This window comes from Lepeophtheirus salmonis, chromosome 7 (genome assembly GCF_016086655.4).
Source record: "Lepeophtheirus salmonis chromosome 7, UVic_Lsal_1.4, whole genome shotgun sequence".
Lineage (NCBI taxonomy): Eukaryota > Metazoa > Arthropoda > Copepoda > Siphonostomatoida > Caligidae > Lepeophtheirus > Lepeophtheirus salmonis.
In genome coordinates, this window is record NC_052137.2 from 27,148,693 (window position 1) to 27,292,871 (window position 144,179).

At 29.2% G+C, this 144,179-nt stretch overlaps 1 protein-coding gene and 1 long non-coding RNA gene across 3 annotated transcripts; one reads left to right on the top strand and one right to left on the bottom strand.

Moving 5' to 3' along the window:
• Positions 1-45,195: 45,195 nt before the first annotated feature.
• LOC121122086 (uncharacterized) lies at positions 45,196-105,712 on the top strand. The gene is made up of 2 exons (XM_040717098.2): positions 45,196-45,557; positions 104,790-105,712. The coding sequence occupies exons 1-2, from the start codon at positions 45,354-45,356 to the stop codon at positions 105,024-105,026; spliced, it is 441 nt and encodes a 146-aa protein (XP_040573032.1). The 5' UTR covers positions 45,196-45,353; the 3' UTR covers positions 105,027-105,712.
• An 8-nt stretch (positions 105,713-105,720) lies between these two features.
• Positions 105,721-112,082, bottom strand: LOC121122261 (uncharacterized). Of its 2 annotated transcripts, XR_005865759.2 has the most exons (4): positions 112,027-112,082; positions 111,346-111,492; positions 110,973-111,082; positions 105,721-110,916 (listed from the first exon to the last, which is right to left on the bottom strand). It is a non-coding gene; the product is annotated as an uncharacterized lncRNA (long non-coding RNA). The 2 variants fall into 2 exon arrangements; XR_011781139.1 differs by having other exon boundaries at positions 105,721-111,082.
• Positions 112,083-144,179: the final 32,097 nt, after the last annotated feature.

Here is a 144,179-nt window from a genome sequence, read left to right on the forward strand (position 1 = left end):
CCCAGGGACTAAAGGAACATTAAAACATCAACAATTATACATAAATAAACCATGATGAATATTTATGACTTGACTGGGATCCTTCGGAAATGATAGGTATCTGCAAAGATAATATAAGCGACCCCCAGCCAGAAACAAAAAAGAAAGAACGTAAAAGTCTTCTTTGACATTATTTGCCACATAAATAGACCGACTCTAGCTACATAATCCTCAAATACTTCCTCCTTCGGATCAAAAATGTTCATGAGATCGATGAAGGACATTTTATGAATAATTAATAACAAAATAATGGGAAATTAATTTTTTATAGTAAAAAAAATTAAGAGGATATGATTTTCCCCGATGGTAGTACGAGGTTCGATTGGGAATTCCTCGTCGACAATAAGATATCTTGGTAATTAAGGAAGATGTGTGGATTTGCATTGATAGGTAGACAAGTATATTCTGCATTTAAAAAAAAGGAAATATGAAACACAGGTGACAATAAATTGATATATATATATATATAGTATGACAATAATAATAGCTAAGATATCACAGTGTATATATAAACACGTATACGTCTACACGCCTGATAGATGTGGAATCGTACCTTTAGTATAATTTAAAATATTGTTGAAGTCGCAGCTTGGATAACAATTTTATTTTTATTGTACTTTGCAGTCTTCGCACAAAAAAGAAAAAAACCTCAAAGCCGTTTGTATTTTTATATAGACTTGCCAATTTTTGGTATTTTCCTGATTCAATATAAGGACAATATTGACTGAGAAAAACAGTAATTTGAGTATAACAAATCAACGTTCTTTATATCAATAAAAAGAATAAAAACTCACATCATACAAAGAAATGCATATTAAACATATATCTTATTGGGATTACGTATCTTTATATGTTAAAAAGAAAGGGATCTTTAAAAAAAAGAATTCAATATCATCCCCTTTATGTTAGATGGCACTTAAGTATATGTTACCTAAATGTTTGAAGCTTTATGTAATCAAATTTGGAAAAAAGATTGTTAAGTAGTTTAAAATATTAGCATGTAACTGTTATTTAAAAACTAAATTTAATGGGCAAAAAGAGCTTGCATGTACCGGTAGGATGGTGTTTGTTGTACAAGCGGCTAATAAAAAGAATATGGGATTAGTTATAATAAAATTCCATCAATCAATGGAGGGGGGAGTGTATTTATTAGTCATGGAAAAGGTAGAGTGTCCTTGTGACTATCTGTATCGGAAAATACAAAATACAATGTTGAGATTACAAATATCTGAAATCTGGAAAGATCGTCTATCAGAAGAATCCAGAAAGACCTGGAAGTGTCTAAAGGTGATTATGAATCTACACCATGAAACTCTACAAAGAAAATGTTGTTGATTTGGCGGTCAGATTTTTTTAAATTGTTGGACCTAGCGTTTGGCCTCCAAGCACACTGGACCTCAATCTCATGAGCTTCATTGTGTGACATCTATTTGAGTAACACACCAACATTTTCACCAACTCAATTCCATACTTATTACTTATGATAACTATACACATTGTAAGTCTATATTAGAAAATGAAACATATCTTCTTAAAAAATCAATATAAATAAGGTCCACACAAAAAGAAACCAAATGATATTCTTTTATGAGGAATTCTTAAGAATTATATATGAGATTAGATAGTATTTTTATATAACTGTAAAAGAGTAATATAAAAAACCTATTTCTTTTCTCCGACCCAAGATAACTTTATCATTTGCACTTGAATGATGTTTGTACATTATGTACTTATATCACAAATATATTTATATCATTATCATATGAAAAGAAAATATTAATCATATTTTTAAGCAATCTGTATTTTTTTAATAAAAAAATGTTTGATTATTTTATTACAATAATGTTCATTTTATTAACATGACGTTGGTTTAACCCTCTGCTAGTGAACATTGGATGAAATTTCCAGTGACGCTGTTCCAATCCTGGATATTAATCATAGCTTTTCGATCTCCAAGAAAGAAATTGAACAAATCGTTCAAAAATATAGTTTAATTTGTTCAAATTTTTAATGTTTGTGACTTAAGTATTATTATAAACAACAATTATCATTTGATACAACTTCATACATAATTTTCAACAAATTTATTTCAAACATATAATTTTTCTTCAAAGTCTTGCAGAAATTACTTTGATTTTATCTCTGGAAGTGAAAATTTGAGTAGATTTTAACTTGATCTAGAATTCTTAATTTTGCATTTAATAAATAACTCTCAAGGACCAAACATTCCACATTGTTAGTTTTGAGTATATAAAAAATAAATTTGTCAAAAACAAAATTGGAATTTTTGAGATATGTACCGCAGAAAAGGGTGCGGTTACTGAAACAGAAATAGTAATTTTTGAAGGTAATGTATTCATTTATGGGTCTTTTTTTTCATTCTACATCAATAAATAATCACACATGGCATTTTTTGTACGAGTACTTCTCCAAATAATACCTAAATTAGTTTTTGGATCCTTATGTAAACCAGTCCATATATAAGATATGGGCTTTAACGAAAACAACAACACCACAGGAATGCATCATTGCAATGACTTCAAGTTTTGCCAGAGTAGTTTTAATAATAAGTGGTAAAATATATCTAAAAATAAAGAAAATCTGAGATACTAGGTGCAAGGCCTTGCCTGATTTGACATTGAATAACTCAAGAGTTATTTAAAAAGAAATACTATAAAGCTAAAATTAAATACGTAAAAAGTATGTAATTTTACCTCAAATAACTTTTGTTACATAGGAAAAATGGGCTCTACAATATAATGGATATAACAAACTCAAAAAATTTAAAGAATTTTATATTCTAGAAAGTAATATAATAGTGTTTAAGTGCCATAATATAAGTTTAGACGATTGAAACAGTCAAAAGCACAACTTTACTTGACATCAATGATACTTAGCGGGTGTGTTATAGCAAAGTTATACTATAACTACTCAAAGTTACCAACAATGTCGGTCAAATGAAAAAAAAAAGTTGTAGTTTCACAAATTTTGTTTGACAATTACATTAAATAGGTAGTTTGTGATATGTTTCACATATGCAAAAAAAAAGTGTTTTCTTTTAATTTTTTTATGATATACATCAAGTGTCACTTGTAGCTGTCACATATTGCTATTCTCATGGTCTTCCCTACATACATAGATATAATTAATACAATTTAAATATACATAATATTGATATACTCATTCATTTATTAAGTTTTTTTCATTTTATAATGGTCAATAAATTATAATATTGTATTTGTAATAAAAAATGATTAAAGAACTATACATGAGTAAAACTAATTTCATGTAATACTAGACATACCTTTTTTCAATGCACTCAAATTATTTCTATAAAACCACAAGGATATAATATTATAAAGAAAGCTTTTTATTGATATCAAGAACCAATAGCATCCATTGTTATTACATCTTATCTCAATTTCTCTATTGTTAGTAAAACTCCAAAAATGCATCATTAATATTTTATTGATATAAATGTTGATTTTTTATGTATTTCAACAAAAATAACAGTAGTATGTAAACATAAAAAGATCTTGAGCTAACATCAAGGAGAGGAAAAGATCCTACTACATTTTTCAGGGTGATACAATTATTATAGCAGCCATATAATTTTCAGATGCGATATTTATAGTACAAATTCTCTTTAGTCTCAAAATAGACTTCCGTTTCGACGATCCCCCATGAATTACTTCGGATTTTTTTTCCAGTGAACATTCTGTTGTGATCACCAAATAGGGGAAAAAACATATCTGGGCAGACTTGGAGAATATAGTGGATGGAGATACAGGTCGTTGCCTAATCCGTCGTAATTTCGAAAACTTCATTGATTTGCGACACCGTGCATTGTCTAGATGAAACAGATATTCTCCTCTTCAAATTGTCTTCTTTTGGTGATATAATCCATCAAACCTTCATTCATAGTGTATAGTTTGGTCTTTTTCGAGGTAATTAATGAAAATTATATAAAGCACATCCCAAAATACTGATGATATGATTTTGCCAGCCAACTATTACGTTTTTCCACACTTTGGAATCTTTCACTTCGGCTTACTCTCGATTGGACATTGGAGTTTAGTGATTAAGATTTTTTTTCTTTTTTACACATATCATGTAAAAAATGCGTGATTTATGTGCTTGAATTTTGCCAAAATTTGATTTGAATCATGGACATGTTGTCGCGTTTGATGGATTGCGAGGTGGTACGCCTCTTATTTTGCATGTCCAAATATCTATGCACAATATCTCCAACAGGTTCCTTTGATGTATGTAAAGTCTCAGTTAGGTCAATTAACTTCACTTTAGGATCTTTCAAAAATTATTTTGGGGAATTTTTTAATGATTTTTTCGTCTTTCGGACGTCCACTAAATAGATCGTTTTCGACATTCGTTTCGCTTCATTCATTTTTCCTACTTTAAGAAAAATTTGCGGCGCATCATAATGATTCATAATATTAATTTATTAATAAAAATTGACAACAATTCGTCAAAGAACACAATTAAACCTAGAAATTATTTTGAGAAAATCATTCTAGCTTGCTTTTGTGTAGGCCACATATTTTGTATTCCACGTTACAGTATTTTTTAATATTTGTAAAAAATTAATTTTCAACACGTTGCGAATATGTATGGTTCAACATTTAAAAAAATATATATATACAAAAAAGGACATACCTGCCGTAAATCATTGAAAGATTTATGTATATTTTTTTGCTCAAAAATATATAATAACTTCTTTTTCATTTTACTTATTTTTATGAAAAATAGTTTTTAATGGGATATTGCATGCTATACTATTGTGAACTTTTTTATAATGATTTTTAATTATATTTATAATTATTATTTATTTAAGAAGTAGTGTTGTAAAATATATGACATATTCAAAATTTATGTTGTAATACCTAGAGTTTAAAAAAGAAGAGATCAGTTTTTTGGTAAATACAATCTATTCATTTATGTCGAAGCAGCTAAAAGAGGAGGGAAAATGTAGAAAAAATCTCAGTCCGTATTTAGCAAAAACAAAGGCAAAAATTACATAACTCGGTTGTCAATCATTAATTCAACTCCTAATCCGACAAGAAATTATTGTTTTAAATACTTAACAAATTATCAGTGTTACCCTGCATCTTTTATGACCCTAAAGTTTTATGTTTAGGTGTTACCTCAACAAAAATTTAAAAAAATAATAATAACAACTTAAGAAAATTATTAAATTATCATTATGCTTTAATTTATCGGAATATAAATTAATTTAAATCCAACGACCTTCATGGACTATTGAATTAATGATAATTCCACTAATTGCTTTATTTCAACATATATCTTGTTACAATCTTGAATTATATTATCCTAAATCAAAAATATTATTGTAAATGCTACAGAATGAAATTTATACGACAAAAATGATCACGCTTTTTTCTTAAGTCCATTAAAAAAAAAAAAAAATTAAATGTCGTCCAAATTTCTATGAACTATAAACAACTTAAACATTTGATAATTATTTCTCTACTTATATTTTTAAAATTAGTTTTGTATCTTTTCCCCTAATTTGTGTTCTAAACGTAGATTAATCGAATTTGTATGAGTTCTAATTAAGCGGTGAACAATTTCAAAGAATCAATTAATTATTATTCCATTTTAGGCCTATCATAGCTACCAACTAATTTATCTTTTCCGTTGAAAGGCTGTAATATATAAGAAAGGTGAATTGATGTGCTTAATTACTGTAAAAAAAAATTATTAATTTAATTGTTTTTATTGCAACCAATTAGCTATTAAATTTTAAAATATGACAAAATGTTGTCTTTATTTTTAAATTATCCCAAAATTAAAAACTATATAAAAAACGAAACCTAGACTGATCAAATCCATATATTATCCGTATATTATTTATATGCAAAAGGTAAATTTTCTTTTCTGCACTGTCAAAAAACTGTATTTAAAAATTTACTCTAAAGACAAACATGACTAAAAACCTCTTTTGAAATGCAAACAATTAATTTATTTCATCATGGAAGTTAATTAATTTACTTCCAAATTAATCAATATGAATAATTAAATTATTCCCTACAAGCGCTTTCTTTCAAAAACCTTTGTATGAAAACATAATATTCTTAACAATCAATGTCTGCTAAAATCCATAAAAATTGAGGACACTCAGTATAAGTGTAAGTCTTATGGATATATTTATTAATTTAACGTTTTGGCATGAAATAGTTGGCAATTATTTATATACATTTATTTAAAAAATATTGAAAGATTGATGGAATTTTCTATTTAATATCCTTATACTATTTTTTAATATTAAATTAAAATATTATGATAAAAGTTAATTATTGATTCAAACATCACAAATTTAAGATAGGGATATATTGTTTTGCATTTGTATAGTAGATGCATAATCAAATAAGAAAAAATCACTTCAGTTTCGTCAAAATTTATTATAGTATATTTAAAACTCGATCTAAATAAATATACAAGTATAAAAAGATATGCAGTTAATTATTAAAGTTATAGACATACTAACAGGAGTTCCCAATGTGGCTTAGGGTTATTAGGTGTCTGGAAGTGGACAAATGACAGACAAACAGTCCTCAACATACTGTTGCTTGTGTCTTCCCTTCCTAGATGGAAGCTTGTGAACAGATAACAACTTTAAAATACATATCCAAAATTTTCAAAACATTGTCGCGGCCTCAAATGACTTTGGAGATCGTTTTTTTTTTTTTATCAAATTAGTTCTTACTAAATTTCATTGCACTATTTTTTCTTGTTTTATTATTTTAATAAAAAATATAAATATAAAACTTACTTAATGACTTAATAGGTACAAAAAAAAGAAGAATTCGACTATAATTCCTTTGACTGATCCAACAATAGAAAAAAAAAGATTAATATTTAAAACGTCATTTTTCTAGCTGTGTGGAAACTTAAGCTAACATGGGTTGCTGTCAGAGCACAAAAAAAAATGATGCTCAAAATACACAAAAAATTTCATAATACTCTTAACCCTCAGATAGTGAAGTTGCCGTAGCCTTAATATATGGAATGCCAATGCACAGATTAGTGCAGTATCGCATTACCTTAAATCGAGCTAGTACTCTTACTTTTTTTTATATAAGCTGGATATGAATATTTCTTAATTTACTTTGTCTTTTGCTTAGTAACTGAGCTAACCACCAAGTAAAATATAAAAAAACAATTTTTTAAAGGGTTGCTGCCTACGACTAGTGGGCCAGTTGGAGTATCCTCTTCGAGACTGAGTAAGAAAGAACTGCTTCTTAATTGTTGAAATTAACCAGAAGATAGCCTTCTAAAAAATATTACTGCCTATCTTCCAACTTTTATTGCAGATTTATTTACATTATTCGACATGTGAAACTGGAAAATAGGTCAAATTAGTTATAGCAAAATACCCAAGAAAATAAGTGAATTCTCATTTAGCGGACTAACGAAAAGTTTGTAAATAACCCGTAACTTAACCGTCCTCATAAACCATTATACAAATTACCACCAAGTACGATGTTTATCACAATTAATTTATGTTTTTATCGCATTTTGATTATTTAAAATTACTTAGAATATATTAGAAAGACTACACATTAAATTTTATAAGCTATATCGGAGGGGGGTAAGATCAAATTATTAAAGTATAACCCTTATTTATGAATTTAAAAAAAGAATAATAATTTGGCACAAATGTGTAATTTTCTAAAACAATAAAGAATGATTGAAACTTTAAACATAAAAACTATCCATTATTTTCCGAAAAAGCTCTTGCTAAATCTATCTTGCTGTTTTTTAACTTTATAGAGCTTTCTTACTGGAAATCAACGTTTCCAGTTAAATAATAAAATATATATTAGAGCCTTATTCGTTATAATATATAATTAATAAATAAAATGCACAAACTTATTAAGCAAGCATAAAGAATCTTTAACGAATGACTTTATAAATCAAAAAATAACTAAAAGAATCTTACAGATATATTAAGGGGGGGGGGCATTAATATATTTTGTTAACAACAAATACACTTATAACAAAATATCATTAAAATGAAAATGAAGTTCAATTTTTATTTAATGTGGCCTCTAGATAAGGGGCCAATTAAGTTATTTTTTGTGAAAAAAAAAAAAAAGAATAGGTTTCAAATGCATTCCTTGTTATTAAAAAAATGAGATTAACAATTTTTAAACAATTTCTATGAATATTTAGAGGTTGCCCAATGGTACTAAAGTTTTAAAATTTTATATATTTTTGGAAAAAAGTTTTTGTTTTTTTTTTTTAAACTTTACTATTTTTGTGATTTAAATATATAAATTTATTTATACAACTAACATTTCAGAGTGTAGAAACAAGTCTGTAAAAAAAATCAACTAGCTTAGTAAGACACATCATTAATGAAGATTATAAAATTTAAAAAATCTGTAAATATCTACACACTTTTCCATAATATGATTGTGCACTGCAAGATTAAACAATCTAGAGGGTATATTGAGATGGCAAGTCATAAACAGTGGTGAACTTTGCGTCTTGACAATGGAATTGAAAGTAGAAAAACATATTTTCGGGGTAACCCCCTCCCCCATTCGGGGTTCAAAGGTTTCAATATGAAGTAATTTTTTTTTGGTCATGTGTCATTTAAAAAATATATATTTAAAAATTATATGTTTATTATCATATAATGATTACCTTATTCTATTAAAAAAATTATCATAGGATTTCCCAAGCGTTGAAGAGGCAATTATGGCTTACCCACTCACTATTTGATATAAAAAGTAAGTGCCCCAAAAATATAGGAATCTATGTTCACTTTAATTGTCAAAACAGAACTTGACGCAACTTTCGTCATGGTTAAATCTTTCCTATCTCAATTTTTGTTTTGGGACGATACCCTCTATAATGAACATGTAGTCAGGCAATCAATATTTCTATATATAGTATGCCTTCATCTATCATACAAGTCTTTATGCATAAAAAATAAGTAATTGAGTCATCAGTTTTCCAATCGGACTTTATTCTGAATAAGCTGGAGTAGCATTAAATTAAGGAATTAGAAATGCCAGACTTAATCACTCAATAAAATCATCAAAAATTAACACCTTTACAAATGAGATTAACTGTCTTCCGATATTATATTATAATCATTACAATATTATCATTTTGGTATCATTATTTTACTTTAAAAAAAACTTCAACTTATTTATAAGCCATTAGTTTTATGGTTTTATATCTAGAAGACAATTTATGTAGATTAAATAATATAAATATCTTCATATACTAGTTATACGTTTACCCAACCATGTATGGACTGAGTTAAAACTATAAAATTTATAGACACATACAATTCTAAATTCTTACCATATATGAGGGTTTGAAAAAATATCAACTTTTCATGAACTTTTCTCATTTTTTAATTGAGATAATAATGCCTTCTTGAGTAGGATACAATATTCAAGATAACTGTTTTAATGGGTGCACGTCATAGTCCAACGGAGATTTCAATGCTAATTGGAGTTGATTTGCATGGATACTTACAGGTTATTCAAGACGTTGTAAGGTGCGGGATATATGAAAATTTTACACAATGGGAATTTTATTTGGCAGGAAGAAAGAACTGCCAAACCAGTAACAAATCCCCACAGTACAACTTCGGGAGATTCTTGTCTAAAGATAAATGACCACTATCATTACAAGATTTAAATGCATTGGATTATTATCTTTGAAGCAACATTGAGAGGAAGGTATATAGGAACCGCCAGGGTAATCTCATCGATTTAAAAGCTTCAATTGTCTCTGAATGGGCTTAGTTGATTCCACCAAAACTTTAAAAGCATGAAAAAGCTTCTGACCTCGTCTTGAAGTATGTGTGGCATCAGATAGTGGTGGACAATTTAAATTTTGAATCTTGAATATCGTCTGTTTTGGAAAAAATCAATAAAATTTGTGATTTTGTATGCAGTTTTTACGTAATTACGCTCTGAAATCATTTAGTGAAACCCGGACTTTTTTGATTAAAAATCGTTTAGAAAACATCATGAAAGTTGGAGTCAACGAAGACAACTGTCAACTAAGCTTGGATTTCAATTGGTTTTGACTACATCCATTAGTTCTTTATCTGTTTCGGTAATAAGATTAATGCCATGGTATTGGTCGATGGTAGCATAATTGAATAGATAAATAGGCGACAGTAATGGGGATATTTTTGTATAGAATAATAATTTTGTAATACTTTTTTTTGCAAATGAATAAATCATTCAAGAATACCATACAAACTTTGTCAGATTTTAGTTTTCACCTGGTATGTTTAAATTAAGCTATAAATTCGATTATATCTTTAAATAAACTCATTTCTGTGTACTTATTTAAATAAATGAAATTCACTCATGCCTGTCAATGTACTTTATTATATTGAAAAGAGTTTCTTATGGGAAAACTAGTGATAAACTTTGATAGCTGTTGAATACCCCTTGAGGTCAAGATTTTACTTTTTTGAGAATTCAAAGAGATTTTATGTGGTTGGTTTTGAGAAAATAAGAAATATCTGAGCTGCAAAATAAGTTTCAAAAATTTTTATAATGAGTTTGAATTTTTTTCTGTATTATTACAAAATTTTCTTATATTTTTAAAAATTTGGATATTGAAAACTATAAATTTTACTAAGGATGAATTTTTAGTATCCTTTTTGTGAATATTTAAAGGATTAGTTCTTGAAAAATAATGTTTATGACAGATTCAAGACATAATTCTTTAATTATTCAAAAAAGGATACTAAAAATAAAGTAAATAATTAAGCTCTATTATTGTTAAATTGTGAGCTCTATAGTTTTGATTATCTCATCTATGCCTCACTCGAATTTAATGTTTGAGAAACAAAAATGGACAAAATTTAATTAGAAAGGTTTTTATGTGGAAAATAGAATACAAATAAAGTAATACCCAGTAGACCAAACATCACTTTCATATTGATCATATTCAATGACGTCATAATTGAAGGACAGAGCTTTCTCAAGTTACATCAAAGTATCTATCTTTATTTTGGGATTGGTGGGCCTTGTTGTAAGAAATTAGTACGAAGAGTCATGGAAGTGACCCCTGCGTGAAGAATTCAGTTTGCAATATTTCTTGAAAATCTTTTCAGCTCGCTTGTCGAAGTTAGGATATGTTCTTTATTGATATGATCGATAGTTCTAAGGCCTGGGTTAAAGTTGAGTAGTTTATCCGAACCTAAGGCAATGAGAGTGCCAACGACTGAACTTTTCCCAGGCACTAACATTCTGTACCAATAATTATATAAGGTCTTCATTATTTTAAAAACTTTGTTTGGTCCTGAAAATATTCTGTCTCAGAATTCCTATCCAGTTGATCTTTTGAACGCATATTTGATTCTTTTCGCCCATACGTCTTCACTTTTTATAATACTTTTTAGCCAACTAAGACTTAGATTTTTTCAAAATACTTCTGTATCGACTGAACCCAGTCCCCAGCTATTGAGTGAGGTAATAAAGCGGTCATTGGAGAACAACTACCGTGTGTCTCCCCAGACAAGGTATTTCTCTGAACATTATATTATCTTGCATGCTTTTTTTGGAAAATTGTGTGTATCACAAGAGATGGACAATTTTTGGGAACGCCCAATTTGTCCTTGATCCAGAGTTTTTCTAACTTCGTAATATTCAACGAAATATATCTGTTGATTTCCTTCGTCACTGCCTCCACAATTTTTTTGTAATTCTTTTTAATGGTATGTTCTTGAAAAATCCCCAAGACCACACCACCATGGAGAGTACTTGAGGATACGTGCTGTAAGCTGGGATATGACGTTTCAAACTTACTTTTTAGAAAGGTGACTGATTCTGTTTAATTATTCTTAATTTCAATCCTGATGTTACTTCAAGTACAGCAACATCATCCATAAGACTTATTTACCAGATTTGTATATCACTTTGTGATCCTGTTGTAATAATTGTAAGATCATTTGCATATGAAAGAGTCTTAAATAATTTATCATTAATTTTTAGGTCTTTCACGAGATGGTTCGAAGATATTTTACATCAGAGATCATTAATGACAATCAGAAACAACGAAGAAGCGAGAGGACCGTCTTGTTGAAATTCAATGGTTCGTCTACAACTATCATAATAAGGTAGAGAGCAACAATTGATTTACACCAATTGGTAATTTGCTTCCAGTAAGCAATAACAATACCTAAAGACTTAAAAAGCTATGCTGGACCCATGAAATTATTTCGTTGAAAGGTATTCCTTATAAAATTTTCTTTGAAGCATTCTGCCCATAAATCCTAACCACTTCTGAGTCTAATCAGCCATGTGAAGCTTAAAGATTTCCACAGAGTTTCTATATTTCTATACCTATGCCCCACGATAAAATTGGAGCATACTGGCTTCTCTTTGATAGATAAGCTTGCTCTGAACCCCATACAAATTTTAACCTGACGATCAGTATCTTGTCTTTAATTTTCTCTAAATAAGGAGTATACCTGAGTATGTGGAATACTTGGTGATATTGCGAATGCATTCCATATTTTCCATCTAATCTATCTATAGGGTATGTATCATACCACAACATAAAACTAGAGATAGATTCTAGGACACTCTCCGCATTAGCGTTGATGCCGATAGCTCCATCATCTTTTGTTACAGGGACTCCAAGAAGAGTTAATCTACTAGGAAAAATTCAATAAGGTAAATATATCTTGAACGGTTCTTCTAGTGAATATAAGACTTTAGTATTGCTGGTGTTGACCACTAGACCTGAGGGCTCTGAAAATGATTCCAGGGTCTCAAAAACTGTTCTTATCCTGGAAGTTATCAATTTCAAAGAACCTGTGATGTAGATATCGCGTATAAATTATTGATTAAACTCTATAAAATAACTTTCAGAATAATAAAAAAGCTTAACTATCATTTGATACTGGATATAAATGATAACCCTGATATATGAATTAATGAATTGTATCATTCTTTTTGGTTGATTAAGGACGAGAAAAGAAGGATAAATAAAAAAATTATCCTATTCTTTACATGGTAATAATTAATTTTTAATTAGAATATGTAAATTAAATCAAAAAATAATGTAATAACATATTTTAAAATTACACAATAGAGGCATACAATTAAGAAAGACAGTAATATTGATGTCCTTTTATTTATTGGTCTCATTTTGGCATTTAAAAATTTACTATTTTTCTTAATACTAATTTTTAAAAAAATCTTTATTGATTGTTGTTCAGCTGATGTTTTTAAACTGTCTTTTTAAATATCCAAACATCAATTCCAAGTAATAATGGCTCCGAGGAGCTCTAATTGGCATGTTACGAATTACAATTTGCTTATGCACACTGTACTGTATACAAAATTAAACAAATTTTGAGAATTGAAACTATAAACGTGTAATATTCATTTTCATACTTGGTTTTTGTTGGAATTTATTTATAAAACAAAAACTTATTCTTGAACTAAAATAAATTAAAATCAATTTCAAAATTAATTAAATAACTATTTATAAAAGTTTTATTTTTTTTTAGCTTTTAATGGAATTTTTTTTTAAATAATTTATTCATTTGAATAATGTATTTTGTTTAAAATCAGTATAATTTGGTAAATAAATCTAGAGCAGTGACATTTCATTGTAACCTTTCTGTAATTGAAACCCATTAATCTCTTCTGGAATTTAAACATATTCTTTGATACTTTCTCATATTGTTTTTTTGGTTATTATATTACTAAACATACAATGAATTGTGTTATAGCAGATGTTTCTTAATGTTTTAGAAAGGAAACTTTTTGTTAAGATAAATTCATATTAAGGAACTGAAAGGAAATTTGTTACTTTTTTCCTATGTATATGTTTTTACATTTTTCCTGCATCAAAATTTTAAAAATGTACATATTAAGAAAAATATATATAAAAAAAACTATTCATAGTATAAAATCAAAGGAATAACACTCATACGTTTTGATAACTTTATAACAAATGAGAGGACAAAATATTTTTGGTAAATTATTAGCACTTTACAACCTCAATTTTGGCAATTTTGCTGTACATATAAAAACACTATAAAATACAGCCTAAATCATTCAAGCTTGTGACTTTAACAATTTATAATTTTACCATTTGAGAAATAAATTAATAGGGTGGTTTCTTGTGATGTCAACATTCTTCACAACCAGATTTATAAAGAATAAAACTCTTTTTCTCATTAAAATTATGGACAATAACGTAAAATTTGTGAAAAATTTCCATTTTATATAATAAATAGATCAACTCTCCCCCCCCCCCAGGACATCCCTCTTGGCTTATGATGCAGTCCGTACGGGAGAAAACTCTCTATAGTTAAATAAACAAATGATATACAAAAACTTAAAATGTTAAATAAAATGAAAACCTGTCAATTTTTATCATGCAGTTGATAACTCAATCATGTTATTTTTGTTCCAGAAATAAAAAATAAAATAAAAAATTCAATAGCAATAGTAATTAACAATTCGGACCAGACCTGTTTCATATTTCCTTTTCCTCTTGAATTTCAATTTGTATAACTTTAATACGTGTTTAAATGATATAGCTTTCTGTGGCATATTATTGGTTAAAATAAGGCAAAAAATATTTATAAAGTCAAATTTTCAGAATATATTACATGGGTTTATAAGAAATAAATTGGTTACCGAAGATATTTGACTTCTTTTTTGGAAGTAACAAGGCTGTTTACTTTGACACATTATAAAGTTTGAGAGATCTTGGATTCAGGTTAACTTATTTATAGTAACATAACACAATATCTGCAACTAAAAATCAAATAATTTCCTTATTTTGCATAATTATTGACCTATTGATGATATTATGATTACCTATGAATCTATATTGAAGGTACAAAAATACTCACAACATATTATAGAAATGTCAAGGGCAACATTAAATCACTAAACCTATGCATCTGCAATAACTTGTACTTATATTTGCCCCCAATACTTGATTTATTAAAAAAATCATATAAATTCATTTTTTTCAATGCAATATAATTTTCTTAATGGTCTCATATTTTATTTTATAACAAAAATACGATCCCAAATTATTTTAAAATTTTGAAAAGAAAAGATAGAAAAGAAACTATTTTTCTTCTCTTCACACTCCGCTCAACCCCAAACCGACCACTGTCTCTGTTATTATATTTAATCCTATCAAAATTGGGATTTTTACTCCGTGGAATCTAATTTACATTTGGTGATGAAATAGTTAGGCCGTCCCTAGAAATGCAAGGTCGAGTAATCATAAATGGAGCCTTAATGGACTCTGGGGTCTAGTAAATGTGATCCTGTTTGAAAGATTTCCTTTTTTTTCAAGACATCAATAAGTAATCCCGGAAAATATTTTTTTAAATTAGAGAATTCAGTTAGGAAATAATAAGTATAAGGCAATTGAATCGTTTAACCAATTTTAATACGATACATCTTGTTTACAATTTCCATTTATTTACCCGCAAACGCGATATCTTGTCTTAAAAGTAAAGATACGGTAAAATAAAAGAACTTTTCAGTGAGCTGAGAGTGCACAGAAAGATAAACAGTTGGAATTGATTGAATTAAAAATAAAAGTATTTTGAAGTAAAATTGATAAATTAGATAAGGCCAGAAGTACGAAGCGAAAGGAGTTCATAACGTTTAGGGACTCTTTGATCGATGTCAATCTATGATTGTGATTGTTTCACCGGGAAAGAACGAAAAAAAATCATAGATATAGAGAGAATCGACACATTCACTGATCCAAGATCCATGTGTCTTCAATTTTATCACTAATATTTAATAAGTACTTCAGTTTATCATTTGAATTCATTGAATTAAGTCTTAAGAGTCTTTCATATACAATAATAACTTATCAAAACTTAAGTTAAATCTACATATGTTAGGATTGTAAACACAGAGAGCCGATAAATATTGATAAAAACGTCACAAGCTGATATTTAGGAAGGTTATATTTAACAAATATTGTTCTTTGAGATAGTTTTTGTGTCAAATTTGAACGTGTTCAAAAGATAAAAAACGAATAGTGCAAATTTAAACAGAAGAACAATTAGAGTTAAAATAACGTTAGTGGCATAGTCTTCCTTTACCTGAAGAACTAGTCGATATCTTTAATTACTTTCATATGTAACTTAATAATGGGGATGACGTCTGTAAGGTGTAAGTCCTTCTTAGTCATTTTTGCATTTATAATTGTTGTGTTTCTGTAATACCGGCGTCAATCTTGCCTTCCTCGTTCCCAAAATAGTGTCCTAAAAAATCATATTTTCCAGTTGTTGCTCCAAAATTATCTATCAGTCCATATTACACTTAAAAGCCTGCAGCTCCAGAAGAGATGGCCAATAGTATACTTTGCTTTATTACAAAAAGGGGAATACTCCTCTAGTCATTAAAGAATTTTGCCCCAACCTCCAGGGTCCTGAGAGTAATCGATATTTGAACCATTTCTCAGAAGACATCAAATATTTATTTTTTATTACTTTGATGCTGTTATATGCTCCTTTGTTGATGTTTCTCCTTTCCAAATAGTCACAAAAAGGAGCCATAGTTGATTTTTTAAACATCTTCTTATCTCTGATGTAGAAACTATCGAGGCTTCATCTTGAACGGAACCAGAGGTCTTTCGATGCCATTAAAATGACCTAACTTTGATATAAATATTCCCCAATTTTATCAATTAGGAAGGTCGACCATATAACGTTCGCAGCAATATTGGCAGATAAGGTTTGCACTTCCATGAAATGAAATCGTCCTCCAACGAGCAACTCCCAACCGAGAGATAACTCAAACTTTATAGTAACATCGATGCACACTTTACACCGATACTGCATTCGTTTGGAGATAATGCAAGATTCTCCAGAACATTTTTAAAACTAGCAAAGGGGTTACCCATATGAAAGACTTGTCTCTTTTTCAGGAAGTCGCTGAGAAAAATAGACTAAGGTTCCTCGCTATTCCACATTTTTCTAACCCGAATAATGTCCGAATAAAAAACATTTTTTGCATAACTGACGAACTCCACTATATTTCAGATTAACGAGATGGTGCTCAACCAATAAACTCTGTGGTAAACTCAATGCATCGCCGGTAACATCGAAGATATAGTTCGATGTGCGCCATACAGAATTATAGTTAGGGAATTTCTTTTCGGCATCGCAATCTACAGGATTGGGGTTTGGGTAACAACGAGACACATCGCAAAACTTTTCAATCCAATTAGTCAGTACATTTTCATCAACCCTCTTAAGAGTACAAATAGCAATGATTTTAAACTTCCTTATATTATCCAGTTCAATATTTTCGATGTCTTTTATTTTAATACGAACAGTTTTATTTTGGCCATGTGATCCTTCAGCTTGAGTAGTATAGCATCCTTTCAGTTTTTCTATGCAAAGACGAATGTCAATTTTAAATTTGGTATAGAACGAGGCATAACCAAAACCATAACGCAATTGTGCGTCCGCAATTTCATCTTCCGTGAATCCAAAATGAAGTACAGCATTGCATATTTCTTACAGTTTCAAATCATTACACAATCATTCCCAGCATCTGTTAAGGTTATAACAAATGTATCCCATCTAACAGTCGATTCTAGATTAATATTTTTTACTGCTTTGCTAATATTCTTGTCTCTTCTAGTCAGAGCTCTAGCGTATGACATTTTCGGTTATGTTGACATAGATGCATTATCAGGAGGGCGTTCATTTGGTTCAAGGTCCATAGTTAGTTGTAACAGTTGTGTATTATCAAAACGTTAAATGAATAAGAGAGAGAGAAAAGGAAAAAAAACAAGGGCGAGTCTCGAACGTAGGCTTGCTTTCACTAGATTTTTCACTTAATAATTGAGCAACGGCGTTTTCTAGATAAGTTATAAAATTTTTACAAATGATATTTAAAAAAGGAAGAATGAGCGAGGGAGAATTACTTCTTTATAACGTCTATGCCTTCAGTTTTTTTAACCAAATGCAAATATTTCATATTTTTAGTAAAGCGATACATGCTAAAAAGTTATTTGATAAGAGGTCAGTTTTTGAAAATCTATTCTTTCAGATTGTTGGATATCACTGTTAGACAAAAGTATACATATGCCGAACCAAATTTATTTTAAACTACTTATTTTCAAATAAAAAAATAAGCATATTAGCTGACTGTTTAGCCTTAATAATATTCGATAAAAGGCTCAGCCAGACAACTTTACTGTGATCAATTCTTCTTGGACTCATCACACTTCCCCAGTCCTTTTAAAAGTAAATTATATAATAGTTGCTTTAAAAAGAAACGATTTTACAGGATTTTATATTATTTTTAATTTTTCTCCACAAATCTTTATCTCCTTGGCAACAAAACACAGCTTACATAAAGGTAGAACTCGACGATTACAATTATTTTATTTACATTTTCGAAAATTGGCGTTCCAGAACGTGTTATGATATTAACACTACCGGAACAAATGCACAAAATCAAAATTGTAAGTTATTGGCAGTTAAAATATCTGGACCATATACACTATTAATATTTTCAGCCGTCTGGCTTTTAACAACCCCAGAAGACTATTTCAAGGTAGTGGAGGACACAAGAGGACTCCAGGAATTATTGACCAGTCTCCGACGAGTCCTTCTTCTCAATGAGAAAAGAACTTAGAGTCAGTGACAAGAAAGTTAAGACATTTGTTAGCGAGGATTTCAAATGCTAGTCTTTTAAGATGCAACCTGGACAGATCTTAAACAGTGGCCCCCAGTAAATCTAAATCTTAATCCAATGATTTTTTTTCTCTGTGGCTACCTTGAGACACACATTAGTAGACATTCCCACACAAAAATAATGAAAGTCTAGTAGTCAACATACACATTGTATCCATGCTCAAGGACCTCGTCATCAATAACTTTTCCAGCTTCATAGGCCGTATTGAGGCAGTGATAGAGGCTAAAATTGAGTAAGCTTCAAGGGGCATAACCTACAATGACTTTGCTTTTTGTTTGAAATAAAAATATTAAAAATTACTCATTTTATGTTGGTTTTTATAAATACAAGAGAGGGTGCTCAATTCATATTTGAGCCGTTGGTAGTGTACATATAAAACTTTAAGGAACGATTAATATTCATCTTTCGACGTTGTCATTACATAGTCAAGGTTTCTTTGGTAATATACATATATTTGCATATTTTTATTTAGAATATATAGTGATAGTAGACTTAAAGCATCCAAAAAAATGAGTTAAGTGCTCGTTTAGAATATACACAAAAGTTAACTAATAATACATACATTCAAACTTGTATTAAATGGTCAGCCTAGAGAAATTGAAAAATGTAACTGCTTTGTGCAGGTCACCTCTTAAATCAAGTTTATTATTTTGAAATATTTATTTTTTAAATAAGTCGATAAAACAATACAACAAAGCATTAAATGTACGTCAGGACAATAGTTTGAATTTATTCAATTTTATATAGATATGGAGGGAAGACGGAAATACAAGGAAAACATTCATTTGGTAACAATTGTTAAACTGTTTTGTAATGATATAGTGTTAGTACGAGGCGGTAGTCATGAATGCGATATTTTCAACGCCTATGGTTAAAATTGCTTTCAAGGAACACAACTCAGAATTTAAATATCAAGAGACTCTGAACATGGGGGAGTACTCCTGTATATAATAATATTTACAATTTTGAACAAAATAATTTGTTGGTAAAGAGTAAAAGGACCTATGGCTCAATTGGGGAAAAATGAAGTAAAATATTGCTGATGGACTTACATTTGAGAACCTATGTAGTAGCTATTTTACCATTTGTGTACCTGGTGGCCAGGTATTGCAGAAACATGCATATTACAGTTTTTTACTTTATGAAATTCCTGTGTGGGAACTGGATATCCCCTCTTAAAGCACTAAAATTCACGTAGTTGACTGTTTGACCAGGTTTTCCTGAACTTACATATGTTTATAAATATAAATGAATTGCAAAAAAAGCTTTTTATATCATTTGTAATTTATTACGATAAAGAAATGATAAGTATTGAAACATATCTTTAAATTAAATAGTTCTCCAAAATGAAAAAAACAACAACTATAATCATCATTTGTAACAATGCATTTTAAATATACGCACTTTATTGAAATGAGAAAATAGATATTTAAGACATATTTAATAACAATTGGAAGATAATGAATTTTTCATTTTTTTTTTACATTGTAAACTAAGTTAAAGTAAATATTATTACATTACAAAATAAACATATAAATCATACAATACGTTGTAATGAAGGTCTTTATTTTTATGATAAATTCTCCAAGTCTGAATGATTTTATTATGTGTTTAAATAGTACATTTAAATGATTAGCTATACTCTGATACTCTTTAAGTTTGAGGGTTATTTTGATAAAGCTCATAGAGCTGAGCAATTTGCTCTACAGATAAATTTTTGACTGGGTTAGAAGACATTTGAGACCCTACTTGATTAAAAATCTTTGATAACTTAATTCTTAAAGGCTTAATCCGAATAATTGCAGGCTCAAAAAATCATCTATGGAGTAAAAACACAGTTTTGTATAGCATCCACACTTTCCAAATATGTTGGACCCATATCCCATTAATTTTTCTTATGAAAATCGATAGTTATACTTTTACACCAAAACAATTTATATAAAAAATTAGTGTTGTTTATAAATAGTGTTTTTACTCACATCACTGATTGTATGATATAATTAAATGTTGCCATACCTGAGATATTCAGCAAAAAGGACAGATTTCAACAAATATTATACAGAAAATTTCATACAATGGCTTAAGGTATAAAAAACTAAAATGATATACATGTAAGCGGGCAGTGCTAGCATTCCTTCATTTGGGAAGGCTTATCAATGAAAAATTATTATTATAATATTCCTTCACCAGGTTGTGCTCTTATTGTTCTAGCGGTTCCGGTTCTTGAACTAGTAGTACCGTAACCGACCAAGTTAAGCGAAGACTGCAATTTATTACGAGTCGGTCTTGATTCTTGTGCCTTTGTTCCTATATAGAATATATAAGGCCCTTTTACTATCTAATATAATTTTCTGGACCTGATTTCTTGGGACTGAGACTTTATAAAACAGAACCGAGACGCAAGACCGTAACCAAGACTAAACCCGTTTAAATTAAAGAAGAGAGACCGGGACCGATAGAACTGCTGAACCTGAACCGGGATCAACCTTGTTAATTCACCTATAAAAAAGAAAGAAGAGTTACACTTGCATGTTTAATTAACATGACAACTGCAGCAAAAAGGATAAACCGGTCATCCAGAAATTTGCAAATTATGAATGAACTTGTTTTGAACTCGTTAAATACCCTACATTTTACAATAGTTTATCCCATCTATAGAGAGGAAGTTGAAAATGATAGTTGCCTGAAAGACGTACTCATAGAGCCACAAAGGGAGCTCTTGCTTCATGTACTTCACTGCTTATATTATGTATTGTATTTTAGTTTGCTAATTGCGATAGATGAAGGGTCCTTCTCTTCGGAACCAATACTAAGATTCAATGGAATGACTTCTAAGATGCAGGGATCGAAGGAACCAAATATTTACTTTTGAAATCAATTCTACAGATCATCCACCGTGGGATAGAAAGAAGTTAATTAACAGAGAGCTCCCGTTGGATATATGTTGACCCCAGATAATTTTACTAACGAACTCACTCAGTTCAGTCGAAATAATTCATTTAGTTTGTATCTAGTAAAGATGGAGCTCCAAAACTGAGTACATCTTCCTCCTATAATGCCCCGATATTTTCACCTCTCCAAACATTCAGATGGATCCATTAGCTGTTCGTGTAAGAATTCGTTTTTGATTTGAATTGTCCAAAAATCATCAGAGCTTCTGAGTTGTTTTAACCTTGAGATATTCAGCACATTTCACATACCTCCTATGTGCGTACAACCAAGACCCAAGCGAGTTGTTGGAGTATTAAACCTCGACCAATAACATAGTTATTTTTAAAGTTCAAATAAGTTTATATTTTAATTATACATATACAAGGTGTGATAACATAACTTCTTTTTTTCCAAAGCGAAATTAATAAAGTTTTTAAGAATCAAAACAGTTTTATTTGTATTACATAATAGTTGTACATATTAAAACTTTGCACTATCAAATAAATCTATAATTAAATTTCAAACGATGGTGATTCAGGCAGTAGCAAACAAAACGTTCATAAACATTGTTCTTGAAAAACTAACACTGGTAGAAATAAAATTAGAAACATAACCTGAAATCTTTCTGGTATTTTTGAGTGATAAAACCCAATAATATACGAATCCAAAGACAAGGGTAGTTTTTCATTTGTTTATATACTAATATTTAGGTACAAATCGCGTTTTTTTGTTTTATATGGTTATTTGGTACTTAGTGTGTCGTTTTTATACACTTGACCAATGACTACTATATATACATACATACATGGACTTAAACCAAAATATAACCTGAACATTAGAGGGAACCACTCCTAAAGCTATGTATTAGTATAATTAAATCTGAATATCACTCATTTTATCTACATTTTAGTAAAATAAAATATAAATTAGTTACAAGTATAAAAAATAATTGATATATGGACCTCAAGCTATGTACTTAAATTCACCACTTATAAGAAATAATAAAACATAGAATCAGTTATCATAATATAAATATATATTTAAAGCCAAATTAATATCATAGAGCTTATTTCTTCTCAGATCTCAACTTCTTTACCTTATTCGAAAAAAAAAATTCCCGGTTTTTACATGTCTCTTTTGGTTTTTATGAATTAAGTTGTTAATTTCTTGAGCAAAATTTTGCTTTTTTGATTTTGAAAATCAAAAGCATTACTTTAAATTAATACATTAAATTAACAACAATATGTATCAAGCGTGCATTAGGAGTACCTCGTAGGTCCTTTTTTGAATTTACAAAATTCCAGCTGTCAATAACAGTAATCATTGTTTTAAGCTTATATCGATATTTTTCACAGTACCGTAGAGTCAATGGAAATCTCAATGAGAAAGTCTGTTTTTGACACAAATGTTTCCGAACATAGTGATTTGGTCTTGGAAATCAAATTACATAACTGACTAATTGATGTAATGATAGCCCGTGGAGCCAACACAGAAAAATGTCTAATGGTCAAAGGACTTCCATTAATATGCACTTCAAAGGTGGTCATAAGAGATTTAACTAAGATACTGACTTTCAAAGGATTAGGGGCAAACGCACGGGCATAGAACAAAACGGATTCTCCTTTCCATTGAATCAGTACATCAAAAGGTAAATAAATTTCATTATGATGACTTTTTAGTTCTGAAATTGATTGGATTCGCTCTGCTTAAAAAAATCAGATATGCGATTTCTGAGCTATTTGCTTCAGCTCCATATTTGACCATAAAACTCGTCTGATTTATCTCTCATTGGGAACATGCCTCGAATAGTGCTTTGGTAAACCTAAGGAGGTAAAGTAAAAAATGTAATGGTAAAAACGAAGAGCTGAGTTGAGTATTGAAAAATAGGATTATGGAGCTGAATAAGCAAGGATGACTTATATCCTTTTTTATGTTTTTGTCCCCTCAATTGAATCAGTTAAGAAATACATAAATGTACAATGGAGTAATTTCCTAAATAAAGTATAATATATAGCAAATCAATTTTTTCCGATGCCTCCATTTAGTCTTCCTTAGGATTCCCAAGTGCTAGTTCAACTTATATAAACTACCTTGCAGCTCCAAAATTTCCTGTATTTTTTTTACTCTTCGTGATAATGTACGAAATATTTATATATATTAAATAATTCCTTAATTTTTTTATCCTCTTTTGCTTAACTTTGACAGATCTAATCATTTTTCTTTCTGTTGTTAAACTTACTCTATTATCGAAAAAGCGAGTTGATTATTTGAAAAATATACAATTAACAACTTCACTAGATCGTTCAAAGGAGAATTGGAGGGCTGAGATGCATTGACTCAATTTTTGAAAGAGACTCTTACTTTGAAAACACAAACACAACGTAATCCTTGTTTTTCCCTTGGAGTCAATTTCAATTAAAATTTCGAACTTAATTGTACACACAGGCGCATCGCCAAGAAATATATTAAATAGTTTTAATAATTATCTATTTTCGTCCCTTTAATATATTTTTTAAGATTACTTCATGCAAATTCAATAGTACAATCCTGTATGCCTTCCAAAAGACTGGCCACCTCTTCATCTACAGTTCCAGGTTTATAGATAGTTTTGTTCATCGATGACCAATTTTTTGTATCTTTTGAATAAAGGAACATCTGGTGACAATGTGGCACCAATAAACACTTGGAAAACAGTTTCAATAGCTTATTCCATTATATGGTGTCTTCAAGCAAATGATAAAAGTTTTTTTGTAGTCATTTTTCAAGTAGAACACATGTTCCATTATTGTTGACAGTATTTGAACTCATAGTGTCGATACAAATTGCTTTGTTTTAATAAATATTAATATACTCTTTGTTAGTTTTACAACTCACTTATAATTTAATTGATACATAATAAAGGAAAAACAACAAAAATGTATTCAAATTATATAACCTTGGTATTGAATGGAAGCCCTTTCGAAACAATGAAGTCAATTAGAAGAATTATGATCTTACTCAGGAAGTTATCTTCAACTTCAGGATTAAATATTAATCCAGGAAAAGCAAAGATATTGAGTGATTATATAAGACTGATAGAAAAAGGATAGCCAAGCTTCCGTACCACAAGAAACATCAAACTTCTTGGAGTCTGGGTGGGGAATGAGAGTTGTCAAAAGAGTAATGAGGAAATTGTTAGGAAACTGAATCAAGCTACCTCTTTCTTCACAAACTTCAACCTGAATATGTGAGACAAAATATCTTCAAAAAATTCTTATGTTGCCCCAAAAGTGGTTCATCTTCTAAGAGTAAGGCCATACAATGAGGACACTTCTAAAAGAGAGATCATTTCTCCAAACAAAAAGCAGAAGGAACATCTTCTACTGTCTTGATGAGTGTCTCGGAAATATGGAGGGTTCAGAACTTTTATTGGGTAAGAAAAATGTGGAATAGCAAGGAACCCTGGTCTATTATTCACAGTGACTTCCTGAAAAAGAGACAAGTCTTTCTTATGGGTAACCCCTATACTAATTTTAATAATGTTCTGTAGAATATTGCATTATAATCCAAATAAGTGCAGTATCTATGTAAAGTGTGCATAGATGTTACTACGAAGTTTGAGTTGTCTCTCGGTTGGTAATTGCTCATCGCCGATATTGCTACGGACGTTCGATAGTCAACCTCTTTAATTGATCAAATGGTTGAACAGTCCTTTATATCAAAGTTAGGTCATTTTAATGGAATCAATAGGCATCTGGTGCCGTTCAGGATGAAAGCCTTGATAGTTTCTACATCAGAGATCAGAAGATGTTTTAAAAAAAACTATGGTTCATTTTTGTGACTATTTGGAAAGGAGAAACATCAACAAAGGAGCATATAACAGCATCAAAGTAATAAAAAATAAATTTTTGATGTCTTCTGAGAAATAGTTCAAATATCGATTACTCTCAGGGCCCTGGAGGTTGGGGGACAAAAAATTTTATGGACAAGACGAGTATTTCCCGTTTGTAATAAAGCAAAAGAGACTACTGACCATCTCTTTTGAAGCTGCAGGCTTTTAAGTGTAACATATGAGCGGGTCTCATATGGACTGCAAGATAATTTTGTAGCAACACCTAAATTTTAGGACACTTTTGTGGGAAGGAAGAAAGCAAGGTTAACGCCATTATTACAAAAGCACAATAATTAACATAGACAAAAAAGACTAAGAAGGACTTAAACCTTGAAGACATAATCCCATTATTACTTTACATATCAAAGTAATTAAACATCTCTTTAATGCCCAAATTTTTAAAAACCAAGTGTTTTACTTGAATTATGTCATATGTATGTAAAGTATTCAAAAATAGTTTTATTTTTGTATAGGTCATGCTCATACTAGAGATACTGAATTTACTATATTGGGTAGATATAACGTATAAAGATATTGAATAAATTGGATTTTATTTTTATAACTCTTAAGTTTTTTATCCTGTAAACATATTACATAATGAAATGATTTGTTGGTGTTGTATTTTTGAAGCATTTGTTCGATAATGGGACATTGCATTTGCAATACTTTTAGGAAGACCTTGATTAGCAGTCAGGTATTTTGAATGCTTACATCCATCATCTATGTAAAAATCGGCCACCACCACTTCTTTGATCGAATGAGAATTCTATAATTATTCCTACTCTGGTCCATCCTATCTATAATTTGAAAATATCAGAGATTCTGAGACTATTGTGTAACTATTTGGTGCAGCCATGAAAAAGTTTAATTTTTCATCAGGTCTTAATTCTGGTATATTGATTTCAAGATGATCAGTGTTTCATTTTTTTTACATAACGGCTTATTGAAATTGGAATGATTTTCTCATTAATAATTTGGAGATTTAGGGATTTAACCTTTTTTGTATTAACTATCGATGTTTCAGTGCCCTTCAGATTTTGTTCACCTCTATCACTAACTTTATCATTTGTAATTATATATTCAGCTGCACATTGAAGTTGATGTGGACTTAAATTATGAGCTAAATTCCCACTATCTTCATCCTCTGAATTACAATACAATTCAGGATTATTATCAGGAGGAGTTATACAAATTCGATCTCGTTCTTCTGTTCCTTCCTCTAGAATGTCTAATATTTCTTGTACTGTCAACCAAGAAAAAATGAGTTTTCTGTAATAACCTTCAGCATGTGTAAAATACTCAATTTATGACCAACTAATGTTTTTTAAATATACTCTTTTTCTACTCAATATACTATATTTAGTAGTTAAAAATAGTCTAGCTATAAAATTGAAAATAATGTTTTGTGTTTCAGTACTCATAACTTATTATAATAAAATTAACATGATTAAAAGTTCAATTTTTTTTTTTAAATATAACAAATCATGGTATTTATCCTTACTTTTTTTTAGAAGCTATTATGAAAATTCCACACACGACGAAAGAATGTCCAAAAATGATATCATTAACACCTAACAGCAAAAACAATTTTAGTCTGATTTGGTTAATATAGTGTTGATATGTATCTTAGACAAAATAAAAAAGGAGATATTTTGTTTATATATTTGTTCACACCTCAAAAATATATACCACAATCTAGATAGTAGGTTAAGTAGATATGGGATATGGACTAGATCTTCAAGTAAATGAAGACTATGCCAATAACGTTATTTAACGCTTAATTGTTCTTCTGTTTGTTTCTTATCTTTATTTTTAGTTTGATAATTTTCCTTTTTTAGCTAATGTTTTATATTTTTAGTTTGATAATTTTTGTGTTTTTAATATTGTGTTTTTTTCTTTTTAAGGTTAAAATTTTAATGTTTTATGCGATTTGCTAACCCTTTAGTTTATTTTGGTTCTGAATAAAGTTACCCCATGTGAACAAAAAAGAACAGAAATATATACAAATTATATATTCTTTGTAGGTATCATCTTCAAATAGGATGACTTGCTTTTTTCTTCATGTTTTCTGGGTTTAAATTGAATAAATTTTTTCAATCTCCATAAAAAGGTCACTAAGGCTATGGTAATTTAAAATTAATTTTTTTTTCGTTGAAAATAATATGATTTAAAGATAATAACAAAATTTCATATCCATCAGTCTTATAGTTGAGTTACAATATGCTAAATAAATAAATAAAGGTATGAGCTAAATTTCAACTGACGTTATTTTGAACATATAAATATTATTTTTGTAAAAATAGCTATCAATATTTATTTTATTGTAAATTTAGTATGCTTAATTTATGATTTTTACAAAAAAGCTTCAATTTAAAGTATATAGACATAATTTAAAGAAATACTCATGTAAATTTTCAAAACTTTAGGGGCGTCTAGCTACCTATAAATATCTTTCAAAACTGTTGAAACTTTTCTTAAACATTATCTGTACAATAAAAAACCATTTTTTAACTTAAGTTTTTTTTCCAAAAAATTTGATTTTATTGCCAGCCTAATGTATAGTTTCTGTAATAAAATGAACCACAAATAAAAACTTCGATGTTGTCAGATACGTTTACATTAATATATTTTCTCTGTCCCAATCTGTACATTAAAGAAGGAAATATTTTACTTAATACAATGCTTGGAGCTATTTTAGCATTATTCCATGACCTTTTGGGCATCAATAGAATAATAACCGCTTTAAAGTTAGGAAAATTGAAAAAATCATTGCAACGAATTAAAAAATCCCTGCAGTTAAATTTAATAATATTTTGATTTGGTTTTTTGTTATTTTGATAATTTTTAAATTATCAACTCAAAAGTTATTAATATTCAACAAATTAAGTCCGTAATTTTCTGATTTTGGTATAAAATCAGTATTCAAATATTTTTTGTTGCCTTGAGGAACTTTTCTCGTGGTAAACTTTCTGTACAGGGAGGTTTCCAAACAAAAAACAAATGAAAGAAATGGGCGTGGATAAATTATGATTTTTGAAGTAACGATTTTGTTTTTGTATTTACGATTTCTGTGTATTGTAATAGCCCATCGGTATCAAATAATGCATTCGACACAACATTTCTTATAAATTAAAAAAAAGTCATATGTACCCAAGTGAATAGTTAACTTTAAAGTTCAATACAAAACCCCAGGTCCCTTTAATACTTTTATGCAAAAGACATATTGCTATGAAAAGTAAACTAAATATTACCAGGCTCCAGAAAATAGGTATACAAATTTTTTCATTAAGTGTAAAAGAAAGTTTGTACAAGAACTGGACAAAAAAAGATATTTTATCTGCTATAGTAGTGAAAATAAGTATATATTAAAGTCACAAAGTTTTTACTTAGATGTAATTATATTATTATATACGAGTATATTTCTATAATGTGAATATTATGTGATTAGCAATAAAATATTAAATTCTAATTTGTCTTATGTCATAAAGAATATTAGATTCACATGAGTCTTAGTAGCATAAAAGCAAATTTGGACGAGTTTTTTAAAAAATGAATCACATTATATTATATTTATATTGCATACTAAATGTCATAGACTTTTGTACCTATAAACATGTCAAATAATTTGATTAATCTTTAAGAAGTCAATTGCGTTTCAAGGTTCTATAAATTCCCTATTTTGATATTTGAAAAAAAATCAAATTTGTCAACAAAATTGCATTTTTTCCCCCTCTTGGATTACTTTTTCCTCAAGAAACATGAATATGATAGACCATAATCCAAAATATATGGGTTTGTGGACTAAATTGGGATTTTTTCAAATAGGTTTTTCCTACTACATCTACCGAGTAGTCCATTAAAATCTATACTCTTTGAATTTTAAAATTTAACAAGATATAATTTATTAATAGCCAATAGAATTTCAACAAAACTAATACTATAAATTGATGTGTGTCTGAGCTCTCTAATCATTAATGTAGCCACTTGAGTGTCAATGATGATGTCCAGGCGGCGGATGTAGTCCTAGTGATAGCGTCCCAGTCCTGACAGGCAGTGACTTTGAGTGCCTCGGTGTTTGGATGAAGGATACTGAGGCCTTACCCTCGACATGCACTCAAAAGTGGTTTTTGAAGGGGTTGCCATCATGGCTGTAGGGGGTCGAAAGTGTCAGAAAGAGTTGAAAAGACTAATTCAAAAAAGTCTTGAAACGATGGAGATGTGTTTCTTTCATAACTGGTGTCAAACGTGAAATTTCGCACCTCACAAAGCTCTTTCCACCCACTTTTTGATAGCTCTATGGACTGTCTGTTGTAAAACCCAGTGATCTCTTGCATGGGCTCTCATTGACTCGAGTTGATTGGCCTGGGATGTTTTGTTTTAACTTTTCCAAGTCCAGTTTAGCCTTTTTGACTGTGTCTTTCTTCTTCCGTTTAGGACTTGTTGACGACATAGGCACGTAGAGACGCCCAACTGCTTGAAGTGTGCGAGTGGTTTTTTTTATCGATTACCTTCAAGTGTCTATTTCTCAACTTCTACTTAAGCTTGAGAGTTCAAGTTTATTTCGTTTTATAAATAATTAATAATGCTTTAATATATCAAAATATAAAGTAATTTATAATTATTCAGCCTTAATTTATTATTGAATTAGTAAGTGCACAGATTTCTATGAACAACTAGGAAATGATTAAGTGCTATTTTTCTCCTAAAAAGATCTGAATGAAAAAAAAAATAATGAATAATTTGTAGATGCATATTTCTAGATTCAAAATATGTTTTATTTTTTAATTAATTAATTTAAATTTTATTAAAAAATATGATTTATGCAAACAATAGTATGAAAACATGATTGCTGAATATTAAAATTGTCAATTGACAAGTCGGACGTTTTATTTTCTCAATTTTTGATAAAAGTTTGAACTTACAAGGTTTTAAATTAAAATCGACAAGGACAGGAAAAAATTTCTGTCAGATAATTTAATACAGTGTATATGCTGTCCTGACAGAGAAGTGGTCGCAATTAATGTAAACTAAGTTCGTTTTCACATGTGACACAATTTTACTATTGTATAATTATTGGACTCTGTTTCAATAAAATTGTTATAGTTGCAGCAAATAAAGGCTGTTAATGTAAATTTATTAAAATAAAACAAATTATAAAAAACAGAAAATTACACATTGGTAATAGCCATCACATCATATAACTCCATCTAACGCACTATGTATATCAAACTGTAGAAAAGGTGTTTTTTGAATTGAACAGGTAAAATATTTTCCATACCTTGGCTACAAAACAGCCTAGGAAAAAAAATGATGTAAAACCCTCACTAACTTTTACCATACTGGGAATTAAAAAAACTTTGAAACATGACTTTATTTGCACATTGAGAGGTTTGTGTTAATTTTATGCAAAAATTGTCATAAAAAACGAAAAACTGATTGTTTATCTTTTGAACGCTGTATATACTAAGTCTCTTGGATAAATATTAACGAATACGGAGCAAAAAAGCCAAAAATGTGATCGTTTAGTCCGCGCCAGATTTGGCAATTCCGATACTTTAAAGACCCAGAATGTCTGTAGAACCAACATTTGGGGGGTTCTGAAGGTGAAAAAATTAAGCCAATTTGATTCCCTGTTGGATACAGATTGACTAGCAGAGAAACTTAATGATTTTGCAAGCAACCCGGCTTTCCTTAGGTTCGCAAGATCACAAAGCAATCGAAGAAAGCCGATTATTGTTTTCAACAGTACAGGGCTCCTGCACTTAAGGTAAAAATTTTGGTGGATTGGATTCCCAAAAAATTAAGTTCGGGTCGAAGGACTTCTGGCCATCACAGAGCCTCTACCTGAATCTCTTGATTACAGCATCTGGTAGCGAATTGAAATCAAGGCATGTAGAAAAACGTCATAGCAGTTTGAGTCCCTAAGGCAATAGATTGAGAAAGAGTGGCGATCAATGTCGAATCACAACGTTGTCAACGTGTGCAAAGCGTTCTGGGATGGTGTAAAGGGTATGATTGAGGACAAAGGTGCTCAAATTCTGAAATAAGGATGTTTAATGAGTAATAAACAAGTTCCAACTTTTAAAAAAAATATTTAGAATTTTATTTCGAAGCACTAGGTCTAATTTATTTTTCAACGTTCACTTTGTTCCAAGACATTCTTACGGTCCGGTAAAGAGTGTGGACCTGATAGTTGCTGAAGCGTTTAATAAGAATTGTATCCCAGTTATCTTTAATTACGATGTTTCCAACCAAACAACAGCCAAAACAAAAATAAACAATAATATAATTATAAAATAAATTTGTTTATTTGTTACAACTCTATACTGCCAAAGAAAAAAAAATACCACCAGTAATACGGCTGACTTTTGTCCTGTCTCAACGTTGGCTGACATAAAACCACTGTACTTTGCTGTTCGGGGCGTTTTGTAGAAGAATTCCTACTGCTTTTGTCATCCAAATTTGGGTTTGCTCCAAGCTACCATCATGAAATCGTAGTATACTATGAACATGGTCTTCATCTGTACTCCGGCGTGTAGAGGCCGTAATTTATTGTGAAGAAGGAAATTTTGAAGAAAAAACATAGTATTGAAACCAGAACTGCGGAGTTGGTCGATGAAATATCCGACTCTAACTCCACGACTCCAACTCCAACACATAATTTTTAATTATATATTTTAAAGCCTATACAATTATTATTGATTCATTTCAAACTAGAGACTATAAAATTGGACTTAACTAATAGGTATAGGTAGTTATTAGTAATATGTGTAAATAATTGTGCTAAATATGAAGAAACTATTTGGAATATAAGATATTTAATAAGATGAAGAACAAGTGAAATGGAGCCAAAGCTATATAGTGTTAATACATTCATAAGTTTCTGAAGACAATTTATGCACTCATAACCAAGGAACAACAATACAAACAACTTCTCAGTGCAACGTTACATTTTACTATTCATACTACCAAGTAATGAAATAGCGTGGCTAATGGTTTTGCTCTATGGAACATAAAAATCTAAAACTATTATTTGTGGATGTTTGGTAATTATATAGAATAAAAAGTACGTTAGAAATTTGTGACTAAAAACTTATAAATTAGTTAACTTTCAAGTTTAATTAATTAATAATACTTCATTCTTATAATTTATAACCATTTAGATTTAAAAAAACACTTTATAAACACTCATTGTAAGCCTTGTCTTATAAATAAGTTTTATTTACATAAATTATCGTCCTTTATTTAGCCGGAGTCGGTCTCAGAGCAAATTTTCCCACTCCAACTGTACGTTTCTCACTCTACAACCCTGATTTAAATATATACCAAATTTATTTTGAGTTGTTGCTTCTTGATTCCATACAAATCGCGTTATTCGTAATTTATTCATGGTACTGCAGGTTTTGGTTTGCCACTCTTTATAAGCATGTATAAATTTTGATTGGGATCTCGCTGGGATCACCTTAATTAAGGCCTAAAATTTGAAAATATCATTTTCGCCCTAATATTAAAATCTTCAAAATATCCATCTACCAGCAACACGATTGTATTTTTTTGTAGATACTTACAGGAATAGCTTTTTGTCAAGTTCATATTCTATAGTAGTGAGGGATTTGTTTTATTGAATAAAATATGTATAATATAGGCTTCATATAATGTATTTCTCTAATAAAAAAGTGTATTTTATTTCCAAACATATAAATTCACGCTTTTATTTTGTTTGCCATATAGAAGAACAATTCAATCTATTTATCTACTCCCATATATATTTTTAATATCATTTTGTCCTCATAAAAAGAATAAACAGCACGGCATACAAATATTGTACATACATTATTATGGAGAAAAAAAAGAACAAGTCTACCATTATTATTTTATCAATAAATGAAAAGAGTAGTCTAAAGTTATTATTTATTTGTGAAACGATTATTTGTTATTTTTAAATAAGTAAAGAAAAAACTTCTAATGCAAAACTTTAGGTAATTTTAATGACAAAAGTTGAATTTGCTTTTTTTGGCCAAATTGTACATAAAAAAACAAATTGCAAAGTTATTGAAATGGTCAATTACTTCTTAAATCAATAACTGAGCAAAAAAAAAAAAAAATACTTCCCCCCTACTACAAATGATAAAAAATTGATGCAATTGTTATCAAACGCACTATATATTTATAAATTGCATGCAATAAAAGAAAACAACCTTCATGGAATTTTAAATATTGTAAAATTTTATGCAAATATTTTTATTAAAATTTAGGGGTTTGTTTTTAAATCAACACAAATTTATGCAGTTTCTTGATATTTATAAACTTTTCTCTTAATATTTATCATATATTATAAAAAAATTGTTTTGACTATCGTTTGTCTATTTGCATATAATTATAGACATATGGAATAATCACAAATACAGCTTAGCTTGTTTTTTTTTGTTTTTCCTCTTGAAGGAATGAAGTAAAAAATGGGATCAACATTTCGTTCTCCTGTTTTTTTTAACCAATTGCTTCTATGATACTTCTCTCATATAGAAAAGACACTTTGCTGGATTATTGAAGGTCCTTTAAATGGCATACTGCAAGGTATAAACTGGTTTTTTTTTTTTATATTTTATTCTGCATCATTGATCAATATTTGGATCGTAAACATTTGAATATATGCAAATACAAAAAAAAAGTTGTGACACATTTTTTTTTTTTTGACTTAGTAACGAAAAAACGTATATAAAAAACTCTACCTAATTACTAAACTGACAAATGACAGCATAGTAAATTAATGTATATGGAGAGCATAATCTTAGATGTTCCAATGTTACATTTTGGCGAAAATGAGTTTATTGTATTTTTGAAGATGTTGGTATACACTCTTTAATTTCTTAGTATTTCAAATTTTAAGTAACATTGTGTCAAGTTGACACACCTCCATATTCACACCTAGCACCGTTGTAGTAAAACTGTTCTTATGTGTACAATTAGTCAAGATAAAATACTAAAAACACGATCTAGAAGCTCTCATTAAAACATTTCCTAATTCTAATGCAACTTGTGGCATAACTTCGCCATTTCCTTTATTTCAATGTTACTTTGATTGTTTGCCATTTTTTTTTTGTTTTTTATGTAAATGAGAAAAATTATCTTGTTATTTCCATTGATATTTACTGATATTTTTACTTATTTTTAACTTAAAATATCATAACTTTAATATATCTATGAATATAACTAGGATTATCTATAGTTTGCTTTCCAAAATGCAGTAAATGTTTGTGTTTTCATGAGCTTTATGCACTTTTAGAGCTGAGAGTTCCTATATGCTAATTACTGATTAGTCAAAATCAATGAGTAATTTATTGAAAAATGAGTCCTTTTATACTTCTATTATGGATATTGTTTGAAAATTGAAAAACTAAACTACTAACGACATCATATCCGGTTTGTGGGCATTTCTCAAAACTTTAAAGGTATTTATCACAAAAACAGTATTATGTAACATATGAGCTTCTTTTACAATGATCTTCATATACAAATTCATCATATCCAGCTATATAAATTTATAAAATTGCACCTGATAGTAGTTACACTAAATTAGTTTGTACAATTTTATTTTGATATATCAGTACTTAGGGATGGGAATTTTGAATAGTATAAGAAGGAAGGATTTAACTTTATGGTATTACTGTTTGCAAAATCCTTGTAAACATAATCTTATTGTTAAATAATTATGGATAATAAAACATGTATTACTGCATTAGAATGAAGAACCTTCAAAATTTAAAATTGTAGTTTAGCAGGGAAAATATTGTTAAATTATATTCAAATATACATATGATTTTTTTTATAGCTACCACATTTGATTGTCATCTTGTATGGTCCTGAGAAGGTAGTCGAACAGTTTTTTGTTTTTTTTAATTAGAAAACAATCTGACAACATCTTCTATTGCCACATTTATAATAAATATTGATAATATAGGGAATTATTTAAGCATGATTGAATAGATATAAATTCTTGAATTTTTGAAATAAGTAGAATTTTCTTAAAATAACTTAATATTTTAAATATATGCATTCTCAAATGTACTAATCATCATTATCTTATATTATGAACCATCTTTTATTGTTCGACTTATTTTGTTGGCTAGTTTCACTTTTTTGCAACATCATTTAGCACAAATCAGCTTTTTACGATATATTTTCATTTGCAGGGGCACTTTGATTCCTATAAAATGGGTATTGATATTATCAGAAGTGGTACAAATGTATTGGAATTATTACAACACAAGCACATAAAAAACAACAGGTATTTTTTACTGTTTGCAACTTGTACAATTAACTCAATATAGTTAGAAACAGGGGACATTTGAAACACATTTACTTTTTGAATTAAAAACTTGCAGTTGGTTAGACGTAGACAAACAAATATGTAATACAATATATAGAACATTAAAAAGGTAATATTACAGAAACGTTAGGGACATGGAGCTACCTCTAAATATTCATAAAAATGATTCAAATTTTGTCAATTGTATTTTTCTATAAAAAACTTTACTTTTCCCTACATGTCTTTACTTTTTCACAAAAAACGAAGCAATGGACAGCCTATTCTCAAGTTTAAAATATGTATTCTTTTGTTTGAATTTTTAATTAGGCACTGTATTAATAGAAGTTGAGGGGCCGTAGCGGCACATTCAGTCTAATTTCGTAAATGGAAGAACTATACTGGAAGCGCCCATAGATTCATTTCATACGTAGGCTGCTATATATATATTTCTGGCCTAATAATGAAAATGCGAATATTTATCATCAAAAATGGTTTTATTGTTTTTCAAAGTATTCTGCAACATGATTTATACACTTTTGTATGTGCTCAAACCAATTGTCGAAGATCATTTTCCACTATGATTGAGACACCTCCAAAACGTGGTTTTTTTTAAACACTTCAACAGCAACTTCTAGCGACGAAAATCGTTAACCACACATTTTTTTCTGGATGTACAGGAATAAAAAGAAGTTATTGGGTGGCAAATCAGGGCTGTACGGCGAATGGCCCATCAATTTGACGTTTTGGTCGGTCAAAAAGACGCTGGTTTGATCCGATGTGGAAGAGCTCGCATTGTCATGGTGAACAATTATTCGTCTTATCTTGTTCGTTTTTAGAATTTCTCTGGCAAACTTCAGGCAAACAAATTGTGATATACCTACAAAAATGTTAAGCTTACCAAAGGAAATGTCAAATTGCACCTGGTAACACTTAGTGTATCCTAGGCCAGAAATATACATAGTAGCCTACTTAAGAGGAGGAAAGGAGATAGGCCGTGGTTATGTGTCTGATTATTAATCAAGGACAATCCAGCAACCGTCACATCTTTAACACATTTTGGAATACAAATACGTTACATTTAGGAAACCAGCAAAAAAATGGAGTATTCTAAGAAATTATGGAGTACTATCTCGAAGTCACAATATGACTCCAGGTAGATCAGTAACATTGAGTTCAATGATAAGGTGTGCCATTATTGAGCAGTCCCTGATGAAGGCATTTGTCTCAATTAGAAAGAAACTTAAAGGACAGTTATGTCATGTGTTAACAGTAGGTGGCTTGAGGAAAACTTATCAAGGACCTGTGGCCACTAAAGAGGTATAATATTACTCTAATGGATTATTTTTTCTGGGGTTACCTTGAAACAAAGATTGATAGAAGTCCTCAAACAAGTAACGAAATTCTGATAGTTGCAATCAATAAGCACTCTCCATTCATGCCCAAAGATCTTGTTATCAAAGCCCTGCTTCCGCTTCAGAAGCCATGTTGATGCCTAAATCGAGGGTGAGGGAAATCATATCGTGTAAGATACATGACTTACATTGAATTTTTTTCTTAATTGAAATAAAGATATTAAAAATAAAGGATTTTATGTTTTATTTTTAAATACTATATAGGGTGTAGATTTCATCTACCAGCCTTGTACTTTTCCTGATATGAGTTATGCTATTCAATTCAAAATACTTTATATGAATTTGAATGAACAATTGTGTCAAAAATTGGAAATTTCTTTAGCATCCATTCTTTCTTTGAAACAAGATATGAAATTCCAAAATCTTGAATAAAAAATTGTATATGCACAATAAATTTTTAAAGGGTGATAATATTTTGACAATATTAAAAAAGTTATTATTTGATATTTATAAAATAAAACTATAATTTATTTTGGTTTTGTTTTTATAACAAAAATATTTATTCTTAAATTTTGTATAAGAAAAAAAAAATACGACAATTTCTTCAGATAAAAACAAGGAAAAAAAATATTTTGCTGCAGCAGAAGTTTTTTTTAAAAGAAAAATTCAAATTAAGCCTGTTGATAGAATTTTTTTACCAATATCTAAATAGACTCATAAATTGTATATACAATAGATGTACCTATGCATATTATAAAAACGTGTATAGCTAGATCCATTCTTATCGCTAACGTCAGATATACAGTACTTTATAGGTTTTAAAAAAAAAGAAAATGTATAAAAATAGAGTCAGAACCTAACTTATAACTTATTTCCAATATATGAAGTTTATAAATGATTCCTTATTTCCCACTGTACAGATACAAATGAGACTTTGTGTAACAAAAGTAAACTTTGATTAACAACTTGAATATAACAGACATTGAAGATAAATTGGAAATGTATACTTGGCAAATTATAATAATTATAGAATGGTTATTTAATGATCAAATCAAATGAAAATTTGTGAATGCTCCTTTAATTGGTTAGATTGAGTTGCACTGATTAAGTATAAGTAAATATTATAGTATCACAATAACTCCATCTTTCCTAGGAATCTTTTTGTGATATCCATGTACATACAAAAAGTGTTATAGAAGTTGTTATTAATGATCTTGTGTTTTGCTTCATTCAATATGACTTCTCATAAACTATGTGATCCTTGACCATATTTCTGCTGCAGCTTTGATTACATGATCAGCAGTGATCATCCTGCAGTTCTTGATTATACTAGCCTTTAAGGATATGCGGGTCGTCGAAAAAAATTCCCTATTTGGTGCATCTATGTTTATTTACTGATATACATACATACATGATTTATATAAACATATTATATGGAATAGATTTCTATTCTTATGATTACTATTTTTAATCGTAAGAGCCGCCCTCAGCGACAATACAGCGGTCAAGGCGAGGTTGGAAGGCGGTGCAGGTTTTCCAAAGCTACTTGGCAGACATTGAGCCCCAATCCTTATACAGTGTGGCCATGATGGAGTTCACGTTCAGGGTTGATAACTTTATTGACCTTGGCCTCAATATTAGCCTCGATGCTGTAGTCCAGTGAGTTGAGATCAGGACTCTGGGAGGGGCCATGTGTCCTTAGCCCAGTAAGTAACGGTCTTGGGAAGATTCTTGAAGAGGAAGTTTTGGAAGGCTTTGTCTGTGTTCAAGGAGGTCCTGTTTTGCTGGAATACGACGGACCCCTCTGTGTACAATTTCTGGAGCCACAGGACTACCTTCTTCTTGTTGATGATGTTGAGACTTATCGTCAGCTTTAAGGCGATATCCGATGGGGAACCAGATTGGTTTTATCTTTTTTCCCTTGGATCTGACGATGCCCATCATCATCAAATAATCGGTATGCTTTGTTGTGGTCTCGTACCTGGCGGAGTCGTAACAGGAGTACGTGAGGGAATGTCAATTCCCAGTTATTTTGCCGTTTTAACATCAGATTCACCGTGAAAGTCTTCTTATCTCCAAATACAATGATGTCGGCTGGATTTTGCTTCCTCGAGGTTAAGAGTTTTTTGGCCATCTCAAGCCACTTGTAACGGGTTTTTTTGCGACAGTAAGGACCTTTCAACTCTCCTGAGGGATTTGCTGCCTTTTGTTTTTTTTTTTTTGATCTGGAAAGATGTGGTCGACCTTGCCACAACAAGATCCTCTACAATGGATGAGATGGTGTAGTTTGGATCGACGATGGTGTATCTCACCGGATCCTATTTTTGTTTTCTCTCACTTCAACTACCTTGCTTAAGGTCCGGGCCAGTTACATGTGATTTTGAACGGTGTAGACGGTCTTGCAGTCGCACTTGAATTGCTGGGCGATCTCCTTGGTGGAAACGTGTGCGTCGAGTATAATATTCATAATCCAAGGAACTTTCTGTTGAAATTCACAAAACCTCTTTAATTAATCCAGAACCCGAGATATAACGGTACAAACTTGTGGGGATTTGTAAATGTAGGATACCCAAAGATATTAGTCGATAATGTTCAAATCTGAATTATAACTAGGCCAGATTTTAGCCTTAAAGAAAAACGAAACCCTGTCAGAAAGCAATGACTGAGTTGGAAGCATAGTACGGAAAAAAGTAACATTTTTTAGTCTATCCAGGTTAGTAATCAGGATCTTCACGTACTCAGCTGTGTTGATCTATAACCCAGCCTTAATTAAATGTGTTTGCATACTGGTACCATAGCTAGACACAGCTCCAAAAAAATGAGTTTGCCCGTCTTCTTGTAGTTAAAAAAGACGTATAACTTTAGTCAGATCACAAGCGATTACTTTTGCATTTTCTAAATTCACAGCCTTCACAGACGTTTTCTCATCGATGGGCAGAATAAAATTTAGAGCCCCTTGTCCTTCAAGAAGTTTGAAAGCTTTGAACATTCATTAGCTATTATGGGCTTGGCCTTCTCTAAAAACAAATTATCATTTGAAAGAAAGAATTTAGCCAGTCACAGCAAAGCAATTTTTACTGCGAAATTCAAAGTGGGAGCCGAGATAAATCAATTTGAAAAATTCATATTTTATCTGCAAAGTACATTCAATAATGAAGAAATACTAAGGTTTCTTCCTTAAGATTTCCCGGATTTTGACACCTACGGGAATCTGGGAAACCCGGGAAAGCTGTAATTATATAATGAGCACATATTATGATTATTGATGGCATTAAGATATGAGGGGATCAAAAGTTTTTTAGTAATATCTCTGAATATTTTGAACGTCCTCCAAAACAAGGATTTTTTCATTGCAGTCTCCCACTTTAAACACGATTTTCCAGAAAATACAGACTATTTCATTAAAGTATATTGTAAATATTTGGTTGCCTGTTAATGTATTTAAAATCATGAGAGGGGAATATCTTTTTTTATATGATATGAATTGCAAAAAATAAAGAAATTTTGAGACATAAAGAACCCAAATTGTAATGTTATATGTCATATAAATCAAGTCTAAATTTTAAAGATGGTTTTATTTGTCTTGTAACAACAAAAATAAATATAATGCTATTGAGAATGGGCACAAGTATTTTATAGACAAATTTGCACAATACAAGAAACACTCAGTGATGTAAATCAAGTCTATAACTCTTTAGTTATGTGCAGATATAAACTATTAGAATGATCTTGCAAAAAAATTAAAAAAGATGAAGCATAGTGGTTCAGCTCTTTCTGCAAAGATCCATCTCTTCTAACAATGTGATGGTTCTATATTGTTTCACCCAAAAAAAAAATCACCCTAGGAAATTTACCCTTCATTTTATATTAAATGTGAATATCTGTTTGTTCGAGAATCACGCCCGAACCAAGGAATAGATTTTGCTGAATTTTATTGTGTAGGTTTTTAAGGCTCAAGAAATTGTTCTGATAAACAATTTTTTGCCTTCAAGGCTATGGCTATGGCGACCTTTAAATAGCATTTTTCAAAAAAAAAAATTTGATATTAAAGAACTACGTATATTTAGTAATAAAATAAATAAAAAACGTAAAATTTTAAGAATTACTTTTGCTAGATTTTGCATCTTTGCACACTTTTTTAAAAAGGCGATTATAAGTAAAGAGAATAAGACAAAGGATTTTCGTAATACCGAGCCAATAGTTATTATAAAACTTATATGAAATACCATATTTTAAAAAGGGAATAGATAGTCTATATATTAAAAAATAAAAACACTATTTTAATGGCAAGTTAATAGCACATATTTTATACTAATGTGTGTATAAGTAAAAACTGATATTTTTTTATTGAAGAAACCCTTTAATATAAATTTTTTATGGTTTCTATATGTTAGTTTAATAAAAAGACTATTATTTGTATGTTGTTGTCCCTTACTAAAATATATAGGGTTGTAAATTTTACACATTTTTTGGGCTTGGAAAATTTGATGTTGTTGGAGGCCTAAAAAGTGTTTTTTAGTTATCTGAAGCTGTTGCCATTATTATTTTATTCTTGAGAAGAGAACATATAAGTATAATATGTATCCATGATTCTGTGTGCTCATCAATGACAGAGAATAACACTCTTATAAGTGGGGTCAATTTAAAGCATTTTAGAACGTCTGAATGAAAAAAAAAATATTTGTAACGTATGAATTGTCTTTTTATTTTCGTAAACTGTTGAAGATCAGATAGAAAGGGAATTTTTTTTACCACATGACTGTGTACTTTTAAATAATGGACAGAAACACGTAGAATTGGTTGGATGATTTATTAGTGTTGTTACTTCCAATTATTTTTTGGTGTGCAAGTATTTTTGTTGTTGACAACATGAAGAATGTTTTTTTTTTTCTAAAGTTGTAGTCAGTATTCTCTTATTCTTGAGGAGATAATATCCCTGTATCAAGGAACCAGAAAGTTTTAAACTCATGTTTTTTTTTTTTGGGAGTTATCAGTGCATGTATATAAGGATGATCGCTTTACCCATTTTTTTTCAAAAAGTTACAAGATGTGATCACTATTTGTTCTGGTCCATAGACTTAACCTTTGGAACAACTCTTCAAAATTTGGTGAGGATTGGACAATATCTTACTTTGGTACATTTGGATTAAACATATTGGATTAGTTTCATTTTATTATAGTATTATATAGTAAATAAGTGGATCACATGTTTATTGACAACTTTCGTTTCTTATTCTCTGTAAGTGACCTCTTTGAACAATGAAAAAACATTATTTTATCGAAGACCTACATAATGCATGTATACTTTAAAGCTTAAAGCAACTTCGAATCAATGACTCATAAACAATTTAACAATCATATAACCTACTAATCTAAGTTCAATAAAGGGTATTTTGACCATTTGAATGTACATATTCTCATACATATATGTATGTGAAGGGGTCAAAAGTATGAATAGGGTTATGAATTCTAAGCTTTTTTAAGGTTTTGAGTTTTTTGTTCTAGGCAATCTGGACAGTGTTTTTTTTTTTTTTTTTTTTGGGGGTATTTGGGGGTTATTATATTATATTTCATTCCTGATAATCACAAGTATGTGTGCTTATGAATGCTGGAGAGTAACACTGAATGGATATTGGATAGTTTTATGCACAGGGTTGGGCAGTGAAACATGGACTGGTTAAGTTGCTTTGGAAATATTCAATATTTGATTTTATTTAAAAGAATAACATTAAAAAAAAAAAATAAACAAAACTTGTTGTATGTCGACATAGTCACTCAGTATGGCTACCTTCAGCATCAATAACAGACTTAACACGTTGTCATAAGGCCTTGAATTAGTTGATGACAAACTCTTCAGATATGTTTTCCGACGCAGATAGTTAACGAGCTTTAGTGGGTTCACATTTGAGTTTGGAGATTTTTGGGATCATCTCTCCAAAGCACCCCATACAGCAAAGGCCAGCTGGTTTAAATCTGGCAAAGAAGGGCCCTACATCTCTTAGCCACTTTACTTCTCGAGCCTCCTGGCCGATATCACCTCTTTCAGAAGGTAGTAGTTAGTTTGTCATTGTGTATAAAGACAATCCCAAGTTGGGCTTCAAATCTTTCCTGATGGTTCTAGGAGTCATGGACAAGTCGTTGGGGAGAGGATTCATTGATTTGGTGGGGTCCTCTGATAATTTTATCCAAGCTGCAAAGAAACCAAGGATCCCTCCTTACATTGTATTGTTGACCCCCCCATCCTCATCATACATTTTTATTCTGCTATGTTGTCATTTTACCATATTTTCTCTCCCTGAGATAAAACCCTTTCTAAGCTCATGTTCGCCTACAATAGTGTTTTATATGTTCAAAATTACAACTTTTCTGGCACTGAGTTTTAGATCCTTCAAACTTTAAGCAAACAAGAGTTCCTTAATATGGTATAATTAGGGGAAGTAAATAGGTTTCAGCAACCATTTTTGCTATATAATTACTATCCTTCAAATATGCTTACATTGAGGAAATCATTCCCCAGTTATCCTATCCTAGGGATTATCCTTCACACAGTGGTAAAATATTTCTCTAAATTGTTATAACCAATCCACAATATTAAGTTCTTGAACATGGTTAAATCTAATTAATTAATGTAATACGTAAGTTACTTTTCCTATTAAGGGATAATTGAATTTAAATTTTAAAGAGAGCTCTTTATTCACTCCATTTTGTATCGGGTTTTTTCTCCACCTTTTTCAAATATTAATATATCTTAACGAAAAGCATTTACATCCTTTTTATAAATAAGAACAACAAAAGAGGATTATTTAAAGTTCCCTTTCAAATGTAGTCTCTTATTAAATTGATAATTATAATTACCTCATCTTGTAGTGACAACATGAGAATACGTATTTTTACCAAAATCATTGGACGGATGATCTGTACCATTTTCTTACAATAAAGATATATATAACGAAGGGAGAGAGAACTTAAAGTAGTGATGAAAATAATAGGATTTTTCGTTACAGTAAAAATAAAGATACCGAAAATTAATTAGTCATTCCCGTCAATTTGTAGAATGCTTGAAAGAAACTTTGCTGCAAACAGCTATGGCATGTGGGATATATACACAACCCCTCACTCCTTACAATTCATTGATATTATGTAATGTAGCTTAAAGTGTAAGTACAATTTGGACTAAGTGGTGAGTGGAAAATCGGAACAGAGTCATTTTTACCCATGTCCTTTTTCGATATGGTGTGGAGCTTATGTTTATTTACTTTATCGCATAGCTGACTTAATGAATCCGTCATGACAGCTATACTACTTCCCTTTCAAAATTTATTTAAATTGTCATGGTTGACATGTTCATTTTCAGGATTTTTTTAACATACCAAAAAACCTTACAATTTACAACCCTAGGTCAAACCAATAAACCAAGTGTCGAAACAAAGACCACAAGATTAATATTTGTACAAGGTAGTTGTCGAAGTGATCCCATTTTTTTTTTTTTTTTTTCGAGCAGGAGTGTTGAATATTACTCCCTAATTCACAACATAGCTTTAATGAATTCACTCTTATAATGGAATTATCAAGGGGAATTCTGTGAAGGGAATGAAAAGTGATATACTAACACTCTCTGACCTCTAATAAGAAGCGACATCTCCTTTGGGGATAAAAAATCAGGTTAACCATGTATCTACCCAGCTAATGGGCGGGGATTACTACTTTATTTTAAAAGCTTTACTCCAGAACTTCCAATTATTTTTGATCTGTTATTATATTAATAGTAAGAAACATTTTTACATAAATGCAATATCAAACAAAGCGTACGTCTCTTGTATGTATAAGAAAAATAGTAACGCTGGAAAAAGGAGCCAGATTGAGGCGCCTCTTTCATAGAGTGGTAATAGAGAGTAGTGAGTTTAATAAAAAGCACCATAAAGAGTATTGGGGGAGGGGGGTATATAGAACTAAAGAGAGCAGTTTGAAGTTATCCTCCTCTTCTTGAACAATCTCTTTTTTCTTATCCTAGTGAAAAAAATCAAGAAAATATAAAAACTATGGAAAAGAGTTTTCTTTGTTAATGACACACGATTTGTAGCTCAAGTTTTATAGAAAAAAAAAATTGTCCGATTATGAAGAGTAGAACCCTGAATCACCTTGTTATTGCAAGTGTCTTACTTGTAATGATTAAAACCTGTGAATCCATTAAATGCTACTTAGACACAAAGGGGATCTACGTTGCAACTTCCTCCAATAGTCAATATAGATCCAACGACAACATTGAGAAGGGATTTAAGAAGTTTGATTGTAACATGTCCGGCTCTGGGAGTATTACAGTAAGTTTTATTTTTCTATTTGTGCGCTTTTTAAGTAAATTTAAATATTAATTGTACTCACTGCTATCATTCACACATTATACTACACTCTTTTTTTCATTTCTTATCAATTGTTGTCCCAATAACTTCATTTCAAAAAAAATATTTTTTATTCATAAAAAACATTATGTTCACTCAAACATTTACACAATTGGTACTTATGTAATAGTGTATCAAATTATCGCTTTCGTATTTTCTGATTATTTGCATTTTTATACATTTGCATCCACGTTCGCTATAAATTATATAGTCAAAAATGCTTCCATTTTGGAACTGAAATAATTATATAAATTAGCTATTTTAGTTTAAAAAAATTTGGTATTTTATTTTCCTTATCTGAGTCTGTGATTTGACAAAAAAATAATCTTTTCTGGATATCCTTTTTTTTTCTAACATTAGTTAACATACCAAAGAAGCCTAAGAAATAATGCATATTTAGTTACATAATAAACAGTTGAACAATTATCAAGAAAAAAAAGTATCATTTATATTTTTTATTACTTTTTAACTATTCCATCCACTTTGCACTCGCAAATATCATTTAAAATTCCAAGAATACTTTTATAAATATAAGGCATTGATAAAAATATATTATTAATATAACTAAGCTTAAAAACAGAAGTTCGGGGTTTCGACGAAATGGAATTTGTTATTCTTATGGTTAAAACATAATTTTTTTTTCATGATACAATTTTCTATGAATATTCATTACTTTATTCTAATTGGGGGATTCAAATCAGCGCCCATCAGTGTTGATGAAGATGTAAGTACTACATATATAAAATAGTAGCTACAATACCTGGAAGAAGTCAAAAGAGTGAATTAAACTTTTATTGGACTCACTTTCTGTGACACCCCAGACATAGTAGTCCAATGGTTCAGATCCAGCGAACTATGAGACCACATTCCGTTCCCCTAAAACATATAGATCTTTAAAATTGCCAGTTTTTCCGAAATAAGTCCGGTTCCAACCACCCAATTTGGTCAAACTACACCAATTAAAATTATAAAATAACACCTAATCTTTTAACATGAATTTAAGCTCTCCAGCATTATTATCGATAAAGTTATTGGCGTCTTTATGAGTGATCAAAGCCCTGAGGCAATAATGGGCGCACAGTGTTCGTATGAGCTGGACAAAAAGAATCATTTTGTATATATATATACTAGCACAGTTTTGTCTGTTAAATTTGACAAGCAAACTTTCATAGGAATATGTCCCAGGGTTACCAGGATATTGAGGTTTCAGGTTGTTCAGTATTGAATTGAGTCTAAAACAAAACATATTTTTATATGAATACATTTTTAATCTTCTTTTTAATTTACATTTACTCAACCTCCTATATATATCCGATACCCACATTATTCCGTCAAAATAATAGTACATATATGCATCAGAGCAAATTTTTATATTTCATAACTTAACTAAAATGCAACTATGTACATTTATGTATGCGTGATTATATTTTAGAAAACATGGGGTAAAGTTTGAGGGAAATTAGTTTGTGGTCCATTAAAAAATCAAAGATAAGATCTTTTCATATTTACTCGTATATGATTTTTTTTCTCCTTTTCAACGTATTAATTCCATAAGAGTGAAAAGAAATTGGAGCATTAACTATTAAGTACATTCAAAGCTATAAAAAATAAATTCGTCTATCAAAGTAATGAATCATAATTTTGTTCAAAAAATGGTTCAGTTTGGCAAATACCATTGAAAATATATATGTTTAAAGAAAGAAAGATCAACATATTTTGTGTGTTCTTTGTCTTTCTTTTTTTGTTCAACGACCCAATTTTTTATACCTAATCTTTTTATCCTACATAGAGAATGGTTTAGATTATAATCCTGTGCAAATCTAGGCATTCGAACATCCTTCTACTACTTTAAATATATTCTCTGCATTGGTTTTATTCTGATTGTAATAAAATTTTAGATCATAATATATTTTTTTCTCCTTTTAAAAATGTTATAGGATTTTTGGAAACTTTGATATAAATCTCTGATTCTAAACATATTTGTACCTAACCATAGGGGAGACAAATTGGTTTTCTTCAGTTCCTCGCAAGTTTCTACGATTTATACTTTCGAATTTTTTTGTAGAATGACCACGTATAAGTGTAAAACTAGAAATAGCTATTTGAGAGTGGTAATTTTTTATACCTAATCTTTTTATCCTACATAGAGAATGGTTTAGATTATAATCCTGTGCAAATCTAGGCATTCGAACATCCTTCTACTACTTTAAATATATTCTCTGCATTGGTTTTATTTTAGATCATAATATATTTTTTTCTCCTTTTAAAAATGTTATAGGATTTTTGGAAACTTTGATATAAATCTCTGATTCTAAACATATTTGTACCTAACCATAGGGGAGACAAATTGGTTTTCTTCAGTTCCTCGCAAGTTTCTACGATTTATACTTTAGAATTTTTTTGTAGAATGACCACGTATAAGTGTAAAACTAGAAATAGCTTTGGATTAATTTTTTACAATTTGAATAATTTTCCTATGTAACTCACTTGTTAGTTTAAATTTGTGAAAACTTTATTATTTTATAAAAAAAAACTACGTGTTATTAATATACCGCGTAGTCCATTGAACCCATCATTGCCATTAAGAACAGCTACGTTAATGATTAAGAGAGCTCAGACACACTTGTATTTATATTATTAATTTGGTTCAAATTCTACCGTCAATTAATAAATTTTACCTTGTTGTTGAAGATTAAGATTCAAAGTGTTCATATTTTAATGGACCACTTAGTAATACCTATATGGTGTTAATTTGTGATTAGAAAGATATGAGGGTTTCAAGTTCGATGGTTGCTGATAAGCAAGTTGGATAACGCTAGTCGGTCTATAAAAATGTACAAGAAATGAAAAAATACAAAGGAATGCAAAAAAAAGGCTCCTAAATTTTAATGAAATAATTCCACAAACTTAAATACCAATTCGTTGAAACACTTTAACCTTGATAAATTAAATATGATTATGTTTAGTTTATCATTTATTTTTTTAGTATATATTCTCGGTTAAGTGAAATTTTATTTGGATAAAACAACTTTTCCCTTTTCCCATTTATGTGCCTGTTAGTTTACAGATTATAAATTGATATTCTAGGTAACCTAACATTAACTATGTCATCAAAAAATTTCAAGAGTCTAGAAATTAAAAATCAAATCATAGCCAAATCTATATTTATCTGTTCATTAAGGTTGGGAGGACATAATCTTTGTAAAGTTTCATCATAAACGATTAAAAATTATCTTTCACCAAAAAAGCATTCCTTTTAAAATAGTAAATGATTACATTAACTTAGGAATTTACTTCTCTTGTAATCTGAAATTTATGGGGGTTATAAATTATAATGAGGGCCATTCAGAACTAATTAGAAATTTAAGAAATTTCAAAACTTGTTACCCTTCGTTTATGATGAAACTTTACAAAGATTATGTCCTCCCAAACTTAGTGAACAGATCTATAGTACTTCCAGAAGCTACTTGATTAATTCCATGAAAAAGGTACAAGTCAGGTTTGTCTCCATATTCCGTTTATTGGTAGATAACTACGACTTTACATACGAACTCAAAAGATATCGGATCATCACTCTATAAGATAGACGTGTCATTAATTGAGGGATATTGTTCCAACCACTCTAGATACTCAACAATAGCTACTTCTTCTAAAAATCAAGACTCTTTGATCACAATATCCTATTTCTGAAATTATAACTATTTTTTTATCTGACATATTTATATGAGGGAAAATCCAAATAAAAACTGCTATTTTTCAGATAAAAAAAAACCATAATCGTCATAAACTTATGAAAATAAGTTATTTTGAACTCCCCGTTACAAGGCAACCAATATTTGATTATATCCTGCTTTTTACAGATAATCAAGGATTTTTAGCTTTTAGGCATGATATGTATTCAAATTGCTTGAAAAACAATGTGAAATGAATAGAAAAATAAACACACCTAACATGTTGATGCTAGGTTACAATTTACATTAATAAAATAATATTTAAATTCTTGTTTCTCATGAATTATTATGAAGTTGATAACAAAAATGGGGAAAAAAGTTGAGTACATGTGGATTTTTAATTTCATGTATTTTTTATGAAAAGTATTTTATGTAGAAAAAAATTGTATATTTGAGCGAAGGTTGACTAAAAACGAATTTTTATTATTTCAAAATTTCATATTTCCAGATTTGACTATATATTATTTACATTTGAGAATGGTTGCTTACACTTTTACGCTCGTTTTAATTTTTTTGAATAGACTTACCAGAGTGGTATTACATCTATTTGACAACAATGTATTTTCGTTTTTAGCTTTTCATAACTAAAATATTTCAAAATTCGACAGTTGCAATGTTTGAACTATCGTAAATTTTCGAATAAATTACATAAAGGGGATTTTATAATATATCCTTTGGCCTTAGTATATGTTTACGCAATTTAGTCTGATTAACACTCGTTATCATTGTAACAAGTACTTTAACGTAGTTTTTACATAATTTTGTAATCATTTATCACTCTTTTAATTACTTTGATAACCTTTCACTGTTTTTATGAAATTAATTGATTTTTTTTTAAAATAATGCGGACCTTAAGTCTCGTTCACCTATTAATTACCCCTAATCTGATTAAATATATACAAATATACACTTTTCAAAAAAAAAACACATTGTTTTTGTACCTATATAATGGCAATGTAAAAAAATGTATTATGTAACTAAATACCTTTTATTATTTCTTGCTTGTTTACTTGATTTTATATCATTTGAAAATAACAAAAAAATTGTTTATTATGAATTCATATTCCCATTTAATGTCATTATACACAATTGGTTGGTAAAAATGAATCCGTATGAACCAATGGGTATGAAAATGCATAGGAATACACATTTATATAATAACTTTGTTTTAACCCGTTACAGGGGATATGTTAATTAATTTAACAATATATATACAGTGTGTGAGCTAAAATGGTGTACGTTTTTATAACGAACAAATAGGATAATCTTTTGCAAGAATTAAAAGGAGAACAAAATTGAGGCTTTATCAAATACTTCTTTATTGATATATGTATATTTTTTATTTTTCAAAATGATATTCTTTATATGCTACCAGGGCATCCGACAAGGGTGTCAAGGTGCTGCAGCACTTATTGATGAAATCTTTTGACATGCTGCCCCTTGCTAATCGACAGAGGCCTTGAAGTCACCAAAATTTCGTTTATGGTTATGAGTAGCACTGGCTTTCTTCTCAACTATGCTACAATTGGCATAGTCGATGGGGAATATTCTAGGTAGAAGATGTGAACTGTTGACCTATTATGATTTAACCGAGTCAATAATTTAGGACCTTTCTTGACCCAGTGAGCCTTGGTTGCTGATGAAAGAAGTTTTCAATGTCTTTGTAAAGAAAATGCCTTCTCTTAATCCTTCACAAATCTCATCACAGTCCAATCAATGAGATTGAGAGTCTTGATATGCTGCCTCTTAATTTTGTCGGACTTCTGGTGATTGCGGTGTACATGTGTTCCCCATTTTCAGTCGCCTACCACTACCAAGGGACCTCTCAAGTCTCTGACCTGAATCCAGCATGCTTTGTATCTGTTAAACAAGACTCCAGGAGCATCCTATGGCCTTCATGATTTCCTTGACAATCAATTTGGCGTGGAGTAAATCATACACCCTTTGCTTTTTTGCCTCCAAGTTAAAAACATTTGATTTTTGAGAGTTTCTTTTTTGAATGGAATGGTCCCTACTTTCAATGTTACAGCCTAGATTTTCAAAATACTCACTCTAAAGTAATCTAGATTTATTTAAAGTCCACAACTTTAATTCGCACACTGTAAGTAAAAAAATAAATCGTTATAAAACATTTGTTATTTGTTAATTTATGTTTATTTGTCGTTCTTAATGCTTAACTTAATATAATATCAAAATAAAAGTAAAAATGATATACTGGGGGCAGTATTACACAAAAGTGTTGTCCAATTCAAAATAATGGCTTCCAGAAAGAGGCGAATATTTTGTAATTAATAAGGTCTCGATATTAAATTTTATTATAAGTATTTTTTGTGATATATTAGCTCATTATCATTTCAATACATTTTTATTTTAGTAATTCATATAGAAGTTAGGTGAATAAACCTTTAGACAGTAGGGTGAGAAGAGTGAAACATAATTTTAAATTTTTTTTCACTGGAAATATCTTACTGTTAATAAAATTTATAAGCAATTTGAAAGATATTCGATTTTTAAGGAAAGAGAGTAGAATAGATTTGAAAAAATGTATATGAACCTAACATTTCCTGATAATGTTTCTAAATATAATCAGGATAATCATGGATACGATAGCAGCTGCCTGTAGAGGGAGAATTAGATGAAAGAAAGGGTGATGGCCTATATTTAATTTCCCAGTAGTGCTTCTGCTGTTCAAGTCTGGAGACTCAGAAAGGCTAGAACAATTTTTTTACAATTTATCTGTCATATTGACCTTGTTTCCATCTATTTTTGAGAGAAACAGCTAGAAAAGCTTGAAGGATACAAACGTTATCCTTTATGTTGGTCTACCCTTCAGTAAATACATTTCAAAGCTCCAATTTCTAAGGTAAAGACGATTTTTTAGTATTTCAGATTGGGTAAATCCACATTGGTTCTACAATAATAACAAATAATAACTATTATACAAATAATTATGATCGATTTTCTTGATTTATTATCCATGTAAACCTAACATTAACCAATATGAATATGTCAATATAATTTTGCATGATATTATCCCATAATTTAACAACAAATATGTCTGCAAATGATATATCAAAACGATAAATAGGACCTTAGGACTGAAGCATATACTTATCGGTACTTAGGACTCATATATAGTAAAATATACTTCACCGATTCAACAATACTCACCATTAATGGACTGATAAATACTCATACTTTCTACCCCACCCCCTCCCTGGTGATTACAACCCTTTTCTATGTGATTTTTTTTGTATCTTTCAAATATTTTTAAAATACAATGCACATATGAACAATGGAATAGGACAATGAAAATATCCCTAAGGGATTTTTGAATAACTTCTTAAATACAGTTAAATAGAGTCATGCGTATCAAGAAGAAATAAATTGTACATATTAATTAAGAATTTCTCACTTTTTTTTCTTAAAACGTTAAACGAAATATTAAAAAATAAAAATTTCACTATTCCAAACATTTTAACCTACCATTTAGGTAATGATGTTAAAGCTAGTACCACTCAAGATATTAATAGAACACATTAGTAGCTGCTATTACTTTTTGAAAAGTCTTTAAAAGTTTAGTTCATTTATTACAGTATAAACATATACGTATAAATATACGATATTTATTTATAAAGTTTCAAGGAGTATGTGTATGTTATTCAAATAGTATGAAATCGTTTATGAAAGAATTTAGAGATAACTTCAATAAATTATTTACTTCATATTTAGCTTAAAAGGTACTATATTCAGTTTTGAATTATAGTATATTATTTTTGATATTTATCCAACTACTTACAAAAAGATTTAGCGTAGAATCAACAAAGTTATTTATTTTAAACATGTTTTTGACTACAAATTTAAATATGTTATAAAGGGGGTATCATACATATGTATTTCTTTATTGACTATTTCCTTATTATATAATTTAGAAATAGAATAATAATTCTTTGTCGATGCGTGTATATCACTAGTAAGACACATTTTTGAATCAGAATAAATTGAAAGAAAATTAATACATATACATATGTACATATATATATACATTAGATGAAATATGTATTCCATCCCTTTCCGATTTTGTAAGTGTTCCCTTCTCATAATTGAATAGATGTCGGGAGACTGGCTAACTAATTCTATGACCTAAATGTATTTCTTCTTGAGCCAATTATGTGATGTCATACTATATATTTTTGGTTATTGTCCTGCTGGAAGACCCATTACACAACTTATTTTCAGTGCCCTGCCCTCCAGAAAATTATATTGTCACCAAATATTTAAAGAGTATATGGGTCAGTCTATCCTCCCTTCCATGCAGTGAAGTTGTCCTTTTCCCTTTGCAAAGAAACACACACAAAACATAGTGCTTCCACCTCTATGCTTGACATTGATGATGGCGTTTTTGGTGTTATACTCAGCACTTGTCTTCTTCTGAACATTTTTTTTTTGCTCATATAACGTCTCTAACTATTGAAATAAACTTATTATTACAACGGAATATTAGCGTTGTTTGTAAAAATAGCAACAGAGAGGGGCACCCTCTTGCAGGAAAATAATACAACACCCCTAATGATAATGTAACCAATGTGTTAAAAAGTCCTGGACTTAACAAAGAAAACACATTTTTTGTTCAAAATTGGCTTTATTAAAACTATTTATTTTTATGCACTTTATAACAATTTTTGAGCTAGTGCTTAGCTCAAACGGTATTTTTTCCCATACAAAAAACAATGTAAAATTAAAACACGTAATGGTTTATGATCCATTGTTTAGTAAATAACAAAAGTAGCGTCACACTTATGACAAAACCTCACAAACTATTGTCATGAAATTTTGAAAACTGTCTTTTAAAGGTTAGTACTAACTGAAAATTTAGCCAATAAAAAAATAGGGGCATGCATGTCTGAAGCCCAGGGACGTTTCACCCAATATGTTAGGTGTATACTACTCACATAGAGAGCAGTATGCAAATTATTCTGAGCAATTGCCAATTTCTTAATCTCTTAACCAACAGCTAGTTTAAACATACTATAGACTCTCACACCACCTAGCAGATAATATATGTTTTTTAGTTTACTCATGTACTATTAATAAGTGTTTTTTCTATGTCTGTTTGCAAACATACAAAATCCTCAAAGAATAAAATTCTTATTTTCTCTATGTACCTTTATGTAACTATATATAAAAATAATCATAGTTAATACATAAAAAATGCACATACCCTAAACATTAGTACAATTTTATTATGTTCGATTACTGCAAAAATCATCTAGATCATAAATTTTAAGTCAGAGAGTAATAAATCATTTATTCATACTCAAAGCCTGTTCTTGGTGTTTGTGATAAAAATATAAATTATGCTAATATTTGTAGACTGGTTATTCATTTGAGCAAATATGGTGTATCAAATTATATTATTGTTGTAAATAAATGCTTATATACACAAAAATATAGCGTTGAAAATTTGATAAGATGTTTTCTTGAATGTCTTTATATATATATGGGGCATTCCATGAGGCAAAGTATGTAACTAAAATTTGCTTGTGGCATTATTGAAAGTAAATCAGCTAAAAAAAGACCACTTGGATGAGTAAATCAATCCAACTCTGAGTTCTAAGGCCTTTAAGTTGAAAAAATTAGCATTTTGTTATGAGCTATGGAAGGAGCCTAATACATAGCGATGAATATTTAGTGAAAGAAACCAAATTCAAAATGGGAATCTGGACCATTTGAAGAAGGTTTTGGAGATGAGCAGCTTCCATGCCAAGAAGTTTAATTATATTAGCTACAATCATCTGTGACAAGGGAGGAGGGAGAAGGAAGTGACCTAGGACAATGGCCAAAATTACTCTGATGTCGATTATCAATTATTCTCTGACTTTAAAAAGGATTTACAATTATAAATCAAATATATGTTCTATCTATGAATAAAATGTATGGATATCTTAACTCATTCCACAGCTTTGAAAACAAGGCATATAATTGACTCAAATATATGTATGCAACATTAGGCTAAAGTAATAAAAATTATTCTTTCAATAGATGGATATAGTAATGTATATTTTGTGTTGCATAAGAGAGATTTGGTTATGCTACGTGGCCTTAGAAAAATAAGATTTAATACTTGAAAAAAATTTATGACCGTTTTGTGATTGTTTGAGCGTCAAATATGGACATGAGCTAGAAGAAAATACGTTATATTATTCAATTCTTCTTTGAACAAGCCAAACAGCTGAAAATGTTAATAGTATCTATGGTCCTAATACGGTAAGGGTTAATCTTGCAATTTTGGTTTCGTTGATTCTGTTGATTCTGATAGTTGAACTTCGATGAAATGATGCACCACACTCTGGAAGGTCAATTGTCGAAAATGTGTATAAATAATGAACATCGTCGTATTCAACCGTCATATACGTACTGTCTTGATTGTCAAGTAGATTAACACTTATGAAAAAAAAACTATTAAAAACAATGGATTTATTTTAACTACACTTATATATATTTAAATTTTTGATTTTGGAAAAAAAAATTAAATAAATAATTTTATAACTGTAAACAAGAAATTTTTTTAATACTAAAAAATTGGCACTTTTTATGAGCAAATAAAAAATATTTATATAATTGACATATTGCTGTAAAATTTTGAACTATGCCAAAGTTATATCCACTAACAAAATAGTGATTTGCATTAATTTATAAAATTTAATGGATTTTTCTATATACACATATACATTATACACAGGTATATATTTTTGACTCTATAATGCTTACATATTTTTTGTATACCAATGAGTACTTAAGAAGTATACACTTCGGAGGTATTTATATCCAGAAAATGTTTACACCAAAATATCTTGACAATCCTAAAATATATGTTTATGAAAGAGTGCTCATCAGATTAAGCAGACAAAACTGTATAAGAAAACATAAAAAAACTTCCTCCAAATACAAACGCCATGCGGCCATTATTGTGCATCTTGTACCGAGCATACGCACAAGAACACAGATAAATCCATTTATAATTATGCTAGAAGGATTACATTGATTTTTAAAGATCCGGTTCCATGTTAGAATTTTATACCGGCACGATTTGTCCAAACTATTTGATTGGAATCGAAAAAACCAACTTTTTTAAGACTTTTATCTTATTGAAAAATTAAATTAAATTTAAAATATTAAATTTTTTTGTAAAAACAAAGATTCCTTAATTAGGGGGGGGGGGTCTACAACACCTCCAGCCCTCTCCCTGACAACACTAGCAAAGTCTATCTAGCAATAAACGCTGCACCCTCAAATAGGTCTAAGATCCTTCTGGGCCTTGACAGAGTCCTTGATCGAATGTTGAACCTTTTGTCGGTTGAAAACAAAGGAGAACTAAGATTGTGATATATTGATTTTGTTTATAATCACTATGTTAGATGTTATGTATATGCTATGTTAAAATGTTTTTAAGGGAAGGATGAACAAGTGCTCACCTGTCCACTCTCTTTTCTTTTCTTTTTCAAAACAAAACCATTTGTAATTCGATAGCTGTTTAATCTTTGAACATGTATTTTAAAATTCGAAATAATATATATCCACAATGCATAACCATTTATATATATTATATCATCATATTGGTATTTATAGTACTTAAATCAATCATGTACTTTTCCTAATCTTTTATATCCATAATAGATAATAAATCTTATAACAATAAACAATAAAAAAGATAGTTGATTATTTGAAGAATACAAATAACTTTAAAATATCTAAATAACTTCGATCCAATAATTTTGTATGGAACGAAAGCTCTAATGAGCTCGGTTCTATTGAAGTTCAGGTGCGTAGGTTATTGCCTTGGTTGTTTTTAAAGAAAGAAATATACTTGCATATGGACTTTGAAGACAATTCTTATGCCAGATGGTAAGTAATTGTATTACTACTGTATTTACTTATATTTAATAAGTAAACTCCATCTTACCAATTAAAAACATATTTTAAAAAAAGTACAAATAATATCACAAAATCATATTGAATGAACAAAAATTCATTTTTTATTATTATCTATGTGTCTTACTTTTAAATAATCAATAACAAGTTTAATTATTTAAATCATAAAATATACGTTTTAGTTAAAGGAATTGTGTTTTTAAATGTATAAACAGAGTTTAAATTTGGCTTTATTACATATTTGTATTATTTCTGAGAAAATGTATCACACTTACAAACACATCACTTTTTTTAGAAGCTTCATAATATTTTAATATGTAAAAATTATTTAATTTGTCAAACTATAAAAAAATATGTTTGGTGCATCAACATAAAAAAAATCTTAAACAAAAATGAAGAAAGGGAAAAATTCAAATTTATTTTTTGTTAATATATACTTATCGACCAATATTGCATAGGCATATTTTAGTTAATCATCAGCTTTTTATTCAAATTAGTAGAATAAATTAAAAAAATAACCTTTATTTGATTTAATTGCCTTAAATTGGTAAATCTATCAATTTCTCATTATTTTAATGTGACGATGAATTTTGGCTACTTGAATTGGCATTAGAAATACATCCAAGTGGTTTAACCGGAACAAATAATTGCTATAAATTTAAAATAGTTCTTTGAACAATACAATTTAATCCACACTCAAATTTGTAAAAAAAAATCATCTAGCTTGTTTTTCTGATGACAAGCCACATTTTTTTTAAATTAAAGAATACAATCTTATGAAATGTATAGATATAGAAGTTTGTAAAACATGATTCTTTTATCATAATTGTTCCCAAACTTTTGGGGCCTATTTATTATACCTAGATATCTATATTTATTGACTTTGAAGATTTAAAAAAAATTACAGAGTCTTTTTTGAGAAAAATGATATTGAATGCCGAATTTTTTATTGACTCTAGAAAAAGAAGTTAGAACTTTCATAAGTCCTCAACAGTTCATAGTTTGATAAATTTTCATACAAAAGTGTAGTTTAAGGGAGATCATAAAATATATATTTATAAAAGATTATGAAGACTTATTTTATTCAAAAAGTTTATTCTATGTCTTTGTATTATATAAAAAAAAATACTTTTATACAAAAGTAACTCATTTTACCTTGAAAATACATACCAAAAACCTGTATGCAATTTACATTTCTAAATAATCTTTATAATAACTTTACAATCTGTTGGTAGTGTATCTTTTGTAATATAATATAATAAGTTTTGTTTAATAACATTTCTCTAACTTTGAGCTGTTGAAGACTTCTTCGAGTTCAAACTTATTTTTGTTGAGCCAATGAAAAATGGAAAATTCAACATTAAATATCAATTCTCTCAAAAACAGCCCTAATTTTTTATTAACTTTCAAAATCGATAAATAAAAACAGAAAAAAATATTAAAAAATGAAAATTTTTGGCATAAATATCATGTTTGTACGAGCATTCATTTCATTAAGGAAGATCATTGAAACACAGTAGAATAGAAAGGAGGACAAGGACTATAAACGGAGAGTAGTTTTTTCTTTCCAATTCTCTGCATTTGATTCTTTTGTGTGTGTGTGTTTATTTTTTGCCAACTTGCAGTTTGGAAAAATGACGTTAGTTGATTTTTATCATAAGTTCCTTTATTGCATTGAACGAGTATGAAGTGTAAGACCATATTACGTCTATTGTCTCTTGCTAGTGTCCTATCATTAATGATTAACCCTTGTGATGCCATATATTGTTATTTCGACAATAAAGGTTACATTGCAACATCCTTCAACAATCAATCCAATGAAAATATTGAAAAAGGATTCAGGAGGCTTGACTGTGGCTTCCCGAAGAAAGTTTTAGTAAGTGGGTGATTCCATTTTAATACTACAACGGCTCGAGATGTTTAAACGAGATCCCTAGTTCCTGTAACCCTTATGGTACAGCAAAATTTATTTTTATTTATGTTTGAATGTATGAAAAACTGTTGCAGGGCACACTATACATAAGGTGCTTTCTGATGTATCCTATAAAAGTGCATATTTTTGAACTAGGAAATAAGAATGAATTCGTATTAATAAACTATTACTGGCATGTGCATATAGCATTCAAAGAGTATACAAAGTGCACTGTGTATATATAATGATCCCTGATGTATATCATAAATATATATTTGATCTAGGAAATCTTTAATGTAGTTGCATTAATAAGCCGTTACAGGCGTGTGAATATAGCATCGAGCGTGTATATAGGGTCCATTAGATATGGTGCACCCTGATTTATGGCATATAACTATTTTCAAGAAAAATCAATTTAGTAGTATTAAGAAAATATTTAAGGTATGTACTTGTATACAAAGATAAGTATTTCTGTTTGATTTGGTTATTGCACTCTGATTTATATCATAATTAATATATATTTGACAGTACTTAAAGACTTAAATAAAATATAAACGCTGACATGTAAAAATAAATAAACTCTCGCATGCGTTTTGTATGATCATACCGTGAACACTAGTTGGTTTGTTTTTGTTTGTGAGGGCCATAGAGACTAAAGTACTTATTAGTCATCAAATCATAAAAATTAAAAAATCCCGTAATCTTATAATTATTATTTCAATCTACGTCATATGAATTGAGATAGCTATTGAGTAGTTATGTGTGGTTGTTCTCATGAAAAACAGAGTGTCACATTATTCTAAATTCCTTGGGGGTTTATTTTCTATATTATGAAATCAAAATTTGTCTTTTAGCCGATGATTTGTTATTCCGGACAATGCCGCTAGTTGCAAATAAACAAAAAGTTATTTTTTTGATTGAGCTGTAATTTAATGACTTTTCTTATTAAACCAATCACTTAAATTTTACTAACTATAAAGTATGTAGAGTAATTATTAATAGCACAATATATGTTTCCACCCAGAACGACTGAGGACGTCATTTTGACATCCCTCCTATGTTACGTATTTCTTTGGAGGGATATGAAAATGCAAATCACAGGACCCGTTGAAGTGGTGCACAACCCACGGAAGTTCTAAGTCTAGTTATATAGTTTAACCCAGGAATAACCAGCTGTTTGATTATCAACTTACGACGTTACTATTGATGGACAATTCTATTGATAATAATAAAATATATTATATACAAAGGTACATTCTAACATTAGATATATACAGGTTTAATTCCCATTAATCTTTTTACTTATGATGACCTACCACCAGCCCTTTTGTGTACATCATACAAACAATTGACGCACTGACATTCATACGATCCATATATGGCTACATATTTTATTTATAATTATTTTTACTACATAAGTTAATTGTATGATTAATTACAAATCCAGCAGAGATAAGTGCATCAAGAAAAAGATGAATAACCTTACTTATGATTCTACAATTATTTTATTTTATGAAATAGTCAAAGATGTACTGCGTGAGGATTTAAGTTCTGGAACAAATTTAGATCTCAATACCTTGGCTGTCCAAGATATATATTTATGAAAGTATTTTCATCAGATTCAACTGACAAAAGGCCCAAACTCTACATGTAGAGATCCATAGTGAAGTAAAACACTCAAATCAACTGCCTCGAAAATGGAAGGCAGGAAGGGATCCAAAATGTTATATACACGTTTATTTGACTCTCTCTCTCCCTTTTTTTTTGGGGGGCTTAGTTTTTGGATTTTTTTTTGAAAAAGAATGAAAAATTAATTACTTTTGAAAAAAACGAAAAATTGAATTTTTTGGGAAAAAATTTCAAATATTCATATTTATTCACAGAAAATATATATTTTGTAAATATAAGTCCTAATATTGTTGTTTTTTCTGGAATCAATCCCATATTACATACCCGATTTGAACAAACCACACCAATTTAAAATTATAACATCACAACAGATCTATTAATATCAATTTAAGCTGTCTAACATCATTTTCTATAGAGTTTTTTTTTGTGTCTTAAGAGGGAGACACCTCAAGGATTTGGTTTTTTTTGCTGAAATAGTTTTCAAAAGATTTGTGAATTACTAATTTAACTTTGGGAAATAAATTGTCATATGTATTTATTAACCTTAAATTTTTTTAATTTAAAATTAATATCCTGAATTCATCAGTATTTTAATTGTTCTGTACAGAATTCACTTTTTAAAGTAAACTATCCTTTGACTGATTGTTTAAAATAAAATAAATGAAAACCAAAACCCTCTCTAAGCTAACAGAAATGAATAAAGATTGATATAAATACAAGGCTATACAATAAACTCTGTACGAGTGATATTTGACTTACACCACGCTTTTCAATATTAACGTTATTGTGCATGAGCTGTTACATGTTTTTTTGTTTTTTAAAATCGGTCTTTCTTGCCCAGCAGTCGGTAAAATACATCAAATTGAAAATTATGGGTTAACCTTGTATTTCTATTAAACTTGGAATGAAGTTTTTGTAATAAGTTAAATTAAGTAGCGTACGTTTAATGGAAGGAAGTAGATAATGATATCAATTGTAAATTATTCTAAGCATTATCATTAATCATTCCTTCATCGGAAAAACAATATAATAACTTATAAATTGCAACCATTAAATATAATTGCCAAGATAATTAAATAATTAATCTATTATTGATATAGTAAATACCCATTACGGTATTTGATCAACAATATAAGCTAATTATACATTGTCTGTTTGATTTCATTAATATTTTTATGAAAAGTTTTCATCTTACATTTATCTGACTCAGTCGATTAACAAAAGCATTTTTTTAATAAGATGTCAATTGATATTTTGTATTCTACATTTTGCTTCATCAATATACTGGGAACATGAACCCCCACTCCAAAACATGTACAATAAGGAATTTCCCCCCCCCTTCCTAATTATACTGCGTGTAAAGTGCATAAGGAATATTCCCCCTCTACTCAAAAATTCGTTTTAGAGTTGTATGAAATATGAACGGCCGTTGTGTCAAACTATAAGAAACGACAGCTTAGTTACAATCAGTGGTGAGAGGAAGGAAATATAGTTTTTGTTAGTCCTTATTTAGGACTGAAGACTGCAGCCCTGTCCAGTTCAGTCCTAAAACTGATAAATTTCGGTCCTTGATGACGTCAATAAAATGTACTTTATATTTTTTTGAGCATTTCTAGTACTGGTACGGTTCAAAGGATCGAAAGTTCTTAAGGGCCAGTTCCAAGGACCGGTAGGAACGGTCCTAAGAATGGACTGGACCTAAAAAATAAGGATTTATATGAAATATCAGTAAGGAAATATGCACCAATTACACTCCATATAAAGCAAGAATATATAGGCTCATTTTACTCCAATGTCGATCTTCGCTTCTACTTAAAGTCCAACAAGGACTTAAGCTTACAACTCCTGAGCCTCAGTTTTTTCATGAGCAAATGTACTAGCGATTATATTATACATAATTATCAATAATTAAATAATCATGATGATAATTTTTGGAAAAAAAAAACTCTTCAAATTATCAACTAGAAAAAAATACCGCACGCTTTAAAACCATACAAGTATATAACAAATCATACATGAAGTGACGTAGCTCAGTCTACGATGCGCTCTGGGCAAATTATTCTACGAACTCCATCTGGGTAGATTTGATTTAAGGGCGCTCCTAAAGAATGAAGTATTCATTGTTTATGAGGACTTTAGAGATAATTCATAGGGCATATGAAGTAATTGCAATACTATAATATTTATAGATACTAAATCAGTGCAACTCTCTCTAACAAATTAAAGGAACATTATTAATATTATTTTTGATTTTTCATCTAATTAAGATGCTTCTATAATATTCTTGTGATTACTTGTGATCACATATAGTGTTGTGTAGGTCAAGTTCAGTCTAGTGGGATGCCCAGTGCTATCAGTCATTGAGATCGTTCCTTTGGACTATCCGTACAAAAACAGTTTAAAAGAGTAAAATAAAGTTAAGTGAGTTCATCAAAGACGAAACTTTATATGTTTTAGGACTGATATGCAGGACTAAACTGGACATAACCGAGACTAAACAGAACGAGACTCCAGTTTTCTGTCTTAAATGAGGACTGACTTATGACTACAAAACTAATCATATGTCAAATACTTTCTAAAACTATTGAGAACCTTTTTCCATTTTAGAAAAATGTATTTCTATACTTCATATACATTCTCATTAACACATAATTTTGTTAAAGCTTTTCTAATTTTGTAAACATAACTCATTAAGGAGCAATTTGGATAATTATTTTGGAAAGTATGCTTGGATATCATTGTTTTAGGCATTTCCTTCAAAAACATTGAAAAAGTTTTAGACAAAGAATAAATCTCTTCTTCAAATCTTATTTTGTGTCCATTTTCTATTTATTAAATTACAATATGTTGAAAGTCCATTTCTAAGTTTTTGAAGGTTATTGAAATAGTCAGAGATAATGCATGAACGTGAGTCAATGTGGGGTTCATTTAGTTCACCTAAAAATATATATTTATGTTTGAATGGGACTTTTTTACAGCCTTAATACAAATTTCAAAGACTGTACTTTCCATTATGAGCTATTGTACGTATTCTTATATAACTCTATTGCTGATAGCTATACACTTACTTCCATATGAAGAATATATCTTTTTTTACAATATAAAAAAATTCTTCTTTGGTTCAATAAAAGTTAATTATAGCCTACATCTCCAAATTTAGAGTTAAATTAGAAGCTTTGTAACCTGATGGGGCTGTAAGTGCCATTAAACAAAAGGATAAATCTTTAATGCCCCAAATTCCCGGCTTAAACTATGTGTAATTATTGATAAAAAGAGTATCAGCTTGTTACTTATAAAATATATAATATATATTCTCTAAAAGGATTTATTTACGAAAAAGTAGTAATAATTAAGCCTCAAAGCTTAAAGAAAGCTTTGGAAATTTCACATAGAATTAAATGAATCCTCACAAAATCTAAATTTGTATATGATTAGACAGACACGTAGTCAATGTGATGCAGTTAAAGGTTTGGGCAATTTCTTAGAACTAGAGGTTTTATTGAATGAAGTAAAATTTTTGAGGAAGGAGATGTAGATAATTTCAAAAAATCTTATGAAAGATCTTGTTTTCTAGAAAAAGATAATACAAAATAAAATTTCGCTGAAGTACAATAAATTATTAATTTATTCGTTTAGTGGCTAGAAGCAAGGAATCGATTTATTGACAAACTTTTTGAATACATATTTTATAGAACTTTATTGCATAGGTATTTGCAACGAATGATGTAATATATAAGGTCATAAACTATACATAGACGCACATCTCAATGGGTTTTTTTTATGTAGATCTTATGAATATGGAATGAACAACCTTATAATGGCATTGATATTGTACTTTTTTTGGTCTTATAATAATTATATAAAAGCAGTTGTACAAATACTTTCTATTATACAGACAAATCAAGAAAAAGGAAGCTACTGCCTACTTTACTGATGAAATGTTGCCTATATCTAAATATTCTTAGATAAGAAGTTTATAAAAAAATGACCATTTTTGGATACTTATGTAAATAAGTACATGAGAAACTTTCTATTTTTGTAGAGAAACAGTGTTTAATTGGATCCTGTTTTTGACAGATTATTGAGAATTTGTTGCTAACCTTTAAGTAATAGTGTTTTTCGGGTAGTACTCATAATATGTATCCGTATTGATTAAAAAGCAATGTGAAATGAATTTAAAAAAGAAATATATTTACAGTGAAAAAATGTTGGCCCAAGCAAATAATTTGTCCCCTATTGAAAGATAAAATCTTCGTGGGAATTTTGCCTTCTCATGTGTTCCCATGAAGCTGATATCCAAAAAGAGAAGACAAAATTTACTTTATAAAAACAGAATTGAAAATGACTTTATTTGTTTTTTTTAAATGCTTTTAAAGCTACATTATAAAAAAAAATTAATAATTTTAATTAAATAAATGTCCTCTATAGGGATTAATCGTATATTAAAATTTTTGATAAATAGCTTTTATAATACCTTTTTTTTAAAGCAAACCCATTTTTACGAATTACCAACTATTATCATATTGTTGATAACAAAGGCTGATCAAGAAGTAATAGATATGGTAAGTTAACACTTCATTGACAGTTTCATTGCTTCTGTCCAAGGAGCTCTAGTTTTAGGAACGTTTATTTTAATTGTTAATAGAAATAAAACTAAAACATTTTTTCAATTTTTAAGGGTTTTCCTTTGATATATGAAAATTTTGAAGTTTGTTTCATATAGATTAAGTTTTTTTAAATCCCTATGAAATTTGTATCAAATACGATAAAGTAAGCAGTGAAAAGTTAAGGTAATTTTTATATTTCAGTATTTAGTGTCGACAAAGAGAGGAAATATTGTAAATTGATTGTGTTTCAGAATTGAAAAGGAGCAAAAATTAGTATATAGCTTGCCTTAATATTACGAGTTGTGCAATCTGCTAAATGGTTTTTACGATAGATAGACTACAAAAAAGCACTATATAAATATGAAATGCAAGATTAATTATGATTAAGTATTACAGATGAAGAAAAAAAGATTGCATTGAGAAAAATTTGATTTATCTTTAAATACGACAACTTAAACATGAGTAATAAATCATATTTATAAATATAATCATTGTCAAAGTAGCATGTCTGCTCTTGCTTTTTGAATTTACTGAAACAATATATTTGGTATTTATTAAAATAAACCAGGAAGGTATTTCAATACAATTTTAAAATTCAAACTCATTCAGAGATGTGGTCGACAAGGATCTTTTAAACCCCTGTTGTCCAAACCTAGCACTTGCAATAATTGCTTGTAGTTTAAAAATTGAATTTGATGCTATTTTTTCGTTAATATTTGTGTTGTTCAAACCATACAACTTCTTGTTTGTTGTTGAGCTCCTACTTAAAAGGCATCTAAATAACTCATCCATCGATTCCGAGCAGTTTCTAATGTCATGGCCAGGATTTTACTTCGAAGGTATGTGCGGGATACTTTTTCCTTTTCTGTTAGGTTTCAGCCGAAGCCGACTCTGAATTCCATATCTGCTTGCATTGAATTTAGAAGAGAGTCAAAAATTGACCTCAATTATGACTGTTTATGTTTATAGCCTTTTGTTGATGTTTTTAGTGTTTAGGAAATTGTCCAAAAGCGGATTTCTCTTTCTCAGTTCTTCCTTCATGATATTATTTGAAATATTGTACCTATATCATCATTAATGAGTGTGGCGTCTTAGTTGGTGTATATGCTTTTTTTCGAGTCCAATATAAGAGAAATATTCTTTCAATTTTTATATCATCTTTTATTTTCTTTCGGAAGGATATTTTGACGTCTGGTTTTCCTTTACTTGTTATGTTTGATCCCATTGTCCTGAAACAAATCTTAACCTCTTTGTCAGAAGAAACGTACTTTTTTCAGGGATACCTTTTATTGATATGATCTTCTTCACTGCAATCCTTTACATATATTATGATAGTAACTATTCGATTATGGAAGTTCATATTATAGAAAAAAAAAACTATTTAAATTTACATTCTAAAGTTCAAGAAGTTGCAAAATTTTAGGCTATAAATAAATAATCAAAAGATCCGCATCATTAAAAAATGACTATATTAAGCAAATATGTATAATTTAGGCAAATTCGATTCATTTAAAAAAATAAAAATTAAACAAAACATAGTCAATTCTACTAAATTTGAAATATATAATATCAAATAAACCCTTACAGTTAAATATTGTTGTGTTTTGCATTAAAAAACAAATTTAAATAAATTTAATTCTGTAATTATTTTTCATTTATTTGAGTATCAAAAATAGATTTTTATCTGACATATCTAAATCAAAGGTAAATCGGGATATAAACATCTGGCTCTCGGCTAAGTCAGGCTATGAGGTGTCAGGTTTTGGCCAGCCCACGGGCTGTTGGGGTAAGTATGAGAATCTATATAATAAAGGTATGAGAGCTGAATACATTTATAACACTAGCATGTAATAAATAACATCTTTTTTTGAGGATGATAAGTGTTCACTCATTTTTTTATCTCCAGCCAATTCCATAGAATACCACTTTACTGTTATATGTCTTCATAATTTTTCTCATTTTTGAAAGACAGTAATAAATATTATCATTTGTATTGGGAAGTGTAACACTTACAAATAAACATCAATGTCATCGTTATTTTATTTTTCATTAGGTGTAAAATCGAGGATGACGTCATTGATTAGTTGTTACGTAAAAATACAAAGTCCCTTTTTTTTATATTATGTTAGTAAAATATGTCCACTATTTTTATACTCAGATACAATCTACTAATGGTAAAAAACAACAACATTGATTCATACCCTGCTTTCATATTAAAGCGAGTAATGTGTACAATACATGCACATAAAATATATTTTATAATATATCCAAAGCCTTATTGAAGAAACAAATATAAAATTTCCTTAATCCAATCGTTTTCATTATATCAATTCAATCAATATTCTTCTTTTAGTAAAAGAAAGTACAAAAATAATGATTATTTTCCTTTCTAAAATTATATTTATATCAAGGGGCATCCACAGGATTACATTGTTGGGGAAACTTGCTCCAAAAATTAAGATTTTTCAATTTTATTTATCTATTTTTTTTTTTAGAAAAAAGTTTTTAAAATTAAATTTTTTGTAAAAAATTTGAGAATATTTTTTTTTTAGAAAACATTTCATTTATTAAAAAATACCAAAAATACAAAGCTGTTTACAAAAAAATATCAAAGCACTACAGCTATTCACAAAAATTTAATTTTTGGAAATAAATTTCAAATATTAAATTTTTTGGAAAAAAATTTCAAAAATCCCTAGCTATTCCTACATAAATGAATTATTAAATTTTACGAAATCATTTTGAATATCCATAGCTATTCCTACAGAAATAAAATTTTGAAAAAAATATCAAATATTAAATTTTCTTGTAAAAAGGAAATATTTCTTGATTTGGGGAGGGCTGCAGGCCCTCCATCCCACCCCCTGCGGACGCCCCTGTTATATCTTTTTTGAGAGTGATCCATATTGCATTAAATAAAAAAAATGCATTTCTATAAATATTGTTGTTCTATCAAATTATAAGCTCAATTTAAAAAAAATATTTTTTATTATTTTGCAAAATGAGAATAATTAGAAATAGATGCACAACTCAATACAACATATTCTTATTTTTTATTTAACCCACCGTTATGATCCTTCAACTATTTATTATGCCAGTAATTCTCCAACATACAAATGGATATTTTAGTAACGTTCAATAAAATAAGCGTAGTAAAAAGAAATCCATTGTTTTTCTAATGATAACTTTAGTAATATGTATCTTGTGTCATATATCTACTATTGGTTTACACTAGATCCGTTATAAAGATAAGAGTTCCCTCGTAAAAAACTTATGGGGCAGTTTTGTGATTGTTTGACTCAGCATTGTTGGAGCGTGCATCAAAGAGAAAATACACCTTGTTTCACAGATTTTCTAAGATATAGTCGAAAACGCATGTGAGGTGTCGGAAAAGGAGAATGATGTTTATTATTCTGATTCTGTAAAAGCTAATTATACGAAATTTTGGTTTTGTTAATTTTGTGCCTCAAATTTTGGAAATAAAGTTGTCCAGATCAATTGTCAAAAATGTGGACTCAATAATGACAATCGTGAAATAAGAATGTCATATAAGCACAATTTTGATTGTCAAAGAGATAAACATTATTACAAAAAACACAACAATACATCCATTAAAATAATTTAAGTTATAAGGGTCAAAGGAATAGTATCTTTTTCATCATTTTTCAGCCTGCAAATGGATATATATCGAGTTCAGAACAAGATAGAGAATCAAGAAAAGCACTATATAATCACAAAAACCCCTGTTACATAAGATTTATTAGTCCTACTTTTAATTTGAGGGATGTAAGAGGGTAAAAAATTAAACAGGCCGATAATGGTGCAAAAATTACTATAACAGATATTTCAGAATTCAGACTGAGAGAAACATTGAAATCAGAGTTGGATTCTGTTTTCATAGATCAATTTCATTATCGTCTTCATTTATTTGTACCAAATTTTCCCTGTAAATGTTCTTTTTGTTATCAATTAAAATGATAAAAATATTTGCATGAATATAAGACATCTAAATAAAATAAATCCTTTTATAAAAATCTGAAAAACATGAGTGTGGGGTTTCCAAAATATATAATTTTGTCATTCTTGTTGTAAAAATAATATTTTTTTTTTAAATTTTTAATAATCATTTAACCCTTTCAGACCCACAAGGAATTTAAAAGAAAATCAAAGATAATTATAGTCAATTCTTGATCTCTTTGATCATATTAGAACTAATTATAATTATTATTTTTAATAACTTCAATAGGCTCGCCAGAATTTGATGGGACTCTGGTATTCCTCTGGGTGTCAAGAATAATTTATACTACATATAAACAAAACACTAAAGTTAGATTTTGGAGTGAAATTCTTAAAATTTATTAATTATTTTTATATAATTTTTATTTCTAAATGAAGCAAGTAATAATTCTACCACGAAAAATTGATTAATATTAATATAATAACTGCTTCACTTGTGAAATATATCAAAGCAATTTCTATCTCTTACCAGGCATAAAGCAAGATTATAAGCCATATAACAAGACTTGTTCGATTTTCTATATTTTTACTTGCACAGTGAGCACATCTTTTTCTCTTTGTTCAAACTCCGGAATATGTATACTATGATTGTGCATGATAACAAATACATTTTTTCTTTTCGTTGGTCTAGACGATTGGGTTGCACTCTTACACCCTTGATAATATTTAATCAGACTCTTGTCAATTACAACTTTGAAGTCAAGAAGTGATTTGGATTTATTTGGATATTTAATGTTGTAACCCATATAGCTATTTATGCATACTTACCTAAAAGATCGAAGAAGATTCCTGGATAAAATGGTGGGGATGACTGAATCTTAGTGGTATGAACCAGTTCTTTGATTCATGAGATCGACTCCATGCCTTTGTGTTAGAGCTTTACAATTGCAGGACCAAAATTTTGTAAACATTTGGTTCAGATAGACATTTAGTGTTTTTAATTTATATGCTTTATCTCTCATGTCATCTTTGAGATTATCATCAAAGTGAAAATTTCGAAGTATAATAATAACAACGTTTCAGGAGTAAATGAAGCATATTATGCATTTGTTTCCGTATTAACCTCTTCATTAGCTATGATGTAAGTATCAGAATCATAAAATGAGTCAATTTCCTCTTCATCAGCATTATCTGCATCGTTTAAAATCCTATAAATTTGGTCATTAATAGTTCCGCAAAAAGGTTAAAATATCTCCTGAGATCTCTAGGGTAAAGCAAGTCATTGTTTTTTATTGGTCTTCTTCTCTTTGGTAGGTTGGTTATATTTTATTTTCATATATACATATTATATAACTTTCTTTATTTACTTATAAAAAAATAGTCGGAACTTTTAAAAAATTATGCCTACTAAGCCTTCCGATAAACCTCCCGATTATAATATCAGGAAATCGTCGAGGATTGATGGAAGAGGTTACTCAAATGTCTTGAAGGAAAATAAAAGCATTCATAGAGATGCAGCGGTTCGAGTGAACCTGGACAATAACTTTAAAGGGGAGACTTTTGTTCTCAAAATGAAAAAATACAGAAGGGTTATACTTTAGAGGAGATAATGTTAAACACATTGATATATATGATATAGCAATAAAATATGGTTTTAATGAGCATGAAATAGCGGGAGCTAATCTTATATTTAGTCTGGGGCATATTCCTTATAGACGTTAGGGGTCGAATTGATGACTTAAAAAAATACAATGTGATGAAAATAAAAAATATAGACGGTTCATTCGAGGATGTCACTTTTAAAATAAAAGGAATTGACCATGTTAATATTAATAAAAAGAAGAAATTGGTTGTGACGCTTATCAATACTTTCAAAAGAGTAAACTGGGCAAATGTGTTGAATGGATGAAGCAATTTGGGGAAATTATAAATCACTATCCCAAAAAAAAAAACAATTGATGACAAAACGGAGGGAAAATATAAATGTTTAAGGAGATTTGGAGTGACAGTGACTACATCGTGGAAATTGTAGCTGATCCTTCGTCTATACCTCAGATTTTACCAGTACAAGGAAACTGAATTAAGCTGAAGTTTTCTGGTTTGAAACTTTGTGAAATTCGGACCTCAGTCAACAAAATAATTGCTTTTTGGATAAGATTCATGTATCATCCTGAAAATTTTTAAATCTAATCAAAAGTGAAAAAGCATAACTTGCAATCTCGGAGGGTCGTCATTGTCCCAACAATTTTAAACTGCCACAACATTTGGATTTTTCATCAAAACATAGCAAAATTTTCAAATATTACTCCTTATACTAGAAAAATATTAAACAAGTGATAAAAAATTTTAATTATGGATAAATGAAAATCATATGATAAGTAGAATGTTATTTAATGGAATTCCAAAAAATGATGTAGTTTGAAAACTTACATAGGACGAATATGAAGTTTTATGATAAAATATTTTTTATAAATTTTAGAGATCTACTATTACTTTTTCTAATAATTTAAAAATATCTTTAGTATCATGAAAAATAAAGAAATGACGAATGAATGAAAATATAGGACACTAGTGTCGTGCCGCTGCAATAGGGTTAAATGAAATACTCATTAATTAAATTGAATTTTGGTAATCAAATTAGCACCCATCAGTTTCTGATGAGATTATGTGTAATATATGTAAAAAATAGCAATAACATTATAATTTTGTAACGACAGTTGAATGTATGAGTCCTCACATTGAAGAAAAAAAAACCACTTAAGTAAATTCACAAAAACCTCAATTAAGAACTATCAAATATCCTAATTCATCCTGAAGAAGGTCTTACGAGATAAATATAGCGTTCAATATACTCAAATTTCATGTTTGAGGAGTACAATGAAAAGTTCTGGTAATAAAATATAGAAATTTCTTTATAAACTTTGGCTTGTATAATATTTTATTCACTATGGGAATTTTAAAGAAAGGAAAATTATATTTACGTAATTTAAAAAAAAAATCGAAATAAGTTCATTATAATTTAGAGATAATTTTTATTAATTTATTTTTATGCAAGCTATTGATCTTCAAAAAGGGACTTATTTATATTAATTATAAAATGGCGAATCCATATCACGGTACTCGTACAATTGCCTAAAGCTTGAAAAAAAAACTAGTAAAACGCACCTGTTAGCTTGAGGAGATACATGGTCCAATATATATTTTTATGCCAAACAAGATATTATAATACCACAGACGACGTCATATAATTATTTTTGTTATTTCCCCTTATGCCGTATACAACTTTTCCTTCCCTTCACTGAGTTTATTTTGTTAATTAAGTTAAAATGATATTTCATGGATGCTTGCGTAATTATTTGTAGAATGCTTTATAATTTATAACAGTTTGTAATATTGCAATTGTAAAAATAAAATAATGATATTGCAGATAATAATATTTGTAATTTTTTATGATATAATGATATAAATATTTACGGTGCTTACAATTTCATAAAGAGACTTGATTAATTTATGATTTTGCGCGACAATTGAAGGCTTGTACATTTTTATCCTCTAAATTGTACTTCAACATTAAATTTATCTGTGGAAAGATACATATGTGTTTTTACTTCCTTAAAATGCTCATAGAATATTTTCCACCTATGCTTAAAATTTCATCAACTGCAGCTAAAATTTAACCTAATAATGAAACTCATCTTCCGTTCTAATTAATTATCTCACATATAAATTGTTTTATCTTTTCAAACCCATAGAACTCTGTTGCTGTTTCTAAATAATATTATTGTTTGCAGTGTTATACGTATAAGTTTTTTAGTTATAAAAACAAATGTTAAAACTTCTTTTTTTTTTCTTTCCAATAAATCGATACTAAATAATAATAAAATAGTAATGTTCATTCGTTTTTTGAAGGATCTCAATCTCCCAAAATATCCTCCCCAGATCAATTTTATGTTTTAGTTTTACATATGTAGAACTAAAGATTCGTTTATTTTATACACATATGCCTATATTCGACTTGTACAAGAAAGCAAGAGCGGATTTTTCTAACATGATATTTTTTTTCCCCAAAGCTGCTGTCAATATTAATTAGTTTTTTAAAACAGAACATCTAAGTATAAAGTAATAAATAGTGGGTGTGCTCATAAAAGACAAAGAGTAGTAACTAAGGTTCCTTGGGAGTTATAAGTCTAAATATTCGTTAGACAAGGAGTAGAATTGAAAATTGACATTGGAGTATTTCTTGCTTACCTATGTTCTTGTTATACCTATATGGAGTAGGAATTGGGTTTATTTCCTTTTTCTCATTCATGATTGTAACTGATCTAAAAAAATAAGATAATCACAGCTAAGCTCATCTTCTTCCAAACATTCTTCAAATTGTCAGCGTTACTGCCTTAATTGAATGTTTTTTTTTATTTTTACATACCGGTGAGACATATATTTTGTATCACAAGATATGTTTAAAATAGGATCGAGTGTTCTATTAAAATCTAAACACGGGCTGTGGAAATAGTCCTCTGTCATGGCATCACGGTATTGGCTGATAGTGGTTTTGAGGGGCTCGGTGTTTGTATGACAGACACTGCAGGCATTCACCAAGACATGCACCCAAAAGTCGTTGTCGAGGAATGAGCATCAGGGCTGTAGTGGTGGGGGAGGGGCGTTGAAGTGTCAAAAAAGGTTTTAAATAACTCAAAAGATTAATTAAAAAGGGTCTTGCAACGGAGGAGATAGGCTTCTTTCATTCCTGGCGTCAAAAAGTGCCTTTGAACCCTTACAAGGATCTTTCCACCGACTTTTTGAATAGCTATGGACAGTCGGCTGTGAAATGCCGATATTTCTTGACTTGAGGAGATTGGCCTAGGCTGTTTGTTTCAAATCTTTTCAGCCAAGTTTGGCCTTTTTGGCACAACCCTTATTCGTTTTCCACGTTTTTCATTTTCTGACACCTTAGACAGTGGTTATTGAGACGCCCAACTGATAGGAGTGCGCGAATGGAAATTTGTCGATTACGTTGAAATGTCCGTTTCTCGACTTGTACGTAAGCTAGAGAGCTCGAAAAATGAATTAATTTCAATCACTTAATTTTTATTAATTATTGAAGTAGTAAATATTCAGATTTCAATGTATCTTCCAGTTCATTTTAAGCACAGTTTGAAAAAAGAAACCAAAAAATTGGCATGATATTTCCGGAAAATTTGAAGAATACTTGAATGAAAAGCAGCTTAGCCACTATAACGTTTTATTAGATGTGGTGCAATCCACAATAAGAGGAAGGAAGTACACATAAACCCTACTCCCTATCAATCAAAGCATGAGAAAGAATTTCTATTTATCATGTCAAACAATGTGGTAACTTTCCAATAATCGAGTTTTGAACATTTTAGATTACTAGATGGAGGTATCCTTCAAGAACAGCTAAACAAACCTTCCTAATGCAGCCGATTGACGCACCAAAAATATAATGTAGACTTAATTTTGAGAAAATCATTTTACCTTGACTGTGTGTTGACGGGTCACATATTGACTATTCATTATACCAAATAGAATATAGAGAAAAAAGAATTTGGCATTGCTTACTAAAAAAGAGCTGTTCGTTCATATTAATAAATATATTTGTATTTGATTGTATGCAATGCAAGTATAAATTACAAACCCATCCATGCATAATAAGTAATCCAGGCTGTCTATGTAATAAAGGAATATATTATTATGTGCATTGTTATGCTGTATATTGTGCACTTGGATATAGAATATTTCCTTAGATTCAATATTGAGGACAGGAAATGACTAGGACCAAAATATAGTACTGGGCTTGAAGATGTTATCCGCACTCTCTATTGTATTTGAAAAAAAAGAACACATCAAATCCCTAATTTCTAATACTTTTATTTGAAAAATAAATAAAACCATGTGTATCAAGGCTTACTCAATAAAATTGTCCTTAACCTTGGTCACAGCCTCACTACGAACATTGAAGCTGAAGCAGGCCTTGATGACGAGGCCAGTGTGTGAGGATGTAAAGTTTTCCTTGACGATGGCCACCAGACTTACCAAATTTGGTTAGGCACTTCTATTAGTGTATGCCACAAAGTAGTGCAAGACAAAATAATCCATAAGATCAGGACTTCTGGGGGGTCACACGTCCTTGGTAACGAAGTATTAGCAGTTCTCCTCTAGCCAGATAAGATACTTGGACACCTGGTCAGGTGCAGGGTCCTGCTGTCATATCCAGGGGCAGCTTCTGGCTATCTCGGTTATCCAGGGGATCACAGTCGGCTTGATTATTAATTGGATACATATTTACGGAGTATCTGCGTTCCTCTTCTGTGAACTGAATCTCCGGTTGCTCTGAGTATTGTTACTCCACTTGCTTTGTCTGTATATTATGCGGGATTTTTAAAAAATGGTATGGCAACGACTTTGGTTACAACGTACCCCAAAGAAAGCACAAATTTCATAGTCGAATTATATATATATGAATGGATCTAAAATGTTTTTGTTTTTTTTTTTTCAAAATGTTAGAGGTACATAGTCTAAACAAGTTTATTTTGGTAATAAATGAAGAAACATAACGTAGGAGCCAATTTGACCATTGTTTAGAACTTATGCACAGCCTTTAAAGTTTAAAAAGTTCAGTATTAATAGAAAAAAATAGTATTTCACTAGAAAATTGTCAAAATGAAGCTGTTTATAATAAATAACTATTTTTAGATGAAAAAATAATCATTAAACCCATTAAGACTGAAAGTTTTAAACTTTTTCCAAACTTGAAAACTTCTGTATATTAAAATGACATTTATTAGTAAAAATGGAACCATAAGTCTCCAAATTTCTTAAATATTATCAACTCATTCTGAGCAATAAAGTACTTAAAAAAAAAGATATCTCCAAAAAAGTTACAAAAGAGACTCTTTAATTGTTGTAATAACAAGAAAAAAATTAAAAAAGCCTCTTTTATATCGAAATTTATTTTTTTAGATAAAAAATGGATTTAGGAATCTCAAAATTTATAAACCTTGTTATTCTTTTAATATATTGCATACAAAAAGTATCCCTTGAAAAAAAGTGAAGTAAAATGTATCTACGCTACGTTCAAAATGTCGGACACGCCATTTCTGAACTTACTCTTATAAATATAGCTCCAAATATTTATATTGAAAGTATTTCATCTATAAAGATATCATGATGACCATCGTTAACAAAAAAAAGTTAAAATAAGTTAATATTCATGCATACATTTAATATTTGAATTGATTTTAATAGTGATAAAGAAAAATATATTCTTAGATCTTAAAAATTTCAAAAAACTTTTTTCATCATTTTTGTATAGGTTTTATATTATACATTAAAAAATAAGAAAAGTGTACGTTTTAAATCGTAAAGTGGACTTCTTTTTTTTTCATTTTAGGAGAAAATCTAAAAAAAATTTAAAAGTTTGTTTGTTTATCTGAAATATTTTTTCTTATAAATTTCTCTTTTCTAACTTATATTGAATACTTTTAGGAAAAAGTAATATTTTTTTTACAAATTTTCAAACTTCAAGGGCTCTGTACATACCTATTATTTCTTTATTTTTATCAATAGAAACATGTTTGGACTATACCCATCCAACAATCAGAAAAAATCCAATTTAATGGATATATCGGTATATTGATTTCTCCGTATATCCTGGTATATTCCAATGACAAATGTATTGGTTAAATAACAGTCTTTGGACGCTTTATTTATCAACGTCTCCTCTTACTTATTTTACTAAATAGCCTTTGGTATTACTTATAATCAGAGAAGTTAAAGATATACAAGAACACTTGCATTACACGGTAAGGCAAAATGAAAGGTGACCACTTAAACCAGGTTTACATCATTTATTTTTTTTAATTCTAAATTTGAAATCTGGATATGACAGATGATTGATATCTCATAAATTTTTAAACTGTTCTTTATTCAATATAATTTTAAATTAATTGCAAAACCGTCCAATTTGAATAGTTCTTAGGTAAGCTTTTTACCCAACTTGAATTAAAGATTTCAATTGGCATATCGACTATATCTGGGTAGTAAGTATATATTCTTTCAATTATGAAAAGTTATTGGAAAAACTGAATTATCAATTTACAACTCAATGCTCAAATTTGCATTTCCGTGATAATTCCCTCTTAAACAAACAACATAAATGCTCTTATATACAATCTTTCTCATGATGAAGTAATAATGGAATATTTTGCAAAGCAAGGTTGTAAGCCAGTAAGATTAGATAACAACTTATGTTACCAATCTTCATTTGATGGATATTTCTATTCTTGAGATACAAATCCAATGACAAATAGTTCAAGAAAACATTTTTACATGTAACGAAGGAACTAGAAACAATGGAAAGTATTCCTTTATAGAAAAAACTTAAAAAACTCTAGCAGAAAATTTCAGAATATAAATTGCAACTCCACGTAAAATATGAAATGCAGATCTTTCCATTCCTGGGTTTCCCATATCGTAGAATTTATTGTCAAAAATTATAATATATTATGTTTGGTTAGCACTTAAGTATATCTATCTTACTAGGCTTGCGAATGATAATCTGCTATATTTTATAATCCGTCTAAGTTACAGATTTCATATTATATACTGACTATATTCCTTAATATGTTTGCCATGAGAAATGTACCCATTTTCAAAAAAGTTAGAAGAAAAAATATTATATGAAAGAATAAGGTTTTCGGCCCTTGATTAAATTAGCTGCCTTCTCTATGCTTTCAGAAGGAGAAAATGTATTAGTGCTGTGGACAGAAGAATTTTCAACATTTAAAATAACTTCTGTGCTGGGAAAATATTATAAAATTATATTCAATCAAATAAATAATTAATTTATTATACATTTAAAAAATATATAGAAAAAATAGGAAGGAATTCATCTTTAAGAGAGAAATGCTCTTTACTGCATTATGCCCCATATATAGGACATACCAAATTTAGGATAAATTTGGCATTAGTTCTGGGTTTTTATTACAAAATAATAAATACGAATCAGTATAATATAACGAAAAATGATGTATATTTTTGGTGGAATCGAATAAATTTTCCAAATTAACATATTGGATTTTGGATTTAAAAATTAATTTTTTTTTTTCACCTACAAATTAAAATCCTTGCATTGAGGGTTAAAACTATGACGACATATTAACAATGAAGAAAAAATAATTTTAAGTGTTTTTACTGACGTAATAACTTACATTATAATTAAAGGTTCATAGTTAATATTATAACTATACAAAATTGACAAATTTCAAACAAATCTTGATTAAACTCTATCAAATGGCTTTAAGAAAAAAAAAACTTTTATCTTTTTATAAATACTACATTATGCCAGTTATAAAGAGTGATATTGAATTAAATCAAAGTAAAAGATACTGAAAATCCATAAAAATGACTTGATTTGTACTTTTTTTACCGATTTAGAACGAAAAAGTAGGTTCATTAGACCAAAATATATCATTATTTACTTTGTAGTAGTAAATATATTCTCTACAATATGGAAATGAGATTCTATAAAATAAAATAACATATTTATAATGTATATTAAAAACATGTTGTTAAGGCCTCCAAAATGATAAATATTAACATAGAATTTTTTGAAAAAAATTTCGAATATCTTCTTTTTTTTTTTTTTTTGGCCATTAAATTTTGAAAATAATTGTGACGTTTTATGAAGATGCTCAATCAACCCGACTGTTTTCCCCTGTTTAATCTCCAAATTTTATGGTTATCTACGTTTTGCACAATCTAAGACACTCCTTTGCTCAGTGTGACAATCTATTTAATTATATTTTATATACATCAAATATTTATTAAAACATTTTTTTTCCATGAAATAACTTCATATGCTAAAAATTATATACTTTACAAAAAAAAACATGATTAGATTTTTGATAAACTTTCTCATTACCAAAATGTACTAGTATGAGAGGGTAAAATTTGTCTACTTATAATAAAATTAAACATGTATTATGTATATAACTTTTATAAAATATGGATTAAAAACTGAAAGCTTGTATGCATAATTTTTGCCTATAAATTATCTTTTAATGGAATAGGTATTAAAACAGCACAGTTTTGTCAATACAGAGTTTATGACAACCAATATTAGCTCCACTTAATTATTCATAAGAGTGCTTAGTCACATGAAATGTTTTCAAATGAGTGTTTTTGTAGATAAATATAATGTAAAAATAAGTGACATCAGCTAAGGAAACCTAAAATTAATATATTGTTCATCGAAATAAAAAAAAACATTAAAATATCCAAGTCACTTGTAAAACAAATGTCTTACAATGTAAAATATTTTGAATACTTTGAAAAACAGATCCATGCCAAATTTCAGAACAATTAAACTGATTATAGAGGTTCCCGATTGAGTTAAAACTTTATTTATATAGTTTTCTGATTTTTTTATGTTTTTGAACATATTATTAACAATTATTGTCAAAAAAAAAGATTCTTAATCATAAACTTTAGTTATATTTTTCTCACGTCATATTCCTATGGGTCAACTTGTAAAACTATTGAAGGAAATAAATTTGGTCTCATAAGTCAAATATTGTATTTTCTGTTAAATATTTTGGTGTTTATTCTTTAAGCATGATGAGTAAGAACATAAAACTTCAATAGTTTTAACATTGTAATCATTTTCTTCCATAAAAATTATAGAATGCTGGCCCCGTTATTTAGAAAGAAGACAAATCTGTCTTGTACAAGGACTTTTTTATTACTAAAATCCCTAAAAAGAGGGCAATAAGTGAACACGCTTTATTTTTTGTTTAAAATTGTTGTTTTTTTAAATTATTATAATTTTTTTTCTTTTTGATTTTTGTATTGCCTCTAAGGAGCAGAGTTTGCTATAACACTTTTCAAGCAATTGCTTAGCTTAAACGGAATTTTTCTATTAAAAAGCAATGTAAAACTAAAATACGAATTTTTTTTTGACCCATTGCTTATGTAAAAAAAAAAAAGTAGCGTCACAATTATCAGAATAATTCACAAACCAAAGATTGTTATGAAATTATGAGCATTGTATTTTGAAGGTTGATAAAACAACCTTGAATAATTTTTTGTGAAAATTTTATTCCTTTATAAATTGTAAATAGAACAACCAATTTAACAAAGGCTTTACTTTTTGGTAGATTTTATCCATAATAAAATACTTTGCCTAACAACTGATGTATAATTATATGTACTTTTATATATATATATATATACATATAAAAAGAAGCCCTTTTTTCCTCATTTATGTATTATACCTATTAAAAAAATTGAAGTTAGTAACAGTAGAATGGATGAATGTGTTTTTTTAAAAGAAAATATATGTTAGTAATTACGTTACACTAAGAAAAAAAAAGTCGTTTAATTTGCAAAAAATTAAGCACATTTTGCAAAAATGGAAATACTTTTAAAACATTGTTTGATACTTTTTTTCCATTAATATTATGAGTAGACATCTGATTTATCAACATATTAGCAAGCTGTAATTATTTTTCTCAAAATTATGTATGGATTACATTTGAAAAGTTTGACAAATTATGATTAATTCCTATCACCAAATTATTCTTATAAAACCTTAAGGTGTAATGTAATTTCCCCTTTTAGAAGCAAAATTGATCTTCACAAAAAAATTATTAGAAAGTGATAGGTTACATCACAAACGTCCCATATTGGTGTAAATATTTGTATTTTAAACAAACTAAAGCATTCAAACTATACTTAAACTTCTTAAATATCTGAACCCATCTCACAAATTGGAATACAATGCTAATAATTAACTCAAATATGTTAATGGAATAATTGATTGTTTTTATATAAATAAATATAAGTTAAAAAAATAATGATTAGCACCTTTGCTTTATTTTTTATCCAAATTGTTTTTATGTTGACCCATGTAAATTATTTTTATAAGTATCATTAAAGTAAAAATATCTTAAATGAATGATATATATTAAAATTAATTTCCTATAAATTGGAATAATAATTTTTTTTTGTCTTTTATTATATAACTTAATGATGTCAACTCAATTTGGGTGCAAGCGTTTTTTACTTATACTAGTTTGTAAAAACAGCCATTGGGACTGTTTTGCGGCAAAATAATACATATACACAACACCTTGCAGCTTTAGTTTGTTCATGCTCTATTTACTTATAATTTATTAGTGTGACATTTGCTAATTTATTTTTTTGACTAAATTTTTATATTATTTGGCATTGTATACAACTAAATTAACCTTTTTAAAAGATATTTTCCCCATATTATTTGATATTTACTACAAAAAAGTGACCTCTCTTATTATTAAATATATGTATTTTTGATCCTTGTGGTACAAACCACAAGTATTATGACTAATACAACATTTAAAAGAATGAAGATAATATATTAGGAGAAAGAATATGACAAATGTACTAGTATGAAATATCATATTATTGTAAAAAGGAAATTTTACCATTTTTTTCATAACAAATGTACATTTCAAACAAACATAAATGGACCGTCAACACAAAAGAAGTTCAAATGACTTTTATCAAAATTGAGTGAAAACTTCATGTGTATTCCTCGACAAATTTTCGTTTATTGCTTTCAGTATTTTATTCTGATTAATTAATGGGGAGCGTCGTAAATTGTACTTCAAATAACAAAAATTCATCGTTACAATAAATAACTTTTTAATATTGCTTATAATATAAATTATAATCGTAATTTTGACAAAGTATTATGGTGATGTAATAATAAAATATTGAGAACTTTGGATTTTTTAATTTTTTTTCAAAAAAAAATTAATAGTGGCATTTTTTGCTGGCCTTTGAGGCCATGGTGGCCTTTAATAGTATGATTTCGAAATAATTTGAGGAAATGAGGAGAATCATTTGTTCAAATTAAAAATTAATTTGTTTTACACAAAATGTCTTACTAGGATTTTTTGATGATCTCCTCACAATGCTCACAATTTCATCAACAGAATGATTTTGAGGCGCTCGGATCAACTAAAAAAGTATCTTCATTTTATCTTGTGTCAAAATTTTATTTTTAGCTAAGATTTTGGTCTGGGAAGATCCGATTTATTCCACAAAACCATCTTCCAATCTTCTCTGAGGGGTTGTTCTTCTATACAAAAATTATTTATATAAAGGATTGCTCCGGTTGTTCTTCATTTATCTTCATAATTTTGGCCTATTATCTGCTTCTTTTACCTTCCAGATATTGACATTGACTAAGCTTAGTTGTAGATTAATCAGTTTTTACATGTTTGACAACTGTTACTTCTTCTTTCGTTGAATCTCCATCAAGATTATGACTACTGGATCTTATGGTTCCTTCCTTTTCTTTTTCGTTCATTTCACCCTCCTCTTCACTCCTTACCGTTTCTTTTGTATACTTCATTTTTGCAATACCTATGATTCTATTAGGAAGTCCTAATTCTCATCCTGAAATTTATTTCATGCTACAAATATGGTGTGTTTTTGTAGCAGAGCACAGAGCTTTAATGTGTCCATATTTGAAGCACTTTACTTCTTGCATTTTTTTGATAACTCAACTTTTTTACTACTCCAAGTTTCTTCTTTTACTTACTCCGATGGCACAGTATTTTTCATTTTTTTACTTTTGAATCTCCGTGATTAGTGGGGCCTTCTGGCAAATTTTGGAATGGCATTCTCTTAGGAACCAAATTCCTCAGTTTTTATTAACACTTTTGTCTCAAGTGAACTTATAAAAAACGCTAAAAAAATAATTTTAAACACAATTTTAACCACACATCCTTTGCTTTTAAAAAGAAAAAACCTATTAAATTGTCAAAAAAAGTCAATTCTTTAGATTTTTTAAAATGTAAAATTATTTTTCCCAACTGCTATTTTCAATTATGAATTCAATGGTTTAAAATAATTTTATAAAAAACTATTCAATTAGGTAACTGAGGCTTATTTTATCCTATTTCTAGGCTCCTCTTTGGGGTGTCTCAATATCCTAGGGAGGTGCTTGTATTTGAAATATGAATTAAAACCAAATTATTAGCCATCTTTTACTTCCTTGATGTGTCTTTCTACCCTATAATCAATTAATTATAATTTTATTCGAAATATTAATGTTAAATCCTCAAGCAATGGTGTTTTTGTATGTTTGAATTTAGATATAAGAAATAACACTTTAGCAGCAATACAATTAATTTCTTCTTGAGCTGAGCCTCTATCAAAATTCTTCATGCCCAGGCTCTACTTACACTTTAAAAAAACATTTCAATTAATTGGTTCATTATATAGAATATATGAGTACACTTGAACAAAAAATGTTTCAAGGTCTTCAGTGATTGTTTACAAAAAAAATAGGCTCTCTCTTCCGATGTTGTACGATGTATACTAATTAAGAAAAACATAGTAAGTTGGTAATTCCTGTGTAACTCAACCCAATAAGGAATAGCCTAATATTATATTACAATGCCTTCTGACTAAATTGGCTTTAGAGCCAATCTTATCTTTTTTTTTCTCTATCTGGTCTAAAAATTTAATTATTTTTGTTTTTTATCACAAAAAATAATTCTCACTTCTAAGGCAAACTTGGTTGATGCTAAAATATTTGCTTTTTTAGGATTAGAAGATTAAGTAATTGAGAATAAATTCACCGATACAATAAAAAAACTGATTGATGTACAGACTGGGAACATCTTGCATTTTTACAAAAATGTCCGGGGTAGATCCTGAAGAGTGAAATTGTTGTTTGTTTGTTTTTTGACCATGAAAAACTGTGTAAAAATTACTCCAGCCCTCAGGATAGTGGAGGAAGAGACCTGTAACAACTTTAATGTACACTAAGTCCCTTGGATTGCATCATTTTTACGTATAAGGATAGTTGGAAAATTGAATGGCTTATCTCCAAATAATATTATTCGCAGTGAAGCAAGCACTTTGAAGCTCCATGATTACGTCTCTCAGGCTATTATTATCCTCAGCTCCCTCTCTATCGATGGGAAATATGATCATAAAGTATATAATATTTACCAATGATAATAATTTGTCTGAACTGCCTTGAGATCCTCCCTTCTTGATCATATTTATATATCAGATATACCCCAGTTTTTTAATTTTTGTTTTCCCTCGTGTTGTTAGTCTCATTTTAATTAATTTTTAAAGTGTCGTGTCGGGTTTTTCTAGCCAATACATGATAATAATTGTATGGCATTAGGTTAAATGTTTACGTTGATTTAAAAAATGTATTATTTAGAATGAATATATGCCTTAAGGCTTTAAAGAAAGTTATTTTGATCATTATGATCATTTATGGTAAAGTTATACCCCCTGATCATATTACATAGATAAATTTCTAATTTCTATTATCTCTCATAAAGAATGCTGAACATTTTTTTTTATTCATTTTAGAATAAATAAATTTGAAGTATTTGTAACTTAAGCACGTAATGTAACGACATTCCCCTTGAGAAGAAAGGTGCATTGTTGTTTTGAAAGAACTGTGTGCAGTAGATAGGTATAAGTGCATAAAACAAAGAAAATATATTTTAAGCATGAGTCTTTCTGATGACCTTGTTGTTATTAGATTATTTGTTATTTAAATTGCAGCACTGCAAATAAAGCCTTTGAATTAATAAAATCCATCATCATCTATTATTATGATCAATTTAATCCCCCCTAATATGGTAAATTTGGTTATAAAAGTATGCAAAAGGATTATTGGCTTACCCGTTAAATATATTTTGATAGTCACCAATTTGCTATACATACATACATCCCCGAATAACGCAGTTTCAATCACATCAGCTTTCCCATAATACCTTATTTGTTGTTATTCCTACTCCCGTATAGTGTATAGGTATATTCTTTTCCTATTGAGGTTTTTTATATATTGCATATAGCATGCTAAAAACACATCAACAAAACATAACCTGTAACTCTCACAATTTCTTTTTTTTCTTTTGAATAGAGCAGATAAACTGTCATGACATTTTATTACACCAGCTCTCAAAGGACATAGACAAAGTTACTCCAATGTCGATCCTCATTTCTACTCTGACTCCAACAAGGTACTCCTTTTTATGAGCACACACGAATGTTCAAAAAAGTTTTGAATATAATTGAATGCAGTAGAAAAATAAGTTCACTACTCAGGAGTGGAATAATAATGAAAATAGCTAAGGAAAAGAAAATTCATTCATCATAGCACCAATTCCAAAAAAAAAAACGGACCAGCCAAAAATTACACACAATTCACATCAATAAACAATATTTATAATTGTTATGATAGAAACAATTAAAATAGTATTGTTTCACCCAATTTGGTTCAGTTAACCTATTTAACAAAAAGAGCATTCATTCCACATGTTACATTTGACGTAAGAATGCTATACTTTTCCATATTTTATTAAAATGGCTGAATTATCAGAAGTAATGATTTAATCTGGCTTCAATGTCAAATATATCATAAAATGTCATATTTTGAATAATTTAAAGGACAGTGTTTGTAGTTTAAAATGATAAATGTTTTGAATATTGTTTCTTGATTGGCATACAAAAGCTCCAAAGGGCTTTTGTTATAGTTTGATAAAAGCATTAGTTTGGTAACCCTTTCCCCCTTGTTTTATAGGTTTAGTAGATGTTCCTTGCAACGTACATAGCAGTGGTACCGTAGGGTCTTTATTGATGACACGATGGACTGTTGAACGAAACGCACCATTGATGCTGCCAGGCATTACATTCATCGATAGGCCGGGATTCATCGTCATTTTTTTGTTTATTTGTCTTAATAATAGGACTTTGGACGATTTTGTCCGCTTCCAGGAAATCATTGTCAGTGTGTCCTTGCAATCCTTTTTAAAGAGTCGAGTATCGTGTCTAACCGCGTTGCCAAAAATTTAGTTGTTTACTTTATCATTTAAATTGCAGAAAATACACATAGGGGCACAACATTTTTGTTCCTCATTGAAAGAAGACGGGATATGTTGTCCTAAGGATACATAATTGGTTTGGTAAAGTGACATTCGTACCAGACGTACTGTCCATATTTATGTGTTTGTACTAAAACCGGGTTTTTAAGGGGATAGGATGAGGCCAGAGAAAATTGTGCATTGTTAAAAGAAGATTTTACTGTGATACCTTTAGGCCTAAAACACTAATATCATGTGTCAAATTAGAGTATAGTTGAAAATACTTCTACTTTACAATGCTTAATTCTTTAAAAATCCTGTATTTCGATTTAACTCAATAATTTTATAGGAACAGCATAAGCAATTATATTATTCGATATTTTACAAATTTTCAAAACAAAACATGTCAATGACCTTTTTTTGGATGGCCTTGGTTTTTTTCTTGATTAAATAAATAAAATGCAAAATAAAAATACATTGTAATACCAAAATCCGAGCTTTTTTCATTACGGTACAGTCTAATATCCATGTTTGTAGTTTACTTTGAAATATATTATTTATGCAATTATGTGAATGGAGTGTGAAAAAATATTTTTATATTCAAAATGATTAATAACATTTGAGATCCTTTGAATTTTTTTGTAATACCCTTTCAGTCATAAAAAATTAATAAGAAAAATAATTTATAGATGAAAATTTTATATGTAAGGTAAAGCTCTCAAGAAATGTTTGCATGTAGATGCATGATTTGGTTTTTTTAATGTTATATAAAGGAGATTTTTCCAAAAATACAGTAAGGCTTGTTGATGGAGTACTCAATTGCTTTCTTTTCTATATTGTATGTATGTATGTTATTTCTAAAACGCTTTCGTACAGAAAAAAATCCCTCATTCTAAGTAATTTGTAGGGGGCTCAAATATCTATAATTTATTCAAATTATTTACATTTTGTATGAAACATCGATTTTAATATAGAAAAGGAGGAAAAGGGGCAGCGGCGAATAATTTTTTTTGACTCTTTGTAGGCGTGGCACTTGTTTGTATACATTATGTATAGGAAAATCATAATTGTCATGGCGTGTTATTTAAGTTCATCAAGGATTATAAGCAGGAAAATTGCCGTTCGGAAAACAGTCATCATCAGAAAAATCCCTCCTTCCTCTCTATGATTTCGTTGTGGTCTACCCACTTCTTACCATCGTAGATGGTCTTATGAGCCATTTTTGTGAGCCTGAACACCTTTGCAGTAGGTACTTGAGATACATGGCTACAAATACAATGACAAAGAATTCTACTTTCCTGACACAGAACCTTCCAAATCAAAATAATACAACTCTGTAAATTTCAAGTTTCCAACTGGTACAAATGGCTCTGACCCTTGTAAGGATCTGTTAATTATTTTCCCATCTGCTAATTTGGAAAATAAAATTACTCAAAAACTTTCAAAATTGTACCTTAGAGACACATAATCTGTGTATAATAATTTTGGACCTCTAAACACCATAAAAATAACCACCGCCACAACAATTAAGCCTGTATATAACTGCTTATACTCCAGTTTATCTGTGTACGTAGGGTTATCAAAAATTACCCCTCCTAAATTCCCTATAATTCTTATACAATAGCAGCTTCGACACTCCCTATTATGTTCTACAGTTTTTCCAATTTTTTGAGAAAACCCAGAGTATGAAAAAGTATTTTTATGATTCGGATAATTATACAGATGGAATTTTAATTTTTTTTATCTGTGCCGCCTGAAGTTGTGATAGATATATCAATAGATGTTCCAGTATATTAACCAATAAATATATAGTATAATTAAGGGCAATTTGTTTGTAGATATTTATTATCCTGTATGCAATTTTCTATTGATACCAAAGTTCCTACGGGCAATTTTCGAAGAATTGTTATTATATTTTTTCCTAATCTGTATTTAATACGAACATACCATTTCTAGCAATTGATAAACTCTAAATGGGTTAGCCAAAATTAGTCCAAATTAGAATGTTTAATTACAATTAAAAATAATACGGTATTTAAATATTATAAAGGTAAAATTCAAATTATTGATAATCTATTTATGATTTGAAAGGTGTAAAAGTATAAAATATTTGTCCTTAAATTTAACATATTAATTATTATACATATACATAGATTTGTAAATCGTATAGATTTGCAGAAAATATGATCTGTCGGGATGCTTAAAAAAGGAAACTGAGAAATTGCCAAGGAAATTTGACGATTTGAAGAATGTTTGGAATTGGAGCTGATTAGCTATTATGATGTTTTAATATAATCAATGTGACTCCTTATCTACTTAGAGTAGAATTAGGGATCGACATTGGAGTAATTCCTCTCTATCCTTTGCGGTTTTTTTCCTTCATCACATAGCTACTTGCAGCTTATTATATATATTTTTCTTAAATAAACTTGTTATATTTTAGTTCCCACACTTAGATTACTTAATACTAACAATAAATAATAACTTTAAAAAAAAAAAAAAAATTTGATCACAAAATTTAGTAAAATAAAATCTATAATAAAAGAAGTCATTAAGAAATGCAACAAGGTGAGAAAATTTCTTATATATTACAAATTACTTCTCCTCGGAATAATTATCTAAATTGAGTTCGCCCAACCTCTGTGTATATCTATATTGTATGTTTATTGTAAATGCCAATATAAACATTATACCTCCTACAGCCCCCGAAGAAGGTCAATGTTTCTCTTAATGACATCAACCATACTTGTGGAGACTTTGCACCTTGCTATGTACATCATGGAGATGACTTTGGAGAAAATTGATTCCGCTTTTAAGGAATGGATACAATACATACAAACATACAGTCTGCTTTTGTCTGAGTTATACCAAACTCCTTTAGGATAATTTTCTCGACTTTGCTTCTGAAGATATCTTATTACACTCATAAAATATATGTTGGGAGGTCTCTGCTCCTTGCCACTAAAGGAGCGGTCCTCTCTTCTTCGTTCTTTTGGGACTTGTTTGTATAAAAGCTGGAGGTAACGAGTCTTCATCTGAGCCATTTTTGACTCTAGTTGGTGTACGAATTTTCATTATGGTGTACTAACAGTCTAACGAACGTTTATCTCCCTCTTCTCCAAGGCTACTAGCAGCTTATTTAATGAAATGGTGTGACAGCTTAGCTGTTTTTCATTCATACATTCTTCCAATTGTCGAAGTTATCGTGTAAATTTTAGGGTTTTCTACATACCAAAGAAAATTCCAATTTACAACTAGATACTTATAATTACGCAACCAATCATCAATGTTACTCTCCGTCTTTACATATACCATTGACTACTTTATATTTAGACGTTTAAAGGATTAAGAATAATGATAACAGCTTTGGAATAATAAAAAAATACTGCTAATATAGGAAAATACAAAAATATTGTATGCGTTTTTGATCAGATTTTCTAGAACTCTACATAAGACGATATTGGTGAAAATAAATCACTTTATTATACTTTCCTATTTAGGAGATTATTTTGCTCCGCCTAATACAGAAATTCCTAATTTATGTTTTTTATTCAATATCTATTTTTCCCTGTTTTTTTATAAAATATGATTCTAGTTATTTTCCTTTTCATTGTTTTGGCTCTTTCTGATTAATAATTTGTAAAAAAAAAAAAAGATAATGAGTATTCCATTATCACTGACCTATAAGAATGACTTTAATAAAAAGGATCAAAAGAGGTGAAAAAAAGAATTTAAACGAAGGAGGTTATAATCACAAAACCTCTTCACAATTTTGAAATATATTATTTTCATTCACAAATCAAATCATAGTATAAATATAATATTAACAATATCAGAACCTCTGTTGTTTATTTGTTTTGTTTTTTGCCATTGTTTTTATTTAAAAGATGGGCAAATTTTGTTATTTGAAACAAAAATCCTCAATACCTTGATTGAAATAGCATTTTTAGTTAAAAAATAATTTAATTTTGTCAGGTACTTCATCAAGCTTCTTGACAGCTATATCCCTGTTCATCCGACTGTTGGAGACATTGTACACGTAATTCATATTATGATCACAATACAACAGCACATTTATTACATTCTTAATTGTTAAAACTGAACCATACGCCAATTGGGTTTTTTTTACATCTAAATTTATACGAAATACTTTGCAATTTGCTAAAGATACCTTTCCTGGTCGGTATTTATGTAACTGATATTCGATTTAATATAAAATGTATCTTTCCTATCATTTACTTAGGTCAAACGATCCTGTATTTTGTCTGTTTTGCTGCATTAATATAAAAAAATGTTTTTGGGTCTTTAGTTTCCTTCCTCAGAAAATGTAATGTATTAGTGTTTTCTTCCGCCTTATTCTCTTCTCTTATTTTCTTGTAAATATATATATGTGTAAAATACGATCTTTTACCTCGTTTTAAGTATAAATAGTCGTGTATTTTATGTATTTATCAGAGTAGGTTTTTGCATAAATAAGAATACAGATGTTCTTATAAATAAGCCTTGTTTTATTCCTCCACGTCTTTCCTCTCCTCATTTCTCTCGGTCATCCTGGATTCCTTTGTTTAAATAATTGGAACCTCCTCACCTTCGTCAAGACGCAACAATGGCTAGATAGTAGCTTATATAGTAGCTTAGATACGCAATGTTGGATCTGTATCATAATCCAACCTTGTGAATTATGAGGCCTTAAAGATGTAGAAATGGTTAATATATTATAGGAAAAAAATATATTTTATCAAAAGCTATCAGTTAGTTTAACAAAACTCCTGTTTTAATTTTTTTTTTTTTCTGAAGAAAAACAAAAAAACTATTAACTTAATTCTTGACCTTAATTTTTTTATGGTATATGGTAAAAATAATAGCTTCACTTACCTAGTAAAAGAAAGCAAAGGAATCATTAAACAAAATATTATATAGGAAAATATAATATATGTTACATGAAACTATATCGGTCAATGAAGTTAGGATTTTTATAAATAAAATTACTCCTAATTGCATGAATTTTCCACTCTACATTTGTTGTTTGTTTTTTTTTTAATTTTGAGGTTTCTACCTTTAAATGGTTAAAATTTAAAAACAATTATAGGTTGTTACCTTGATAAATTTAAAGTCAAAACCTTTAAGTAATGGTTTACTTTTTTTTTAAATTATCATTTTTTTTTTTTTAAATTTAACTGATAGATTTATAATTGTTTTTAAATGTTCCATAATTTCGTCTGATTAAGTTGCACTCATTAGGTATAAATAAACATTATATTTATTACTTTTACTTCGTCTGACTTAAGAATTTTGTCTTTTAATTCCATATACATAAAATTTATTTTAAAACTGGTCTACTGTCCATAATACTACAATAAATTTTAGTCTTATCTCTCTTCTTGTGAAAATTTCCTATTGAATTAACCTTTTTTTATAATAAAAAACTATTTTCTATCCATCATCAATCACTTTGTTTATGAAAAAAGTTATTTAAGACCTTTATGACTAGGGAAAAATGTATGAAATAATAAATACATAATGCTTGAAAGCAAAATAAAAAAATTAAAACTTATCTTAAATTACGTTACTTTTCTTTCAAAATAGATTTGCTTTCTTTTGTTTTTATAGAGTTTTTTGAGATTGTGAAAAATTAATTAATGGGAAATGACAAAAAATCAATTAATTGGAAATTTTTTGTCATGCGTTAGAGCATAATCAACCTCTTTTGTGTTTTTGTTTTGTTTGTGTTTTTCTATTACCAGCCTACATACATCAAAGAATATTTTATATGTATACGAACTGTTTGGTCAATATCAACGATTTTATGACACATACAGCTGTCATCAATATACCGACTTTATATCATGTTGGCTGTTTCAATCATTTCACTAAAAAGGCGCACCGTTTCAAAGAATATTTCAATCACCAACGGTGAGCTTCTTTAGAGTTACGATAGGATCAGATATATCTTCAATCTTTTAACTATTATTGTGTAGGTAGTTTAGAAATCAGAATATGTATTTAACATATTAATTTATATATTTCAATAGTAATCATAGTGAGGATTTTTTAGTGTTTTCAAAAAGAGAGAAAGGCCATAATTTTGGGAAGGAGGAGAAAGCAGGATATTTTCTTTTATCATGTCGTTTACATCTTTCCAAAGAGGATGTATTTTATTTCTTAGAGCCACTCTATAGGTATACACATTTATACTTAATATTCTTATAGATTTTTTTCAGTATCATTTGTGTTTCTGGGTCATAAATAGATCATTTTACATTCAACCAGAGACAATCAACTAGCTTTGTAAATTAACATTTCCATAAAATTTCTAGCCATGTTTAAAACTGAGACATCAATTTGACTTCTTTAACCCTCTATTAGTAAATTGGGATATTTTATAGCCTGAGATTTTATAAAAATACTTCTTATTACTTTGAATCAACTTGTTATTGCCAATACTTGTCAGTATTCTTCTGGAACAATATATCTAATAATATGCAATTTTTTATGATCTTGATGTTTTAAATCGAGTTTTAGTGAAATTTAATTAGCTGCCTTGCTTAAAAGTCACTCATTTCTTTTTTCTTATGATTTATGGGAGTCTTCCTCTTTTTTTTGATGTGAGGACCCATGCGTGCAATTGTAGCTACAAAATTATGTATAGTATTGTAACTACTATTTTAAATAAACCACGCAACTTCATCAAAATATGATGGGTACTAATTTGATTCTAAAAATAGGTACGAAATTATAAATATTTCATTGATTTACTTTCTCGATTTTATATATTCATACAAGTACTGTTAGCATTTAATTATTATTTTCACGTGAAAGTTATAAAGAATAGTTAAATAGGGTTACCAAATTTAAATGACGTAATTACTATCAACTGTTTATTATGTAATTAAATATATATATTTTTACATATTTGGGATTATGTATCTTGACAATGCACAGTAGAATAAAGTTGGTATCACATACCCTTTATTCTTATTTATATGGCAGTGATAGTCTTCTTTCTTACTTCAGGATAAAAAATTTAAGAAGACATGTTATTTTAGTACGTATATTTTTTTACTATTCAGCAATTTCACTAACGAAAGAGTAAAATGTAAATTGAAAAATTGTTAGCTCTTCAACCTCTGCCAAGTCGGATTATTAGAGTTTCTTCCAGAGACCAAGTGAGGAGGAACAGGTACAAAAGTTTAGAGCAATAAGACAGAAAAACAACCTGCCTGTAAGAAACAGCCTGTCAATAATCTTTCAGTATCTGTTGTAGATTAGTTAGTCTTGGCGTACTTGTAAAACTAGAAAATAAGTGGAATGGCAGTGAATTTATATAAGCGGACTAACAAAAATTATCAGGTGTTCAACTCTGACGCTAAGACTTTATAAATACTTTATTTATTTTGTACATATATTTTAGTCTGATTAAACTACATGTATTAACAAGTTAATTGCTATTTTTTGCAGTAGCCAGGGAAAAACATCAGACCCATATTATGAAAAGAAACTTCATAACAGATCGGGTTTTTTTTTTTGGGAGGGGTGTTCTGTCTAAGAAGGATTTTTTTTTATAACTTCTGATAGAGTAGACTGACGTAAGGAATTGATATTCCATTGGCCCAACAATACTATGCACTAAGTGAACATACATTTGTGGAACAATAACATTAGTCAAGAAATGTTTACCTTTGGTATTGAAATGTTGTGTTTTTTTTTTTACCTCGAGAAACCTGAAAATACTCTTAATACAGAAAGCAAAAGTTAATATATATACTATTAATAATCCTTGATACTGAATAAATATAAAAAAGGATTTTTAATATAACAAATCTTCAATAACTTGTAAATACTATATCTTTTAATGAAGTCTTTACTCTATCACAAATTATACTCTTTGTCAATGTGATCAAATTGGAAAGAATTTTAATAAACTTTGAAAGTTCCATTTTATGATTTTTTATGATTCAAAAACGCAAAAAATTTCAAAATTTGGTTAAGTTGAAAATATGTATCAACAAACTATAATTGATGGTTTTTATTTTATTTATATCTTTGAGATAAAAAAAATTAAATTAACTTGCATTATCCGTTTTCTTTATCAAGTATGTACTTAAGTAATCAACTGTTAATTGGAAGTGGGGGGACAGAAAATGTTACACTTGAAAAGGACATACATACAGACAAACTATCATATGTCTCACATGTTTAAAAACATACCTTTGTTACTAAAACTATTACCAGAGTAATATGGTATTGACATCGCTCAACTTTTCTTGGCGGAAATGATAAATAATAAGACGTGATTTCAGGACTGAAATAATCAAATAACTATTTTTTTAAATCAACGGTTTTCCCTTCAGTGAGAGCGTTTGTATGGGACCATTGGAGTTACTAAAAGTGATGAACAAGGCATGCAAATAGTTGAGGCTGATGAATTTGTCCTGGGAGTCTATTATGAATGAAGTTATCTTTCTTTTAAATTTAACGAACCTTTGAATGTTATCAGAACATGAAATAACATTGATGAATTTTATACAAGTACAGGTCTGACCTCCCCTGAAAGTACAAACTGCGATTATTATTCGGTCTAATGTTAAAGATCCCTCACTTATAATAAGAAGATTAAACCTGAACAACACCATTGAATCCTTTTTTTCCTAGCACACTGTTTATTGAGCTACATCGTTTCATTGTATGATGTATTATTTGTGCTCTGGCTACACCACATAAAGTTTTGTATACGTACAAATATTAATAGATGACATTTTTATGAATAAATGAATTGAATAATTTAGCTTATTCGTGTGTTGGTTAATAATAAATAAAATTATTTACCTTATTTAATGGAATGGAGTAAATATCCCCCAATGAGCATCACCTGATAGGGAAAATAAATATATTAAGTACCACTTCTGTTTTTTATCTATTAATGTACAATATTAAATATAAGAAAGGTTTTCATTATAAAAATTATTATTATTATGTATTTTATCAGAATCCAGTTTTTGGAGAGCAGAGTAATTTTTATCAAATGTTTATGGGTATATACTCGTACATGGGGTTTACAAACTTATTTATTATTTGATCATCATATTCTGGCTTATAGAGTTCGTCTCTATATTTTAAAAGTAGCCTTATATTAATTTAGACAACACCTACATTTTTTAAATTTTCTATTTAATATTGATGGGACCCATAATAAAAAAGAAGGAGGACTTTGAATATATTTTACCTAGGACTTTGGTACATTCTACGTGTTCAACAAAATGTACAACAAATTATATAGTAATATACTCTGATCCAAGGTCTTTTCCATTCACTTTGATGGTTTTTATTTACATTCTCCATAATTGGTTTTTGTTAGTGATTCAAGAAATTGAAAACATTCAATTCGTATTAATGACTCGGTAAATATTAAACAACTTCTTTTTAATTCCCAAATAAGCTACAATCGTATAAAAAGAAAGGAAAAGTATAGGAGTATCCATATATTATCTTCTTGATCATTTAAGGCATTCATACACCTGCAGGCAATATCCATCATATGTTAACATTTTATATAATATATGCATATTTATTCGTAGATTCATCTTGATTATAAATTTACATATACCTACTAATGTTGAGACCTGTTTCAAGACGGAATGTTTTTTTGTTTTTTTTCTGGTTGGTCTTAAGTGTCTTTTTTCTCGACCGATTTGAACCAATAGAACTGTCTAGATCGCAATACCAGACCATTGACCTAAATTTAATAATTTTAAATCAATTGTAAATCGATTTATTGGTCTCAAAATATAAATTGATTTTCTTCCTTGTTCTGATTTATGGGTTGTATAAGTATGATTTATGCATAGAGAATATGAAGCGACGAAGTATTAATTCAGAGGTTGTTATCGACTCATAATGGTGTCATCCTTTGTTGAGCTTTTATAATATAATAATCTATATTTTTTGATATCTTGATTTCCAAAGAGCATATAAGGTGTAGTTAAAAAGATATCCATAAAAAATACATTATTTCGAATGGATTTTTTATATATGTTTATAATAAGGTTTTGAATGAGTCTAGATTAAAATTTTAATGAGAGCACTCCATACCAATTTCTTTGCAAAATTGATCGAAACAGATTTTTTTCTAAGATTTATACAAACATATTTTTTCTTTGATACCTTTCCAGACCAAACTTCTATAAGGGCCAAATTAGTTAACTAAAAATAAGAACGGTATAGGATTTTCAGACCAAAACTCAGTACTAATATTTACCTAAAGACAAATATATTAGGGATGAGTATTGTTGAAACCGGCACTCGTCGACTCAAACCCAAAATATCAATATAAAAATTTTCGACGGGTAAAATTGAAAAAAAAAAATGAGCATAATTGTTTAATAGAGAGTAAGTACCCGTTTTGACTCCCGATAAAAAAATTTATTTATGAAGGGGTAATGGGGAGGAATATATGAAATATAACTATTGTCTGGGGGATTTCAAATCTTTATCTTTTTGTTTGAGTACTTAATTACACAAGTGATGAGTCGTCAAAGGATATCTTACAGAGAACGCACAATCCTTTTTATCTTGCATTTTGACTCGTCACTAGGGGCACTAGTAACCAATTCAAAAGAGAGGAGCTGGAGTTAGTTTTTAAAAAATGGTAACTAATGTTAAAGATATTTTATGACGTTTCCATTATTATATTCTCATAAATAAATTGGGTACATTATTTAATTGCATTAGTACATTACTATGTACTTCTAACAGCAAATTAGTAGTTAAGACTACATTTATGGTGTTGCAAATTACTTTCGCCCATTAAAATAATTTGAAGTTCAAACACCCGGATATACCTAGTTCTATAAAAAAAAAACATGAAAAATATCTCTAGTATATTTATGCATTTTATGGTAGATGAATTATATACCTTTTTAGGATTAATAGGAAGGGGTAATCTCGATATTTTTCTAGCAATTTTCATAAAAGTTATTGACATATCTTAACTTTATTACTAGAGTTCTTTGCAACAAAAGTTTTGTCTTTCTATTCGATTATGAAACATAGTAGAAAGTATTCAAAGAATGGAAAAATTGCAATCTTTTAAAAGACTCTTGCTTTATTTCAATTTTGGATTGATCATTTCAAGCCTTGGATTTAAACAATTTTATCAGCATGCAGTATATATTCAAATACTTTCGAAACAGTTTTCCTTTTCTAAGATAAGTTCAATAGTACTTCAAAATAGTTCTGAGGTATTTTATTTAAATCTTGTTTTTGATCTAATTTCAATCTTCAATCCTCCTAGACTCTTTTTTAATTCTGGATAGAGTGTTTTGAAGAGCTCAATTTCAAGATTGACAACTTTTGTCTATTATTAAGAATGCAAAAATGATCTTCTTATTTAATCAAATATTCATAACCTTTCAAATACTAAATGAGGTGCATAATTTGAGGGCTGACATCTATTAAAGATTTATTTCATAAAAATTGAATGATCCACTATTCCTTGTCATTCAAATCTTCATAATTTATTGATGGTTTCATTCTCACCCCTGAACAAATCATCTTTGTTGTCATCATCACTTTGTCAGGTATTTTCAAAAAGGACATTTGTAACTCAAAAATCAGTTCTATAATTCAAGCATTTAATAATCACTTAATTAGATATTTAAATTGACTAATAACGCTGGTTTCATCCTTGGTTCCAGTAATAACAAGTTATGCAGATGATCAATCATACTCTTATTGTTTCAATAGCTGGCATTAAGTTATGAATTCGTATCATACCTAGATTGAAAGGTTTGCCTTTAACCATTAGAGTATTTATGCTTAAGTAACTCCTGTAGTAAGAAATAATTTGTTTAACCCAAAAATTAATATGTGGGAATAAATAATAAATTTAGTTACAATAAAGCTTTAAAAACTGTTTGGTCAAGTAGAAAAATAGGTTTAGTTCTTTATTATAAAGAACTTTAAATGCTAGGATGAGTGTGCAAAGTATTCTTCAACCATACATTCGCCCAAATTTACAATATTTTTTTCAATTTCATTTATTTGCTATAAAAATGCTTGAAATAACCTACATGATTGAAATCTGACTTACAATTTTGCATCCCAGTCTGATTCAATGTAGTAACTTAGTATTAATTTTGGGAGATTGTATATTCATTCAATGATGTTGCATACTTCTTGCCAAACTTTTAATCTTTAAGATGTATTTTACGTAACGTAAACCCAATATTACCTACTTTCTTGGAAATAAAATGCAAAGTTTCACTCGATAGAATACACAATAAAATGACTTATTATTAGCATGAACAAACAATTTGGTCATTTTGTCAATTACGTCTATTCTGGGGCTTACTGATTAATCAAATATTTATAAGGTGCTTAATTTTTATAAAAATTGACTAAATATTTTTATATCACATACTTGCGAAATTTTTACCAAATATTTGTACTTAGATTTTTTTATTTTTCTATTTTGATTAAAATATGATTTAAACAAAAATGAACAGTTGTTATATTTTCTTTCTGCCAATTATGTTTTCTTGTACAACTACACCATTCGAGGCCCAAAATGATTTGATAAATCTACGGAAATTCAGAGAATTTATGAATATATGAACTTTTTTTTGTCTCAAATTAAGTTTTCAAGTATATAATTCTTGAGAATGAATCTTAGTGTGTACATAGTACCATTCCAATGGCTTTTTTCTCAAACATAGAAATTTGTTATATAAAATTGTTTAAATTATTGTGAAAAAGAATCAATAATTTTTGTCTCTTCTTTGAGTTATTGCATAAAACTAATTTCGAAAGATAAAAATATTTTTTTTAGAGGACAATATTTTGACAAAATGCTTCTTTTTTTTTAGTCTCTTACATGTTTATCATCGAAATTATTGTTTACTTTGTTGTCATTTGATATAACTAAATTCAAATTCACTCATTGAGAATTAATTTGAGATATTGAACAAAGTGCAGTTATCGCAAGTCTTGTAATTTACATTTTACTAGGTTTTGTTATTTATTCGTTTATATATTTACTTGTTCCAGAATGCATGCGTGTTAGGAAGAGCATGATCTTGGAGAGGGATGTGAGAGTAAATTTATCCGTTTGATCTATAATACTGATAACAAGTAGTCTATAATATAAGTATTATTTTATTTTAATTTGCCGTAATAAATTAAAAGTTAATAATTAAACACCTTCAAAAGTCCAGTTATGTATTACTCAATAGAGATTATGTACTCTAATTTTCATAATTTTAACTAATGCTTGCAGTGGAACGATGTAGCTTAATGGACAACGCTCTCGTGAGAAATAATTCTCTTGAAAACTCAATGTGCGTTTTTTTGTATGTTTAAGTCATACAGCTCATACTTGATCCAAATAATCAAGTCTTTAACAAAAAAGTAAGAATAATTATGATGTGTAGTCAAGAATAATATATATTAGTAAGTTTTTCCATTGAGTATTTGCACCCTTGACCTTCAGCCTTGTTACATTCGTAACCTTCGGCAATGGCTTCGCCTAGATGTCATATCTGGCAGATAACATAAAATTGTGGCTATTAATAACACTCAATCTTATATTTTTTTATTAAGTAAAGATACATTTTTGATATTATTATTATAAATATGAATATAAATTTACAATTGTGTAATCAAAAATAACCGTTCAAGCGTCTCTTTAAAAATTACAGAAAATAAAGAATGCAAAATGTAGATGCAATTTAAGACAATTTTACATGATGTAACTTGAAGTTGTTAAAGGGTTAAGTCAAAAACAAAAATCATTCATTTCAAGACCATTTTAGTAATATGTCCACTAGGCACACACATACTTATTTATTAAGGCAGCGGCAGTCTTAAACAGTTCTGTATAGTCACAGATTATATAATACCCGGAATGCTTGTTGTATTGCTATATATTTATGCTTGAAAGTAGGATATTACGAACAAGACGTATAATATATAAATATAGTATTTGTAAAGTCCTATAAATCTTGTTGTCAACGAAGTCCGTTGTTTATTTATGTACGTATATCCCATGTTTGTATGTGGTTGAGTAGGTTTTTTGTGCTTTGAAACTAGATTTATGATGGGCAGTGTTAGTAGGATTATGTATGGGTATTGAATCATATAAATACAAGAGTCTGTTGAAAAGATTTAAAAATAATTATTTAAAAGAAGTATGATAGAAATTGTTTAAATTATTTTGTGATGTAAATGCACTTTGCATTTTTTACAAATATATATGTATAGTTTGACTATCACAAAACTTGCAGCGACTTCGAGATGAAGGATCTTACTTTTAAATATGATGACCCATATTATCGAATCGTTCATTTTCACTCGGTGTCATTAATATTGATCTAGGTCTACCGAAATTATTGTTTTCTTTTTTTCATTTTTTGTCAGTATTTCATTTGCAACATGATGTGAAAATGACAATAAGTAGCTATTGTAACTTCGTTCTCTTGCAAATGTCCTAGAATTATTCATGCATACAGAAATTAAAAAGCTAATTATTGTAAAATACTATTTTTTTCCACGAATGCATTGTCTATACATTAAAATGTGTTCATCCATTCTATGCACTCTTCCCATTTTCAAGTAGTATTGATGAATTGCATCAGGAATAGGAATTTTCATTCTGTTCGTTTCGGATGCTACATATCGCTCGGTCTTCCTCAGTGGTAGTAAACCATAATCAGTTGATGCAATGGTAACAATATTATTGTCATTCCACCTGATAAGAACTATATTGGAATTTGCATCCTTAAAATATTCTTCATTCCCCCTAGGTGACTTTTTAAACGCCTTGAAACTGAGCAATGGGCACTTATCTACCGTACTTTTTCTTATGGTTCCCAGTACCATGATATTTTTGATTTTTTCCAAAAGTTTTATTGAAGTAAAAAAATTGTCAAAATATAAAGAAAATTTTGTATTTGGGTGAGTTTTTTGAATTTTTTCCAATGCTTGACGAATAACTCTTCTTCCCAAACCATATTCATTGTAGCTTTTGTCGTTGGCTCCATGTTTCCCTTGGTATAATGATATACCAAAGGCGTAACCCTTAGGATCAGTAGCAACCCAAGTCTTGTATCCCCATTGAATGGGCTTGCCTCTGATGAATTGCTTTGATGGGTGACGTCCAATGTAAGGGTCATGGCTTGGTCAATTGATACATTAGTTGGGTCTAACACATCTCCAAATTTTGATAAATTTAGGTTAAATATGTCAAATAATAGCTGAACCTTTGTAAATTTGTCGTTTAATGTATGGAATGGGATGTCCGTTGCATGAAAATACTTTATAATTTCATCAAAACGATTTCTGCTCATAGATTTTGCAATAGCTTCATTATTTACATCTGGCTGTAATTACCAAAAAAGTAAGTAACGTGACACGGAGCAATAACCTGAAACTAACAGTACTCCAAAAAAAAACACCCAATTTCATATGAATTTATTGTAAAGGCATGGTTACTTCATTGAGTTGCATAGTTGATTTTACTAATTTTCTATGGACTCTTCCGACAGAAACAGTTCAAAAATTTCAAAAGGAGTTCTTAGAAAGTAAGTACATGATGGTTTGTGATTAAATTCAGTCAATTTTGAGTTATCAGATATGTCTTCAGTTACCCAATTTCTTAAAACTTTTTTAGCCAGATATATATTGGTTTTATTTTTGGCCTCTTCAATAACGAATTCGACTGAAGAAAATGCAGTGAGCTGTGAAGCAGGAAGGTTTTCTAAGGTCGTGTTACCTTCTTTGCCAGAATCCATATCAGTAATATTACTATCATTAGGAGGTGTAATGAATACCTTTTGAGTTCCAGTAGATTTATTATGTTGATCTGACGAATCGGAAGACAAATCCGACCATTTATCTAGTTCATCTAGTACTTTGTTTAAAGCTAATGGTCTGAAATATTTGTTATAAAAGACATTCAATAGAAATTTTGATAGTAGGAAATCAAGAAGTTAGATGCAGAACGTTGTGTTCATGCAACAATTAAAATTTCAAAAAATTGAAATTACTTTAGATAAGACATGGTACTAGCAATATTTTTGATTAAGAAATTTTTCAAAAGATAAGATATTACTACAGTGTTTAATATATACTAAAAAGTATTTTTTTAAATATAATAATACAAAATTACATATTTCATCGAAGACATTTTTTTAATTAAGTAAACTTCGTCTTCCACGCTCTCGAGACAATAAATGATAATATTTGAAGAAAAAAAAATAATAAAAAAGTAAAAAAATTAAGACAAAGTATTTACATATTGCGCAGTAATAATTATGTACACTCAATAGATTTACAAGAACACAGGTTTGAGGTTCTTCATTTTTTATATTGCGCTACTGAAAGGAGCAGCATAGGTGATATTTTCTCTTTAAAAAAATTGTACTTTTTTTATTAAATATCAAAGGTTCAGAGAATATTAAATGACTAATTCTTCCGTTCTAATTCTATATTGTTTTGTATTAAAAATAATTTAGTATTTTTAATGCTATTTCATTTTTCTTTTTTTTTATACTCATAAACAACGTCAAGTAACATTATTGTATATAGGTGTAAATACTTGTTGTATGTACTCTGAGTAAAACTCAGAATTTTCCTCGGAGTAATTCCGCCTACGTCTTTGCATAATATCTTTGAGCAATGCCGGGTTGCTAGTTCTCTATATAAGCAAAACAGAAAGTTATTTGGTTCATTTGACACAGTTATTTTAGTTCTAACTAAACTCCAAGGTGTGTTTATTTCCTTCAATTCAGATATGCTAGCAGTTATTTTATTGAAACATCATGACAGTTAAGCAGCACTTCCCTCATACAAGATGTATAAAAATCCTCTAGAACACGTTATATATTTCAAGATGATTATTGCTAATATAAACATCAATTATTTTTATACAATTAATTAAATATATATTTCCAACTTACACTTAAACGTAAGTGTAATAAATACATAACTACTAATTACTAATATTTTCTTTTTATATGGTGACAACAGGGATACCACAAATTAAGAGTATCATATTCCCTCAACGATCATACCCCAAAATAAGTGTAACATCATGTTAATTTATGTTCTTATTTTTTTATATACCGAAAATACTTACGATGTACAACACTAATTAAACGACTATATATGGCTCTATAAGTATATTAGTGAATATTAATGTTGGATTTGAGTTAAAAAAAATCTTATTTCCATCGGCTAAAAATTCACATGCACTAAGTAGAGTCGAGTTTGAGTGAACTAAATTTTTGAATTTGACATTGTCCATGAGGAAGAGTGATATTAACATAGTATGTAGTTAGAAAAATAAAATGATACAATTTGCATCTACAATGTTTACAACTAGTACAAGTAGACTATAAAATTGTAGCCTCACACACTTAAAATGCGAGCATTTTCCCTTCTTTATCAATTAGATTTATTATATTTTGCACAATATAACAAGAAATTGAGTCAGTTTGTGCTTTGCAACAGTCAATTTTATTTCAATATATTGACAACATGAGTTTTAACATTAAAATAACTATACTTTAAATAATTATATCTAAAGTAATAGTTTGGTAGAGATTCACGCAAAGGGTAACCAATACGTCAGTTTGCAACATTCAAACAATTCTACTTAATTTTGAGAGTAATATTTACCCAACGACTGGGATTTTTTTTTTTGTGTAGTACTATAAAATTAGGGTTGTCCTTTATTAGTAGTTAATTTGTTTTAAAAAAAAATTATTTGAATGATCTTAATTTTATCACGTTTTTCAAGATTTACATATATCTAAAACTTAATCGTTTTTATAAGAAAATTCCTAAATTGATCAAGTCAATGTTCAAATACTAACTTAACACAAAATTATAACAAAACGCTGTTATACATAAAAAGTATTTCATACTTTTCTCCCAAAAAGTAATATAACATATTTTATAAGTCAGAAAAGTTTTATATATGTTACTTAATGATAGTATTTACACATTTCAAGTTTTGTTTTAGACAGTTTCAAAAATCATATCAGACAGGTGATGTCTCCCCTTGTCAAGGCACAGAACTTATTTTAGTTCATGTGGGTTTTTTAATTATATTTATTATAACTTTTCTTTATACAAACATAATGAAAATTACTTAAAAACTGATTTATTGTGGTAGATGATTAGTTTATAAGATTATAATTATCAGATTGGTTGAAATGTTCCAAGGTTAACAAAGAAAACAATTTTTTAGTTCAAAATTGGCTCTTTAAAAAAAAATATATTTAAATAAATGTGTCATCTATGCATGAAGCCCAGGACTTTTCAGCAATGCAGCAAAATCTCCAAGAGGCCAAAAATAATATGGGAAAATTAGCAAGAGAAACAATGTTAACAGAAAAATTACGCATAACTCTTTTTGACCTTCAAATATATAAAGAATTAATTGAGAAATACTTTAATTTTATATTTATATTTGGTTTCAGGCATGTATGACAAAAACATCCCCGGATGGTTTGATAACACGGAATTGTGCTCCAGCAGGAATTTTTGAATCTGGAGACTGTGCAATCAGTGCAGGAAGAAAAATATGTTTCTGTACCACAGATTATTGCAATGGCATGTCACGTAGTTCATGGACTCAATTGACACTCGCTGTTCTTCTCATCTCCACTTCTATTCCGTCTATACTCTACTACACTTCAGATAGCTTTTATCTCTAACCATTCAAATGAACCCAAGAAAAAGTTATTACTATTTTTACAATTACAAAACACACTAAGAAAAAAAATGTATAACTATTTATAATTTTTTTAAATTATATATAAATGTGCTGAAAACTTTAAATTCAGTTCTTAATTGTTTGTTATTTTGAATTTGCTTTGTCTTCTTGTAAATTAACGATACAAAATGTATAGAAATGAAATTTGTAATTCAGCCATTTTATTATGGATTTAATTTTTTTTTTAATCAATGCCAATCATCTTTTTTTTAAATTATTTCCTTTAAAAAAAGTTAAAAACGTTTAAAATCTTATAAATGACTCTTAAATCGTCCATTTTGTTATATTTATAACATTAAAAGTTTTTTGTTTCATTTTTGAGAACGACCAAAAGGAATCAACAGTGTTGTATATATAAAAAGAATAATCCAATTGTCCATTGTATTGCTCAAAGTTTTACATTCGACAAGCATATGGGACAACTATTTTTATTATATAAACATTCAGTCGATTGGAATATCAACAAATATGGATCCACATCCATGTATGTAATTATTTGATGACACTTTTTTCTTCAATGTTTGTTTTATTTTTATGTGATCATTCTATTTTTAATGTCTTGAATAGATCTATTTTGAATGTATTCCGTTAAGCAGTAAAATAAATAAATTTTGTATAATCTTTCAATGTATAGATATTCATGCACATTTCTTATTGACGTAATAAATTGCATAAAAATTGGAGATGATGTCATCTTGAGGGGTCATAGTCGGTATTTTTACTATATAAAAGGCACTAACTTCCAAAAAATCTTTATAAAGCTTCATCAAATAGCTTTCAGAATAAATAAAAACTTAACAACTTCATCGAATACTACTTATTGTCAATCATAAATAGTGATATTTGAATTAAATCAAATTAATATATACTAACAGTCCCTAAAAATGGCTAGATTTTTATGATTAACTTTTTTTAATGGATTAGAATGCTAAAAGTAGGGTAATAAGATAAAAATTTCCCATTATTGCCATTTTAATTGTTAGTTTATCGTCTAGAATATAAAAGTAACATTGTGTAACGATCTAATAACATTATTTTATACTTTATCCAATATAATGAAACTAGACATGAGAAGTATACATTTTTGGAAGGTTGTAAGTTTGTTGTTTAGCCCCTCAAAATGGTTGACATTAACAATCCTAGCATCACATGATAAGGCTATATTAAAAAGCATAGACTTGGACTTGTTCATATCTGGAAAAAAATCCAATTTAAAAGCACTCATTCGTTAGTTTAGGTCCGTTTATTTTATTTATTTATTTTTGAATAACGAAATGACTACCACATAATCTGTATTTTTTTCTAAATTTAGTGCGCTAAATCACATCTTAGCGAGATGACAATTATGAGATATGAAAAATGTAGTCGTTGTTTCACTATATGGTTTTACTGTTAGGATGCCTTTGAAGAACAAGCAAAGAAATTAATATTGTTTTTGTGTTAACCTTTCAATTTTTTTCTGTTCCGGGTTTCAAAATTGAATGGAAAGCTTGAATTAAGCTAACTTTCCGTTAAATATCCAAGTTTGTTGTAGTATATAGACATTAGTGATTTGTATACTCAAATAAGTTCTAACGGATACATGTTTTAATCGTATTTAATCACATTTTAGAAACATGTATTTTTGAGATATTAATGGTAAAAAATATGGTCAGAATCAAACATATTTTTTATAATACAAATAAAAAAAAATGTATTTCTACAACTTAATAGATATCAAGTGCTAAAGATGATCTGCATTCATATGTAAATTGGTTTTTCGACTACATCAAAAACGCAAAAGGTCTTCAAGATGTTTTTATAACTTTTTCATTCTAGAGATATTACTTACATAATATATGTATATAAACAAACATTTTAGTATATAATTAGGTGTCCAGAAAAAAAGTTATGCCATTAAAAACAATTATGACATTTGAGACATATAGTGATTAATATAATTACTCAATCAAAATATATTTATATATTTTTTTGAAATCATTGAAAAAAATGACTTCAAAACACGGATTTTCAATTGAATTAAAACTAAATTGTGAAATTAATTAAATAACTTAAAACTATAGGAAAAATAAAATTATAAAACTACCAGTAATAAAATAAATATGAGTAATTGATTCATTTTGAAACTTTCTAACCAATCAATGCAGGAATTTTAAACTTCTATCTGAACAAGAGGGATAATATCTTATTAAATCTCTAGCATAGCTCTATAAAGTGAAACCAATATTGGTTACTGAAATAATAAATATCTCTCTAAAGCTGCAATCATTATAAGATTTTCTACTTGATGGGCTCTGCAATAGTTTATTTTTAGGCAATCAAGCTTTTGCAGCTTGAAATATAATGTTCAAATATTCAATTTTTTGTATTCCGGCATTCAATGGAGTCTAAATAACGTTAAAGGGGTTACAAATTTTTCTGTAATCTGTGGAAAATTTAGTAAAAAAAGTCTGGCAAAAGCGTGAATTGTCGAATTAAACATTTTACCACAATCCTTACAGAGAGCATTAAAACAAATGTCGCCTGATGAAATTTGAAATTGGGCAAAAAAATTCCCATCCTATATGTTCGAGATTGAGACTATATTTCTTTTTTTCCATTCAGAAGGTAAATCTAGTTTCTCCAAAAAATAATCACATGTTCTTGTAGTTTCTGCTTTTGTTTGCAACGAATAATTTATATCCATGTGCCACGGTACAGATGACAAATGATTTAATACTGCTCTTTTATGTGGGAACATTAATTTTCCGTTACTAAATACTGAGCCCTCGCAAATATCTTGAAATGTATTAATATTTCTTGATAAAGCCTCTAATTCTAGCTTTTGTGGGCATAAATTATTTTTAAGAATAACTTTTTTCTCACAATTTCGACGCACAATGTCAATTTTTGAGGAAAATGTAAAATTCGGAGTACATTTCCAAATAATTCTCTAGCTACCTGCTATGGATGTGGAATTCATCGAAATCCTATTATAACTCAAGTCAGTGCCTAGGATCAACTAATTATAGATCAAGGTAGAGGAAATGGACGAACACTATGCAGTCTCCGCATTCCTGGATAGATCAATAAATATTTGTGGAATCATTCTTGACAGCAAGACCAACCCACCTCATAGTTTCTTTTTAGGTCTTTTCAATGCAGGGACGTAGCTCCAGTAAAATAAATTCTTCAACCAACAATTTTCTTTTTCAATTACCTTCTCAGTGACTTCAAGACGTTTTTTGATTAAATTCATCATGGAAAGTAGTTCACAACTTAGATTGAGTTACAGATATTATTTTTTAGTCAAGTAACTATGGGGGATTTTACATACCAAATTTTATTCAAAACTGTTGAAGAAAAAACAGAGTATAAATTTTTTTATATTTATTGCCTTGTTCAGTACAATATATTCTTTATTAATAATAGTCAACTATTTTTTCGTTTTGGGTTAAAATGATATGTTTTTGACTGATTTTACCTGCAATAAACCAAAAATAACTTTTATACCCAAAAAATTTATATTTATAAAGCTTAGAGAGATAAATAGTTTATTTACTATCAATAATCTAATAAACATTAACAGGGTTTGTCCTTTTTTTATAACAGCCTCCCTCCTTTAAAAAACAGCTGAACATTCATATTTTTCCAGAGTAACCTTATTTACATGCAAGGCCGACCCGTAGCATACACAATGAGGATCATCAAAGATCTCACGCAGAACAATACTGGAACATCACTGGATGACCTTCTCTTCACGTACCGTTCTCTGTCGTACGGCAAACTCACCTCCACAAATCCTATTTTCAAGGCCAATGCGAACTCATCTGTATGGATACCTCCATACCAATACCTCATCACCTAAAGAGCCTATTAAGGAGCAATTTTATGTATGGTCTAAGAGTTATAACTATCGTATGCCTATGTGGGTCCCCGGCAATACGATAGAGAAAATAGGAACATCTATTTGGAGTGTAATTATTAACGTGTATATGAAAAACACGCCACATCAATCAACTCCGACTTTGCTGGATTGTTGATGGGAGGTGACGTTGTGTATTTACGTTATGATTTTATATCAGCATCTCACTTGCACGCTGTGCCTCGACTTCTTCAATAAACACTGTTCTCCTACCTCCACCTTATTTCTTTCGGCAACGAGTATGCGATCCCGACCCCTTATATCATATCCTCTCAGGTATATTCTATTATTGGTTTATAAACATCACACTTGTGTACATAGGTGCTATAAGTACAGATCTCTTAATCCCCTATTTTTGTGGTCATTTCAGTGAATAAATATGGGCGTCTTCCAATCGTTATGAATTCATATCCCCTTCTATTGAACTACCAATAACTTCAGCCAATTTTTATTACTTCGTTTATTCTATTTATTAATGTTGTGATGTCTGCCAATTATCTCTTCTGCCAATCTCCGTCCCACTTGGATAATAATTACAATTATACCCATAACCAAGTAAAAAAAGATTTAATAATCTTCCGAATAAATAGTCAAAAAGCGACCCCTTAGAATAATAAGAAAATAAACGTCAATATTCATTTTTTCCCCGTTCGTCGTTCGTTTGTTCAAAAAATGAACGGAAAGCGTAAACACTATTAGTTTTTCCGTTCAATGTCCAAGCCATCCTAGAACAGCATGGACAGTCCACTAGGCACAAAATGAATGTAGACTTAAACAACCAGGGAGACAATACTACACAGAAGGTGTTCAACGTCATTCCCTCCAACGATAACAGCAATGTTATCTTATATATTGACCTAGGGACAACCTTGGTCTCTGCTATTGACCAGATTAACATCAGAGTAATTATAGCAAATGTTGATGTTTATCCCCCCCCTGTCACAGCTAATTCTAGCGGATCTCCTCTAAAAGAATTTTCTAATAGTCAGTGTTACCATATTGATTTTTGGTTTCTTTTTCTTTATCATCCCCAAGGCATGCACAATTATCATAGATATACGACTAGAATAGGGTGTACCGTAATAACAAAAGTTAGGGAATTTGGTATCGTCATATATTTTTTGCATTTTATACCTCTAAACAAGAAAATAACCATCAAAAGTCCATGCTTCTTCATGGACGCGTTCTGATTTGAAAATCTGTAAGATGTCGAAAAAAGAAAGTTGTTATGTTGTTTCTTTAAAATTATCAACTTGAACCCATTTACAGGATTTTTATGTTTAGTATGATAGATGAAACATATATTATGCAACATTACTTTAACAATTTTTCTTTAACTTTCCTCAAATGAAAATAAATGTTATCTTTTGGTACCTCGTATAACGGCACTTATTTAGACAATTAATTCCAACTAAATTAATATTAAAATTGAGATGTATCTGAGCTGTCTTATTCATTATTGTAGCCCCCCTAAGCAGCAATTATGGCTTCCAGGCAGTGGTGGAAGGCCTGACACCTGCTGCAGAGGTAACTATCTATCATGGCGTCCCAGTGCTGGCTGAAAGAGGCTTTAAGGGTCCCGGTATTTTGGATGACGGACACTCCAGACCTTTGCCTCGACACTCAATCAAGAGGAATAGTAGAGGGACTAGGCATGAGGGCTGTAAGTGAGGGGAACAGTTACAAAAAGAAGACCTCGATGTTTGGATTATGAACACGAAATGCATGGGCAAATATGGACTTGAGGGGATTGGTCTGCACTGGTTTTTTAAGTCCTCCGAGTCCAGTTTGCCCTTTTTGACATAGTCCTTCCTCCTCTCCAAAATTTGTACTTTTGGATGGTGTAGACGATGATCATGGAAACGCCCAATTGCATGGAGTGCACTAATGGAAAATCGTCGATCACGCTCAAGTGTCATTTTCTCGACTAATTGTTTATACTTTAATATATATCGGAATATGAATTAATTTTAATCACTCAACCTTGATTAATTACTGAATTAGTAAGTGTTCATATTACTATGGACCACTCATTAAGATGGAAAGACCAGAGACAGTTCTTACACAGGATGTTTTCAATAGTTTTTTTCTACCTGAAAAAAGATTAGAGCCATGAAATTGTTATCACAATGGTATAACTTTTTGCAAAATTTTGACACAAATTAATTAATTTTAATCAATTTTTCTTCAAGATATTGGATTAAAACGGCTGTTGAAAGTTAAAAAGTATTTCTTTTTAGGATAATTATTTTTTTGTAATTATGTAGGAAGATTTTCTTTGTTTTAGCTGTAGCTTTTACAGTTTTAATTATTGAAGATTATAGTTGATATAATTTTGATAAAATTCAATACTCACTCATTGAGGAGAAATTAGAAATAATTGTAGCGATCAATACAAAGGGGACAGTGGCAAAACGTGTTTCAATTTTTCTTGCATACTTTCTTATTCTTAATAATTTTACTAGAAGTAGTATCCGGCATTGACAGAGTATTTAGGCATCGGCTACAAGACAAATTGAGCTTATTAATAATATAGAAGATAATTCTCAAATAAATAATCAGTGTTATTCTCTGTTTGTTTTTGTTTTTTTAATCTCTAGAGCCCTCACTAATCAACATATAATAAATACAAAACGCTTCCAGGAGTTAATTCATTTTTATATATCAGTATTTATATTTTATTAAAAAATCGTTATATAATCTGTAAATGCCTTTGAATTATCATGTGCATAATAGATCCAAATATGCTCATCATAAGCATCAGAGATCACTATATACAGAGTGACTGTTTTTCATACATACAAACTTTGCTTTATTAATATAGATAAACATATTTACGTTTCATGTAAGGTCAGCTTTAAAGTCAGATGAGGCCGTATAAGTGTTTATCTATAATCTATAATACTGATCAGTGATCAAAAATATAAATGTTAATTTACTACGGTATATATTGAAATTGAATGAATTGAAATAATGAAATTCATAGTAATTTAATTATCAAAAAATATTTTTTTAGTTAAATAGTGATAATTTTTACCTCAAATTCGATATTTTTCAACTGTTGGAACTGCCCCTGTAGACAAGGGATTGACGTGCCGCGAGTATTTTGGGCATTTTACAAAAAAGAAACTTAAAAAAAACATGTAAACCATAACAATTACAAAAATGTTTTGAAGGCAAGCCGCTTAAATGTCTCGACGTTTCATTAGATCATTTATGTGCAGCTGTGACGAGGGAGAGGAGGAGAAGCAAATCTATAAAGACAATGTCGATTTCACGAATTCAACACTGAGTACATCAAGGAATTACAAATTATAAGGCTGCAACAAATCTGAAAATTAACTCTTTGTCTTTTATGCGCACACACAAATTTTCAATCCAGTTTTCCATATAATCATATGTGATAGAAAATAAAGTTTACTCCTAAGGAACTAAATAATAGTGACAACAACATAGGAAAATAAAACTATCTATTCAGTTTGCCAACTCCTAAAAACGGGTACAACTTATTTTCATCAATATTAATGGACAACGCTCTTGGGAAAATTATTCTTTTAAACTCATTTTGCGTAGCTGCAATACTCGCTCCCTCCTAGACAAGAAAATATATATTATATAAAATGGACTTCAAAGACTTTTTTCGGTCAGATCTAAAAATTGCAAACTATAATTTTTACGAATACTTAATTAGATAAACTCTACCTGAGCAATTAAAGGAGCAATAAGTACTTCATAATTGTAGCTAAAATAAGTAGGTATGTTTTGTTGATTTTGAAACGAAGGAAAAAAGTGCATAAAATGTAAGGTTATATTCGAATTGCACAGTTTTTTTTTTCCTATTTTTACGTTTTCAAAATACAACAAAAAAGGTACTCTCTATAAAGCATGAGTACACACACTTCTGGTTACACTTTATACATTATACCACCTTTTTGTAGGCCCTTTATGAAACTAAAAATTACGAAATAATTTTATTCAATGATCATTTTTCACAATTTTCTACTACTCTAGGGACATAACCTATAGTCTATAGAACTCCCTTACCATAATAGGATGTCATATAAAAACAAATGATGACTATTAAGGGAAAACATATCACTCTTTTGCTATTTTACATACAGTGAACGTTTGTTTCAGGATGCATAAAAGTATATTAGTATAAAAAATTGAATATTTTAATAAAGTAATGATATTGCTAACGATATATGAAAAGGAAGTTGCCTGTTTTAAAAGTTTGAGAAGCACTTCTATATAGTCTATAAAACTTATTATTAAATTATTACCTGAGATAATAAAGTACTAAAAAAGTTTTGCTAAGCCTTCTTTAATTATAGAAGCACATGCTGTGGCTTATATAGCAAACTGTAAGTATAAATAATATATGCAGTTTGTTAAAGTATTGATAGAGATACAAAAGCTCTTAATGTATTATTTTACCATGATTTTTTTGTTAATCTTAAGGGCCTTCTACGTCATTGGTTTTGTAGTTAATGCAAATCACAGGACAAAAAACAACAGTACAGCCGTACTAGTTCTTATAATTTTTTTGTTCATCTGCTAACTATAGTATTTTGTTATTTTAACAAAATCGTTTAAAGGTTCGTTAAAGGTTCTATTATCGTCCTTGGTCGAAATAAATAAATGCATTTATACAAAATATTATTTAAATTACTAATTCCCTATACTATATTCATGAACCATTTTACTCCTAATATCACAAAACTTAGCTATTATTATTAAGTATATTTTATAAATTTCTAAATATAAATTTAAACAATTAAAAAATACGTTAGACTTCTCAAAATTAAAAGAATAAAATATACTTAATTAAAGTGTTTTGATAAAATTTGTAGTTTTTTTTCTTCTTTTCTAATTAAAAAACTACAAAAATAGTTAAAAAATAATTTGATAATACTATTATTTTCTTAAAATAAAGTTTCATTTCAAACAAAAAATAATTCTTTAATCAACTTAATTAAGTAGAAAGTTTTATACAAATATAAATTTTTACACATATGCACATTCTATTTTTACTATATAATCGACCGAAAGCAATGCCATTTTGGAGGCATATTTCTTGTAATAGGTAATTATACACTAAAATGGGAATCATTGTAAAACTTTATTACCCTTGAGTAGTTGTTACAAATGATTGAGTAAGTAAAATATGAAATAATATAATTCATCTGTGAGCCAAATAAATACTTTTTATAAATTATATTTTATAACCGCAATTTATAAAGCAAAAATAATAGTTTTAAAAAAATGCATTTTTGTGCTCTGTAGAGCAGCAGTTCCCCACCTTTCTGGTGCACTGACCCCTCGATAATATTTGCCAAGGTTCAGTGACCCCGACAATAAAATTAGTTGGGTTGATCATCATTCACTGAATTTTTGGAGCTAACGTGTTCAAGGGTATATATTAAATTTGACTTCTAAATATCTGAAAATTTATAGGCACAGTGTATTTTATTAATAAATTTTCCATAATTTTATCAACAAAACAATTTATTATATTTTAAATACGAAAATGTTCAAATTCTAAAAACCAATGAGCATCAGTGAGAAGCCTGTGCTAGATCGGAAATCAATCTATCATTTTTTGAGAAAGCACAACCCAGATCATCTTCTTCAACAAATCTGCTCAAATATATTTATATTTCGATACCAACTAGCTTGAAAAAAATTAACCCAAAATATCCGTAGGCTATTACATTTCCGACAATGTTATTAGACTTAGACAACCATAAAGTATTTCATTTGCTAACATATTCGGGGACAATCATAACTTTGGTTGATGGCAGCAACAACTCATCAACAATGATGTGATTTTTCTTGGCTTCAGGGATTCTGAGAGGAACTCAATATGAAGCTTCAAAGGTTGCCATACTTTGCTGTTGGTATTTGCCGCCAAAATCAAAACTTATTTTGTTACACCATCAGCTTTGTTGTTAAAATATAACACACATATCCGGAAAGTTACGATACTTAGCGTCAAAATTATATTTTTTCCCCTGGCTTTATCGATTTGTCCGACATCATTCCGTTACAAATGAAATACTATGGAGTTTCAATTCCTGCTTCAACTATAAAAGTAAATCGTACTTAAAACATTAATCTCTCTATATTTTTTTCCTAATACTTGTCTATCGATTCATCAAAGGAGATATGAAATTTCGAAAAAAAATAATTAGTATCGTTGACTATTTTAATTAGAGAATATTGATATTATCACGAGAATAAAACCCAAGGACATTTGGTATCGTGGAACAACTTTTTAGAAAATATTAAGCAATCTAAGGAAATTTTTTAGATAACTCCAGTTGTGGTCGCGACCAACAGGTTAGGAACTGCTGATGTAGAATATAAACTAATAGATTAATAATCAATTAATTATTAACTCTTTTCTGTGTGTATGTGTGATACGTCTATATATATTCATTACATTTGTGTTTACTTTATTATGTTGCTTTTTTTCCTTTGCACCGTAACCTTATTTTTTTTAAAAAGAAAAAATATTTGTATTTTAAATGATTTACTTTTATTAAAAATGATAATTTATTTATCGCCGTTGGACGAAATAAATATCAAACAAAGCATATTCTATACAGAATATTAAATTTCCCAATACTGTTTCATTTCTTATTCCTCATCGGGATAGGTAAACAATAAGGACACATAAAAAGCTGTTCGAAACCTCAATAGCACCATTTAACAGTATTTTCGCCAGCCGACTAAAACCCATCTTTATTTTTAAGATATAGAACACGACAATTATGATTAAAATCTTTAAGTTCAATTGTTTTGGCCTTTAAAGTCTTCTTTTTTTTAAATCACCTATTAGAGTATAGTTTCGATTCAGAGCTATATCGATCAAAATTAAATGTAATATAAATGAATAAAAACAAAAGAAATATTATTTTTTAAGTAATATTGACCCAGCTGATAGGCTAGTCGTCACGTCACCTTCAAATGATGTGTGTCTCAAAATAAAGAACATTATTTCAAAGGTCCAGGAATTGCTATACGAAGCAAAGTACCCGAACGGGATTATTCTACCCTGGATTCAAAGCTGCGTGTACACCTTGATTGAAATCATCGACTCTTTCTCAAGTGGAGGAACACCACTAGCCACATACTATACATAAATTAATCTTGAAAACATTTCCTTTCAAATGTGTATCATTATTACTGAATAGTTGGAAGCTAATATTTTTTTCAATTGCTTTTTATTTTTGCTACATCTAAAGAATAAACTTTATATTACAACTTAAAAAGATTTGCCGTTAAAAAAGTCGATTTTGATTGATCTTTTCAGTTAAACTTTTCATTTTTTTTATTGAATATGTTTTAAATCTTATATATGTATATTAGTCTTTTTTTGCTGTTATTGCACATAGAGTCTAAAACCGTAGAATGGATCTGTCTGTAACTTAGCAAGTAGACATACAAAATAAATGATCATTTTCCTACGATTCTTTTCGGCCCTCTGAGATCATTAAAGTACTGTTTTTGAACGAAGTAAAACTTCCTTTCCCTTTCTTTATTTTTCTTCTTCTTCTCTCTCTCTCTTACTCTTTTTTTCTCTCGACCCCTTCCCTTTTCTTTTACCTCCATTCTTTGTTTCTATTTGCTCTTTTCAGCCCTGCTAGTAAGCAATTAAAAATACTGCATGAGTAGTTCCAAAATTAAATATAAACCAGGTTTTATATTTTGCAATAATTCAAGTGTTCAAAATAATGGTTAAGAGAATACAACAAAAGATAAAAGTTACGTGTGTGCTGCAATGAAATAACAATTGTTCTCAGATAGAGAACGAGGAAAAGACAGATTGTGTTGAAAAAATTTATTAATTTACATGCAAATCTATTTTATTTATTATTGCGTCAGGATATACTCTATAGTAGGTCAATCCTTCATTGTTTTGAACTCACTAGTCTATGTATGTCATAAAAAGTTAAAACCATTAAAATCAAGGTCACATATTTGGGTAAATTTTCAGGAAATATGAACTGCCAGTTAGTAAAAATAAAAGAAACTTAAAATGGCTAGGTAACTCTAACGATGTTTTAGGAAGACAAGCTTAGCTGTCATTACTTATTATTATTTTTTGTTTCTTGGTCAAAGGGCATATCTGTATTTCATTCAATTATTGACAAAACCCATCCTACAATATGAATGAAATACTCAAAGGAGAGTCAGATACCGAATGGTACATTAAAATCTCAACATTTAGAATTTTAAACTTCGACAATATATAATTTATTAATAAACAATATAGCTTCAACAAAATTAATACTATAAATAGGTGTGTGTCTTTCTTTATAATTAATGTAGCCGGCTATGCAGTAATGATGGCGGAAGGCCTAGCACATGCTACAGATGTAGTACTTTGTCATGGCGTCCCAATACTGGCTGAAAGTGGATTTGAGGATCTCAGTATTTTGTAGACAGACAATAGCAGTCTTACTCTGGCCATAAACCCAAAAGGTGTTGTCAAGGGTGTTGTCATCAGTGCTGTAGGGGGACAAAAGTGTAAAAAAAGAATTCAAAAAACTTATGCAAAAGAGTCTTGCAAAGAAGGAGATGGGTTTATTTTATTGATGATGTCATAAGTGGCCTCTCCATTTACACAAGGTTCTTTCCACCCTCTTTTTTGGAGAGAGCCTCTAAACCATCTGGTTTGAAATCCCAAGATCTCTTATATGGGCGATCATGGACTTGAGGGGATTGGACAGGGTCGACTTAAAGTTAGTACAAGTAAATATATAAATGTTTTACTATATTAGATAGAATTAGTGCATCTTCATATTTTTACAATTATATCTTTAAACCTATGTAGAAGCAATGTAATCATTTGCATGATTCCTATCCTAGGATTGTCGAATATGCTTAATACAGTTTTTACTTATATGTAATTTCTTTGTGGGAACAGGATATGTGAACAAACTCTATGTGAATACACACTTAAAACAAGTGGGCGCTGGACCAGGTTTTACTCTATAATGTAAATTGCTTAATATTTAGAGGCAATAAACGTGAATGGGTAAATGTATAAAAATAACTTTAAGTAAATGAAGTGGAAAAAATGTGAGTAAAAAAACTATTAAGTGAAATTAAATTTACATATTTAAAATCAGTTAGCGCTAAGCAAAATCTCAAATACTTAATGTTCATGTTATATTCTCCCATTTAGCTAGAACCATTACCAAGGAATTACTTTTATAAAGGTTCATATAAAATACATTCTTTTCTTTGTAAGTTTAATTCAAATTTTGACATACATTTTATTGTGCCACTTATTTAAAATATTTTAAAATAGATGACCTGTTTTTAGTCTTTTAGGCAAATTTATCGGTTTTAAATCGATTATTGACTAAGATTAATTGGGAAATGACCAATAATTTTTTTAGACATCTCTATTTAGGCAAACCTATTTCTGTGTTAGAATCACCAACCTTACCAATAGTTGGTCAAGTTTTGAAATATTTTCATAGTATCAAACATGTTTCATTACACGATAATCAAATACCAAACAAGGGAAGTTTATGCGGGAAGCAAACAGGAGTTGCTATCGATGAAGTCGAATTGTTTTGGAACAGGTGAAACTTACCAACAGCTACATACAGTTGTGCCAAGAACAAACTTTTGAAGTACTATAAGGAATGGCATGCTTTAAATAAACACAAAGAAAGTTCATCTACAAGATGTTTCTTTTAAACATAGATACGCAGAAGAAATACTGAGTTCAACGATAGGGATAAATGAAATTCAAAAAGATACAGAATTTTTAAAATGCTCAGAACAGGAGAAAATGTACATCTAGGAGTAAAATATAAGGCCTCCAAAAGATAAATTAACTGAAAAATATACTTAATAAAAGCAACGTTTCGAACAAGAAAACAGGATCTTGATAATGCAAACAATATTGAATTTTCAAATAAAGAATGTCATATGTTTAAACTAAGAAGTTCAGTTCAAAAGGATTTAGAATCCGTTCTCAAAAAGAAGAAGCTGTCTGATCAACTCGCTTCAACAAATCAGCAGGTTACCTTACCTAAAAATGCTATTGCATCTTCGGAAATAGCCAATGTAATTAATAGAGGAGAAATTTCAAATAGAATGATAACTCCTCTTATTGCAGAAATAATTAAAACTGGTGTAGGAGAAATTGAGGATTTTGTTATTTCAAGGTCATCAACAGCCAGAGCACGGGAGCACGCACAAATATATGGAAAGAAGTGAAAGACTCTTTCAGAGAAATAACATCCAAGTCTCCATTAGGAATAACAAGTCACTTGAAATCAAAAAGGATATTAAATATAGAGAGATTGCCAGTTGTAGCAACTGAAGCCTTTTTTAATGAAAATATATTGGCTATCCCAGTAATTGAAAGTTCAACTTGTGAACTATAGCCTAATGCTACATATAATGCAACATACGAGTGGAAAATACAAGAAACTCTTCTTCATTTAACCTGTAGGCATAATATAGGATAATTAATAGCTAAGTCTACATGGTAAAATGGTAATTTTGGTAAAAGTACAAGTTCCAAAAACCTGGTGATGGTGGAGCTTTCAAAAAAATAGAGTCAAATAAAAAAAGAATATTTGAAAACTTTGGATATTGAAGAAGAGGCATTTTTGAGCACCATGAGGGATCAAGCCAAGGAGCTCTATAATTAATTACTTAATAACAACTCATTTCTCCGAAATGATTATTTGGAGTATACAGAGCTAAATATACTTATATGCTATTATTAGAATTAGTCATATTCACTGCCATATAAGGTTTCATGTCCTTAAGCCATAAAAATTTTCTACAACGGTTGTTGCATTTCCTTTTTCTTCTTTCTTCTTTTTTTATTCATTATTTATTAATAGTTCTTGTACAACATGTCCCTCTAATAAAGACTATCGTTTGCCGCTTAGCTTATTGCAATATTGAATATAATTATTAATTTTATCAGTCAAGTGCCTTAAAAAAGTTTCCCCTCTACCTGGATTGCAATTCATGGGATCTGCATCTATCAATTTTCCCTCCCTAGGAATTCATATTTTCTAATTGGATATCCAAGCCTTCTGGTTCTGTCTTCATGATCTGTAAAAGGGATCTCGTTTTACTCGGTGGATCTCATCTTCTTTAATGTAAGGATTGTTCATTTTGTTGAGCCCCTTCCCATCAAAGTCTGTGATAGTGACTTCTGACATAGTGAGTCATTGCCTTTGTCCTTAAAAATACATAAATTCCTCCAAAACTTCTACGGAGTAATTGTATACTGCAATAAGAAGTAATGAGTTCCCTAAAAAGACAGAATGATCAACTGAAAGCCCATGTGAGGAACAGAAAGAGTTCTCATTCTCCATCCACTGTTCCTTTATTGAAATTGTGAAGTCATTTTCTTCTTTAATCAACTATGCCTTGTCTCCTACTCTAAGAAAAATATTTCATTCATGACAGTCCTTCAGTATCCTTGATGTATATAACGCAGAAATAACTTATATCTATCGCAATTTCATTTATAAGGCGGAGTTTGGGATGTATAATCTTTATGGATAATAAAATAACCAGATCCTTTATTTATTTATTACTTGTGTGTCTCTTTTGTGATTGGAAAACGAGTAGAAGATATTTCTAAACTCCGAAAGATAATGTGCTTTTCTTTTTTGCAACCAATTTAAGGATTAATGATTTGATTTTGATACAATTTCATTGTAAGCAATTTGATAATTGTGGGTACTTTCCTTGAAATTTATATAGTATTCGGATAAACAAAATATTGTTTAATAAGAAATTTTCACGAGACACCAGATTTTATTTTGCAATATATACGTGGGTTGTGCAGGTGGACAGCAGGTCCTTAACGAGGATCAAAAACTATCGCCACTGACATCTTCAATCTCAAGCACACCTTCTAATTTACTATAATACACCTCAGCCCACGGTTAATGCTAGTGAACTACTTGTCAACAAGGTGGGTCAAAACAAAATGCCACCACTTCCCTGAGTATCAAGGCCCATTCTAATATTCTAGAATACACCTATGCCCACGGGTTGTGCAAGGGAACTGTTGGTCCAAAACCTGGGTCCAAACCCACCGCCGCTGCTTTCCTGACCACCGAGAACCCCTTCTTATATACTATGATACACCCCGGCCCACGGGTTATGCAAGGATACTGCTGGTCTACAAGATGGGTCAAACCCCACCACCACACCTTCCCTGGGTATCAAGGACACTGGTTGTTCTACACCACTATTTTTGGTATAGTACTTGGAAACCTCTATAAAGGTATATGAAACTTTGAGGGTGGTAAATGGCCTTCACACGGCTCCTCTGCAACTTGAGTGTGTTGAGGGTTGAGGTGCATTTAATACTAACATGAATGTTAAATAGGTGAGTAATTTGTATGAACGTGATAAATTGTGAGTGTATCAGGATGACTACAGCATCAAGTAATTATATGTATAATAAAAATTTCAATTAGATTTCTTGATCCTATTTAATAATATTCAACTATACGGTTATATATTTCAAATAAATATGTAGGTATTAGCTTCTTCAAAATAGACAAAAACAAAACAATTATTTCAAAATATTATTTAACATCAAATGTAATACTTTTAAAAATACTTTTTTTTAACAAAAAAATTGTTGGCATCTAGCCAGAGCTTCATAACCTCCTGGTACTTTTTGGTCTCTACCCTGACACACACCAAAGTCTTCAGTCACAATCTTGCTGTGTCCTCCACTTCCTGTCTTCCCGTAGAGGATTCAGCGTTGTTAATGAGCCTTCTTATCTTACGAACAACCTCAACCTATAGCAATTCACAATGATTGCGATCTCCTTTACAGAGTAATACGCTCAGAAAAGATCAACCCCCAATGCCTTTTTCCTTAAATCTCTTCTTTTTTTTTTCTTCTTTTTTTTTGACGTATTACAATCAACAATACAGCGTAAGAAAACTGATAAGATTCCAAACAGTTTACTTTTAATAACTCAACATCAATTGCAAGTTGTTCGGGCAAATATATATATTTGTAAAGGGATTTTTGGTTACTTTTATTTATTGAAATCAACGGCACCAACATTAACTGTTAAGGTCAGAAATGCGTCTAAAAAAATATCAAAACACCTTGTTTTCTCAATTTCCTTTTAATCCATCGGAAATATGATTAAACCATAGGAAGTAATAGCGTGATTAGAAAATGCAATTAATAATAATTGGTACCTATAAATTATTTTTAATTGAACGCAATTTTTTGTGTGAAAGAAAAAAAAGATCATTACGTGCAGAATTACAGAAAAATGCAGTTTTTTATATTATTTTGCAATGTGCAAATATATATTAATTTTTTTATAGGTAAGCTATTTAACAAAAAAAAAACACAACAACAACAGAAATACAATTTAAATAAATAAAGGATTCATTTGGAAATATAGAGGCATGTCTAAACTAATAATGTGATTTCAATTGGTATCAAATTTTTTTAAATCAATTGTGTTTGATATAAATTAGTGCAAGTAAAAAAATGTTTGTAAATCGATTAATTTGTTGGTTTTGTTTTAATTTATCAACTTTAAATTAATATAAGGATACTTTTAAAATATAGAACGACCTCTATAAGCCAGAATATGATGATCAAATTTATAAATAAGTTCGTAAACCCTGTGTAGGATAAAATTTAGTCTGTTATAGACTCAACCTTGGTTAGTACTAAAAATATAATGCCATGATTTGCAATACCACAATTAGACTGCAGATAATTTTGTGATTGTTGTCATTACTGCCGAAAAACTAGATTCTGATAAAATACGTAATAATAATACTTTTCTGAATGAAAACCTTTCCCATATTTAATATTTTACATTGTTAGATAAAAAACACAAGTGGCACTTTATTTGTATATTAATTTTCCCGACCAGGTGATGCTCACTTTGGTGTATATAGAGAATTATATAAAATATGGTAGGAAGTTTTACTTATTTATAACCAACACACGAATAAGCTAAATTATTCAATTCATTTATAGACAAAAGTGTCATATATTTAAATTTGTACGTATACAAAACCTTATTGGATGTAGTTAGAGCACTATGAATAAATCATCCAACCAAACAACGTAGCTTTATAGACAGCAGGCTATGAAAAAATTATTTTGAACTGAATCTGCGTAGATTCGATACGTGGTAGTTCCTAGAGAAAGAAATAATATACTTACTGTATAGTGTAAAGTATATGAATTTCAAAGACAATTTCTAGGTCTGATGGAGTAATTTTAATACTATTGCGTTAATTAATTAAATAATTAATTGGGGAGGTCCAGTGAAATCTATGCACTTTCTAATTTTAAAAATTAATGAAGGTTAAGTGATTAAAATTAATTCATATCTCAATTTATTAAAGGATAAACAATTAGTAACAAAAAAAAACCTGAGCTCTTCAGGTTACGTACAAGTAGAAAAATGACACTTGAACGAGATCGACGAATTCCCATTCAATCACTCCAAGCAATTAAGCGTCTTCAAGACCACCATCTACGCCGTTAGCATGTCTGGAAAGTTGGAGAGGAAGGAGGGTTCTGTCAAAAAGACAAAAATGGACCCGGAGGAGTTAAAGAAAACAGCCCAAGCAATCCCCTAAAGTCCATGAGGGACCATGAAAGAGATCCAGACTGTCCAGAGAGCTATCAATTTAGGGGGCGGAAAGAGGGAGATGAGGCCCCTTTTGAAGCAAGCAATAAAAGAAACTCATCTCTTCTATTGAAATACTCTTTTGGCCGCCCTACACCCCTTATGCATACCCATTCGGCTACTCTTTAGAGTGCATGCGAGGGGAAGGCCTGAAAATGTCCTTCATTGTCAACAACTCATCAGATTGAAGTAGGTGACTGACCACAAGTAGTCAGAATTGGTCATTAGCAAAGGTATTGTATTCCACTAAGACAACACCAGGTCACAAATATCTTTAACGACAGCAGAAGCCCCAGAGCTTGGATGGGAGATTCTATCGCACCCGCTGAATATTCATTACTTGCCCCCAAGCGAGCATAACCTTTTTAAAAGTATTTGCAAATTTGCTTCTTGGTACAAAAATGATCTCAAGATAGGCTTATGAAAATGAGCTGGTCAAGTTTTTTTTTTTTTAAATAGGGACAAAGTCTTCTTCGATCGCCGAATTATGTAATTGCCTCCGACAAAAGTTATGCAACAAAGTGGCACGTATTTGAGCTAAGTAAAATCTTAACTATGTTAATTTTATTATCAAAATAAAGCAGAAAAACGCTCAGAACTTTTTACTTCAACCATACATAAATATATAAAATATAATTTTATGTCATGAATTAACTGAAGCCCTGGATGCCACTTACTTAATCAATTTAACTTTGTATATTGTTTAAATTTACAGGAAGATAATCATTACTCCAGTCCAATCCAAAAAAAAATCAAAATATATTTTGTTTTTAAATTATATACTTCTTGTTAAAATTATAATGCAAAACATCTTCTTTCTTTAATTCGCTAGGATCTTTGAATTCAGACGTACATTAACTATAGTTTACCAAACATCCACGTATTAACTTTAAGAATTTTTTTACTTTAATTTGGCCTACAATTTTTTTTTGTCTTTTTATGTATGAATAAGCATAATGTTTTTCATAAATTCCAAGCTTTGTGTCTGTATCAATTATCTCATGTATTATATTTCAACCATTTATTTTCATTCATATTACCATTTTTCGATAATCTAATTCTACATGGAAGGAAAATAAGCTTTTTGATTTATAGCTGATGCTTTGCATATTTTTTTATTGTGTCTTTAAAACTGATGATGCTTAATAGACAGTCAAATGTAAATTATACAATTGGCTTATATTTTTAAGCTTTTACACATTAAGGTTGCACATTTGTTAAAATATCAAAGAAAAAAAAAATACTATCCAGTTTTGTAGGTTATGCCGATCAATAATGGAATGATCAGTCTATGTCAAGTAATTTTACAATGAAGAAATAATTTTAATTCAATTCAACCAATAAAATGTGTTTCCACTAATTTAAAGACTGATTGTATTTATGCAAAAAAATAGTACTAAACATAAAATATCTATGTATCCATGTAATTCCACGCAAATCTATAATTATATCTTAAATTATCTCATCTGAAATGTCTATAGATTAAAATGCATATCAAAATTTCCTTACACGCTGGAACATAAGATAATAAAGGTGTATGATGCGTCCATATAAAAACAAATTTGAACAAAAATCGAGGAAAAGAGATAATCGTAAAATCTATTTACACCATACATACATCCAATTATTTAAAATACAAATTTGAGTCAATTATGAGCTTTATATTCAAATTTGTGGGATCAGTTAAACTACTCAAGAATTTTTGGTATTTGATTTCAAAAACTTTTATAAGTGCCAATAAAGGCCCTTTTGAAATAAAATATGTCATATTCTTATACTTTTATTGTAAGGATCAATTTTTCCTACTTTATATCAATTAGTGGCGCCTCTGAAGAATTGATAAAAATTATTTGCTTATAAAAATGACTAATATTCGTCAAGAATACAAATTTATTCTACGCTCAGTTCTTAAAAAAATAATCATAGCTTGATTTTGTGTTGACTAACCACATGTATCCTAGTCTGCTGACACAAAAATAATATAATGCCAAGCAACAATAGAATTACAAATCAAACAGATGAGGACGTCATATAATTTTCTGAGGCGTATCCAAACGAAATTACAATAAGATAAGAACTGTTTTCCATTCATGGAACGTTTTGTTAAAAATTATTCGAAATATTTACCACTTCACAGATTGCTCTAATTTTCAAATCTAGTTATCATTGTGGGTAAACATATTCTAACAAATAACATTTATTGTTTCTAAAATAACCACACCTGAGATAATATAAAGAAAATGGGGTGGACCTTATCCCTGAGAGATAAAATATCAGCTGTCGATGTTTGAATTTTTGGGGAGGGGGGTAGAGTCATTAATCATCATCAAGTTAGTGAAAAGAAAAATCAGTGAATGTATTTATCCTCTGATAAGGCCAAATCCATGAATTATTTTCGTGCATCACACATGAAGTCATCATAGTCATCGATTTAAATTGATCTAAGAGTTTCTGAAGTTTATGAACTCCCTTTCCCTTTGTAGTTCCGACCTGAACTCCTTTATCAACTTGACATATTAAGGACTTAAAGTTTTTCTATTCAATTTATAGGAACTTTTTATCTTTTTGAGAATTCTAATTATAGTCTAAGTTCGGGAACATAATCTTTCTATTAAATAGCTTTTTTTTCATTTAAGGACGAGATATCCCGTTTGTCACCAAAAAAGAAAAATTTGAAACAAGATAGGTATGTATTGTGAAATACGTTAAAGGATTAATTTCATATCTGCAGAACAAAAATAATATTTAATAAGGAAGACCAATATCCAAATATGTTTAATCGAATAACATCACAATTTAAGATAATTATGAGTATAAAGTCCATATTTGCTTGGATTTCACTATTAAAAATAAATCTGGAAAAAGGGAAGGGATATACACTGTAAAATGATCCACTTGTTACTAGGTTTATTGAAATATGTATCTGGAAAATCTTGTAAAGTTAAATATTTAAATAAATTGTTAAAGTATATTTTTCAGAGTTGGAATTATAAAAATCCAAACGAAAGATTTTACATTAGGATTTGATATAAAGTAATGAAGGGTTAAGATATAAACCTATCTATTTGATGTAAAAATTATCAATCAAATAGCTTTACTCTCATATAAAGTAGCGTATTTAGAAGATGTTTCAATTTATTTACTATGTTTGGAAGAATGTGACTATTAAAGGTTCCATATATAAATCATACAATTAAGTTCCGACTAAATTGTTAAGATAAGACCAATGAGTTCTTATACTATAGTATAAGAAGTCATTGACAAGCTATTTGAAGGTTCCCGGACTTTATGGAGACAGTTTTGTATCTATACTTTTCTGTTTCCATATAGTATGTTTTTGGACTATACGGAGATGGCAAATTATTTAAATACAACAACTGGTTCGAACTCATCGTCATATTGCTTAATAAATGAATGATTTAGTTCTAGTGACGTTTTCGCCTTAGATAATAATAAAATGAATATTACTTATAATATGTTTGTTCTAATAATTTTTATCGTTGTATTGGAGTTTTTGAGAAATTGGAAACAAAAAAAGAAGTAAACAAGACACAATTGATCAAACTTTGATATGTAGGTTTCAAGGCATTTGGTAGGAATCACGGAATTACTATCATCAGCATTCGTATGCAGTTTTTTTTTTTTGTTTAATCAAAAGACCGTGAAAAGATATTGAAATCTTTATTTGCATCAAGGATTGTACTTGTACTGGAGTAATTATCATAGATCAAGATGTAGACCTCGTCTATGAACGTCTACGTGAATTTGTGTATATTATACATCAGTTTATTATATTTAATGTGTACTTTGTTTTTATATGAGTGCACCAACTCGTTAATTTGCGGAAATTATCCATCTACCTATTACTATGAGCATTTTGGATCCTAACGAATTGAAGAAAAACATAGTTTCGAGATCCTTCAGAAAGAAAACCTCCTTTGTAGTGGTTGATAAATACAATAATCCGATTGATCTCTTGAGATGTCTAGCTTTGACGCTAGAATAGGATAAGGATATCTTTACAGTTTGAGGTTTAAAGTTGGAATATATTTTATTATTAAAATTGGTTTTTTATTAAAAATCGTTTTTATTAATTTGAAATATAATTTAATTATATAATAATAACTATAATTCATATTCCAGAGTCAATTTCAAACTTATTAAAACTCAAAAAAGTCCATGCCTAGAATGGGGCATTGAACATCAATGACTATGTCCATCGGAACCTCCTTAAATGGGAAGTCCAAATATATTATAATAATTTTCCAAATACATTAATCTTAGCCCCACTTACAAAAAATAACATTATTTATGTAGGACTGAGAATACATTTGTTTACAAGAATCAATGAAATAAACGATATGGAAGCTCCAGTATCGATAAAATAATATTATGATTAGTTTTTGTAAATGTAAATTATATAAATAGTAAAAAGTCACAATTTTTTATAAATTTTCAACAAAGTACAAATTGACAATTAACTAATTGTAAGTCAAAATTTAAAATACAACAAATTCAAAATCAGATACCAATTTTTTATCTTAATATGTGTACTAAAGTGTGCCCCTTTTTTGGTAATCTGATTTTCCTATTATGTATTGATGAAAAAAATATCTTTGAAAAGGTTTATTCTTCAAAGGCCGCTTTTGTAAGTCGTTTGAAAATAACATATTTTAATAGAAATTATATATTTGATAAGGGATTGAGAAGTTTCAATTTTAAAGTTTTGCTGCTGAATTTCAAAAGTTTCATTTAAATTCCTTTGTATAACACAATAAATTCTGGCATATTTAATATTTACATATCTTTGAAAAGCAGTGGTATATATCATTAGAAGTAAATTGCTCAATATCAACAAAAATGTTCAAGGCGAATCACCCTGACACGGAATAATTTTATGGATACAATATCAACAATTAATGTAGCGATTCAAATAATTGTTTAATTATAAGCACAAAAAGCAACTGTATATAATATATAAAACTCATTATGTCTCTCCACAACGATTCCCTCAATATAATTGATTTATTACCTCTTCCTCCACCTCAATATTGTTGCCTTCCTCTCCTAGAAGCACCTACATCCGCTGTTCTTCATGATACCACTACACCTGTAGAGTACACGATTGGGAAGAAAAGGTCCTTGAATGTAATATTCAGTGGTCATTGGTACTCTAAGGACAAGTATAGGAACCAAAAGTCCTATTGGAAATGTACATCCTACCACCAAGATTGTTAATATCCTATTCTAATTTATATTTGTTATTGATCTTTATTTTACAAGAAAATATTATAGACAGAAATGTGTCTTCCAACATACTGATTCGAAACTTGAAGTATACTTAATCAAACCAAACCCATAAGACAGGAAATCATCATCACGGTTGCGGGTTGTCTCTGGTAATAGAAGCCACCTTGTAGGCGATGTCCAATGCTAAACAAATTATGCACTTAATTATATGTAGAAACAATCTTATTAGGTTCAAACGAATTTACAGTTAGGTTAAATACCTCTACTTGTTTCCACCTTGTCTGAATTCCTGTCAACATACAATATGCGATACTAGGATAACATTTCCGTCAGTAGCCTACCCAATAATAGATTGGATCCTTGAACTTTCACCTGTAAACGAAAGTAGCAGATTATTAAAATATCGAAAGCAACAAATATAAAACAATTCAAATACGTCCATAAAGGTCATTACGCATACTAGAGCCATGGGGAAGTTTGGGCTGTCGAATCTTGAACATTAGGTCGGACTCCTCTACTAACTGCTCTCTCAACTTACTGGAATTGTTTGTAGTCCTTGGTCTTAACACCTTCGAAAATGTAAATTAAATGGTATGACTCCAGGTAAAAGACGCTTCCCTCTTCGATTACTCTCATCGTCGATGTTATTTTCGCTGAAGTGCTCAAAACATAGCACTTGAGAGTATTTTCTTTCTTCTCAACACACGTTTCTAAGTCTTCCTTTTTTTAGACTCCATTTGAAAACGATATATCAGGGGCCTGGAACTGTCCAGTGGTTCAAATGATCTTATAACCGAACAAAGAGCAAGTAGGCATTCATTCAAAATAATTATCATCTCAACACAATAATTCTTATTTACTATTGACTCTTCCATAAGCTTCAGTTATTATTGTCACCTGCTTCAGAGTCAAGACTCTCCTACTCATGGGTATTGGGACCTATAAAAGGTTATAGGTTATGAACAAACTGACAATTGAACTTTACTACTTGATAAACAATTTACTCACGCGTTGGGCATTTCATCTCTTGGTATAACATGCTGTTTACATAGGTAGGAAGTATAATTGTTCATTCATCCAACTGGGAGCAAGAAACTCTTGACGAGATCTACGGATAGGGCGACTGTGCTCATCAAGTTATGAGAAATTAATCTTAGGTCTCTCTTCTATCTGTAGTCCACCTATCACACCAAGTCTGTTCCGATTCAAAGATATAATCCTTCAAAACTTCACACTTTGATTTGAATTGTACCATAATTACTATTTGTATTATTTTTCTTTTCTCATCTTTTTTTGAAAAAATGGTTCGAACTTCTAATTTTATCAAAAATGTATCCAAATAGTCTGCCGTCTCCTTAAAGTCCGTTCAAGGACTTATAGTATCATAAGTGACAACTAAAAGTGGCAAATAAAGCATCATATTTCTAAAATTTCAAAGGAAGTACTTGCGTTAGGATTTCAAGAGAATGAATACATAAGTACATAAAACGTCGGGTAGAAAGTTCGTAGGCGAACATAGAAAAACACATTTATTTGAAAAATTCAAATTATTTATTCAAAATTATTACCTTCCACATTGAAGCAACGATTAAAGTTATTATTGCCTTGTCTGATACCATTTATTATTATCAAAAATAGGCATCTGTTTCGGTGATTACTTCTGAATTTTTGTCAAGCGAGCATTCTTTTGAGGTCTGCAATTGTAGATAGTTACTGGGGACCAGTTCTATAAAATACGATTAATAAGGAAGCAATTTGTAGCCAAATCCATGTAATTTTGCTATTGTTTTCAGAGATTTTCTGATTTCTTTTTGATTCTTCAAATGTGTCGGTTTTTTGATGATTTCATCCTTCAAACTCTCTATTATTGCTATTTATAAACCACTGTTGATGGTTCCGAATAATGGTTATTTTCACAAAAAAATTTAAATGCTTTATTAACATAGGAAATTATTTTTTATAATTGCTTAACAATAACAAAAGTTACTTCACTCACAATTATATATCTCACAAACCAATTTTATCTGACAGCTGACAAACTTGTACCCGTGTTATTTAAAAGTTGTGTTTACTAAAAAATTATACGACTTTATTCAATACATATATGTGTCGGCCTACGAAATTTTTAACTCACCTAATCAATATTAGTATAACATTTTAACATAATACATACCGGGTGTCTGGAAAGTCCTGACTGACTGGGATCTCTCTCAGAGCGAATTTCAAAGCTAATATTTATGTAATACTACAAAGCTAATAGATATTTGTTTAATTTTGTTAAAAATATGTATGAGTAAATCATATTTGATTTAATTAAAACAAAACAAAAATCCAAGTCTCATTGAATCAACTTATCAAAACAACCATTTTCTTTTATATTTTTAAAGTGAACAGGACATGGAATAAAGCATTCATGTATGTTATTAGGGCATCATGTATTGTAATTGTATCTAAGAAAAAGCCACTATGGAAAATTGCCTTAGTGAAAATTGTCTGTCACATATTGGATATAATCCAATAATAATGAAAGATCGATTGATTAGTTTTAAAAGGAATATAAAATTGCAATTGCTTTTGTAGTTAATTTAAATTAGATTTTTATCCTAATTTTTCTAACCTAACCTCATATTTCATTTTACACATTTGTTTTCTTTTATTTCTAAAACACATATTTTGCTTATTTATGTTTTACTTTATTGCAATTATGGGAAAATACATATAAAATTAAAGTAGCCAATTATAAATCAATAATTTTCATTTATAAACCTCATGCTATGCAATTTTAAGTTCATTTTTACTTTATTGGATTTAAATTGAAATATTTATAAAAAGTATTTTATCAATCTATGCTAAGATTTAGAAAAATATTATGTGTTACGGTATTTCCAAACTATAAGTAGAACGTTTTAAATAACTTTTTTCTGAAGTAATATCGTACAATGTACATCAATATCAACTGGTTTATGTCTGTTTAATTCTGTATACTAATCGCTTAACTCATTGTAAAGCATATAAACTTCTTAATTATTAATTAAAAAGACATTTTTATGCAGGGGCGTCCATAAGGGAAGGGGCTGGAGGAGTTGTAGCCTGAAAAAAAAATATGGATTTATTTTCTGTAAAAAAAGGTCATACGTTGAGAGGAAATAAAAACTAATCCCCCTCCCCCCACCCTAAAAAAAAACACCTGCAGACACCCCTGTTATGTCACTTATTAATGAATAAGTAGTTTTTATAATCGTTACAACAAGCAAAATTCAAATACCTTAGTAAATGGTAATCGACCAATTGGAAAAAACAGGCGCAAAGTATTTAAGAGATTGGAGAACAATTTTATTCCTTATTTGGAAAGTTATTTGACTTTAGTGACTCTGATGATAAATTATTCAGTGGGTTTGAATAATTTAATTCCTTTAATGTTCTGTCGATATTTAAATTATCTGCATATCTATATATTAAATGTAAATATCTTTGTGTGTGTGGATGTGTCCGGGAATTATGATGAAGCCAACTAATGGATTTTGTTGAAATTGTTATTTAGATTTTTAAGGTTCAAAAGATGATTTTTATAACTTTTTTTTCATACAAGGCCATGGCGGCCTTGAAATATTATTTTTCTAAAAACATTTTTTTTTAAACAAACGACTATTTTATATTAACAAAAAATGGTGACCTTATAATTCCAAGAACTTTTGTCGCCGCATGTTTGTATGTGTCTTTTTCCAATATTTAGAGATTATAAGGTTTAGAAAAAATTGTTTTTTATGGAAATTCGAACATAACGTTCAATTGTAATTTACTCGACTTGTACGTATGCTAGAGAGCTCAGGTTTCTTTAGTTTTGAAACTATTTGTTAATGTTTTAATATATGAATTAATTTCCATACTCCTTTTTAATTAATTATTGAATCAGTAAGTGCTCAGATTTCAATGGGACACCCGATAAATCAAGCAAGAAAAAGTGTTCTAATTTTTTGTTGGACCCGGTATATTGATAATTTAAAGGTGAGACTAGACCAGACCATAATTTCCTTAAGATGATTGAAAATTTAATAGAATGGGGTTTATTCCATAACCCAAAACACCAAAAATATTTATTTGGAGCTGAAGGAGACGACATAATGAGTTGAGTTATATATCTAAAGTAAATGGCGTCTCAAAGAACAACTGTACTAATAAAGATGTTTTCTATATTTATTCAAAATCAAAGAAGAAATTGGTGAATATAGCAGTTTCTTTCTTCTGGTGCAAAAAATGAATTTATAATGGATTATTGGATTCGTAGATAAAATAAAGTTTACCAAAATTTGTTTGCATATAAATTTAACTCATAAACATTTTTTCATTATTCCATCAAACGTCAATTTTCAATTTTTAGTTAGAAATGCCCAAAACAATGTATTTTGGACATAAAATTTAAAGCTAAACAATACATTATATTAATTTTAATTTCTGGAACAATTTATAACATAATTTCCCAATATTTGCAAGATGAACCAGTTATTGATAATTGGTTTTTAAACAGTATTATTCACCCTATCTTTTTTTGTGTGTCCTGCTTTACAATACCAATACATGTTATTCACTACTTTTTGCAAAGGAGAGCAAAACTGTTTTTACAATTTTCTTCGCAAATTTCGATATAGGAAATTTTTTACAAAAATAAAAGATCGACTTCTCATCAAGACAAACTTTTTCATCCATATATGTTGGTGTGTTATTTCAAGTTTAGAGAACTTTTTTTTAAATCATAACAGTACATATATACTAATGCTTGCTCGCACCAAAGTAAAAAATAATTAAGAAGATTAACATTAATCAATGTCGATGTGATTTCCCCCTGCCTCCTTGGCCCGAGCAACGCCGGATAACCCTTTGCCTCTAGGTACATTGAATTATGGCGTTCTATTTTATGTATGCGAATCAAATCATATTTAGAATCTTTTTTTTTTATCTTTTTTTGCGGCATTGAAAGTAATATCAAGCGAGGAGCAGAATCATTATTTCCTTTAACAACAAAAAGTATTGAATATATTATTTATATCATAAAATATTAACTACATTTGCAGTCTTCTTATTATTTAGAAAAGTGTTTGCAACAAATTATTTTCATAAAAATCCATCAAAATTTTGTAAATAGAAAAATAGAACTGTGGAATGTTCAAACAAGTATTTATTTTTCAACATAACTACATCTATTTTAATAAAATTAAGTTTGTTTGCCTGAAAAGTGCCGATTTTTGAGTGTGCGCTTAATATCTTAGAACGGAGTGGCTACTTGAAATGACAATATAACAACGAGCGTGTATAAAAATGATCAAATTCATAAATAAAGACATAATAATTGAAAATAAAATCATGTTCTACTTTAAGTTGTATAAAGTAAGACAGAAGTATTATATATATAGATTAAAAAGAAGTATTTTAGTATTCGTGTTTGCAATTCCGAATATTTTTTTAGAATTTTATACACAATATCTTCTTAATTTATAAATAGAAGTTTAACTTTAAGGTTGGGCATCATCTATGTAAGTGAAGCAAAGATTGTTCATCTTTATGTATGAATATATGATAACAAGTCACTATCATGGGATAAGATTTTGCCAAAATTTGGAATAAAAATAAAGATAATTTGATCTTTTTTAATTATCATTTCAATGACAGCTTAATGATGAAGTTAATTTTCCTAAGATAACAGCACAATGGATTACAAGAATGACACTTTTATATTATAATATTTAAACTGAGCAAAACACACATGTTCTGTGATGGTAATAAACTTAACTTAAAAATTAGTTATGCCGGTTTCTCTTACCATGTATTGGTTTACACTCTTCAACAGATAGATTCATATTGCAAATAATTTTAATTTAGATATTTTTATATAGGTAGTCAGCATGTCCACCCAGTACTTCAAGAACTGGATACGCTATAAAATGACAAGTGTTGATAAATTTAGACCTAACAATGTAATAATAAATATTTATCCTTTCAGATATTTTTTTCAGATCTTTCAAATAGAGCGAGGAGAAAATGACTTCATCAAAAGATATCTGCATTTTTTTAATATTGAAAAGCACTGCTTTCCTCAGATCAGCTCGCTACATGATCTACAAACCAGGGGACGAGCCTGAGTTATAACGTTTAAAAGTAATCTGATAATTAGGCAATCAAATTTTGTAGTTTTTGATGGTGTTGTGTTAATCCTTATTTAGGACTGAATACTGCAGTGCCGTTTAGTTGAGTCTAGGTCTGTTCCACTTGAATCTCAGTCCATTGAAAATACTAACATATTTAAAAAGTGTTTTTCTGTACCCATACAATATTGGATTATTTTAATCTTTTAGTATTTTTATCAAATGAGAGAAAAAAAACTTAGTGAGGTTTCATTGCTGTTCAATAGAGGACAACCAATCAAATTGACTGTGAAATATTCATGATGGCAGACTCCAGTTGGCCATTTTCAAGGGGAAGATTATTCAAATATCGTAAGGGAGCCATAGATAATAATTTAACAAACTAATTAAAATAAATCTTATTTTGGTTATGAAAACCACACCTTCTTATCGCCTCACCCCACCAAGATATGATCGTATTATTATAAAATACTCAATCAATTCGACACAATTGTATTATTTTCTAGGATGATCAATGGGATTGGAAATACCACTAATATAAGCCTACATCTGTATTTAACATCCCTCTTAAAAAATCATTGACTTGAGTAATGTTAAATTAGTATCACATAATCTCTATCAAAGCCCAAAAAATAGAAATTATATGTATATTGTATATATATTTGGTACCTTGGTGCAACTATATTCTAACTTATTATTTCATAAAACCATTATTTTTAATTTTTTAACATATTAAATACAATATTCTTCAACATTACAGTCAAATCCTTAGGCAATGGTGTTCTTGGGCATTTAAATTTATATCACAGAACTTGTACTCTTGTAGTTATGCTATTAATTTCCTCTTGATATGGGTCGGTATAAAAATAAGAAAAATCTTTATACACGAGATGCACCTTTAAAAAAAACACTCAATCACTTGGTCCATTAGTTATATGCGTATACTCGAATAAAAAAAGTTGGGATGTCTCCAGTTATTGTTTACAGAAGAAACATGTTCTCTCTTCCAATTTTCTACCATGTAAACTACCCAAGGTTAGTAAGTTGGTAACTGATCTGCACATCATAGTCTGTCATCCTATTAAAGCCTCTGATTATCTCCCCGACCGAGACATTAAAGCCAACCCTATCTTTCTTTCAGTTTATTTGATCTAGAAATTGGTTTTGTTTTGATTTGTCACTAAAAACATTCTCAGGCTATTGTTTTCTATACTTTTCATAAAATTAAAAAAACTATCATTAGGGTAAATTTCTCTTCTCTTATAAGCCCCCCTCTTTAAAATTATTTATCTTTCAAAAATCTCATTTGCTGTAAATACACAATTTTTATTAAAAACCTCTCCCAATAACGATATCTTCCTTTTGATTGACGTATCTGATTTATATGTAAATCTGATATACTCTAAAACTGTTTCCAGCCACTTCATTCTTTCCTTATCTTTTTCCATCAATTCCCAAATAATTGCTTCATTTTTTCACCAGAATGGGCTTATATCAATAGTTACTAGTAAAATATTGCATGGTTCGTTACCTTTCTCTCCTTCTAATGCAGTTCCCATTTTTTCAAGGAACGTTTGTTCCAGTATTTTATTCCATACATAATCATTAGCAAAAATTTGTATGCACCAAAAGCATCGTTTTCCAAACGACATTTTATTGATGATTTTATATTAAACAAAATATTATGTATACAATTTCTTTATTAAAAATGATATGAGAAAAAAGCTAATCTCACTTACTTAACCTCACTTACATAGATAAGATAGAATTCATGAAAGGGATAAAAATTCAGAAAAGTAATATTATATCTCTTTAGATAACGTGGTGATATCAACAGGTAATTAAGGTAATAGAACATATGAAAACTAAAAATATACATATATTACTCCCAAGATGGTGTGACAGTCTGTAAATTGTTGTTTAAAAAATAGCACATTCTCAGAAGAATTTTGATAGAGTAAATATTGATTTTATAAAGTACTATTATCATTTTGGGAGTTGTATTACTTTGCCACAAGGTGGCACCACTCTCCATTGCTTTGTTTACAAACAAATATAGGTAAACAATGCTCATGCTCTTTTGATTCCCTTTAACACTTCAAGTCTATGTAAACATTTATAGGAAAAATATTCCAGTAAATTTATAATGCCATTTTGAGATGAGATAAAAAGCTACACGTATGGAAAGGACAATTTTTGAACCTGCGTAAGGTGACCACTTAAAAGATCAACACATTAAAAAAACGTAACTATTTTACTAAATGTAATTTACTTAAATTATTCATCAACACTTTCACAAGTTCAATTTTTTCTTCCTACATTAGGGTGTCTATTATTTTATTTTTTGTGAAGTTTTTGTGCAATTTCAAAATCAACCAAATGAAAGTTTTTAACCTTTCGTTAGTGAACATTATTTTATAAAACTGTGTAAGAAATAAACTTCAAAATTATAATTACATGATAAACAGTTGATCGATTGTAATAATTACGTCATTTTAATTTTTTATCATTTTTTTTAATATTCCATTTTATTTTGCACTCACAAAAATTATTAAAAATGATAAAAGTACTTGTATGAAGATAAAAAATCTAGGAAAATAATGTATGACGTAAAACAGTTAAGTAAATTGACTTAAACTTACTTTAAAATTGTTAAATACCTCATTAAATCTAAAACAATTCATTACTTAATTAAAATAAAGATTTGTACATGATCAAGTTTAATGTTATATGAGCATAATAAAAAGTATTTGCGATAAATGAAGGTTTCAAGGAAAAGGAGCATTAATATCAGTTTCTAAGTGTATAATATCCAAATTTACTAATGGAGGGTTAAATGAAACTTAAAAGTATTGTTTTCAACATTTTGGGTCAAAATCCATAACTAGCCGACGTACTTTGAAGAAAGGAAATAATGAAAAATTTTAGTGGCTACTGTTTTTCCCTTAAAAATTCTCAATGTTACAGTTTGTCTTAGCTAGTTAATGATATGTTATACTTTGATTTAAATATTATTTTGTGCACATTCTGTAGTTTTGAAACAGTGACTCAATAAAGTTTGTTATTGTTCAAGTTGTCAAATGATATTGATATATCATTGTTGGCTTACAAATCTAAGTCATTGAAATGAATTTTATATTTATATAATATTGGTTAAAATATAATGTAAAATAATTTATCTACATTTCACTAATACTTATTTGATATGAACTATGTTTTTGACCTGAAAATGTTTTTTTAATATTTTTTAAGTTATTCATAGTACATGTGGGGCATTGTAGAGCATTATAAGAAATTCACTTTCTTTCATCTAATTAATAAACTAGCAAATAAGAGGATTTCTCTCTTTGGAACTGGATTAACCCAGGAAATTAGCATTGTCTAAAATGAAGGAAGGATATATGAAAACCATCTATATAGACAAAAAAAAGCATTAACCATTTGGAAGGACTATGTAGCTGTATTTCTTGGCTCAAACTTTATATGACCTGCCCCATTTGGATATGTGAACTGACATAGTCAACCCCTAAAAATGAAATCCAGTATTCCTTGCCCAAATTACATAAATCAATTAATCAAGTTATATAGGAGGAGTATACTTATTTGACAATGATATGGCCAACTACAGAGTATCAGTAAGAACAAAAAAACATGGTACGGGGCCTTGTACAATTGGTTCCTAAATGTAATGATGGTTCAAGAATGGAAGCTATATAAAAAAATTAGCTGCATAATTTATTACCAAATGTAAAATGGTACAAAATATCAGCATATCATTTAAAGGTGTCTGCACAATTATAATTTGGAGGGGAGAAACGAAGACATGGTTTTTGGATTTAAAAATTTTAAATATTTTGTTTTTTGAAAATATATTAAACTCCACATCTGTTCACAAGAAATTAATTTTTTTTTGAAAAAATTTTTGTAGAAAAAAACATTCACAAATCCACAACTTTTCACAAAATATTAATTTTTTTGGAGAAAAAGTTGAAAGATTAAATTCAATTTCAACTATTATATTTTTTGAAAAAAAAAATCAAATATATTTGAAGGTTAACACAAAACGTATTTGTTAAATGTGTAAAGAAGTGCACCCAATAATAAAATAAATTAAGCTAAAATAACTTTTATTTTGTTCTAATAATATTCCAAATAATACATGATCATAGAATTGTCAACATGTTATCTGTCAACCATACGTAAATATACACCTTTCAGCCGACATTCATAAAAACAAAGACAAAATATTTATTATGAAGATTTAATTTATTTTTTTAATATGAAATCATCATCATCAGAGGAGGGGAACCCCTAATTAAGAGTCAGTTCACTGATTTTGCATAAAAACTAAAGAGTAATTTAAATAATATCGTACTTCTACCTATGTATTTAGGAAAAAGCCTCAGGGTCTAATATTAATCGTATTAAGGATCTTAATTTTTTTTTTAAATGATGATAGTACTTTAGAAGGAGACTAAGTGAACAATGGCCCACCAAATCTTTGAAAATCATAACAATGAAAAGTCACGTGATTATATGTCCCAATAATTTTTTATCACTTTCCTCTGTTTCTTTCATGCTGAACTACACTGCCCATTTTTGTTCGAAATAAACTAAAATCAGAACACAGTAATAAAAACTATTTCAGCAGCAAAAAATGCATTAAATACATTTTTTTCTATTTTAATTTAATTCAACATTATGTGAAATGAACTGACAGAGGTGCCCAACCCCTGTACATACAGACACCTCCCCCAAAAATACAACACTGTTTTGCACACTATTTGTTATATTTCGATGGTTAACCATAATTAATTATTGAAAACTATTGTCTAAAGAAACTGACAACAAAAAATAAGCAGAGTCAACCGAGAAGCAAGAGCGTCATAATTGAAAACATGGACCAACGCAGAGCTCCAATTCTTGAGCTATCTACGCGTAAAAATCAACGCCATATATCTCTAAAGTGTTCGGATGTAATCATTCTTCTGTGTACCAGTGAGCACGAGAGGTACACCAAAAACTTCCACAAAGTCCCTATGAAGGGCAAAATAATTTTTGAGCTATTTAAAGGCAAAATTCAAGGCAAAGGAGGTAATGCGACTGTCAATTGCCTTTTTTTAAAACTTGAGAGCAGTCAGACCGGAGTGTGTCACTTGGTGTAGCAAGACTAAAACCTTAATGCTCACAAGAGAACTCCTCGTCAGGGCTTGAAGCCTTTCGAAAGAGTAAAGTGTGTGACTTGGTGACAAATCTTCCTCAGTATGCTTGAAAATCAAAACTCTTGGCATTCCCTACAGCCCCTACTGTACCCCTCCTGGACTTTGGTACTTTTGGGCAACTCAAGGGGAAGCTTTCTGCAATCTGATGCACAACAAAATACAAAGTGAAGGTCGCCATCATTACTGCTTGAGTCAAGTTAGAGTAGAGCTTTATCATTTAAAAAAACGTTGTGCAAAATTCGGCACCCAGCTGGAACTGGTCATTAAAGCAAAAGGCGGATATATTGATCGAGAATGTAAATTAGATGTCCTATGACAGTATTTATGATTTAAATGTTCCAAATTTGAATATATTTTTTGAATCTTAACAATTTATGTAATTTACAAAAAGTGTTGCATTTTCGCCTGCATGTAGTGCAGTATAGAGAGGATGACTTCTATCTGCACATTAACCCGTTTATCATTTATTATTGTTCTCTTTTTGTTTACTGTATTCCTTCTTCATAAGTATCTTATCAGAAAAGATTTTTGTAGTTTCTAAAGCTGTTATCGTTATTATTTTATTCTTGATGAGAGAACGAATTAGTATAAAGTAATCATTATTGCATGAAAGTAAAGTAACGTTATAACTATTTCATGTCTCCGTTATTCTGATAAATTGCATAACTATGAAAATAACGTAGTGTTTTAAGTAGGATCTTTGGCCCATGTACCTACGGAGCTTGGTGCAAATGGTTTGTTAAAAATCCAAATATTAAGATAATTAAGTCTAATTAAAATCAATTAATAAAAAGCAACTCGAATACCAATATCTGATTGGTGCGTATTTTTGAGGTTGGAGTAGAATTTAAGATTGATATATATATTATATATACACTATACAGAATGGGGACTTAAAACTAGAAGTAACATGACTAAATTACGAAAAATGTGATTTTTATGGATTCAAGAACATTTCATTGCCTTTATTGTATCACACAATCTTCCCTCTAAAATGCAACAGAAAAAAACCCGAAATCATTTGGTAGTTAGCCAAAAAAGTCAATCACACCAACTCTTTTTTATTCCTTAAGTACTTCCAGACTATCATTAGTTTTATTAATATAAAAATGTGCAACAGAGTATTTTATTCGATACATATTATAATATTGCTTCGTAATATTTTATTAAAAATATTTCTTCATACAAAATAATTAATGTGCCAATATTTATATATATATAAATATACAACGACTACGAGGGATCAACAAGAAATTGTTTTCGTGTCCTTTTGGAAACGGAGTATGAGTATATAATAACTTATTACTTTATTTATTTTTCAAAATTATACATTATGAAATAGCCATCACGTATCTAGTGAAATGAGTGAAACAACAGCTGACAACAAAATACGTAGGGTATTTTTGTGTTAGCGAGGTAACGCCGTGAGAAAGGACAATTCAAAACAATTTTGTAGTATATTAAAATATTATATTTAGGTAAATTTTTTCAATATGTCCACCTTCACATGAAATAACAGTTCGACACAACGGTGAACAGATTGACATCTCTTGACGATTAAGGTCGTGTCGTTCATGATCTACCACGCTGTCATGATGTCCGCTCGGAACGAATCTAAATTTGGATGATATGTGCCCCATGCATTCTTCTCCAACACACCTCAAACTGTAAAGTCTAGGGCGTTGAGCTCAGGGCTAGAGGAGGCTTACATGGAGGCTGGTCAGAAGTCAGCCATATTGTGGTTGAATAAGTTTTGGTTATTCTTGGCTGTATGAGGCTTTAATGGAGTTCTAGATTGTGTAGACAGTCTAAATGAAGATTTCAAGGGTTTTTGAAGCATTCTTGTCATTGACACCGGTGCAGATGAGATCACACAAACCGTTGCCTTTTTTCGTTTTTGCTCTGACAGTTTTATAGTAAGAAACATATATTAAAATTGTAATCAATTGATACTCCAAGTTTTGGGTACCCACTATATAGATTCATAATATGTTTTGTTGTTAAGTACCTATATATTCATAACAATAAATAACAGATTAAGGCTACAAAATAGTACTTGATATTCATCTTGCTTATCATATAAGTATTAATGCAAACATAGTTCGTTACTCATGTCATTTTTTTGATAATAATTGATTTAATATGTCGGTTATTTTTGTTGACATTATTCAGGCGAAAGAGATGTCTGATATTGAAGTTAAGGATATGATACATGTACCACAAGTATTGATAAAATAATTTTTACTTTTATTAATTTGACAAATTTATTATAAATATGGGTCATTCCACGATAAATTTAGACAAAGAAACAGATTTTAATTCTATTTTGTATTTGGTATCATTGATACTACTCCTATACAGAAATAAAATATTGCTTTTGTAACTTAATCCAGGCCAGATTTTTAAGTTATTAAAGATGAAAAAAATATCCTTTTTTCTAAATTTTGAGATGTGATAATGAATAACCAAAGCAAGGATAGGCAAGAACTATACATCATTAAAAACTATCAAATACACAAAAAAACTAATGAAAAATGAGTATTTGATTTGAAATATATAAATATATCTTTAAAAATTAGAACGACGTAGCTCAATGGAGAACTTATCTTGAACTCAATGTATGTGCCTTTGATAGTGACTTGCTCTTAGATAAGAAAAAATACATTATGAACTTAAAAGATAATTCTTACGTCAGATAGAGTTATGGTGATACGATAATCAGCAGTGATGCAACAAAAATGTCTTCTCGTTATGAAAAATAAAACAACGGGAAATTAATGAGGTAACCTTAAGAATTAGAAGAATTTTTGAGAGGAGAGCAGCTAAGCTGTCTAAACGTTTTATTAAATCAGCTACAGTCATCCCTGAGAGGAAGAAATCAATTCTACTCTGACTCTAACAAGGACTTATACTTATACCAAACTCCAGACCAAATCTCATTGTTACTCTCCATCTTTCATGAGCACATGCGCTAGCTATTATTCATAAGTAGATATGTTGTCTTCAAGAGTTAAATAATAATGATAACAGCTTTGGTAAATAAATAGTCCTGCTCACATAGCCAACTAGTAAATACCGATCTTGCTTTCTACGACACACTATATACACCTTCTTATACTTAATAAATTTGAAAAAGAAAATAGTTCCATCGAACATATCCTTATATATTAAACTAGAATAAATGCATCAAATACTATAAAATTTGTGAAAAAGGGGAACTATTTTTTGTTGAAAAAATACTTGTGTAGAATTCTTATTTAAGGTGGAATTTATTTTTTAAATGTTCGAAATATGAGGTCCTTCGTGTTTCAAAAAGTTATTTTAGTCTATAAATATTATTGTCAAACTTTGAACCATATTGAACAAATATTTAGTGATAGCTGAACAAACAAACAAAGTTTTTAAACTTCACACTTTTTTCAGAAACAAAAAAGTTTTTGTTTTAATATAATCTATTTAGTAAAAATTACAACTTTTTCTGTTAAATACAAAATTTAATTAAACAAAATTTTATGCGAATTATGTATCTGTGTTTCCAAAAGAACAATACCTGTTGGGACAGGAATTGTAGCTTTCTGACCATATGTCTGTTTATAAGCATATCACAGTAAAACAATTCAATTAATGCATAATAAAATTGATAAGTACGGATATAGTTAACACAGATTAATAAAACAATGAAGGCTTGGAGGATCTTGACCTTGTTTATAATTTTTTAGGAAGCAGAAATTTCTCGAGGTTAGTTGCTGATTTTTTCAAAATTCCGTATTAATGATTTTATTTGAATAAAGGAAATATATATATTCAAATACTAATAGGTATCTTGCCTATAAAATATATTATCATCTTTTAACCATAAAAAAAACAATCTTTTTTAACTTGGATCAG

What these genes read in the sequence shown, in the direction of transcription:
- LOC121122086 (XM_040717098.2), top strand. Translation starts at nt 45,354, where the DNA reads ATGAAGAGTAGAACCCTGAATCACCTTGTTATTGCAAGTGTCTTACTT. An exon ending in CCGGCTCTGGGAGTATTACA is followed by an intron (nt 45,558 to 104,789) that starts GTAAGTTTTATT and finishes ATTTGGTTTCAG; the next exon opens with GCATGTATGACAAAAACATC.